The sequence below is a fragment of the Bidens hawaiensis genome, unplaced genomic scaffold (genome assembly GCF_021521415.1).
Source record: "Bidens hawaiensis isolate Kalapana, Puna unplaced genomic scaffold, B.hawaiensis_p1.1 tig00419429_1, whole genome shotgun sequence".
NCBI classification, from domain to species: domain Eukaryota; kingdom Viridiplantae; phylum Streptophyta; class Magnoliopsida; order Asterales; family Asteraceae; genus Bidens; species Bidens hawaiensis.
In genome coordinates, this window is record NW_027504857.1 from 382,805 (window position 1) to 522,349 (window position 139,545).

A 139,545-nucleotide genomic window follows, 5' to 3' on the forward strand; every position below is an offset into this window, starting at 1 on the left:
GGGGATTACTATTAACGGTGAACGCAACAGAATCCAGGTGAGTTTCTAGCCCCATTTCCTTGTTATGTTTTCGGGGCTGTCTGCATACTCGATGTGATAGTTAATACACTTACCTTAACTGATAAGTGTATGCATTATATTGTTTATATGTTATGTATGTATATCTTAAATGTGAATGAAAGCTTGTCGGTATGTGAACGATCTTCGGATATTGCACATGCTAACAAGGGAGGTATGTTTATGATAGATGAATGTGTACGATAGATATATGTACAATATATGAATATGTATGAATGATTAAAGAAAGTATGTATGTTATGGGTATGTAAAGATGGTATGTACGAAGATGAAGAAAGAAGGACCAGACCCTAATAATATCTGAGATAGAAGGGACCAGACCCTAATAATATCTTAGATAGAGAAGTAAAAAGGGACCAGACCCTACTAATATCTGAGATAGACAAGAAAATGATCAGACCCTAATAATATCTGAGATAGACAAAGGAAAGAGGGACAAAGGAAGAGGGACCAGACCCTAATAATATCTGAGATAGAAAAGGAAGGGATCTGACCCTAATAATATCTGAGATAGAATGGACAGTAATTATAAAGTATGAACGTAATAAAGTATGTACGTATGTGTTAGAGTACGAAATAAAAGTAAATTAGTAAAGTAATTATTATGTATCTTCGGATGCATGATTGAAGGTAAGTGAATGTATTGTTTGATGTATGATTAACTAGAACTCACTTAGCGTAGCTGACTTTTAGTATGCACGCATGTGAGTAGGATGCGACAGCTGGCATGAGCGGGACACATGACAGAAGAATAAGCGTCTAGCATCTGAAGACCTGTTATGTTTTATAAGTTATGTTTTGATTTGGAAAGACAAGAAGAATGTTTTAAGACATATTTATGTTTTGATATGTAATGTTTTATGAAAGTTTTATGTTCCGCGTAAGGTTTTAATTAACTCTGATATTTAGAACTGCGTTTATGAGTAAATCCAACACCAAAGTAGGGCTACCGGTAACGGGGCCTTACATATATACGGTGCTAATAGTTGGTAGCTCATGATCATATCTTGACAAAAACCCGGAAGATCATCAAGCTCTACTTTGAACTTGACAAACCACCCCGAATGATCCTTTAGCATCTCATACACATTTAGATAGAAACGAGATTCATGACAAGCGGTATCCACTAGATGCATATGGCCTCGAGATTCCCCAAAGTACAATGGCAAACACCCATCACCATAACCTCCCACGGATGCCACCCTCACCGGAAATGGTGATGGTAATGGCAACTTTTGCGGCTTTAACACATTGGGATCGAAGTACGATGGATTCGCACAAAATGGAGCCTAGTGAATTGCTCCATTCCAATTAATAAACTCCAGTTCCAAAAGAAATATAATTTGTCTCGGATAAATGAACGTTTAGTGTCTTCCATTTCCCTTTGTCCGAAGAGTAGATATGAACACGAAACAAACCTGGATTTGTATATCGAAAACGAATATAAACTACTTTGTAACGCGGACAGCTTGTTTGATGAAATGCTAGATCTTGTTAGTGTTGACACCTTTGGGAACCGAGGGGATAATCGCAAACTGCTTGGTGGTGGGATTCAACACGTAGTACTTACGATCGCGTATATCTTGTCCTTGGTTGCTACAACACAACAATAATCCGTTACACGATTGCAAGATTCTGATTATGTTAAGATCAGTGTACAAGTCTGGACAAGGGCTTCGGTCTTGAACATTAAACGGGACGTACATGTTGCGGATAAAAAGACCAGGAGAGATTGAAAGCTTGTCGTAACGGAGGATATTTTGTTTTCGTGTTTTTGAAAACAGTTCGCCTTCGGTTACTTTTGGTTCGTTTTTTCAGTTTTACATGTCTTATTGTTAATTAATAACTAGTTGATTTTTATACATTTAATTTTTAGGTTATGTTATTTATTAAATTCTTATAAATAACTTATAATTAAAAATACAAAATGAAAATTTATAAATTCAGTTCGGGTTTAATTTTTATGTATTTATTTGTTTTATTACATGCAAAACAAAACCGAAAGTTTGGTCTTAATGAAAAGATATAACAAAATTGTCAGTTTTTGTTTTATACATTACAACCTAACTGTTTAAATTGAATGAACATGTAAAAAATAATAGTAAGTTAGTAACAAAAACTATAAATAATAATTAAACAATAGAAGCAGAGTATAAACAAATACCTCCTGAGTAATTCGTGCGGTTCTATTGGCGAAAATAGCAACGAATTGAACGAAATTAAACTAGACGTATGGGTTCCATAAATATTATAACCTAACTGTTTAAACTGAATCAACACCTAACAGTAACAGTCTAATATGAGTACAGCCAAACATCTCAAAGCATATGGCAACTAAAACTATAAATAAATAAATAAAAATTAAATAATAATAATAATAATAAGAGTAGAGAATAAACAACTACCTCCGAGATAATCTGACACGTGGCGGTAGTGTAGTGACCGGCGATGAGAAACCGAAGAAGCTGTACGGCGGTTGGTGGTGAAGAGAATAGAGTAGTTAGTTAGGGTTTCAGAGAAGAATTGAACGGAGAGTATAGAGAATAATATTGTTGAGCATGTGAATAACGTGAGATTATTTAGCTTCGTTCAAAACCCTACCTATCTTATCTTCTTCTGTGTCTAAAGCTTCTCTTCAACGTCCATGGCGGAAGCGGGAAGAATGGCGCGGTTTAACGAGTTGTATTGTGTGCGGTTTGGTACGGTTATTAGGAATCCAAAACAGAAACATAAGTTATCAGTTAATCTATTCTATTAACTATGAGATTTGATTTTCAGTTAATCGGTTCGTTTTATTCATTAATTTATCGGATTTCTGTTTGGTTCGGTTGTGATAATATTTGCTTAAAATATATGAAGCTGAGATATAAATAAATGCAATGAAGATAAAAAAAAACATGAAATTTATGAAATGGAGATATAAAACATACAAATATATAAATACTAGTTTTTATCCCCCGTATTTGATCCATATTTATTTATCTTTTGAATTTTTGTTTTTTTATTGTATGAAAGTTAATAATATACTTATAATTTTATGATAAATTGTTTTACAAATAAATGAGATTTTATAACCCGATTTAAAAGCTATATGAGTTTGATGAGACCCAAGAACCGTTTATTCTTTTAACTACAAAATTGGTCTATTAATTATAAATCATATATATTTTGTTAAATAAATCATATATTAAATTTTAGTATATCCCTACCCTATATGATTTTTATATCAAATATTTGGTGGGATTAGTTTTTAATTTAGTGAGATGTTATAACCCGTTTAAGAAATATGAGTTTGATAATACCCATACCCGTGTATTCGGGTCAAATACATGAGAAACCTCCATTTAAAAATCAAGCAAATCTGGTGACTCCAAAAAAAGAAAGAGCGACCACATCACGACGTGTAGGATTTTTATGTTTTCGTTTATATATGTTATAGATTTGAATGATTTGGTTCAGCGAATCTAGACAACCACTGTCCCACGTCCATGCATTTAAAACTAGGGTTGTAAATGAACCGAACGGTTCACGAACATTTACCGGACAAGATTTATGCATGTGCTTGTTCATTAAGGAAATGAATGTGTTCATGAACGGTTCACAATCACAAACGAAATCGGCGTAGCCTAGTGATTGAGATCGATGTATTCATCAATGTGAATAATAAAAAATGAAATTGAAACAATGCAAAAAAAATGTGAGAATGTGAGTTTCTATTTTATGTTAAGGGTAATAAGTTAAAAAAATATAAAATGTTTTGATAAAGTAAATAAATGTACGAAAAACTTGCATGAACAATATATACAAACAAATGTTCATGAATACATTACTGAATGTTCACGAGCACAATTGAACAAACGAGTACTCATTTCATGTTCGTTTGTGTATAATCTAACGGACTTTCTTGTTCATGTTCGCTCATTTGTTAAACGAACAAACATAATAAACTTCCTACCAAACAGTTCGCTAAACGTTTTACAGCCCAATCCAAACCCCCATCACTAAGCCAATACATCCGTTGACTAAAAATGTCCTGTTGATTACCAGGTATGAAGAACAATTATTGAATTTTAATATCGTTATAATCTTAATTCTGAATGAACTTTTTTTTAAAGTTAATATGTGATGTCTACCAACTTTTTGATATCAATACACGTGGTCAACCCACCCAACCTAAGGTATGCTATCATTAATACTAAGCTATGGTGGTGCCGTCCAAACTGCTCGTTATTCGAAATCACTCGTCGCTCGCTCGTTTTCACGCTCGATTGAACACGAGCCGCTCTGCTCGATTCAGTTAGACTCGAATATTTTTAATTTATTTTATATATAATTATATATGAACAAATATATAAATATATAGACAAATATAAGCTTACAATTATTTTTACCCCTTTAAATTTTTCATATTTCGTCAATTTTATAGATTTATTTGTTCGATTTAAGTTTTTAGAATACTAAAAGTTTGTTTACATGATCATTATATCTCACTTCAAACTTATTTTTCCATAAAAATTTATAATATATTACACGTTTGTCTAAAAACTACTAATTTATTTATAAAATATATTATGTACAACCTTCAAATTTGTTTTTTATTGAAAATTTTAATGTGAAAAAGAAATAAATAATACTCGAAATCGCTCGATGTTCGATCGAAAAATGCTCGTTTCGATTTTGGCTCGTTTCGGTTTTCACTCGGTTCGAATTTCAGCCGTTCGGTTCGATTGTAAACGAGCCAAGCAACGAGCAAGCTTTGCTCGGTTCGGCTCATCTCGTGAACAACCCTAAGTTATGGTGTCGTAACACTTTAGGTAAATTTTCTGCTTATCATGATAGAAGGTGATCGAACGCCCGTGACGAATTACGAACACACATCAACAAGTTTAACTCTCTTATTTTTATAGGTATCTAAATTTGATATGACAAGTGTTTACATTTAAATTGAGAATTTTAACCACTCCAAGGTTGGTCCACCAACAACATAGGACAAGCTCAAACTCAAACTCGATGACCATTTCTGACACACGTGTGACAGGGATCCTAGATGTAAAACAGCTTCAAGAATATACCGCTTTATGATTAACTCTAGTTCTGTGTACCATCCCTAAGATCACAAATGTCATTTCCATCAAACTGACACAACAAAAAGTGTGGAGTCTGTTTCACATATTTAAACATCACCTGCAGTCTTCCTAAGCTAAAAATTCACCTCCAAAACAATCACATATGAAAGACGAAAAAAGAAAAAAAAAAGATAGATCAACCGGCAACAGGATGCAATTTCACTTGCATATAGAGAAGAATGACGAGCGATACAGAATGAAAACCAGTCATATTTCCAACAATATGGTGGAGAAACTGAAACAAAGCCGCGGCCCATATACTATTATTCTAGCAACAATTGAAAATGTACCCACCCAGGTAATAATCTCAACAAAAGCATATAGAATTCCCAAAGACATGAAACACTAAAAAGCAAGTTTAAACGTTTAATCAAACACAAATCCTAAGTCATTGCGGCATCATATACTTCACCTGCAATCTTCTTACAGCTAGAAACTCAACTCCATATCAAATAGGGAACAAGATGCAATTTTACCGCTGGATTGTCGTTTAGAACGAAGTTAAAGATTGGATATAGCGATGAGCATCTTCATATATCATACCAAGGCTCCTGTCAGTCATATCGATTAAGGTCTTGAAACTGTTATCCAGAAGATTGTACCTTATGATTCTATCCCAAATTTTCAACACAATGAATGCATCTTCTTCTTTTTCACCTCTAACAACAACAAGTACTTCCAATGTGCAATTAGTGTTCCACCAATAGCTCTTAATCATACCAGGATGAAAGAAAGGAAGATCATATTTACGAAGCTCCACTGTGTACTTGACAAACCACCCCGAATGGTCTGCCAACATCTCATACACAGTCAATATGGTATCGAATCCATTAACGGCGGTATCCACCAGATGCAGATGTCCTCGCGATTCCCCAATGTGAATTGGGGAATGACTCGTGCGCATAGACAGTGGTAAAGTCAGATCTTTCAAGCGTTCTACGTTAAGATCAAAGTACCATGAATTATATGTAAAAGGAGCCCAGTAAATTGCTCCATTCCAATAGACTCCATTACTGAAAACCGGGTAATGAGAAGTACAGAAATGATTGTTTGTCTTCCATTCCCTTGTTTCTGAATAATAGATTTGAATAAGCAACAAATACTCAAGGGGATGGGATTTTGTTTTCTTTGAAATAAGGATACAAACAACTTTGTAATGCGGACAAGTTGTTTGATGAAATGCGAGCCCAAAGAAACAGATATACTTACGAGCGTCGTCACCTCCGGGGACAGGTGGGATGATCGCAAACTGTTTGGTGGTGGGATTGAACACGTAGGACTTGCGATCGCGTATACGACCACGATTGCCACAACAAAGAAGTAAACCATTACAGGAGTGCATGATTTTGATACCGTTAAGATCAGGGCAGAAATCGAGTCTACGGAACGGAGGAGGGCTACGGTCTTCAACATTAAACGGGATGTAAACATTGCGGACAAAAAGACCAGGAGAGATCTGAAGTTTGTCATGACGGAGTGTGAAATGCCGTTGACTTAAAAGCCACTCCCAGTATTTGGATACAGATTTGCACTGAAGGATGAAGATAACAGGGAGCCGGAGAAGGATCTCGGTTAAAATGTCATCGTTGGAACCGATCCGTTCCGCAGACAAAGTCAATTGATGATCGGAATCTGTTGTGGAGGCCTGCGGTAAGCAAGGCTTTTAAGCGTTTCGGGTTTTCCTAATTTTGGATCTGGTAATTGCCATTTTAGAGCGGCGGAGACTGGAGACAGAAGAGGTGTGGGTTTTAAAGGCGAAAGACTGCCTTTAAAGCTGACGAAAATATCATTAGATGTGAAACCTCATTTGTAAGTCAAAGGCGAAATCGGTCATTGAGGAAAGAAATCTCGTGATCGTGGTCTGTTACAAGATTATGTAATATTGAATAATCAGATTCAGATATTGTGAATGAACCAAAACAGACATTAATAATTATTGGTAGCAGTCCCGGGGTTGGTGTCCCATTGGCAGAGACAAAAGTCTCTTAAACGCCCAAAGGTCCTGGATTCATGTCCCGGGAAGTAAAAGAAATTTGTCAATAAAAAAAATATTATTTGGTAGCATACAAATTCATAATATGGCAAATTTATTTTCCATTAACTACAATACAATTTTTATTAAACCGTTCACTATTTAATTTTTACAAATTCACCTATAGTACAGTATATTAGTTTTTTTTATATAATATTAACTTTTGACAAAAAAAAAATGTATATCAATTGAGTTAAAGAAATACCAAATAGACTGTTTGAGGAATTCACCAATAAGTCCTTTGACTACATGTTTGACTGATTAAGGCCTTAATGCAATCAATCATCTCATCCCACAACTCATTGCTGACTTGTGCATCGTCTTGCATCATGATCTAACAGTAATATGGAAAATGGTTAGTTCAGGACGAAAATTAGAACAAAAGCATTTGAAAATGTACCAATAGAGGAATAAATTGTCTTTTAGGTATGAGAATAGTTTCTATATTAAGCACAACATTCCAGGTAAGAATTTATTATGGTATAAGATAATTTAGTACAAATAACTCTAAGCTGTTTATGTTGACAAACACTTTAGTTGCAGGTTCGATATTTTTAAATGAAACTATATTAGACATATAGGCTCCCTGTCAAACAATGATATTACAACCAGGCAGTAATCACTAACTTAAGCTATAACTTAAAGTTTCCCTAAATTTATCCTGAGTACCTAACTGTTTAAATTAAATGAATATGGGATGGTAACAATCTCAAAGCATATGACAACAAAAACTTTTAATAATTATAAAAAATATAAGCAGAACATAAACAAATACCTCCGAAATACCCTGACAAGCGGTTCGGTTGGCCATCACAGTCCTCGGAATTGTTTGAATTGCGCATGCAGGCGAAAATAGCAACAAACTGAATGGGGATAAATTTGAATATGGGTCACTTATAAGCCTCCGCCAGTGTTTGGATACAGATTTGAACCCAAGGATGGAGGGAAATGGGATCCGGACAAGGATTTCTGCTAGAAGGTCGTCATTTGAACAAATCATATCTGCAGACAGAGTCTTGTAGCGTTTTCTCACTGGATTCTGTTCTAAAGGTAATGTTTCCACAATGTCACTGTTCTCTGCATCATTTGCAGAACGAGACAAAGCCCTGACAGGAACCCGCGCCTTAATGCAATCAACCACCTTATCCCACAACTCACTGCTGCCTTGTGCACCGTCTGGCAATCGCATCATGATCTAACAGTAAAATGGAAAATGGTTAATCATTGGAACAGAAGCATTTGAAAAGGTACTAACTACTAATAGAGAAGCAAACTGCCTTTTGTGAACAGAATTACAATAAGCTTTCAGAGTAGTTTCTTTATCATCAAGCACAAGAAGATAATTTAGTACAAAAAAACTCTAAGCTGTTTAGACACACCATGGAAGACAGTGAACAATACATTTCAGTTGCATGTTTGATGTTGTTGTATGATATTACAACCAGCAGTGTTGGAAAAATAAGATTTAATCGCGACTAGTTGCTAATCGGTGATGCACTGATTAATTTTTTAGTACTCGAACTCTAATTAATCGCTAATCGATGATGCACTGATATTGCTAAATGATATTACAACCAGCAGTGTCTAGATACAACTCTGAAGAATCGAACAAAAGCATTTGAAAAGATACTAATAGAGAGACATATTAATATATTATTATAAGCTTTAAGAGTAGTTTCTATAATATCAAGCACAATATGCCAGGTAAGAACTTAGTTTCTAATATTATGTTTCACACTAACTTAACGACACCAAATAACTATAAGCTGTTTGGAAACACCACTGAAGAATGCTGACAATACAGTTTAGTTGCAGGTATGATATTGTTAAAAGAAACTAAATTAGACATATAGGTTCCCTATCAAACAATGACATTAAAACCAGCCAGTAATCACTAACTTAAGCTGAAATTAAAAGTTTCCCCAAATATTACAACCTAACCTTTCAAATTGAATCTATGCAGTTAATGCCCAAAAATAGTGGATATCGGTCAATGACCGATATCTGAGATATTGGTTATTGCGGTGGGATAGCGGTGTGTGTGTGTGTGTAACACCAAAAGTTATCAAATATTAATACTTAAGTCTTAATACCAAAATCATAAAAGTCAACAATTCAAAACACAAAATAACAATTTGATGGTGAGATGAGTGTCAGCGGCTGGAGTGGCTGGAGATTGGAGAAGAAACAGGAAGTTGATTGTCGATGTTTAAAGTCGTTCAATAATAATCAGATATAGGGCTTAGGGTTAAATCAAATGGAATTGGGCTATGGGCAAAAAAAGGTAAGGGTTTGGGCCAAAAAGTTTTAACAAATTTGGGTCAAAAATATTTTACCGATAAACTCGCCGATTTAACCAATACATCTGTAGTCAAATAGCAGTAAATATCGCCGCAAATAGCGGAACCGGTATTTTGACCGCTATTTTACTGAGGGGCCGCTAACCGCTATAGCACCGATATTGATAGCATAGAATTGAATCAACATGTAACACTAACAATCTAGCATATATTCCCAAACTTAAGCACATCCTAGCAAGGTACTTTTATTCAATCTCAAAGCATCAGCAACAAAAAGTATAAATCATTCAAAAATGTGCGCATCACATAAACAAACACCTCCGAAATAATCTGTGCGGTTGGTTCTATTGGCATATGCGGGTGAAAATTGTACCGAACGAAATTAGATTAGGCGTATCGGTTCCCTATCACTAACTTATTCATACATTACAACCTAACTGTTTAAATTGAATGAACATGTAAATCTTGAAACCGTGCTGCCGTCGCAAATCTTGAAACCGTTGCTGCCGTCGCAAATTTGCAACCAGGTGCTTACGTCGCAAATTTTGCAACCGTTGCCGTCGCAATTCTTCATTTGCCACCACTTTTTGCGACTAATCTGCGCCGTCGCAAACATTAGTTTCAGACAATTTAGCGATCATATTTGCGATCATATTTTTGTCACAATGCAGTGGAACTATTTTTTTGCAAATAGATTAAAATATCAAATTTTTATATATGGATGCAAGCACAAATAAAACTAAAATTTCTATCAAAGATGTTCAATACAAAGTGTTATTCCAGTTTTATAAACAAAAAAATTTATTCTAGCTTTACACACTTTCTGGAAAAAAAATCACTACATAGGCTTTCTGGTACACGTATTCATGAACATGAAATCATGGCCAGCTCGTTTTTTGAGTGTGTTAAAAGTTGGTCCTGAATATCTGAAAATGTCGCCTTTGCTTCTGTTCCTCATGGCCAGCTCGTCACGTCAGATCCTCCTAATGGAGCAAACTGACCAAGATGCTTGTATCTTCATATAAACTATGAGGTTCTTTAATCAATTATCCCAAAGTCAGAACTCATGTTGACTTTTAAAATTCAAAGATGTAAAACCGACCCTGAAGGGATAGAATCTGTCAGCAGTCAGATTCTCTAAAAAGCAAAGATCCTTCTTGTGTTTTCATGCATTCTTCCATGCTGATGAAAGCAAGATAAGAACTTTGTTCAGCTGCAACTTGTGAAACCATCACTAAACTGCATTAGCAAAAAGAAACCGATAGCTTAATCAACAAATGAATAATGATTTATCTAATAATATTATACCTGAGAAGTGAAATACGTGAGCAGTGAGTGACTGAGTGCAGTCGGTTAAGGTTGTTGGAATCGGAGCTAAAAAAAGTCTCGATTTTCCAAGGTGAAACACGTTCGGCTCTTGTAATATTAGCCGGCTCGCTCAACAGACCTGGTGAAGTCAACAAAAGATTTGACCTTTGTTAGTTTATCGAAAAATTCTAAAGGGAGTCACACCTTTTAAATTTGATTCTACAGGGCTGTAAACAAGCAGAGCTGAGTCAACCCAGGTTAGTCTCATGCTCAACTCAACTCAACTCGTTTACAAACCGAGTCGAGCCGGCTAGGCTCATTTACAAATTAAGTTGAATCGGTTCAGCTCGTTGTACTCGAGATCGAGCTTGACTTGTAAAAGACTTGAGCCAACTCAATAATTTAAAAAAAATACTTTTATATTTAACAATAAAAATTGGGTTGTATGATGTATATCTTGAAATGTGGGCTTTGATTATAACGAGTCAAGTAGCCAGTTAAGCAAGCCGAGCTTAACTCATATAAACAAAATTATGATCATTGATCACACCACATTTTCTTGAGTATTAACGGGGTTACCTTGTGGAGCATTCTGCATATTACTTTTTCGACCCAAAAATGCAGTGAAAAACAGTAAACAGGTCATCACCATTCTGTATATCGGTTAACGGGTCAATGAAAAATAGTAGCCACTTCTTGTTTGCAAATGATCCTAGGGACACCAATTTTATAACAGTAGCCACTTGTGCATCTCATTTAGAGTAACATTTTTACGGGGCACCAACTTCCCGTACAATGATCGAGCAACGAGAGTTTTTACGTCTTGTCGGTCTCATCACTTCCGTCCGAGCTGCATTCAATGTACACAACTACACCGATTTTTTCTTAAATTGCTCACCCTAACAAACATAAAATACATATAATTATTAATAAATAAATAAATAAAATGTTATGTTATATAAATTATAATTGAAAAATATATATCTACATATATAATTATCAATATATATAAATTAATAATAATAAACAGAAAACGAGTCGAGCTCGAGCTTGAAAAACAACTCACGAGTCGATGGTTATATAAGCATACCCTCCATATACATGGCAGTTCCCTAAATTTATTAGTCCAGTGGTGATCAGAAACAGAAGCCGTGATACTGCCATATATCCATAAGTAGCACTCCTATTTACTTCATATAAAAACAAAAAAGTAAATAATTCATATTTTCAAATAAAAAAAGTAAACGTCTTTCATGTATCAAGAGAAGTAACTTGATATTCAAATAAATAAAAAAAAAAGTAAACGTCTTTCATGTATCAAGAGAAGTAACTTGATATTATTCAACGAGGATGAATTTTAATGGAAATGGTTGTTGAGACCTATTATATGATCCTGTAAGTCCAAATAACAAAGAAATTATAAAACTATATTATTACAAGAAGAATTGTACCATTTTTTAATAAGGTGATGTAGGGGGTTTATATATATCTTAACGAATCGATATGACTTTCAATCCGTTCATGTGAACGTAAATGAAGATAAACTAATAAACACACTCACTTTCTTAATGAACGAACAAGAAAACCTCGCTCATTTAATTGTTCGTGTTCGATCGTTTGTTCGGTTAAAGTTAAATAAACGAACACGATATGCTATGTTGGTGTTTGGTCACTTGATTAAGACATCATTGCAGGTGTATATATACCAAAGATCAACAGAATTACCAGGTTTTTGAACCAAGCCAGTCCCGTCGTACAACAAACTCTCTTGACGAAAAGTGTCTTGGATCAACGTGAACCGCCTTGTTTTGACTCATTTGAAACTAGTAGGTAGAACCCCCCATGTTGCGTGGGGGGGGGGGGGGGTTGCATGAAAAAAGATTGTGTTCTACATACAAAAGTCAATTGTCCATTACATGTAGTACTTATTCGATTCCTTGCCTGGAGCTGATGTGAAATTGTAACAAACAAAACAATCCAGTTACAACAATTTCCTTCTATGCGGGTCGCAATTACTTTTAAAAAGTAGATGGAACCATAAAATGTAGAAAAAAAACAATATAATGGCTTACACAATAACTCCTGATCGATAAAGTAGGCTCTTCAATCTCCCCATCCTGAATAAAGATTTAACAAAATCAGATCTCAGGTTCGTGATTAAACGAGAAAAATTAATATTATTTTACCTTGAAAAAGTCTACAGTGGTTTTTCCATCATACTCGCATTCTCTCTTCTCTAAATACTGAAATAAAAAAAGAAACAGCACAATCAATTAATGTACAAAAACATGTAACTTTTCATGAAACTGAAATGATGCATGCTTTAGTTCTTCAATTAATAATTTTAAAATGCAGTATCCAATCCAAGTCTTTAATTTCAATAAATCTGTAGTCGCATTTGAAAAAAGATTTTTAGTTGCTATACCTATAAAAGATGTAGGCATAAAAGGCATCCTACCCATCCACTTGTCAAATAGAATAGGATCCTGCCCGACCGCTAGTCAAACGGAATAGAGCAAAGGAAGACAAATATGTTACTTAATTTCATGTCATAAAATATAAGAAACCGTATCCAAAACACAAAAGAACCGCCCACATGTAGAACACCTAATTTGTATGACACACTAAATGTCAAAAAAAAAAAACACACCACTCATGAAAACAACACATTTGTCTGGTTGTCGAAAATAATAAGGCGCCCATCAGTTTTGCCTATCATTAACATGATAGGATAAGCAAGAAAACAGATCTCTCCCAAGCATTTCAACAAACATCTGGCATGCATGTTAGACAACCAAATCATTTCATCAAGATAGCACATCACATAACACTGATAACAAGGGATCCTATAAAAGAAGATATCTATATTTAACCTAATTTTAACAAAAAAAAAGAAGCTAATTAATCTAATATTTAACACATTGAATCTCAATACGTAACACATCACATAACACAGATAACAAAGAATCATACAAACTAATATATGTGAGACCTAATTTCAGAAAAAAAAGGTCAAATCAGAAAATAATGCTTACGTAGCTATTCAATCTGGAATAATCTGGATTATTCGAACTCTTTCACTGATAGCAATTGCAGGTCTAACATTAGGTTGGATGACGATCCTGTAAACCACTGCCTCAAGAGCATCGATTAATCAATTCGAACAACGAACATTTTCAACACGAATTACTCACACGAAACTTCAGTTTCATCCAAATTAAAGCACCAAATCAAATAATTATCGAGATCCAGAACTTAATTACTAAAATTGAATCAAAACCTACTCAACACTTCGTAATTTCAATCGACAAAGGTTCTAGACACGAATTACTCACACAAAGCTTCAATTTCATCAAGTTAAACAACTGTATCGAACGATGAACAAAATTAGGGTTTAGAGTATCAAAATCTTAACGAAATGTGGTTCTAGACACAAATTACTCACACGAATCTTCATATTCATAAAATTAAAGCACTGAATTGAATGATTAACGAAATTAGGGGTTACATAATCAGCAAACACTTCATCAATTGAATCGACCAATGTTCTAGACACGAATTACTCACATGAAGATTCAATTTCACCAAAATAAAGTACGGAATCGAATAACTAATGAAATTAGGGTTTATAGATGAAAAGTAGGAAGAAATAAGAGTAAAAATGAAAATTAGGGTTCGGATAATTACAGATGAAGATGAAGAGGCTCTGATGCTGAATCGAGAGCATGGATAGATGGCGAGGGATCCGGCGATTATGAAATTAGTTTGTTCAAAGTGCTCCGTGCATATGTTGTTATTGATAGTTTAATATCAGTACATAGAAGTCAAGTCACGTCACGTAATTAATAAGCTATTGCTACCTCTAACGCGGTCACAAATCAAAACTCCAACCGTTTTAAAAACTCCGACCGTCTAGCCTTCGGTTGCAATAACTCCGACTGCTTACGGTTGCAAAAACTCCACTTAAAATAAATGGTTGCTTTAATTCCGACCGCCTAGTCACCGTCACAAAAATTCCACCGCCTAGCTTTCGGTTGCAAAAAATCCGACCGCCTAGCCATCGGTTGCAAAAACTTTGACCGTTTAGCTACCGTGTCAAGTAATTATACTTTTCGGTAGCAAATTTGCTAAATCGGTTGCTAAAATTGCTACCGTTTTTTTTCGGTAGCAAATTTTAGTAGCAATTGCTTAATTTTCTAGTAGTGAATAATTAAACAATAGAAGCAGAACATAAACAAATACCTCCTAAGTTATTCGTGCGGTTCTACGGGCGAAAATAGCAACGAATTGAACGAAATTAATTAGACGTATCAGTTCCATAAATATTATAACCCAACTGTTTAAACTGAATCAACACGTAACAGTAACGGTCTAATACGAGCACATCCTAATAATCTCAAACCATTAGAGCACATCCTAATAATCTCAAACCAAATGGCAACTAAAACTATAAATAATTAAATAATAATAATAATAAGAGCAGAGAATAAACAACTACCTCCGAGATAATCTGACACGTGGCGGATGTGTAGTCACCGGCGATGAGAAACCGAAGAAGCTGTACGGCGGTTGATGGTGAGGAGAGTAGAGTAGTTAGTTAGGGTTTTAGAGAAGAATTGAACGGAGAGTAAGTAGAGAGAATATTGTTGAGCATGTGAATAACGTGAGATTATTTAGCGATTTAACAAATAGCTTCTCTTCAACGTCGATGGCGGAATCAGGAAGAATGGCGCGGTTTAACGAGTTGTATTTTAGAAGCGTCGCATATTATCGGCAGCTCGGTTCTGTTCAGTTTGATTCGGTTATTAGCTAAAACTGAATCCGGAACTGAAACCCAAGTTATCAGTTAATCTATTATGTTAATCAATGCATTTGAATTCCGGTTGATCGGTTCCTTTCATTAAATTAGTTTGTGAGTTTTTTGTTTGAGAGGGAAAAAAAACCCTTTAAAAATAAATTCAAAATTTTAATAAAAAAATCATAACTCAAAATATAAATAAAAAACGAAAAACATTGAAATGCTGAAATGTTTCCGCCATCATTCCCGTTCAAAAAAATACCAAAAAATTAAAAAATAATTGACGAATAGACACAATGATGAAAATGAACAAAAGCCAAAATAGATCACAAAATATAACACAATGTCGAACAGAATATAAGACGATGTTGAGTAATATAACACAATATAAAGAAAAAAAGACACGATGTTAAGGAAAAAAGACACAATCAATGACGAAAATAAACACAAAACACTATGATAAACAAAATGATACGACAACTTTCACTTACCATTGTTTTTTGGGAAAATTTCTAAAATGGCCCATTTATAGAATGTGGTTCCAAGGTTGTTCTCCCCTAATTCAAGTTTCCAACTTTGTCTCTTTGGTATCTTGTCGCCTGTGACATGTTAGCGAACGCCGACGACTTGTTAACATAACATAGGGTTGATGATGTGTTATGTTGCTAACATAGGGTAGCAGTGATGCGTTAATGTTTAAATCAGGGGTTCTACGATGCGTTAGTGGACAACGCGTCGTTGCTACCCTATGTTAGCAACATAAACGCATCGTCAACCCTATGTTATGTCAACAAGTCATCGACCACGAGATCCGGCAAGTCATCGTCGGCGATATGAACATGAGTGTCAGGTATGGCAGCCCGTCGTTGACGTCGTTAACAAGAACTTATCGTTTGCGATTAAATGGGTCAGAGAACACGTCGTTAACGACCTATTCCGGCCAAATTCCCGCCACGTATCGTTATCCGATTTGTTCAGTAACACATCGTCGGTGTTCGCTAATATGTCGTCGGCGACGAGATACCAAATGGACAAAGTTGGAAACTTGAATTATGTGAAAAAACTTGGAACCACATTCTATAAATGAGCCATTTTGGGAATTTTCCCTTGTTTTTTTATGAGAACGAGAAAGAAAGACGGTGGAAACATTTTGTTTTTTTTTTTTTACTTTTTTCGTTTTTTTATTAAATTTTAAGTTATGATTTTTTTTATTTTCTTTAAAAAAATTTGATGGGTTTTCTTGTATAGCTACAAATCCTTCTCATTGTTGTTCTCTTTTGTAGAATAACTTGACCATTTTGTTCGGTTCAGTTATAACAAATAAAAAACTTTGGCTAAATTATTTGCTTACAAATATATGAATTTCACTTATAAATAAATGCAATGAAGATAAAAAGAAACATGAATAAAGATATAACGCATACAAATATATAAAAATATGTGGTTTGATTCAGTTAACCAACGGTATCAAAAACTGAAAACTGATTTAAGCTAATTTGGTTTTTAGTTCGGTTTTGTTGGTTTTTGGTTTGGTTTCAGTTAACGGTTCGGTTAATGCTCACCTCTAACATATTTGAATAAAAAATTGAATCGAAGATGTGAAGTTCTATGTGTTCTCACATGACTTACGAGTTATGATGGGTCTCATGACCGAATTGGATAGGGGGCATGTTGGTCGACATCAGCTGAACACCCTTCTAGAAAAGAAATTTTTAAAATTTGTTTTTAAATATATTTTTATGAAAGAAATATGTAGTTTTAATGTTTAAATGCAATTAATAAACTCATTTAAGACTATTTTTATAAACAATTTTTTTTTGCATAACTCAAAGCATAACCAAGTAAGCCTAATTTAGTTGTTTAAATAAAAAAAAAACCTTTTACCTAATGTCCAATATGTTTTCGCGTTCAGCTCAAAAAAATTTAACGATTCTCGGAAACAACCCTGACGGATCATTATATTATTGTGCATTAAAACTTAAAACTACAACACTAAAACAAACCTAGGAAATCGGACACATCATTATAATGGCTTGAACAAATCAATATATACGATTGTGTGTCCATGCGTTTTCCACACTGGCATGCACACATGAAATTATTCAATAAACGTAGTACGTGTTTTATATGTTGATCATTTCTCTCTCCAGTGAATTCAAATCTACAAAACTTGCAAAAGTATCATGTGTTGGCCGCTTGAGCGACCTACTTACGATTGTAAATCAACATTAAAGTAATCAAATACAGTTGAAAAGATCAATAACAATTCAGAAATCAAATAAACAAATTAACAAACGACTATGATTCAGGTGAGCTAATGACGAAAACAATAAAATAACTAATAGTGATCAAATGGTGAAAACACTGAGAAGAATACGGTTCATGACTTCATGTTGAAAATTACCAACTCAGTTGTAATATTATCAATATAAGTTGTGATTACCAACTTAACATGTGTACCCTTCATATCATGAAGCCAAGTCCACTTTATGGAAGTATAGAACCCTTCTATTTACCAACCCAAATCTAGACTCCCATTGTCCCACGTCCATGCATTTAAAACTATGGCTGTAAATGAACCAAACTAGATAGATGGCCATGTGCACGGTTATAACAAGCTTGTCAGTTGTCCTTCTCTGATCGGTTGTTATATCACGTGCTTTTCAAAGAAAGATCTTCGCGTAAATCTTCTTGAAGGAAGTTAGTTACAATTGATTTGCTGATGTCACCCTATAGTCATCTTTGCGCATGGAGGGAAAACTTTGCGGATGACTTCTGAGGACGTCCTAATCAACCCGCGGATATTCTATGGAGTTTGTTCTTTGTTCTTCATCCGACTTGATTTGTGCGGGTGATGGAAATGTTCCGCGAGTGACTTCTGAGGACGTCTTGAATGTCCCACGGATGATTCTTCATGGGTATTTTGGTCTTTTCACTACCCTACCTCTATAGTACCTCATAATTAATTTTATTTCTTTTGTAAATCTATAACATCACAAAATTATAAACAACATGATTCAATCGAATATACGTTCTATGGTTCGCATACACATGATTTGTCATTCAACCATAGAGGATGTATATGGTAAATCCATTACGACATTAGTCATTGTTATAACCTAAAGAGGCGGTGAATATGCTCTTTTTGATTTTTGAACGAATAGAAGGATTTATTATGGACACAATTATATAACAAGTAAATCATATAAGCAACGTAAAAAGAAAGATATCACCACACAAACACCACAACATATGTTGGTTCCGATGAAGATTAACTACATCACCGCATTGATCCTCGATCAAGAGCTATCTTTACCATCTAATGTGTCTCTAAACTGCATAGAGATCACATATTTTATTGCTCCATCTTTAATGTGTCAAATAAAAAAATAGCTAGAGTTGGTATGAAATGGTTCATTTTGAAAATGACCCCGGTAAACACATACACACACCCATTGCTAATCACTATAGGTCGCAAAATGGAGAAGTAGGATAAGATGTCAAAATGGGTTCCGTAAATAGAGGTTGTCTTGGGCTGACTTGAAACTATTGTCACAAATAATTGTGTTAATTTTGATTAAAAACAATATTTTTCAGTAATTAGTTTGTTTTGAATAAAGCTATATTTAGCTTAATACATGCCTTGACATTACACTTCAAATAATTCTCAACATGTTCAAGAACCCAGTTGACACGTTTCCTTTTAGCCTTTTTATATTTTGTTTTACACGTTTGACCATTTCAGATCAAAGTTAATCCAAAATGGCACATTCATGAATAAACATGCATGAATTACCATATCTAGCTATGATATTTTTCCTTATGTGATTAGCGATCCCTTGCAATAACGATTTAGATACATTAATATCATTTTTATCTTACGCTTGATGACACTTCTAATTCTTTTTAACTGTTTTACCAAATTGGGTTTTTATCATATTACAAAGTTTAATTAAACAATCTCCTGCCTCATGTTTAAATTTTAGTAGAAAAACCCATACGGCCTGACTAAAGTTATCCACCACCGTTAAAAAATATCTTGTACCGGTAAAGGAAGGGGTACGATACTTTCCCCAAACGTCACAATGTAATAATTCAAAACAACTTTTGGTTTTTATTTCACTATTTTGATAAGGAAGTCTAGTATGTTTAGCCTTAGAACATGAATCACAAAGTTTATTGAGGGATGAATTTTCATGGAAATCTAAGCAAATGAGTTTTTCACCGGAAGCGTGGCCCAACCTTCTATGCCAAATTTCAACGGATGTCATCAATGCTTTCCTCTTGACTTCAAATGTCACATTCGGTATAGACCATCTTTGCACTCACCCGCACCAATCAAGTTCCTCACCTGTTGCTTCTACATGACACAAAAGTCAGGAAAAAAAGTTATGGCAGATTGTAGGTCTTGACTCAGTCGACTAAGTCATAAAAGATTACAAGTAAAATCAGGTATATGAAGGACCCCTTTTATCTTGGTCCCTCCAGGTAGTATATATTCTCCTCTTCCTTCAACGGATATGTATTGTCCGTTTGGAATAACTACCGGCACCTCGTTAAAGGTTTTAACCCTATTTTCCAACATTTCAATATTATGGGTGATATGTTCAGTTGAGCCCCTGAATCAATAACTCAAATCATTATATAAACACAATAAATAATCATTATTGTGTTTTGTTTTACCTGTCATGCAAGCCATGTGTTTCATGTTCCCATTTGTAGCTTTACCATTTTCTGCAAAAGAAATTCAAGAAAGTATTGTTTTGGTCTTTAGTCAAACCTGGGATAGGGCATTCGACACTATCAACGCAGGCCGCCTTTGGTTTTGCCTCTTCACGTTTCTTAATTCTTATCCTCTTCACGTTTCTTATTTCCCAGCCACCACTCGGGATACCCAATTCGTTTAAAACAACCATCACGGTTGAGAACATCTCTTCCGCAAAAGGTACAATGACCAAAGACATCACTACGCTTGTCTTCTTTGGGAGCGGGCGGTTTGTCACGTTTAGGAGCAGTGTTATTGTCACGTTTTCCATGCACAAAGGCTTTGAAGGCAGCAAGTTCAGCGGACACTCTTTTTCAGCGGTGATGGCCTTTTGCTTTTCATCATCATTGATAAGGTGATACGCGTTTCTTAGTGTCGTTATAGGGTTCATGGCCAGGATTTGTGTCCTGATAACAGAGAATTCGTTATCAAGACCCATGAGAAACTCATATAGTTGCTCTTTGTCTCTGACTTGGGTCATCTTCTTTGCGACATCACACTTGCACCCAAGACAGGTGCACTGAGGAATGGAAAGAGCCGACTGCATCTCATCCCATAGACTACGCATCTTCGTGTAATATGCCGAGACCGAAGTCCCGTTTTGTTGTGTGTTGTTTAGGATCTGTTTCAACTCGTAGGCCCTAGGGGCGCTTTCTTTCCCAAATCGTTCGGCTAGATCAACCCATATATCGTTCGTCGTAGCAGCGTATTTCACACCGTTTCTGATTTCTTTTTCCATGGCTATCGTGAGCCAGCCCTTCACCATGGCGTCACAACGCATCCACTCAATTGCAAAAACTTCGACCGCTTAGCCACTCGGTTGCTAAAACTCCAACCGCCTAGATACGGTTGCAAAAAATCCAACTGAGCCACTCAATTGCTAAACCACCGACCGCCTAGATACGGTTGCAAAAACTTTGACCGCCGAGCCACTCGGTTGCTAAAACTCTGACCGCCTAGCCACCGAAAATAAATTGTTGCAAAATTTTCTACAACTTAGCTACCGTGTCAAGTAACTAGGCTTTTTTGGTAGCAAATTTGCTAAATCGGTCGCTAAAATTGCTACCGTTTTTTTTAGCAATTTTTGGTTGCAATTGCCCAATTTTCTAGTAGTATCTGCAGTCGTCTCTTCAATCGATAAAACCAACCTTGTTCTTGGCAAACAAGAAATTTAACTTCTCTTGGGACCAGTCTGAATAATTATTGTCGGTGAGTGCATCGTTGACATGCAGTTTTTTTGATAATTGGAGGGATGTATGTATAGTGGAGAGCTCGTAACATCATTATTTTGGCCGGAGCTAGGATCTTTGTCGCCGGCCATGGAAGAATGTGGCGGCGTATTAAGTTGGTTGGTGTTTTAGGTTGAAAGTAGCTCTGATACCATCATAAAATCGATGGATCAAAAGTAGAATTGATATTTCTTAATTGAAAATAAAAAAACCAATAGTTTATATAAGATGAGATATCACTGTAAACAAGGAAAGGGAATATCATAAAAAAAAATCAAAGATAATATGGAATAGTCTAGAACAAATTTACTTCCAATAATAGGCACCTCTCGGGCCAACGGATCCTAGCCGTTAATGGCAATCGAAACAAAATATGGGTCGGTGCTATCGGGAAATGTTTGGGCCCGTTAGACCCCGGTGGATCCGTTTACAAAGATCTTGTTGCTGGATGCGGACAGTAGAAAAGGTATTTGCAAAAGAGGGAACACCAGAAAGTCACAAGGTCAAGATCGTGGCCGTCTAACTGAGAAAACATGCAGCCTCATGGTGGGCTAACATCTGTTACAACAGAAAGCAAATAGGCAAGGACAAGGTTAGAACATGGTCAAAGATGGCTTGTATCTCCGGTTGGTTATCGTAGCCCTCACTACTAGAAAATTAAACATTATTCTACGACTGATTTCGTAGGAAATCTGTTGAAAAACCCACTTTCCAACAAAAAGGTGGTGTTAGAAAAACACATGCTTGAAAATTGTTTTCAACCGTTTTCCAACAACTTTTCTTACAAAATTGCTACAAATATATACCGTTGCAAACTTCCTACAACTTTCCTACAAAAGCTATTTTTTGATTTATTTTTCATTTGGGGTTAGTTTATACAAGCATAAAAAACAAAAGAAATAGTTGATAAATATTTTTTTTGTTGGAAAGTTAGCAACAATTTTCCAACGAAAATCATGTTGTTACTATTCTGTTTCTATATTGTAGCAAATTTAGAGTTTATTTTTTCTGTTTGAAATTTGTTGGAATTACTTTTCGTAAGAATTATGTAGAAAATGTTTGTAGGAAAATGACATGTTTTCTTGTAGTGCCTTCGGTTTGGTTCGGTGATGTGTCTGTATCCAACACGAGCCGTTGTTCTATCCATTGTATTTATCATTTCAATTTTCTATTCGTTATTGGTGATTTTTCTTTCACATACAAGTTTAGTTTACCAAAATACAAACATGTCAAAGTTACCCGTTCAAATTAATCGTGTCTATGTCATAAGGTTATTCATCTACTATATTTTATCATAAATCACATACTTGTTTGACTACTTGGAACTTTCCATATACCCAAACATAACTTGTTAGAGATTATTACAATACTACAAACAAGTTGATACTACAACTTGTTGGTCGAATACCCCCGGAGGGAACGAGCACCGCCCGGAAGAGGGGGAGAGGGTGCGACCGAGGCTACAACCGAGGGGAATCTATATATCAGCAAGAGAGGGGTGTCCCGGAAAGGGTATCCCGATCGATAATAATTTTGTTCTTTTTGTCAGCTAGCTAGTGTCTTGTTCCTGCAGCTAGTGTGTTAGAGTTTCTGCGGTTAGTGTTTTATAGGTTGAAACAAGATGTTGTACTGAGAAACTGATGTATTTAAGAGATATGTATAAACACTCATTCAGGTGCCTTAACATGTGTTTTAAGAGCCTACAGTGGTCTTAGAATCGGTCTAGCTTTGTGCGCATGCACGTCATGAGCACATGTGCGTGTGCGTACACGCGTGTGCGTACACGCGTGTGCGTATGGAGATTATTACAGTATACTGTATTAATACATTGTTTTTTAAGACAAAGAATTGGTAGACATTTTTATAAAAAAAACACATATCTTAGTTTTTAATACATTATATGTATGTTTTGTAGATGGTACTAAAACTATAAGAAAAAAAATTCAGATTTAGGTTATTTTGATTGTATTATAGTTATATAGTAATATAATACTGTAAACATGGAAATAAATTAATTACGAACCAAAAATATATCTGATGATGTAAATGCATTATTATAAAGGAAACAAGTATTTAAATAGTAAATTAATTAAACTGGTACATAGTCATGTTAAGCAATTTCACAACATTCACACCTACATTTTCTAAATAGGTGCTTAATTTCCATGAACGATTTTGAAGATGTCATCAGCAATGTTTTTCGCATCATTTGAGTTACCAAATAATCCGGCACTAGCGAATCCTACACAATAAAGACCATTTTCTCCCTTCCAATGATTAGGGCTTTTATGTTTTGGCATTCCATTCTCGTTAAAGAGCCCTCCATCATCCTAGATTAAACCGAAAATGTACGTTAAGATATAAAAAAGAACAATAGGTTAAGTAAACAAGTGATATTACTTTATTTACCTTAAGCCATTTTCGCACAGTGCTTTTAAAACTGGTAGCAAAGATAATGGCATCAAATCGTCTCTGTTGACCATTTGTAAATTTGATTTGATCGACATTTATTTCTTCAATAGCCATCGTCACCTATAGACACAAACAAAATAACAATAGTAAAGCAATTGTTAATTAATGATTTAAATGTTATTAGATATGAAAACAAGATAGAGGTTTACCTTAATGTCTCCTGTTTTCATCTTTGAAATTGTCCCGACATCAATGATAGGTGATCGTCCGGTTTCTTTTTTGATCATGAATGGTCCTTTGAATGGCCTTTGTATTCCATACACACCAAGATCTCCATACAACAACTTACTCAACATTAAGATCATCTTGTCTACGAACGAGCAGGGAATATATTTTAGTAAATACATTCCGAGTTGCACTAACTCCTTGGTAAGCACATGTATCTATAAAAAAAATAGTAGGTTAAATATATCAATAATATGTTTTCATTATTTAAAATGCCGACAACTTTATATTTAAAAATCACGCGGGAGTGTTTTAGCGCGCTTACCGGGCTACAGATAACAATTGATGTTTAAGCGCCCTAATTGCACAAGTCATATGCAATTTCCATGCCGGAATTTCCAGCACCAACAACAAGCACATCTTTGTGTCCAAATCTTTTTCTATTATCATACTCACTAGAATGGATGAGCAAACCTTTGAAGCTATCTAAACCATTAACATTTGGAATAAAACCTTCGCTATTTTCACCGGTCGTTGCCACAAGAAATTCACATACATACTCTTCGACCAAACCTGAAACCATATTTTTGGTGGTAACCACCCATTTTTGTGCAATCCTATTAAACCATGCATTCTCAACGCTGCGTTGGTACAACGGATCTACATTAAACTGATACACATAGTTTTGCAAGTATTGTACAAACATGTCTTTTGGTATAAATGTGGGTGCGGACAAAGGGAATGTCATATGAGGGAGTTCACATAAGCTTTTAGCTAAGTGAAGCTTTAAACGATCATAAGCCTTTTTTTTGCCATAAAGATGCATTGCAATCTTCCCTTTCAAGAACAATGTTTGGGATAGAAAGAAGATTGAGACATGCTGATGTTGCAATGCCGGCAGGTCCTGCTCCGATTATCACAACAACAGTGCTTGTTTCATTTTCTTTCAAGCTCTTTCTAATGAATATTGTATATTTATTGATGCAATATGTAATGCACATTGCATAAACCCTTTATATAGGATTTCAAAAAGGAGGCAAAAGATACAATTTCCCACCTTTATTGGAACCGTTACTAAAACAATTATTTTTTAAAAGTTTTAAATGTCATCGGCGCTAAAATTTCAGATACTAGCATGTAGTATTCATTGAAGCATTCATACTTTTTTTTGTAAACAAACTTTGAGAATATACGTTACAAACTTACTTTACTTGACTAGAATTTACGTGTTCATATTTGCTTAATGTATGTATGTGTCATAACAGGAATATGGTAATATCTATACTAATTTGTAATGAAGTAGATTACATTGTGATATTATTTACAAATGTATTTTAGGTAATTTTTATTCTTTTAAGTGTTCAGAGTGTATACTGACTTTATATATGAATCACCCGTTTGGGTCACTACTACAAAGTGAACCGCTTTTAAAGCGATAATTGATGTAATACAACGGTTGGCCTACCAGTTTATAATGTTGTGATGTTTTTTATAGGGAAAAGATCCAATACAATAATGTCTTAACGTACAATACGTACGCGAATCCATTTTTCACGAATCGATCCATGAAATCACATCCGAACATCTCGGAATCGTCAATGCATATCCAATCAATCATTGGTTCAACGAAAAAAAAAACAGTTTTGGATGGCTAATCGATTAATTTTTCTTTTTTTTTTCACAAAGAGTGTTATTGAGCGTTTAAATTTTTGTGATCGTTTTCTGAGCGTTGTAGGTTTTTGCCTTTGTTTTTTGCCTTTGAGCGTCTCGCGTACCTACATACGTTAAGGCATTAGCGTAAAATAACTGCACCCGTTTTTTATAAAACTTACATTTAAAACGGTTATTAAATCCTTTAAACGATCCTCCCGTGCCAAAAAATAATTAATCACAACAGTTTGCAAACTGGTGTAAACACGGAAGCTGCCAAATTTGTTATAACAATAGACTGGACGGTGGTTAGCACACCAATGTTTATAAACGGGATTTATAATAACCTATTTAATTGGGTTATAACGGCGGCTTCAAATTTATAATTTATAGCGATCGATTAAATGTATAATTTTGCCAATTGCTAAATTGCCAAAATCATAGATATGAATAACAATAGACGAGCCGTATATTTTTTGTTGTTTCAAAAATATAGGATGGGAATTGTAACAAGTACCTATCTATCAAACCAAATATTATATCTTAGTATCGATGCATATGCCTCATATCAAATAACTGTGTATTTGAACATGCATATGCAAAAGATTGAGACTTCATGTATCTTGAGCATCGGGGTCGGGCTCAAACATGAGACAAAGTCGAAACATATATATTTGAACACTCTAACTTACGATAATTGTTCAAATTATACTCAAATATCATGAAAAAAATAATAATGTAATGTGAGCTACATACAATGTATTCAAATGAACTAAAACCTTCCAATGTGTGATCATTAGATGACATTTTATCTTAGGTTTATTAGATAGCAAGGCTAGTGTTTATTGGATGATAAATTAAACTTATTATTATTTAATGTTATTTTTGTTACCATTTAGATGTTCTATGTAGATATCCAACGAGCAGCGATCATACACTATGATGGAGTTATTAATTATGGTACTTGGGTATTGTTACTGAGAAATACATAACATACTTAATTGAGGGAGACATCTTTCCACATTGTTACAGCAAAGTACCCAACCACCGGGCTTACATATTCTAAACGTGGAATCTGGGTTTGTTATGGAGATACGAGACTGATCAGTTGCTACGCAGCTAAACTGTTTTGCACTGCATATATTTCATTAATGACTTTGTATGCACCTTTATGCTCTTGAAATGACCAAACTATATCGACATCTCTCATAATGTAGTTCGCCAGTTTTCTTACTAGTAAGTTAAACGAGTTGTATATATATTGATTTTAAACTAATTTTGTTTGTTTAGAATACAAAGAAATACATTTATGACATTATGACATTAAACTACAAGTTCACCGCACGGGTATAAATTTAGTTGGATAGGTTTAAGGGAAAAAACATATTTTAGTGTTTGATACATTTGTATGCATATATATGTTTCGTAGATTGTCCTAAAGTTATTAAAAAAATTCAGATTATAGTTACCGAGTATTATAATTATAGTGTAAACATGGAGATAAATTAATTACCAATCAAAATATATCCGATGATGAAAATACATAATTATGGGTGACTTGATTTAACGAATCTTTGAATCATCTTCCTCCCAAATCCACTTGTCTTCATTACCATAGACCGGTATAGAATTAACAAGAAGTAAACAATTTTGCCATTCACTCAACTCACGGTACCACCGCCACTTCCAAGAAAAACATTTGAAACCCAAGGATCGAGCTAACCTTACTAATCTTACCTCTTGTGCCGAGATTCCCTCTTATATTATTTGAGAGGAGTTTACATCCAACTTTAAGTTGATGACTAACGGCCTTGCTATGTTGTTTTAACTTTTAAGACCCCGTTAAGGACTTCGCACCATGCATCACCACTTTTCGCCTAGATTATTAATTGCCAAAGACTATTTACCTCAGTTTATATCTCCACGCGCATTTAGCTAGAAGAGCCTTTTTATTGCCTTCAAGTGGACGAGACCCTAACCCACCATATTTTTTAGTAGTAACCCTATCCCAAGCAAACCAAATGAATTAATCTTGGTTTTATCTTCATTGCCACCCATAAAAACTTCTTACGAATGGATTCAAGGTCATTAAGTACCTTAGTCGGCCTTGTAAAGTGAGAAGTAGTATGAAGGTAGACTTTACAACCCCGATTTGAGGAAAGTTAACCTCCCACCTATGGATGACGTTTTAGCCTTCCAAACTGATGGTCTTTTTTCGAAGATGTTCGTTATCGGGCTCCAATAATGATCGTATTTACCCCAACCATGATACCCAAGTAAGAGTCAAATGCTCGTATTATAGTTACAAAGTAATATAATGTAAACATGGGGAAGATAAATATATTACCAATCAAAGATACTGATGATATAAATGCTTAATTATAAAGGAAACAAGCATTCAGTAAATTCATTAAATTGGACCATAGCCATAGTGAGAGTCACATGATCGTATTATATTACAGGCGGTTTTGAGGGCGGAATCTAGGAAGGTTGCTAAACATGAGGCAGCGTGTTTGGAGAATCAGCACGTGTTCATTCCATTTGCCTTCGACACATTTGGATCCCTAGCTCCTGAGGCGGTTCGCTTTCTGGAGCGGGTGCAGAAGGTGGTCCACAGCGACTCGCTGAGCCCGAGAAACCAAGGATTTATATTTAGTAGAATAGGCTTTGCGATCCAAAAGGGGATAGCGGCGCAGCTTGTTGCTCGCTTACCCATTATCCAGATGTAATTTGGTTTTTGTTAAATGAAACGTTAATTTTTTATTTAAAAAAAAAATTAGTAATATGATGTAAACATGGAGATAAATATATTACCAAATGATCGTATTATAGTAATATAATGTAAACATAGAGATAAATATATTACCAATCAAAGATTAATCTAATGATATTAATGCCTAATTATTAAGGAAACAACCATTTAGATAGTAAATTCATTAAACTGGAACATAGTCATATAAAGCGATACACGTCGACATTCACACCTACATTTTCTAAATAGGAGCTTAGTTTCCATGAACGATTTTAAAGATATCATCAGCAATGTTTTTCGGATCATTTGAGATACCAAATAATCCGGCACTCGCGAATCCAACACAATAAAGACCATGTTCTCCTTTCCAATGATTAGGGCTTTTATGTTTTGGCATTCCATTCTCGTTAAAGAGCCCTCCATCATCCTAGATTAAACTGAAAATTGTAAGAAAAAAAAACAAGAGGTTAAGTAAACAAATTAAGTGTTTTAGTTACCTTAAGCCATTTTCGAACGGTGCTTTTAAAACCGGTAGTAAAGATAATGGCATCAAATCGTCTCTGTTGACCATTTGTAAATTTGATTTGATCGTCATTTGTAAAATAATGCTAATTAATTATTTAAATGTTATTAGATATGAAAACATGATAGGGGTTTACCTTAATGACTCCTGTTTTCATCTTTGAAATTGTCCCGACATCAATGATAGGTGATCGTCCGGTTTCTTTTTTGATCATGAATGGTCCTTTGAATGGCCTTTGTATTCCATACACACCAAGATCTCCATACAAAAACTTACTCAACATTAAGACCATCTTGTCTACGAACGAGCAGGGAATATAGTTTAGTAAATACATTCCGAGTTGCACTAACTCCTAAGAACATGTATCTATAAAAAAATAGTATGTTAAAATATATCAAAAATATTTTTTCATTATTTAAAACCCAGACAACTTTATATTTAAAAATCACGCGGGAGCGTGTTTAGCATGCTTACCGGGCTACGGATAACAATTGATGTTTGAGCACCCCAATTGCACAAGTCATATGCAATTTCCATGCCGGAATTTCCAGCACCAACAACAAGCACATCTTTGTGTCCAAATCTTTTTCCATTATCATACTCACTAGAATGAACGAACAACCCTTTGAAGCTATCTAAACCATGAACATTCGGAATAAAACCTTCGCTATTTTCATCGGTCGATGCCACAAGAAATTCACATACATACTCTTCGACCAAACCTGAAACCACATTTTTGGCGGTAACCACCCATTTTTGTGCAATCCTATTAAACCATGCATTCTCAACGCTGCGTTGGTACCACGGATCTACATTAAACTGATACACATAGTTTTGCAAGTATTGTACAAACATGTCTTTTAGTACAAATGTGGGTGCGGACAAAGGGAATGGCATATGAGGGAGTTCACAGAAGCTTTTAGCTAAGTGAAGCTTTAAACGATCATAAGCCTTTTTTTGCCATAAAGATGCATAGCAATCTTCCCTTTCAAGAACAATGTTTGGGATAGAAAGAAGATTGAGACATGCTGATGTTGCAATGCCGGTAGGTCCTGCTCCGATTATCACAACAACAGTTTCTTGTTTCATTTTCTTTCTAGCTCTTTCTAATGAATATTGTATGTTTATTGATGCAATACGTAATGCACATTGTATAGACCCTTTATATAGGATTTAAAAAAGGAGGTAAAAGAGACTATTTCCCACATTTATTGGAACCGTTACTAAAACAATTATTTTTTAAAAGTTTTAAATGTCATCGGCACTAAAATTTCAGATACTAGCATTTAGTATTCATTAAAGAATTCCTACTTTTTTTTCGTAAACAAACTTTGAGAATATACGTTACAAACTTAATTTAAATTTACGTGTTCATATTTGTTTAATGTATGTATGTGTCATAACAGGAATATGGTAATATCTATACTAATCTGTAATGAAGTAGATTACATTGTGATATTATTTCCAAATGTATTTTAGGTAATTTTTATTCTCTTAAGTGTTCAGAGTGTGAAGAGGTAGGTCCCAGCAGAACCTAGTTGGACCCGCAAGACTCACCTTAAAGAGGGACGTCTGCGCAGTTGGACCCGCAAGACTCACCTTAAAAAGGGAATTCTGCGCAAAGACCAACTGGATCCGCAGGACCCACCATGCTCAGAGATGACGTCCTTACGCGCAGTACGCCAGCTGTTCCCGCAGGAAAAGCCTCCCAATGGTGACGTACCCCGCCTGTTCCCGCAGCTGCGGATACTAGCCATCAGGGAAGGCTACCCGCACTAACAGCAAGGCTACACGCACAAGGCACTAACTCAAATAATTCAGTAATGTCACCTGAAGGAGCAAACCGGGAATACTCCCGCCCAAAGCCGGGAATACTCCCGCCCAAATGAGCCAGTCCGTACGCTACTGGAGGATCTTTTGTACTATACCTGCCAAGGTATGGACAAAAGATCTGACCAAAGCAGCGACAGCTCACTGGCAACAGTACGACGAGGAGCACGCTCCAGTACTTAATGTCACTATCAGCCGCTGCCTACTCACCAACCCCTGTCGTGGCACGTACATAGCCTGCAGTTGGTGGAAAAGGAATAGTACACAGTCGGCCATGTCACTATCAGCCGCTGCCTACCCACCAACCACCAGCATGGCACGTGCGTAGCCCACAGTTGGAAGAAAAAATATATTATACAGCTGGCTGTACCTGCTTGAAAACCTACATTCGGCTATAAATACTCCAACACCTTGGAACGGTATCATTATCTTATATCTCCATATATTATCTGATATCTGCTCTAGCAATTTCTCTTAATATACACTTATATTCAAGAGCAATCTAGTCTGATTCTCACGCCGGAGGGTGGTCACAAGGAGGTACCCCCCCTTCTCAGTGACGAGCTCACGGTGTCTGTTTTGCAGGTCATCAGAGGAATAACCATCTTTGCCGGACCTAACGCTCGTGGAAACATCTATTTAACCCCCAGATTATCCGTAATCTGCCCGGGGTAACTTAGTGTTTCTTCATTGGCGCCATCCGTGCATAAAAGCTAGAACTAATTCTTTTTTAGTTTTTTCAAAACTTCTGGAAAGATGGTTAAGGTTACTCCGTTGCCAAGGCCAACGAGTGACCAAGAAACTCCGGTAACCACAACCCCAGCTACTGGGGGAACACCGGCGAGTACACAAATTTTACGAACACTACCCCGGTTACCCAAGCCGGGGCAAGTGCAGTAAATTTTACGAACACTACCCCGGTTACCCAAGCCGGGGAAAGTGCAGTAAACAATCCTCCCCTGGGATAATCCCAGGTGGAAAGACGACAGACGAAGCTCCCCCGCCAAACACTTGATCAAGTTAAAGCGTGGGCGGAAGCACGTCAGAAGGAATTCCAAGCTGAGTTGGATGAACGCTTACGTTCACTCCAACAGGCTGACGAATTCGGAAGCACTCAACAGCTCAACATGAGCAATGAGTGCGAGTACTGGGACGATGATTCGGAGGAGTCCGACAGTGACGCAAACCCTCGCCATAGGGCGAAAGTGAAGCGTAAGGAAACGGACTTCCAACGAAGGAATTTTGGAGAAACCTTTAAACAAAGGAACGCGGGGGGAAACCCACGTGACTTCTCCAAAACCTTTAGACCGACTGTTGCAAATGCGGGAACGTCCAAGTTTGCAAGGGACATTGCGGAAGCAATCGCCCCGAAGAGTGCTAAACAGATGTCCAACATCGGCACTTATGATGGTATATCTGACCCAGACGATCATTTGAACAGATTCATAGCGGGGCAACCGTCAGCAATTAGACGGAACCCACGTGGTGTTATATGTTCCAAATGACGCTTGTTGGGGCAGCCAGAGCGTGGTTCGACCGTCTACCGGTCCACCACATCTACGATTGGGCTGACTTCCAGCAAAAGTTCAGCCAACACTTCAGTCAACAAAGAAAGTATACCGAAGAGCAATGGACGATCCTCAACTGCATCCGAGAAGAAGATGAGTCTTTACTAGACTTCATCACGCGCTTCAATTCAAAGAAACTGAGTCTGGGCACCATAAGCGAAGATCTTGTTCGTGCAGCTTTCATCCAAGGCGCCGAATACCCAGAGCTTATCCGCACATTGACGGGTAAAGACGGCATGCCATCCACATGGGATGCCATCATGACAGCAGCTAAACGCTTCGCGGAAACGGAAAAGCAACTGGGTAGAGATCTTCCCCAGAGCACAAACCTCTACACTCAGAAAACAAGAGAAAACAACGTCCTTACCGCCCGACTAAACAAAAAGAGGAAGCTAGGCATTTGGCAGTCAAGGGTAAACTTTGACACCTCATCCGGCTCACACCCTCGGTTAGGCGGAAGGGATAACATGCAGTTGTCGAACCGGAACTCCAGATGGACGCCACTCACCAAAAGCGTCACCGAGATATTCGCCACCGAGAGGCTCCCATGGCCAGAGGCTCCAATTATCCGACAGCGTCCAAACGCTAATCAAAGCAAATCCTGTGACTTCCACAGGACAAAAGGCCACACCACCGAGGAATGCTTAGACTTGAAGGACGTCATCGAAGCATTTGTCAGAGATGGGAAACTCACGCACCTCGTGGCGCAATGAACGCTGAGCAGGCTAATGCGTGTAGAACCCCAGTTGGGGAAAACACGAATGAAACTGCAGCTTCAATGTTGGAGACTACATACTGCGTAAACAACGAGATTCCGAACCAGGTGCATATCGGCTCGAAAGGCTCGATGACACCCCCATCCCAAGAACATGGAAGGGAGCTCAATTACACAGGTTGCATGTAAATCAATTCCAAACTTGTAAAGAAAAGGCCCAGAGCCACTTCTAATGGAAATGATTCTCCTTATTACATTGACGTTGATGGTCTTACATTTATACTTATCAACTTTCCACACTGATATGCCGGTATTCACAGCATAAATAAGTGAGGAAGTAAGTCGTTGCGTGTGGACGGCGGCAAAACCCGCATAAACACAAAACGGCAAAAATTTCTAAGAGATGAGGACAACCTTCACGCAGGTCAGTTATAGGTAAAGTTTGGTCATCCCACTAAATGAAAGTGACGGTCCTACCCGCACAATCATGATAGAGGAAACTGAACATTAACCTATTGACAACCGCGCGTCGAAAGGTTTAACTTAATTCAAAACACTGATGCCGGTATTCACCGCATAAATAAGTGGGGAAGTCGTTGCGTGTGGACGGCGGCAAAACCCGCATAAACACAAAACGGCAAAAATTTCTAAGAGATGAGGACAACCTTCACGCAGGTCAGTTATAGGTAAAGTTTGGTCATCCCACTAAATGAAAGTGACGGTCCTACCTGCACAATCATGATAGAGGAAACTGAACATTAACCTATTGACAACCACGCGTCGAAAGGTTTAACTTATTCAAAACACTGATGCTGGTATTCACCGCATAAATAAGTGGGGAAGTCGTTGCGTGTGGACGGCGGCAAAACCCGCATAAACACAAAAAACGGTAAAAAATTTCTAACGAAAACCTTCACGCAGGTCAGTTATAGGTAAAGGTTGGTCATCCCACTAAATGAAAGTGACGGTCCTACCCGCACAATCATGATAGAGGAAACTGAACACTAACCTGTTGACAACCACGCGTCGAACGGTTAACTTATTCAAAACACTTGGAAAATTGCTAAGTTCAACTAAAGTATGCACGAGCGAATCATATATTGTTTATGAGGCAAAACAAGTGCCAAATTAAATTATAATATGCATGAGCAAGTCATATAACGTTTATAAAGCAAGTCATCCAATAAAAGTGGCGGTCCTACCCGCACAAACATTTATATTTCATAAAAAAATTCAAACATTATAATGGCGGGTATCTACCCGCCTACAGAAATATAAATCTATCCTAACGGTGGGAAGGGATCTCAAGGTTCAAACTTCAGGACCACTCCCTCCAAACCCACTTGTACCCGCACCATCAGTTGGCTGTGGCGGTTCAAGGAAAGTCTTGAGAATGGTTAGCCCATCATCAGCAGCAGCAATTTCGTTCACCTTCTCCACCACCGGATGCGGGAAGGCAGCATACTGGTTCACTGCTTGGTCATAGGCAGCTTCAGTGTCCACGTCATAAAGAGGGAAGTTGGAAGGCGGGATGCCCTTCTCAACACACCCCAGACCAAGCAAGAAACCAGCCTTTTCCCCATCCTCATGAGAAGCGTTGAGGGCTGCGCTCATGGCATCGTCATAAGATGTGTTCGTGAAGATCCGATGCACAACCTACAAAAAAAAAATATATGTATCAAAAACTTTTCTAAGTATAAAGAAAAGCGTAAAGACATTATGAAGCTACGCATACCTGCGACAACGCTTCTCGTAAAAGCCATTCCTTGGTGATCAGAGCTTCCTGGAGGGCAGCTTGAGCTTGGTTGCGGGCGCGTTCGGCTTCATTTTTGTTAAGGTTGGCAAGCAACACTTCCTTAGCAGCAGCCTCTTCAACGCCCTTCAGCTTACGCTCAGTATGATCAAGCATACCCCTCTGGTCCAAGATCTCTTGAAGCTTCTTGGCGTCTTCCATGGCCAAGGCATCATGAGCCTGCTGGAGCCTCTCTAGTTTGGCTTTAAGCTCCTCATTCTCGGCGCAGAGGCTCAGCAACAGCTTTAGCTTTGATGGCCCTCTCGGTCGCATTCCGCGCAGTTTTCTTAGCCAACCTAAGCTGTTCGTTAACAGCTTGGGTAGCCTTGGAATGAGCCTCGAGCCGGGCCTGAACTTCAACCTCGAGGGCCTTGAAGGCCTTTTCCTTCTCCGCAGCAATGGCGGAAAGTCTCCTGTTCTCCTCCCGGATAGCCCGCGCCTGGGCCACTTCCTGGCTACGCGCCGCCTTTAACTTGTCGTTTTCACGACAAAGCAACTCGACGCGCGGCTGCATCCGGGCAAGGAGAATCCGAAGCTCGTTTGTCAGCCTACCCTCCTGGTAGCTAGAGATAGCTTCCCCCAACGCACCACTTGGGGCTGCGTGACGCGCCCACTCGACGCAGTCCACAGCCGTCCGAAGGGTTGTTCCCCGGCGGATGTTCCACCGCGGAACATACACCTCATTGGAATCCGAAACTGCAAAAACAAAAAGCAGTTAGGAAAAGATGATAAAAAAAAAATAAAAAGGTCAAAATAACCCTACGCACCTGTAGGGTCGACAACAGGCCGATAGCCGCCAAACCCATCACCCGAACCTAAGGGATATCCATCCAAGAGGTCAGGCAGATGGAAAGGAGGCAGAGATTGGCTAGAAGCCCCAACCCTGAACATACCTGCTGAACCGGCCGGGGACGAGGTAGTCGCTGGTGCCGGAGGCACGGTTGAAGCCGCCGCGGTAGAGACCATCGGAGGTGAACTCACTGGAGGTGAACTCACAACCGTGGCCGCCGCTGCGGAGGAGCCCGCAGAAACAATCACCACCGGCTCAGTGAAGGATGCAGTGAATATGGCACTGACAGCCGGCGGAGAGGATGTTACAGTTGGAACAGTTGCCTCAACGGGATGAGCAACTGAACCAATGCTGCAAACAGGCGCAGCTGCCTGGGTCATCGCCTCGGGTAGGTTGACCAAACCTACCGTCGTGGGTCCAGAACTGCTCCTTCCTGCATCACTTTGGAATGCGGTTACATCCACGCCTGCATGAAGATAAGATATTAAAAACATGGCGAAAAGAATTGCGGGTAAGATAAATAAAAAGTACTTACGAGTTTTCTTAATCTTGAAGGTTCTGACTAGCGGGGACGAACCCGATGGAACTGGCCTCTTCACGCCAGTCACCGTCGTAGAACTTGGTCGCGCGGAGGTGGCAGCTGTCTCAACCTCCGAGACAATTGTCTCACCACCACCAGGGTTCCCCGCCGCCTCCTCACTTTCGGTCTTCGAGTCAGACCGGTTCCCCTGATCGGCAGTGGAGGCAACCTTCGCCTTGCCTTTCACGCCGGCAGCTTTCTTCTTCCTCACGAAGAAAGGACCGTATGCGGATTCCTCATCAGAAGATGACAAAATTAGAGAAACTCCAGCAGAGGTTTGAGCATGAAGAGGGCGAGGGTTAATGAAACCCTTACCTGGCCGCGTGGCGCTCAGAATTCCGTGGCCTGGCGGGTAGACCTCCACAAACCGATCCGCCGTTTGCTCCAAGATGGGCAACTCCTTCTCGTCGAGAGCACGAGTACCCAACCGAGCGGGACCACCGCTCTCACGCGGTTGCAGAAGCAACTGCAAATTGTTCCCCTCTGAAAATAAACAGAAAAGCAGTTAGAAGAAAAACCCTAAATCAGCAAAAAGAGATGGAGCATACCATAGGGAATAGAATTCGAACCGTATTCAAGAACGATGGGAATCTGTGGCGCCTCTGCCCCAGCATCCTTCCATACCCGGCTCATCCCAAGCATCACCATCCCAGACTCCGCAAAGAGATAAACCGGAGTCTGGATCCAGGAGATCTTGGTAAACCATTCCGCCTCCTGGTAGTTGGAGGCGTGAAGGTTCGGGAGTGCTCTCCCGTTCTTGAATGTCATCGCTATGGGGACGACACGGGCAGAGATATAGAAGAACTCCCGCTTCCAAGACCGAAGATTGCGCTCGGTAGCACAGATCTTCAAACCCTTGATCCAAGTAATCAAGGTATACCAGCACTGGATGCACCTCCAGGAGTACAAGGTCATCAGGCGGTCGACGCGAGGCTCAACGCCCAGAATGTGTCACACCCATTCAAAGTGGCGAACCTTTGCGATCGCCATCGGGTGCACCCCCGTCAAATGTACACCGTGTTTCTCCAGAACACGGTACACAAACTTCGTCAATGGGAACCTGAGATTCCCATAGATGAAGAATGCAGCATACACCCCTATCTTGCCCTTGGGGGCATCGTACACCGTCTGGTGAGGCTCAGGAAACTCAGGCTCGAAAGGCTCGAGCATGAACTTCTTGACGATGTACTGATAAAGGTACGTCTGCGCAAAGACCAACTGGATCCGCAGGAGCCACCATGCTCAGAGATGACGTCCTTACGCGCAGTACGCAAGCTGCTCCCGCAGGAAAAGCCTCCCAATGGTGACGTACCCCGCCTGTTCCCGCAGCTGCGGATACTAGCCATCAGGGAAGGCTACCCGCACTAACAGGAAGGCTACAAGCACAAGGCACTAACTCAAATAATTCAGTAATGTCACCTGAAGGAGCAAGCCGGGAATACTCCCGCCCAAAGCCGGGAATACTCCCGCCCAAATGAGCCAGTCCGTACGCTACTGGAGGATCTTTTGTACTATACCTGCCAAGGTATGGACAAAAGATCTGACCAAAGCAGCGACAGCTCGCTGGCAACAGTACGACGAGGAGCACGCTCCAGTACTTAATGTCACTATCAGCCGCTGCCTACTCACCAACCCCTGTCGTGGCACGTACATAGCCTGCAGTTGGTGGAAAAGGAATAGTACACAGCCGGCCATGTCACTATCAGCCGCTGCCTACCCACCAACCACCAGCATGGCACGTGCGTAGCCCACAGTTGGTAGAAAAGGAATATTATACAGCTGGCTGTACCTGCTTGAAAACCTACCGTCGGCTATAAATACTCCAACACCTTGGAACGGTATCATTATCTTATATCTCCATATATTATCTGATATCTGCTCTAGCAATTTCTCTTAATATACACTTATATTCAAGAGCAATCTAGTCTGATTCTCACGCCGGAGGGTGGTCACAAGGAGGTACCCCCCCCCTCTCAGTGACGAGCTCACGGTGTCTGTTTTGCAGGTCATCAGAGGAATAACCATCTTTGCCGGACCTAACCCTCATGGAAACATCTATTTAACCCCCAGATTATCCGTAATCTGCCCGGGGTAACTTAGTGTTTCTTCAGAGTGTATACTGACTTCATATATGAATCACCCATTTGGGTCACTACTACAAAGTGAACCGCTTTTAAAGCGATAATTGATGTAATACAACGGTTGGCCTACGGGTTTATAATGTTGTGTTGTTTTTTATAAAACTTACAGTTAAAACGGTTATTAAACCATTTAAACGATCATCACATGCCAAAAAATAATTAATCACAACAGTTTGCAAACCAGTGTAAACACCGAATCTGCCAAGTTAGTTATAACAATAGAGTGGACAGTGGTTAGCACACCAATGTTTTTAAGGGATTTATAAAATCTATTTAATTGGGTTGTAATGGCGGCTTCAAATTTATAATTTATAGCGGTCGATTAAAAGTATAATTTTGCCAATTGCTAAATGGCCAAAATTATAGATATGAATAGCAATAGAAAAGCCGTATATTGTTTATTGTTGTTTCAAAAATATAGGATGTGAATTGTAACAAATAACTATCTATCAAATCAAATAATATATCTTAGTATCGATGCATATGCCTCATATCAAATAAATGTGTATGTGAACAAGCAAATGCAAAAGATTGAGACTTCGTGTATATGATACCATCATATGTGGTTGTATCTTGAGTATTGGAGTCAGGCGCAAACATAAGACAGACGAAACAGATATATTTGAACACTCTAATTTACGATAATCGTTCAAATTATACTCAAATATCATAAAAAAATCATGTAATTTGAGCTACATACAATGTATACAAATGAACTAAAACCTTCCATTTGTGTGATGATTAGATGACATATTATCTTAGGTTTATTAGATAGCAAGGCTAGTGTTTATTAGATGATAAATTAAACTTATTATTATGTAATGTTATTTTTGGTTATACATACAATGTATACAAATGAACTAAAACCTTCCATTTGTGTGATGATTAGATGACATATTATCTTAGGTTTATTAGATAGCAAGGCTAGTGTTTATTAGATGATAAATTAAACTTATTATTATGTAATGTTATTTTTGGTTACCATTTAGATGTTTTAGTTAGATAAACTCTGGTTGTTTAAGCTTGAACATAAACACCTTTATAAGAAGAGCATTTTCATTTCTTTTTTTTATCTTTAAATTCAAAATTATACTAAAATTTACTGCATTTTCTCTTTTGTTTTCAATTAATTAATACATTTTTTTATATCTTTATCATTATATTTTCTCTTTTCTATACGTATAACCATTTTCAAAAAGTATTAAAAAAATTATAAAGTGTGAACAGTAACTTTTAAAGTATAAAATCATTTTATATTTTCTTTCTCCTTTACTCACAACACCCTAAGCCACTTCATATATCATAAAAACCCACTCACATAAAAGAAGGGATAAGATGTGAATTCTCTAAACAGTTACCTTATCTTCAATCGTCACAACAATTCAACCAACACAACCGGTAGTTTCTATGTATATATATCAAACTAATTGTAACTTTGTATTTTATCAAGATACTCAATAAAACTAATGCATTTAATATTCTTTTAAAGAATCCTTCACATTTTCATCATTTATATACAAATATACATCAAGACGATAAAGACGAATATGATGATGATGATCTGGGATTCAACTAAAATAGTGGTATTAGAGCCATGGTTAGAAATCAGATGGAAAAGAATTATATGATCATGGGACGAAACCTAGAATCGTAACCATGCTCTGATAATCAAGAACATTTGATAAGATAACATCTTTTGGAGATCAAATGCGCAAAGAATAGTTAGGTATATTGAATCAACTAATCAACAATTTGTTTACACACATATGTCGGTTATATACTTTCCTAACCGGTGGTTTAAGCATCACAATGGTTGCAGTTGACTGAAATATTAAGTTATTAACCGCCACTAACTATTGTTTACAATATAAAACTAGTCAGATGCCCGCACGATGTAGCGGGAAACAGTACTTAAAGGTTGTTAGCACGCCAAGCCAAGGCTAGCTCTAGCTCGACTCGAACTTCATACCGAGCATGACTCATGTGCGATTAATTATTTTAGAATGTTTAGATAACTTGAATACTTTTAATCACATTTTTATAAGACATATCTGGGTTTGGTAAGACCAATACCCATGAATTCGGGTTAAATGCATGAGAATCATCCATTTACAAATAATGCAATCTTGTGACTTGAGAGAATGTGGAAGCAACCAGGAGCTTTTAAAGGTTTCGTTCCCTGCAAATATATGGAAAATCAAGAACATCGTTAAATCGATCTGATGATATGATTCTTTGAATCTAAAAGCAAGATGAAGAATCGATATGACAAACAAGATCGATAATGAAATCGATACCTAGAATCATCATTGATATCAGAACTGAAATGGGTCCCTTACATTTGCTAACCGACATCACATTCAAGTCAGAAGTTCAAAATCAACAGCCTTGCAATCAACATTTAATGGTTTTGGAACCAGAGGTCTATCCGGAAGCAACGTCTCTATTCAGTATTCACTAGGATAGAAGTACGGTTTGCCTACATCTCATCCTCCCTAGACCCTGCTGTTATCCTTGCTATTAGTGAGATTTTATAGGATATGGTTATTGTTGTTGTATCCTCGCAATCAATATCATAAACAATCAAATTAATACTTGATATCTTAATTCAAAACCAAAAACATCATTTTTGGTCATCAATTTGATCAAAATCATCAAAGTCGGAAATTTGTATCTAGACATCTAAGATCATCGAAAATTGGTTTGCAATCCATTCACATATACCTCGAATTGAAAACCTAGATTAGAGGAAATTCGCAACCATCACACTATTGGGATTGCGTTTTGATTAGGTACGGGTGTACATCCGGAGACGATTCATAATAAGAGAAATCATGCACATATGCAGAGAACAACGTTCATGATCAAGAACAATCGAACAACGAAATTTATCTTTTAACCTGCAACATAGTGGAGACAGATTTCTCACCAAAGAGACGAATTTAAACCAGGCGACTATCAAAAATGATATCTATCTTCAACAAAGGGGCCAACACCGGATCAAGAATCATATGAGGAATTTATGACCTTCTGGCGGGTCACACCAGATTGATTCAAGCGTACTTTCTTTTGGCTGGTCACACTAGATTTTGAACCAGAGGTTATCCCTGTACCATCCGCACTACGTGAAAATTGACCTTCGGCCACACGAAAAAAGTGTGGTCGTAGGCTTTTAGCCACACACATTTTGTTCAGGTCATATGTGGCCAAAGATCGCGATACCGTGGGTATGATATGGCCACACACAGTTTTTAGTGGCCTTATGTGGTAATAAGTGTGGCTAAAGGATATAGGCATTAGTTGCTGGCCATCAAGAAGCCTCTCCAATAAGTGTGGCTAAACGGTAGAAAATGGCCACATGACTATTTCCTATGAGTGACCATTGCACGTATATAGCCACATTAATTATTATTTCAGCCACATGAATTTTACAATAATGTGGCCAACAGGGTTTTGTTAAGCTTGCATTGTGACCTATACCGTGTGGATATAGCAAAGAAATGGCCACTTAAATTTAATAATAGAGTGGCTAATTATATGATATAGACACTGGATATTACATTAAAAGTGGCTAAATATGTTTACTTGCCACTCAAGCACTCCTTTGTAGATTATAGTGTGGTTATTGTCTTACCGTTTGTCACACATGACGCTTTTCGTAATTTAAAGTGTGGCTATTGTCAAACTTTTCGTCACACATAGTGAGGTACTGTGTGGCTAATCATATCATATAGACACAGGAGGTTATTGTCAATGTGGCTAAAAATGTGAACTTGCCAGTCAAACATTCTTTTGTAGTTTGTGGTGTGGCCATTGTCTTACCGTTTGTCACACATAATGTTTTCCTAATTTAAAGTGTGGCTATTGTCAAACTTTTCGTCACACATAGTGATGTATTGTGTGGCCAATCATATCATATAGACACTGGAGGTTATTGTCAATGTGGCTAAAAATGTGAACTTGCCACTCAAACACTCTTTTGTAGTTTGTGGTGTGGCCATTGTCTTACCATTTGTCACACATAATGCTTTTGTAATATAAAGTGTGGCTATTATCATACTTTTGGTCACACATAGATAAATGTGGCTATTTCATAAGTTTAACAAACCCAATAACATAAATTCAAAACAAGTTTACATTAACAAACCTTCACTATTAAGTTATGAGTTCAAAATATTTGAAACTAATACTAATTACTATCGACCTCAAACTTTCTCATAAACTCATCAAATTGTTTTTGTCTCCTTTTTTCATTTTCCTTAAGTTCTTTTTCCATTTATTCCATTCGTTTCACTCGTTCTTCCAACTCGTTTCTTGACTCCCTTTCATCTTTTTCCATTTCGGCTCTAACATTTTGAACCTAAAATTGTTAAAATATTAGCATCATAACTAGTAAAGGGTTAATGTGAGGCGAAACCTCAAAGCACGACGACTATCACACACAGTCACATTAGACATAATATATACACAAACAAAAACTTTAATAGGCGAATCGTTGGTGATAATAATCAATGTCAACTGTACTAAAAATTCCTAACATGTTTTTTACACATCGTATCATGGCAAATCAACCAAACATTCGTCATACAACTTAACTTATGATCACTTAGTTCACGAGACAGATTATAGCATGTACAAACTGATTTTATTCACTAAGAAAAGATTAAGTATAAATTCTACAAAATTTACCACAGTTGAATATATGAATTAGGTTTCTCAAAAATATTATATTATATTTTTCTCATACATACAAAACTCACAATAATTCAACCATTACAGATATGTACCAACAGTTCAGCAGATTGCACAACAAACACTTGTTTAATGGTTCTATCAACTCATTAATTTAAATTGTGCAAGACCAATTGGGTTGTCTTCAAAACTCATAATACTAACTTTCAGAACTGAAAACAGCCCGTTTGGTTTTGTCATTAGGGAGTTATGGTGTCGGAAAGACAGGCCAAAATATAACTCCCCGAATCAGCTTTGACCAGTGTTTTTGTAAAATCATAAAAACTATTCAAAACGTGTCCAAAAATTATAAACTTTACCTTTCTAGAAACTAGACTCATAGTGCTATATCCCAGAATCAAAAATCGTTTAGTAATCATCGTTTAACATCATGTTACATACCAATAAATAAACGAAAATGAATCTGTCAACAAACTGTTGTCATCAAACAAGTGAAATACATACCTTTTTAGCGATGAAAGAAGATGTACTAAGCTTCAATTACAAGAAATAACACTTAAAATTGAAAATCCCCAAACTTGGTTCTTAGGGTTCTTCACACTCAACACGAATCTGGCAAAAATCGAGATAAAATTGTTGGAAACCGACACCACACGTGAATTCCTCTTGCAAAAATAGTTAGATTATAGCCCGGAATCAAAGGATTTGGTTAAGAATTGAGTGAGTTAGAGAATTAATGATTGAGGATTATGGTGGGTGTAAAGAGATGAAAAAGAAGTATAATAAGAAGGAATGAAGATAAAGAAAAAAAAGGTAGGTTAAATATGTGGTCAAATTAAATTTAAGAATGAGAGGTTAATTCAAAATTTTTTGAAGAAAAGAGGTGGTTGAATTTAATTTGAAATTTCGAGAGAAGTGAAATTAATATGAACTAAATATGAATTTAATTTATTTTTAATAATTAAAATAAAGAGTTGTTAGTGTAAATATATATATATAACAACTAATTAAACCTTAAATAATATAAGAAATTGTATAATAAATATAAAAGCATATATAATAAGAGTGTAGTAATTATTGTTAACGCCCAATAAACCATACTTTAATTAGTTGGTCATACTAGTTCTTGATCGGTGTTAGTGTCCCATTATAGCATCTATCATGTCACAGTTGCTCTAAAAGAGTTGTATAGGAATGTCATTAGTCATGGTTAGGTGTTAACGCCTTAAACACACCATACTTTCGTCAATAGGCCTTATTTGGCCTTGATTTGGGTCAATGGCCCAACATGTTATACATTCATTAATGGACCTTGATTGGTATTAGTGGTCATTATAGCATCTATCATATCCCCGTTGCTACAAGAGGGTTGTATATGAGTGTAGTGAGCCATAGGCATGTGTCAACGCCCGATAACATGTCATACTTTTATTAATGGGCCATATTGGGCCTTGATTGTTGTTAATGGCCAATGTCATCTCTTTCATGTCATAGTTACGTTAACAGGTTGTTTAGGAGTGTAGTGAGTCATAGTTGGCTGTCATACTTTGCATTAATGGGCCGTCTTGGGCTTTGATTGTTGTTAGTGACCCATTGTAGTCTCTATCATATCATAGTTGCTCTAAAATGGTTGAATATGAGTTTAGTGAGTCATAATTTGGTTACGCCCAGTAATATGTCATACTTTCATCAATGGGCCTTATTGGACCTTGATTGTTGTTAATGGCTAGTATGGTCTCTATCATGTCATAGTTACGTTAACAGGTTGTATAAGAGTGTAGTGAGTCATAGTTGGTCTCATCAAATGATGTTGATTGGTATTAGTGACCCATTATATCACCTATCATGTCATAGTCACTACAAGGAGGTTGTATATGAGTGTAGTGAGCCATAGTCATGTGTCAACGCCCTATAACATGTTATACTTTTGTTAATGGAACATATTGACCTTGATTGTTGTTAATGGCCCAATATATCTATATCATGTCATAGTTAATTTAACAGGTTGTATAGGAGTGTAGTGACTCATAGTTGGTGTTAACGCCCAGTAGCATGTCATACTTTGCATTAATGGCCGTCTTGGGCCTTGATTGTTGTTAGTGACCCATTGTAGTCTCTATCATATCATAGTTGCTCTAAAAGGGTTGAATATGAGTTTAGTGAGTCATAGTTTGGTTAACGCCCAATAATATGTCATACATTCATCAATGGGCCTTATTGGACCTTAACTGGTGTTTGTGACCCATTATAGCCTTTATCACATCATAGTTGCTCTAAGAAGGTTGTATAGGAATGTCATTAGTCATAGTTAGATGTTAATGGCCGATAACATGTGATACTTTCATCAATAGGTCTTATTGGGTCTTGTTGGTGTTAGTGGCCCATTATAGCCTTTTTCATGTCATAGTCAATCTAATGGGCCATATTAGGGCTTGAAATCTCTTAGTGGCCTATTATGGCATGTGATATGTAACATTAGATATTTAAAGGTTATATCTTGTTATAGGGAGTCATATTAGACCATAATAGATAAAAACAAGTCATGCATGTCCTAATGTGCCATATTAGGCCTTGAAATATCTAATGGCCCATTATGCATATAATTTTAAATCGTGTCTTAAGAGGTACAACTCGCCTAACCCGTCAATATACATTATACATAGGGGTAGCAAATGGGTTGGGTTGGGTCGAAACGGGTTATGGGTCGGAACGGGTTAGGGTCGAAACGTGTCAGGGTTGGAACAGGTCAACTAATAAAAGGTTATTATGGTTCGGGTCGGAACGGGTCAGGGTCAAAAGGTTCGGGTCATAACGGGTCCGGGTCAAAATGGGTCAAGGTTGGAACGGGTCAAAACGGGTTTTGAGTCTTTTTTTTAACAAGGACAACAGAGGAAATGTTTTAGTTTTATCATTAAAGTTCATGTTCCAGTCAAGTTCGTTTCACCACTTAACAGCTCATTTTTACAGCAAACAACATGCTAAACAGCTCGTTTCAGCGATATTTCAGTTCGTTTCAGCAACTAACAGCTGCGTTTTTTGTCACACAAATTGAATAAGAGTGGCTAAAAGTTCCAGCATGTGTGTTTTTTGTCACACGAATCTAATATATGTGGCTAAAGGTTCTAACATGTGTGCTTTTAGTTCTAACATGTGCGTTTTTAGTCACACGAATAACAAATGTGTGACGAAAGAGACCTTTAGCCACACATTTAGACCGAGGTGTGGCAAACCGCCCAGAGCATGTGTGTGGCCAAAAGCCAATATTCACGTAGTGCCGTGAGGGCATCTCGACAAAGAATTTATGCATGCTTGCCACATTTCAACAAGTACATGGATTAATAGATATGAACATTACGGTGAATCTTGATGAAGTAATTGCGTGCATTTGTACTATTATTCTAGCTCTTTAGTAAATTTGTTTTATATATAAACGACTACTTCAAGTATTAAATATCTTTTTATATTGTTCATCATGCTGGTCTTAGTTGCACTGAGAAAAGCACAATTGTGAATCTTCTATTAACCAACAAGTGGTAAGTTACCCTTAAAAAACATCCTATATATATAATGATTTATGAGATTGTTTATTTGCTTGGTTGGTAATTTTGCAGAATCCAGAGGGAGTAGATAGGTAGCCTTGTGTTAATGTCAAGACCTGAAGAAACACTAAGTGACCCCGACAGATTAAGGATAATCTTAGGGTTAAGTAGATGTTTCCCACGAGGGTTAGGTCCGGCAAAGATGGCTATTCTTCTCAACCTGCAAAACAGACACCGTAAGCTCGTCACTGAGAAGGGGGGGGGGGTTCCTCCTTGTGACCACCCTCCGGCGTGAGAATCAGACTAGGTTGCTCTGAGTATAAGTGTGTATAGAGAGAAATAGCTATAGAGAAGATGATGATACCGTTCCAGGGTGTTGGAGTATTTATAGCCGAAGGTAGGTTTCCAAGCAGGTACGGCCAGCCGTATATAATATTCCTTTTCCACCAACTATGGGCTACTTTCGTGCCATGATGGGAGTTGGTGGGTAGGCAGCGGCTGATAGTGACATTTTGTACTGCAAAACAGTGCTCCTCCTCGTACTATTGTCAGTGAGCTGTCACCCTGTGATTGGTTCATGGGTTGCTTTTGTCAGATCTTGTCTATTTGTCCATACCTTGATAGGTATAGTACAAAATATATTCTAGAAGCGTACGGACTGGCTCTTTTGGGCGGGAATATTCCCGCCCTGCTCATTCCTTCTTCAGGTGACATTACTGAAGTATTAAGAGTTAGTGCCTTATACGTGTAGCCTTACTGTTAGTGCGGGTAGCCTTCCTTCTTGGCTTGTACCCACAGCTTCGGGGACAGGCAGGGTACTGTACCAAGGGAGGCTTTCCTGCGGGGACAGCTGGCTTACTGAGTGTAAGGTCTTCATCTCTCTGAGCATGGTGGGTCCTGCGGATCCAGTTGGTCTTTGCGTAGACGTACCTCTTCAAGGTGAGTCTTGTGGGTCCAACTGGGCTTTGCGGGAACCTACCTCTTCAAGTCCCCCCAATCCATTGTTCTTCTCATGAATTGTTAATAAGTGAGGGGAACTGTTGGACTTTAAGCAAGGGGATTTAAAAAGGGGTTTTCGTTTTTTAAGGTTCTCCGTGGGGATTCTTCCCGCAGTTTTCCTAATGTCACTTGCAGAAAATTCCCAACTTTTCTGCCTGATCTTTGGGTATAATGCGGGTAGGTGTGTAACCTCTTCGCAAGTCGGGAGCGTTGAGTTTCACTTGTGTAGATTCTCCACGAGGTTTTGGTAGTTTTAGACATAGTGATCAGTTATGTTAAACAACCAATTCCACCTTGAAGCTTCAAACAATCTAGTTCTCAACGTTTCCGCCATGCGGGGGTGTTATTTTACTTTCCGCAAGCATGGCCCATAAGATCGATCTTCTTGGCTTCAATTCCCTGCAAGTGCTAAGTATGTGAAGGGTTTCGCCTTGACACTGTACCCGCACTTGTCTTATGGTTTCTTGCTTTCCAAGGTAAGGGGGTATATTCCCTCTTATTTTTGAATCTTTTTGAAATTCGGAGGGTTGGTGAAAGGATAAGGACAGTCCAAACGGTTGAAAGGACGTTGGCGTCTTCTGACGGTTTCAGGATGTGTCGGAAGTTGTGACGATGTGACAGCATGTGGTCAATCTAAATGCTTTTTCAGGCGCGTGGGCGCGAGTTTCATGGCACGCGCCATTCTGACATCTTTTGCCAGCTTGCTTTATCCACACGTGTCGCCGTGTCATTGCTCCTACGCTTTCTCTCTCATTCGCATTAAATTCATCGCATTCATTGCGATGAGTATATAAGGCGGAGAGGGTGTATTTCGTCCATTATCTTCACTTCACTCTTCTTTTTCTTTTAAGCGATTTCCGGCGAATTCTCATCTTTTCCGGCGAGCATTCTCCTGAAACCGCTTTCTTTCATCCTTAACATTAAAAAATGTCTTCTTCTTCTCCTCATGACCCGGAGGTTAACGTCGAAGAGTCCGACGTTTTCCCCGAGAACCAGACGTCAACGTCCGATAAGGACGATAAGAGTACTGCTGGCGAGTATCAGTGTACTCTTTCTCTCGATGTATACAATTACATCGTCAAGAAATTCATGCTAGAGCCCTATGAGCCGGAGTTGCCGGAGACCAACCAGACGGTATACGACGCCCCTAAGGGCAAGATAGGGGTTTACGCTTCGTTCTTCATATATGGGAATCTAAGATTCCCATTAACGAAGTTCGTATACCGTGTTTTGGAGAAACACGGTGTTCATTTGACAGAGGTGCACCCAATGGCAATTGCTAAAGTTCGCCATTTCGAATGGGTGTGCCGTATTTTGGATATCGAGCCTCGAGTCGACCGCCTGATGACCTTCTATACTTGGAGGTGCATCCAGGGTTGGTATACCCTTGTCACTCGGATCAAGGGTTTGAAGATCTGTACTACTGAGCGTAGTCTTCGTTCTTGGAAGCGCGAAATTTTCTATATTTCCGCTCGTGTCGTTCCTATTTGATGACGTTCAAGAATGGGAAGGCACTTCCTAATCTTCTGGCTTCCAATTACCAGGAGACGGAGTGGTTCACCAAGATTTCCCAGATTCAGACTCCTGTTTATCGCTTCTCGAAATCTGGGATGGTCATGATTGGGATGAGTCACGTGTGGAAGGACGCCGGGTCTGGGACGCCGCAAATACCCATCGTTCTTGAATACGGTTTAAACTATATTCCTTATGGTACACCCCGTCTTTTGTGTTGGTTTAGGGTTTTCCTTCTAACATTGTTATCATTTTTATTTCAGAAGGGAACGACTTACAGTCGCTTTTGCACCCGCGGGAGACTGGTGGTCCAACGCGGTTGGGTACTCGTGATCTTGATGAGAACGAGTTGCCCGTTTTGGAGAAAACTGCGGATAGGTTCGTAGAGGTCTACCCGCCAGGCCATGAGATTTTAAGCGCCACTCGGCCAGGTAATGAGTTCTTTAATCCTCGTCCTCTTCATGCTCACACTTCTGCTGGAATTCTTCTGATTTGTCATCTTCTGATGAGCGATCTGCAGATGGACCTTTTATTGTAAGGAAAAAGAAGGCGGCTAGCATGAAGGGCAAAACGAAGGTTGCTACCTTCGTTGACTTGGGGGATCAGTCTAATTCCGAGACTGAGAGTGGGGAGGCGGCGAGGAACCTTGGTGGTGGTGACGAGACCATTGTCTCAGAGGTTGAGACAACGACTGTCACTCCCGAGCCGCTAAGCATTGCGAAGGTAACTAGCGTGAAGAGGCCATTTTCATCGGGTCCATCTCCGCCTAACAGGGCTTTCAAGAACATGAAAACCAGTAAGTGTACTTTTTGTGTACCTTTTCCGCATCTCCTTCCGCCTTTGTTTTTGATATCTTTAAGGTTTTTCTTTATGCAGAAGTAGACTTATATGTTTTTGAGGAGAGTGGTGCAGAAGGAGTTGGTTCAGGACCCACGACAACAGGTTTGGTCAACCTATCCGAGGCGATGACCCAGGCGGCTGCGTCTGTTTCTGGTACTGGTTCTGTTGCTTTTACTGTTGAAGCAACTGTTCCGGTTATGGCGTCGTCTGTCATGGCTGCTGTGCCGACGATGGCGTCCACTTTCGTTGCTGCGTTGAGCAGTTCAACTTCTTCGCCAGCCGTCAGTGCCATATTTACCACGTCATTCACCGGACCGGCGGTGACTTTTTCCATGAGCTCATCTGCGATGAGCTCATCTGCAGCAACTGCAACGGTTATGAGTTCATCTCAAATGAGTTCATCTCCAATGGTCTCTACCTCTGTGACTTCTACGGTGTCACATTCGGCGTTAACGACTATTTCGTCCTTGGCCAGTTCTTCAGGTATGTTTAGAGTTGGGACCTCTAGACTTACCTCTGTTGATGAGGGGGTCCGATCTTTGCCTCCTTCCCATCTCCTTGACCTCTTGGATGGATATCCTTTAGGTTCGGGTGATGGGTTTAGCGGCTATCGGCCTGTTATCGACCCTGCAGGTGCGTGGGGTTACTTTGGCCTGTTATCCATCCTTAGTCATTTTTTCTTGACTGTTTTTTGTTGTTGCAGTTTCGGATTCCAATGAGGTTTATGCCCCAAGGTGGAATATCCGCCGAGGAACAACTCTCAGGACGGCTGCAGACTGCGTCGATTGGACGCGCCATGCCGCTCCAAGTGGTGCATTGGGGGAGGCAATGGTTAGTTACCAGGAAGGCAGGTTGTCCACCGAGCTCCGAATTCTACTCGCCCGGATGCAGCCGCGTGTCGAATTACTTTGTCGTGAAAACGATAAGTTAAGGACTGCGCGTAGCTTGGAGGGGTCTCAGGTGCGATCGCTGAGGGAAGAAAACAAGAAGCTTGCCGCCACCGCTACTGAGAGAGAAATGGCCTTCAAGGATCTTGAGGCCAAAATGCAAGCTAGGCATGAGGCCCGTTCCAAGGCTTCTCAAGTTGTTAATGAACAGCTTAGGTTGGCTAAGGAAACTGCGCGTAATGCGACTGAAAGGGCCACAAAAGCTGAAGCTGTTGCTGAGCCTCTACGCACTGAGAATGAAGAACTGAAAGCTAAACTGGAGAAGCTCTAGCAGGCTCATGAGGCTTTGGCTTTGGAGGACGCCAAGAAGCTACAGGAGCTCTTGGATCAGAGGGGTGTGCTTGATCGCACTGAGCGCAAGCTTAAAGGCGTTGAGGAGGCTACTGCCAAGAAAGTGTTGCTTGCCAACCTAAATAAGAATGAGGCCGAACGCGCACGCGATCAAGCTCAAGCTACCCTTCAAGAGGCTCTGTCCAATAAGGATTGGCTTCTACGAGAAGCGTTGCCGCATGTACGCATAGCTCAATTATTCTTTGCTTTTTGCTTTTTATACTTAGAAAAGTTTTTTTTTTTTTGTAGGTTGTGCATCGGATTTTCGCGAACACATCCTATGATGATGCCATGAGCACAGCCCTCAACGCTTCTCATGAGGATGTAAAGAAAGTTGGTTTCTTACTTGGCCTAGGATTTGCAGAGAAAGGTATCTCGCCATCCAGATTTCCTCTACACGATGTTGATACTGAGGCTGCCTATGACCAAGCTGTGAACCAGTATGCTGCTTTCTCTCATCCGGTCGTGGAAAAGGTGAATGAAGTTGTTGCTGCTGATGACGGGCTAGCTGTTCTCAAAGCTTTCCTTGAACAGCCGCAGCCAACTGATGGTGCAGGTTCAAGTGGGTTTGGAGGGAGTGGTCCCGAAGCCTGAATCTTGAGATTTCTCCAAACCGTTAGGATAGATTTGCACTTTTTGTAGGCGGGTAGATACCTAGCCATTTTGTAATGTTTGAACAGCTTTTATCGTGAATATAAATGTTTTGTTAATGCCTTGCCTTATAAACATTATATGATTTGCTCATGCATATTTTAGTTTATCTTAGCAATTTTCTAAGTGTTTTGAATAAGTTAACCTTTCGACGCGTGTCAGATAATAGGTTAATGTTCTGTTTCCTCTATCATGATTGTGCGGGTAGGACCGTCACTTTCACTTAGTAGGATGACCAAACTTCATCTATATCTGACCTGCGTGAAGGTTTTCCTCATCTTTTCCTTAGAAATTTTTACTGTTTATTTGTGTTTATGCGGGTTGTGTCGCTTTCCACACGCAACGACTTACTTCCTCCCTCACTTATTTATGCGGTGAATACCGGCATATCAGTGTGGTCAGATCATAAGTATAAAGGTAAGGCTATCAGCATCAATGTGATAAGGAGAATCATTTCTATTAGAAGTGGCTCTAGGCCTGTTCGTTACAAGTTTGGAATTGATCTACATGTAGCATCTGCGTAATTGAGCTCCATTCCATGTTCTTGGGATGGGGTGCCATCGAGCCTTTCGAGCCCTTTCCCAGAACTTCTTTAATAATGTGTGGCCCTTCCCAAACCGGGGCCAGCTTTCCTGGGCGCTCCTGGTTCGAAGCCTCGTTGTTAGTCAGTATGTAGTCTCCGACATTGAAGTTGCAGAGTTTCACCCGCGTGTTGTAGTGCTTTTGCATTTGTCGCTTGTAGTTCTCTTCACGTGCTGCGGCTAAGTCTCTGCGCTCTTCGGTTAGCATAAGGTCTAACCGTCTTTCCGCATCATTGTCTTCTGGTTGAGTTATGACTCTTGGTGAGGGTAGACCGATCTCGACTGGAACCATGGCTTAGTGCCATAGGTGAGGCTGAATGGGGTTTCGCCCGTGCTTGCTTTTTTCAGCGTTCTGTTTGCCCAAAGGACATGTGGAACTTCGTCCACCCAGCCGGATCTATGCTCCAAGAGTCTTTTCTTTATGCCATCGACGATGCTCTTGTTTGCTCTTTCCACCTCACCATTACCCTGCGGGTGTGCCACTGAGGTAAATGTGTGGGTGATTTGAAGCTCTTTCAGCCACTTTTGTAGCTTCTGGTCAGCAAAGTTGGTGCCGTTATCGCTCACCAAATTCTGTGGAAGTCCAAAACGACAAATAATAAATTCCCAAATAAATTTTTTGATATGTTTTGCGGTTGTTTGGTCTAGGGGTTTTGCTTCTATCCACTTGGTGAAGTAGTCGATGGCTACCACTAGGAACTGAACGTTCCCTGCTGCTATGGGAAATGGGCCTGTAACATCAAATGGGCCACTTCTGGAATGGCCATGAAGAGGTGACTGGAACAAGTTCGTTCTTCGGGCGATGCGTGTTGGGTGCGTAGAGCTGGCAGGACCTACATTTTCTGATGTAGGCCAGCGCATCCGTGTGCATCCCCGGCCAAAAGTATCCCGCGTTGTTTAGCTTAGCTACAACTGCGCGTGGACCTGCGTGTACTCCACAGATGCCTTCGTGTACTTCCCTTAGGAGGTAGTCGGCATCTTGGTCGTCAACGCATCTGAGGAGTGGGCCAAGAAAATTACGCCTGTAAAGTATGTCATCAACAAGTTGATAGTTCAGTGATTTACAGCGTATCTTTCTTGCCTGTGTCTTTGACTCTGGTAGTACACCTGTCGCAAGGTAATTTATGATTGGCGTCATCCATGATTCCGTGCCGGTTTGGATGACACAAATTTCCTTGTGCGGGACTGATGGTGCTCCAAGAAGTTCAACGCGGATGTCCTTTCCCAAGTGTGTGAAGGCTAACGATGCAAGCTTGCATAGCGCATCCGCAGATTTGTATTCGCTTTGCTTGATGTGCACAACTTTGCAATCGTTGAAATCGCGCATAAGGGTTTTTGCTTGTGCGAGGTATAGGGCCATTGTGTCGTTCACGACCGTGTACGTCCCGTTTATCTGGTTGGCTACTAGCATGGAATCCACGTGGGCTTCCAAGTTTTTTACCTCCATCTTACGCGCAATTCTTAATCCGGCCAAGAATGCTTCGTACTCCGCTTCGTTATTTGTACTTGGGAAATCCAGCCGAATAGCGTAAGTGTATTCTTGGCCTGCTGGGTTAGTTAGTTTCAACCCTGCGCCTGAACCTTCGTTGTTGGCTGCTCCATCAGTATAGAGTCGCCAGACATCGTTAATGTCTTGTGCTGGAGAGGGTTGAGCCTCTTCCTGGCACTCTTTTTCCCGCGAAGCGGGGACTTCTGCAATAAAGTCGGCCAAGACCTTGCCTTTTATGGCTGGTCTTGGCTTGTACTTTATCGCGTATTCTCCCAACTCAATTGCCCATTTGGCTAGGCGCCCTGACAACTCGGGTTTGCCTAGAATGTTTGCAAGTTTGAAGTTGGTGAGAATGGTGATTGGGTGGCCTTGGAAATATCGTCTTAGCCTGCGTGAAGCCTGTACAAGCGCTAAGACTAATTTTTCCAGGGTGGAGTACCGAGTTTCCATGTCTGTTAAGACACGGCTTACATAGTAGATGGGCATCTGGATGCCCTTTCGTTCTACTAGTAAGACTGCCCCGGTTGCTCTGTCTGTGGTGGAGAGGTAGAGAATTAATTCTTCCCCCACTTCTGGTGCTGTGAGTGTTGGGAGTTCGATCAAACGTGACCGAATCGCTTGAAAGGCTGCTTCCGCTTCTGGTGTCCAGTGGAAGTGCGTTTTCTTCAAACAATTTCTCAATGTTGACACGAATGGGAACGACCTTTCCGCATGGTTTGCCAAAAAGCGGTTAAGTGCGGCTAGTCGTCCATTCAGTGTCTGAGCCTGTTTGATGGTAGTAGGTGATTCCATTTTCATAATGGCTTCAACCTTTTCGGGGTTCGCTCTGAAGCCATCTTTGGTAACGATGACTCCTAAGAACTTCCCATCTTCCATCCCAAAGGAACACTTGCTCGGGTTGAGCTTCATGTTTATATTTCTGAGCGTGTTGAAAGTTTCTTCGATGTTTTTCAACATCGCCTCTGGCTCGAGGCTTTTGATGACCAAGTCATCCATGTAAACTTCCAAGTTCCTCCCGATTGGGCATGAAACTCTTTGTCCATCAGGCGTTGGTATGTGGATCCGGCATTCTTTAGTCCGAATGGCATCATTTGGAAACAAAATGTGCCATCGGGCGTCCGAAATGCGGTTTTATCCTGATCGTCAACAGCCATGTGGATTTGATGGTACCCTTTATACGCATCAAGGAAGCATTTAAGGCGAAACGGTGCTAATGAATCTACCTTAAGGTCAATTTCGGGTAACGGGTAACAATCTTTGGGGCATGCCTTGTTTAGGTCTTTAAAATCTATGCACATGCGCCATTGTTTGTTGGATTTTGGTACCATGACGGGATTTGCATCCCATGTTTGATATTTACTAACGCGTACGATGCCTGCGTCAAGGAGTTCCTTGACTTGGGTTCTACACGCGTTAGCCTGCTCAGCACCCATTACGCGACGCTTTTGTATGACCGGCGCAAACGCCGGGTCACACCTGGGCTTATGCTCAGCCTTACTTTGAGGTACACCAGTCATGTCAGCTGGTGTCCACGCGAAGATGTCGGCATTTTTTTGCAACAAGCGTTTGAGTAAGGTGCGTGTGGGATTAGTGATCGTTAGGCCAATGGTAACGGCTTGGTCAGGGTATTTGCCATTGAAGGCCCATTCTTCTGGCTCAGGGGTGGTTGGTTTTGCCATTTTTGGTTTGGGTTTAGATGAGACAGATGCGATGCATACCTGGGGAATGCCCGTGATCATAGCGACGCCCTCAGCTGTTGGCCATCCCATCATACCATGGACCGAAAACACCACGGCATTAAATCTTGCCATCCCATCTCTCCCGAAGAGAATGTCGTATGTGTGGTGTGGCTTCCTCATTACAACGAAATCCACGTCTTCTGTGCGGGAGTACTTCACGTCCGTGAGAGTGACGAGGAAAGATAGGATTCCCAAGGGGGTGTTTGTGCTACCGTCAAACCCTTCCATCGAGACGTAAACTATTTCTAGGCGTTCTTTGTCTTCGTCGTCTAGCTTGTCGAAGAACTGCCTATACATGACTGTTGATGAAGCGCCATTATCAGCAAGGGTGCGGGAGGTGATGTAGTGCCCCAGCTGGCTTTTGATGACTATGGGGACTTCTTTGTTGGGCCCCCTGGCACACGCGGGAAGCGCACTTCTGCTTCCTTCCACGCACTTGGCTCTGTTGTTCGTCGTTTTCTTACTCTGATGTTGCCGTGAACCATGTGAATGCTGATATCGACGGGCTTCCGTCCATTGCCCTTGTACCGATTGTCTTTCCTCCCTCCGTTCTTGATTGACGCCACGAGGTGTGTGAGTTTCCCATCTTTGACGAATGTTTCGACGACATCCTTCAAGGATGTGCATTCCTCCGTGGTGTGGCCTTTTGTCCCGTGGAAGTCACAGGATTTGCTCTGATCAGCGTTTTGACGCTGTCGGATTATTGGAGCCTTTGGCCATGGGAGCCTTCTCGGTGGCAAATATCTCGATGACGCTTTTGGTGAGTGGCGTCCATCTGGGATTCCGGTTCGACGACTGCATGTTGTCCCTTCCGCCTAAGAGAGGGCGAGAGCTGGATGAGGTGTCAAAGTTTACCCTTGACTGCCAAATATCAAGCTTCCTCTTTTTGTTTTGTCGGGCAGTACGGACGTTATTTTCTCTTGTTCTCTGGGTGTAGAGGTTTGTGCTCTGGGGAAGATTTCTACCTAGTTGCTTCTTCGTTTCGGCAAAGCGTTTAGCTGCCGTCATGATGGCATCCCACGTGGGTGGCATGCCGTTTTTACCTGTCAACGTGCAGATGAGCTCTGGGTACTCAGCGCCCTGGATGAAAGCGGCGCGAACAAGATCTTCGCTAATAGTTCCCCTACTTAGCTTCTTTGAGTTGAAGCGAGTGATGAAGTCTAGCAAAGATTCGTCTTCTTCTCGGATGAAGTCTAGCAAAGATTCATCTTCTTCTCGGATGCAGTTGAGGATTCATCTTTGGAACAAGTAACACCATGTGGGTTCCGTCCAATTACTGACGGTTGCCCCCCGCTATAAATCTGTTCATGTGATCGCCCGGGTCAGATATGCCATCGTAAGTGGCTATGTTGGACATCTGTTTGGCACTCTTTGGAGCGATTGCTTCCGCAATGTCCCTTGCAAATTTGGACGTTCCCGCATTCGCAACAGTTGGTCTGAAAGTTTTGGAGAAGTCACGTGGGTTTCCCCCCGTGTTCTTTGGTTTGAAAGTTTCTTCGAAATTTCTTCTCGAGTGGAAGTCTGCTTCTTTACGCTTCCCTTTCGCCTTATGACGTGGGTTTGCGTCACTGTCAGATTCTTCCCAATCTTCATCATCCACATACTCACAATCATTGCTCATGTTGAGCTGTTGTCGAGTGCTTCCGAATTTGTCATTGGCCTGTTGGAGTGAACGTAAACGTTCGTCCAACTCGGCTTGGAATTATTTCTGACGTGCTTCTGCCCAAGCTTTAACTTGTTCCGGTGTTTGTCGGGGAAGTCTCGTCTGTTGTTTCCCAACTGGGTATCAATGAATCCCAGGAGAGGATTGTTTACTACACTTGCCCCGGCTTGGGTAACCGGGGTAGTGTTCGTAACAATCGTGTATTCACCGGTGTTCCCCCAGTAGCTGGGGTTGTGGTTACCGGAGTTTCTTGGTTAGTCGGTGGCTTTGGCATCGGAGTAACCTTAACCATCTTTCCAGAAGTTTGAAAAAACTGAGAAAAAGAAGAGTAAGTTCTAGCTTAATGCACGGATGGCGCCAATGAAGAAACACTAAGTGACCCTGACAGATTAAGGATAATCTTAGGGTTTTTGTAGATGTTTCCCACGAGGGTTAGGTCCGGCAAAGATGGCTATTCTTCTCAACCTGCAAAACAGACACCGTAAGCTCGTCACTGAGAAGGGGGGGGGGGTTCCTCCTTGTGACCACCCTCCGGCGTGAGAATCAGACTAGGTTGCTCTGAGTATAAGTGTGTATAGAGAGAAATAGCTAGAGAGAAGATGATGATACCGTTCCAGGGTGTTGGAGTATTTATAGCCGAAGGTAGGTTTCCAAGCAGGTACGGCCAGCCGTATATAATATTCCTTTTCCACCAACTATGGGCTACGTTCGTGCCATGATGGGAGTTGGTGGGTAGGCAGCGGCTGATAGTGACATTTTTTACTGGAGCGTGCTCCTCCTCGTACTATTGTCAGTGAGCTGTCACCCTGTGATTGGTTCATGGGTTGCTTTTGTCAGATCTTGTCTATTTGTCCATACCTTGATAGGTATAGTACAAAAGATCTTCTAGAAGCGTACGGACTGGCTCTTTTGGGCGGGAATATTCCCGCCCTGCTCATTCCTTCTTCAGGTGACATTACTGAAGTATTTAGAGTTAGTGCCTTATACGTGTAGCCTTACTGTTAGTGCGGGTAGCCTTCCTTCTTGGCTTGTACCCACAGCTTCGGGGACAGGCAGGGTACTGTACCAAGGGAGGCTTTCCTGCGGGGACAGTTGGCTTACTGCGTGTAAGGTCTTCATCTCTCTGAGCATGGTGGGTCCTGCGGATCCAGTTGGTCTTTGCGTAGACGTACCTCTTCAAGGTGAGTCTTGTGGGTCCAACTGGGCTTTGCGGGAACCTACCTCTTCAAGACCATAAAGACTCAACAAGTCCTGTGGTGTTAGTATTTGATGTTAAATCTCTTACCATTACAACAATTCAGTAGCCATGATGACTATGAATTTTTGTACTTGATTCTTTTTTTGCCATCATGTGTATTTTTAAGGGTAAAATCGTTATTTTACAAGCACTGAGATAATGGGTATCGCTAGCATGTATGGTTTCTTAGATCCAATGTTTTCATAACCGGACCGGACTCCGAACCGGACGGCCTATCGGTTTACCGGTTCAACCGGTCGAACCGGTCGGACCGGCCGAACACATTTGCTCAAAGAATGGCAGGTCAAGCCTAAAAAATGATTTTTCAAAAAAATAAAATATTTTTTTATATAGAAAACCGGTTCAACCGGTCCGGTTTTCCGGTCCGACCGACCGAACCGGTTCGGACCGGCCGGTTCCCAAAACAGCCGAGCGAACTATGTGAACCGGACCGGTCGGTGGACCGAATCCCGGTCGGACCGGTCCGATCTCAACAATATTGCTTAGATCATAACTACTTAAGTTATATACTAATAAAATTTTGTTTATGATCTATTTACATTATGTACCACATTTGATTTTGATTCTATGCGATCATTTAAAGGTGGAAATTATGACCTGTTTACTTATGAAAAAGTATGTTTGGATTATATTCCATCCCAATGTTAAAATGGGTTCAGTAAATAAAGCATGTGATGGGTTGACTCGAAACTCTTTTTTATCAAATATAATTTGTTTTAAATTTGATTACAAAAAGTATTTTCAATAATGATTTTGTTTTGTATAAAACTATTTTTAGATTAATACATGCCAAGCATTACACTTTAAATAACTCACAACATGTTAAACACAGTTGACACGTTTCTTTTAAGCCATTTTATATTTTGATCATTAAAGATAAAAGCTAATCCAAATTGACCCATTCATTAAAAAACGGGCAGGAATTACCATATATAACGAATTAACGATCACTTGCAATAACCATTTAGACACACCACAATCATTCTTATTCTTGTACTAAACAAGATATCTGACGCACAACAGTCATACAGTATGATGGAGTTATGAACCATGGTTGGGTATTGTTATTGCTAATTATACATAACATTAAGACATATTTTCACATTATTATGGCAAAGTATCCAACCACCAGACTAACTTATTCCATATGAGGAATCTGGATTTGTAAAGCAAAAACGAGACTGATCAGTTGCTACGGAGCTAAACTGTTTAGCACTCATGTAATATTTCATTAATGACTTTGTATGCAATTTTATGTTCTCGAAATGACTAAACTATATTGACATCTTTTTGTGATTCTTATAATGTCGCAGGTTAGTGTTTTTACGTGTAAGATAAACGACTGGTGCTAATTTTGTGTTTGTTTAGAATACAATGTTACATGTTCATGACATTATGACATTAACTACACGTCCACCGAATGGGTATAAACTAGTTGGATCGGTTTTAGAAAAACAAAATGTTTTTAGTTTTTTGATACATTGTACGTATTTATACTTTTTGTAAATGGTACTAAAATTGTAGAAATTTCAAATTTTGGCTATTTTGATCGTATTATAGTTACCATAGTAATACAATGTAAACATGGAGATAAATTTATTACCAATCAAAATATATCCGGAGATATAAATGCATAATTATAAAGGAAACAAGCATTTAAATAGTAAAATCATTAAACTGGTACGTAGTAATCGTAAACGACTACACGACAACATTGATCAAACCTACATTTTCTAGATAGGAGCTTAGTTCCCATGAACAATTTTGAAGATATCATCAGCAATGTTTTTCGCATCATTTGAGATACCATATAATCCGGCACTCGCAAATCTAACACAATAAAGACCATGTTCCCCTTTCTAATGATTAGGGCTTTTATGTTTTGGAATTCCATTCTCGTTGAAGAGCCCTCCATCATCCTATATCAAACCAAAAATGCTAAGATTAAAAAACAAAAGGTTAAGTAAACAAATTAAGTGTTATTACTTTAGTTACCTTAAGCCATTTTCGCACAGTGCTTTTAAAACCGGTAGCAACGACAATGACATCAAATTGTCTCTCTTGACCATTTGTAAATTTGATTTGATCACCTTTTATTTCTTCAATAGCCGTCATTACCTAGAGACGACAAAAAAATAACAGCATGATCGCTAGTTAATGTTTTAATGTTATAATTAGATATGAAAACATGATAGAGGGGTTTACCTCAATGTCTCCTGTTTTGATCTTTGAAATTTTCCCAACATCGATAGTAGGTGATCGTCCGGTCTCTTTTTGATCATGAATGGTCCTTTGAATGGCCTTTGTATTCCATATACACCAAGATCTCCATACAACAACTTACTCAACATTAGGACCATCTTGTCTTCGAAATAGCAAGGAATATATTTTAGTATATACATTCCGAGTTGCACTAGCTCCTTGGTAAACACATGTATCTGTCACAACAACAAAAAGAATAGAATACAATGTTAGATTTATCAAAAATATGCTTTTATTATATAAAACGCAGACAACTTTATATTTAAAAATCACGCGGGAGAGCGATTAGCTCGCATACCGGGCTACGAACAACTATTGATGTTTGAGCACCCCAATTGCACAAGTCATATGCAATTTCCATACCCGAATTTCCAGCACCAACTACAAGCACATCTTTGTGTCCAAATCTTTTTCCATTATCATACTCGCTCGAATGGATGAACAATACTTTGAAGCTATCTAAACCATTAACATTTGGAATAATACCTTCGCTATTTTCACCGGTTGCAGCCACAAGAAACTCACACACGTACTCCTCGACCACACCCGAAATCCAATTTTTGGCGGTAACCACCCATTTTTGTGCAATCCTATTATACCATGCATTCTTAACGCTGCGTTGGTACAACGGAGCTACATTAAACTGATACACATAGTTTTGCAAGTATTGAACAAACATGTCTTTTGGTACAAATGTGGGTGCGGACAAAGGGAATGACATATGAGGGAGTTCACAGAAGCTTTTAGCCAAGTGAAGCTTTAAGCGATCATAAGCCTTTTTTTGCCATAAAGATGCATAGCAATCTTCCCTTTCAAAAACAATGTTTGGGATAGAAAGAAGATTGAGACATGCTGATGTTGCAATGCCGGCAGGTCCTGCTCCGACTATCACAACAACTCTTTCTTGTTTCATTTTCTTTCAAGCTCTTTCTAATGAATAATGTGTGTTTATTGATGCAATATGTAATGCACAATGCACATACCCTTTTATAGGAATTACAAAAAGGAGGCAAAAGAGACTATTTCCCACCTTTATTGGAACCGTTACTGAAAAACTTATTTTTTAAAAGTTTGAATTGTTATCCGCGCTAAAATTTCAGATACTATACCAACAATACCTAAGAACCCTAAATATCATGTAAGCTCAGCGGTTTAATGGTTCAGATCACCTCCTGGTCTCACCTTACCTAACTATGCTAAGATACCCAAAGATTAAATCACCTCTCAGTCTCTCTAATCACAAAACACCCTAAGGCGTAAAGGGGTATTCTTATTGAATTCGGTTATAATTCGGATTTGTAAGAATCTAAGGGAATCTAGGATAACTCACTCCCGTGCAATCATTACCCAAACCCGCAAAAGATCAAAACAAACGACACTTAATTACCTCCCGGTCTCTCAAGTGGCTGAATATAAGGTACTAAACTTTCAATTACCGTTTCTATGGATTACGTTAACGATAAACCATAAACTAGTTGTAAACACACAGTAAACAACCTAATATGCACCCATACATGATAGACATTCACAAAGACGCATATAGAACAATAAATTGATCATAAATTAATACCAAATACGCATATGTATCACAACCAAATAAAACAAAAACTTTACCAAAGCATGAACCAATCAATAAATAATCCAAGACCGAAAATAAAACGAGTCTAAAAAGTATTCATCCAAACCCAGACAATATAACAGTTTAGCCAATCATAATTACGAATGAAACAAAGATAATATATTTATTGCGATTCATCGTAAAAAGATATAAATATGATTGAGCTACTAGCATACTTGCTTTAATTAATGAGTTGTGTGCCAGCTTGTTTCTTTTCTTTTTGAATTGTCGTGAGATTTTCTTGAGCAATGTGGCTGCTTGTTGATTTTTTCTTTTCTTTTGAACTTGACAATGGCCAAAACAAGGGGCGCCCCCCTGTGACTTCCTTCCTCTTACGCCAACTCCCTTCCATTTATAATAATATAGCTTTTCTTTTTCTTCAAGCTAGAATAATGTGACATGGATTATGCATTGCTAGCCCATCATCCCATATGTTAAACTTCATCTACAGGCCCACGTGAGGTTTCATAGAATCCATAATCATCTATATTCCTAATCACAACACATCATAAACATTTAGTATATGTGGATATTTCAAATAATTTCGTCATCTAACTTAACCAAACATACATCTTTAAACTGAAAGAGAATAATTATCATAATAACAATAATACGTAATATCCAATTATTAGACTTAAACGATCTAGAATAAATACTCCATATTAGCTCGTTGTCTTATAAACATTTTACAATTCAAATATGAGCCAATAGGATTAATATTAAATAAAACTAGTTCAAAACTAACTCAAAAGTGTAGGCTATACTTATATTATTTATATATAATTTAGCACATATCACTTAACCCAACACCACCAAACCTTGCAACCACTAGCTCAAGTTTACCAGACATATTTCTACCAAAGAACTCTCTTGCATACCGTTCAAGCTCCAGCTTTCCAAGCAATCCCGAATCAATCTACCTTGACTGCTCCAACTCCTATGAATGCAACTCCTCACGATGCTCCAATTCACGTCAAATAAGCTACTCAAGGAATCCGAAGACTGTTGCCGTTTTCTTTATCTATTTTAAGTTATCTCATCATTTCTTAATTACGTTTTGTAACGCCTCGTTATGGCCTTGGATTATTTCCAATTTGAACTATTTACCTTCTATTTAATAAATAAAGTTTCTTTTGATTAAATAGATTGTTTATTGAAGTCTACTTATATCCTATTTCTTTACCCTCATTAACCTTTTTAGCCAGTGGTGGCTCGTGGGACAGCTAAAACAAGTTAGGGCTTTAGACCTACGCTTAATTAACCCCCCCCCCCCAAGTTTTAAAAAAACATTATATATAGATATATTATAATGGGTAAATTAAACTCAAAGTAACGTATTGGTGTGGTGGTAGGCTTAGTTGTTATTAAAGTATAAGTTATTAGTTCAAAACTTGTAATAAGAAAATTTTATTTTATTAAAAATTGTCATGAAAAGGCCCCTGATGACGATGACCGTCGTTTGAGTCAATCAAAAACCTAATTAAACTATCTAGATAGGATAAGTAAGGTATCGTATCCACCAGGAGTATATGGTCAATGTGATTCGTGTAAGCAACTTTAATATTATGAAGTAACAGATTTAGTGCTGATCACACAAGCAATGATTTAAATTTAGAGTTAAATAAGCAAACGAGTAAACAAGTTTCAATCAATTAACAAAGCAAATCACACCTGGGAATTCAAGTAAGCAACCTATAGTAATCTCATGCAACCTAACAGATTAATTATTACTGGTTAACTACAGACTGATCAATCAAACAAAACCTTAGACATCAATAATCGCTTTACACACGGCACTGGTTATCAAACGGTCCTTGCCAGTGTGACTCAGTTAAGGGCTATTATATGTTTTATCGTATTCAATCTAATCAAACAATCATATGATCAATTATCTAGCAACTGGTAACAAATCGTTCAGACCAACGTAAACCTAAACCGACTGAACACACAGAAATACTAAACATCAGTAATCATATATCAACCATAAACAATTATACATAGTGTTCTTAATCACATGAGAAAAAACTGTAAAAGTTACAAACTATACATCCCGGGTATGATTCGGAGAAGACTAGCCGAGCATCGTAATCGATAGATCTTCAATTATGATGAGGAAGGCCATTAGGATTGATCAAGAGATGATTGGTACCCCTGGAATTCACCCATAATCGCCTAATAGCTGCTGGAAGTTGTCAATCTTGATTAGGGTTCGGAAAATAGAAGATATAGGTCAAAATCCGTTTTTTCACGTTTTTTAAGACCATCGCGTATCGCGATGGCCATAGACCCTACCCATCGCGTTCCGCGACCTAAGAAAACCTCATATTTGGATTCCTCTCAACGAGAAACCCAAAATTCATATTTTATGGCTCCCGTAACTCATTTTCTAGATCAGGATATGCTTGTTTTACTTCAAGGTCGCATTTTGTCAACCCATCTTGTTCAGTTTTAGCATTGGCTTATGATTTCTCATCCATACTCTTCCCGAATCCTTGTAACACTTCCCAAGACATCAAATCATGCTTTGGTCTTCCCGAGATAAAATTCCATGCTTGTACAGGTCTCGCATTTAGCATCTTTAACGATCAATTACCTGAAATACAAAAGCACGTATGAAGTACCAAAGTTCTAACAATATACTCAATAAAACTACATAATTAATACACTAATATATATACAAAATACCCGACCATCACATCCCCACACTTATCTTTTGCTTGCCCTCAAGCAAAACTCTAAAGTAAATATTAACCTCCATCATCGGTATGTGAATTATCGCCATTAATACTAGTAAGGTTTAAGGTCATACCCAGTTTCCCAGACTGACACTTTCTAGATTGACATACCACAAATACGGTTAAGTGCTATAATAAAAACAATAGAGCCGTCCAGACGAGTGTACTTTGTTTCCGGTTAAAGCATACATGTTCATACCCCTCACACTATCAACACTCCTCTTAGTTTAATATCTGGACTAGCAAAAGATGTGCCAGTATATGTCTTTGCCCTCAAATACCAAATATGAGTCACAACTTAATAAGCTTGCAGGCCAGTCTTATCTCCACCCATTACCCACCGGTTGCATAAAGACTCGGACTAAGGTTTTGCCGGGGCTTAGGTTGGGTGCGGAATAGGCATGTTTAGTGACTAAGGTGGATGTAACCCAAATACACAAACAACTAATAAAAAATAAACAGACTGCTAATTACATAACTGAATAAGAACTGACTTTCTTTTTGGCTTTTTTCTTTTTGTTTTTTTTACCAACTGATAGACAATACACTAAAGCAAATAATTATACAACTCTGACAAACACATATTTACAACTCAACCAAGACATACATACATTGTGTACTATACTCAACAACTGACTATATACAACTCGATAACGAACTGGATTTCATCACACAGGGTTAAAATAAAGTGAAGGCCAAGGCTGAAATGGTGTGTAATGTCTGGTTTAACAAATAAACAAGAATTAGGTCCAAACAGGCTCCTAGGGGGATATTGTCGGGTAAGGAAATTTATTTAGTGGAGGAAAAGTATATGTAAAGGTTTTCTAAAATCCTAATCTCCATACAGGTGGTGGTATTAAGATCTCTATAAGCATGTGACAAGCAAGTTCTAACTCTGTAAAACATACCGGTTTCCCTCAATCAATGGTGTAAGACATGTTTTATATCTATTATATAATATGTGTATTAAGTATAGGGGGCCATCTCACAATATGTCTGGAATAATGGGCTGTCGATATGAAACATGTATACCCGTCCCCTTGACTCGTTATCCCCGCCTAAACGACCCCATTTTCAACTTCTCTTTTTAAAACATTCGTGAGTAAAACTATCGAGAAGCTGAAAAACCAACCATGACCAGAAACCTATAACTTGGCATTAATGACAATAATTAACAGTTAATAACTTTGGTTTCTGAACACTCTTCGAGGTACTATCGGGCTAAAATTTTCAAATTTCCCCCATCCCCACACTTGAGGTTTACATTGTCCTCAATGTTAAAATATTTAAACAATTAATGAACATTTGAGGGACGGGGTTGAAATTGACTTTTTAACTGTTCAACAATTTTAAAAATTCGCGGCTCAAATGTGACGGTTCTCCTAGCAAATATACAATTACACTTTTAACATTTAAACTAATAAGACAAAATAAATTATGAAACTGAAATCACCTGATATCAGTGAGATTGGAAAAGGACCAGTCGCCTCGCGAACTCTCATAAAACCTCGTATACTCTCGTCTCGACCAAGTACCAAACTGACAACCGAACCTGCAAAATCTCGAGACGTGTAGAAGCAAGCTTCTCACAAGTGTAAGACATAGGTCTTTTATGAGTTATGAAAATGATTTTTTGTTAATTTTATAAAAAAAATTACCGAGGCTAATTAAGTCATCTCATAGTAAATTTTGTTAAACAAGTTAAAAACGATAAAAGACCTAAGTCACTTTCGTAGGAATCACGATTGCATTTAGCATATACAACAAGCCCTGTAAACCTCCCGGTAGCCCGGGAGGACGAGTGGGGTCTTGTGAGGGTTTATAGTGAACTACACCCACAAAGTTCGGTTACAACATAATATACACGCACCTGGATTAACCACAACAAAATGAACATGAAAGCACTCTGGGTCGCTTAACTGAAACCTCATTTTCTCGTGGAGCGGTATCCGCACACTTAGTTTTTGCTATGATGGTACGCTTGAAATGCAATTAGTAATAAATAAATAAAAAATGCAAACTAAAAATATACAAAATGTACAAATACCACCCTTTTGAAAATTTTCTGACATTCAAGGTGGGTGTCTAGCCTGCCCCCGTGCAGCCTTCTCGTTACATGCACGCTCCTCAAGAGATTCCTCCCAACCTTTTGGAACGACATGATCCTGCCATTTTTCATTTACGTCTGGCGGTTTCTTTACATCTTTCTTTTTCGTCTTCTTTCCCTTTCTTGTAGTTGCTTCCTCACCATCTCTAACTCCATGCAACATCTCATTCCATCCTTTCTCCTTCATGCTACTCCTTAGCTCATTCCTGTCAGTCACAAAACATTTCTCTTTTGTGTGATCCTTTCTCAAGGATTCACACTTTTCAACAACATGGTTAGTAGCATTTTCAAACAATGGTAACCGTTTATCAAGATCCCCACACTTAATCTCCAATATCCCCTTAGCACAATCAATTACCGCATGTGTTGTGGCAAGGAATGGCCTACCCAATATGACTTGCGGTTGTGTATTATTCACACGTTTGGCATAGTCAAGTACAAGAAAGTCAACTGGGTAGAAAAATTCCTCCACCTGAACCATTACATTAGTCACCATGCCCCGGGGAAGTGTATGAGTTTGGTCCGCCAACACCACAGTGGTGTTTACCCTTTCTAATGTGCCAAATTCATACTGATCATATAAACTACCAGGCATGATACTAACACATGCTCCAAGATCTAGAAGTGCCCGATCAGTTTTAAATTTCCCATATTGAATTGATAAAAGTGGCACTCCCGGGTCTTGGAGTTTACTTGAGGTGGTATTATTCTCCACATCCTCATCTCTCATGTTGGTCAATTTACCATTTAAACATTTTTCACATGTGCAATTTTCACAAAAAGACATTTCATATGTTTTTGGTTCTGATTCATTTTGGAAAATTGATTCATTTTGACCGACACAATCACTCTCACCACTAACATCTTCCACCACCCTCTCAACAAACTGTGGTGGTGAATCAACTTCAACAACAGAAATTTCAAAATGAGGTAAAAGAATTACAGCGTTGATGTGCACATTGTTTCCTTTCTTGGAGCTTGAGCAGTAATGGTTCGGGTTGACTGTGGTGTCACTCGGGAGTTGGCCCGCATTCTTCTGTAGCTTTGCCACATCTGCAGCGAGCTAACCGATCTGCTTCATCATTGCCTCTGACGACTTATCCCGTAACTCGAACTGTTGCTTCGTCTCGGCCTTGTGATCAGTCATAACTTTCAATAATGCATCCAACTTTGAGTGCACCACTCATCCGAATTTCCCGAGGACCCTTTCTGTTGATCCTGATTATCCAAAGAATTTCCGCCCCGGTTACCATCTCTGTTATACCCCGATTCTGATTACTCGAACCCTGCTGATAACCGCTCTGGCGGTAATTACCCTGCGATCTGTTCTGGCTCGATCCCTGAAAGTTCGGGTTCAACTGAGAAGACGCGTTCCCGTAACAAAAGTTCGGGTGATTCCTCAGGCCCGAGTGATATGTGTTCGAATTGAACCCTTGGCCTTTGGAATCCCCGTAAGCATAATTAACTTCCTCGGTGTCATCCTCCACATCATCATAATATTCGGGGCAATTTTCTGCCTTATGCCCGATTTCACCACAATCTTCACAAACAGGGAATTTAACACCAACTTTCCCGACCTCTTTTTTCTTACCCTTTTTCAACTCAGCCAGTTCACGTTCCAACTCAGTAATTCTTTCAGACTCACTCGCAACTGACTTAACTGACCTTGATGAATTACCCCGTCTTCGTCTTTCAGCTGTTGCTTCAGATTTCGAATCTTCACACATAAACTCTAGAAAATCCCAATCATCTTCCTCAGGCTGATTCAACAACAGACCATTACACGAGGCCTTAAGATGCTTTCGGTCCTCGTATGTCAACCCATCAACAAAGCACTTTACCAGTTCCCACAGTTCGATTTGGTGATATGGGCATTTCCTGATCATGTCTTTATACATGGTAACAGCTTCATGAAATAACTCACCAGAGAACTGTGAAAAGTTGCGAATGTCTGAACGGTCCTCGGTAGTCTTCGACTGTGAATAAAACTCATTTAGAAACACCTGCTGCATCTCGGCCCAATTTCTGATACTGTGCATCGGTAGTGAATAAAACCAGTTTTTTGCTTTGTCTTTCAGGGAAAACTGGAATAATCGCAACCGGACTTCATCCTTATCGAACATACCATCACCAATAGACCCGCAAATAGTCGAAAAATCGGTCAAGTGCAAATACGGGTCTTCCGAAGCCAACCCGTGGAAATGAGGAACGATGTTAATGTAAGATGGCCGGGACTTGAAAGTTTGTTGTCCCTGCACTCGTTCCTGTGGGATCAACGGGGATGCTCCGTCCGAGATAGCCGGTCTGAACCGACTGTTAACACCGTGAACCGGAGCCATATAATTCCTCCTAAGCCCCCCGGGGTTTCCCAAACCGCCCTGGTTAACCTGAATACCACGAACTCTTTCGGGCCGTTCCGCCCGATTCACTTTGTCTCGACCCCTTCCGTTCTGTTAACTGGTTCAGCCTGTCTTCGATTAACCGGCTCTTCTACCTCTTCACCCGGATTACTATAACCCATATCTTCATGCTCAAAACCTTCGTTCTCGGGCTCAACTGCCCGGTTATTTCTAACTCATCTGTCTACCTCATTATAAATCTCCAAACTTCCATTTCCATTATTATTTTCCCCTTCGTCTTCCTCTTCTGTCAGAACACTCGGTTGAAAATCATCGATATTTATCCGAACTCGCTGGTTGGGGTTATTATTTGGAGCGGATGGTCCGGATCGGTCAAAGTTGAGGTTTAGGTTTCGTCTTGGGTTTTGGTTTCGGGTTCTAGAAGCACGAGCTGAGTGATTTTGGTCATTTTGGTTATTGAAGTCAGGTAGGTCAGGTAAGTTGTCTGGGTGAAACGCGTTAGTTTGTGGAAGTGGGTCTTGGTTTTGGTTATTGTTCTGGTTCTGGTTTTCGTGTTGGTTCCGGTTCTGGTTCTGGCTCTGGTCTGCCATTTCTGTTTTGTACTCGGTTTTGCCGAGCTAACCTCTCTATTTCAGGCTCGTAAATTAACGGTGACTGTCGGCCCGAATGGTGGGTGTGCATAAACCTGTAATCTGCACGACTAACACAACCCGTGTAAAATACAGAAAAATAAAATTTAAACTAAAAATTGAAAACAAAAATAAACTAAAATTAAAATTAAACACAAAAATCAAATAACACGAAAAACACTAAGCGCACTAACTCCCCGGCAACGGCGCCATTTTGATGACCGTCGTTTGAGTCAATCAAAAACCTAATTAAACTATCTAGATAGGATAAGTAAGGTATCGTATCCACCAGGAGTATGTGGTCAATGTGATACGTGTAAGCAACTTTAATATTATGAAGTAACAGATTTAGTGTTGATCACACAAGCAATGATTTAACAAGTTTCAATCAATTAACAAAGCAAATCACACCCGGGAATTCAAGTAAGCAACCTATAGTAATCTCATGCAACCTAACAGATTAATTATTACTGGTTAACTACAGACTGATCAATCAGACAAAACCTTAGACATCAATAATCGCTTTACACACGGCACTGGTTATCAAACGGTCCTTGCCAGTGTGACTCAGTTAAGGGTAATTATATGTTTTATCGTATTCAATCTAATCAAACAATCATATGATCAATTATATAGCAACTGGTAACAAATCGTTCAGACCAACGTAAACCTAAACCGACTGAACACACAGAAATACTAAACATCAGTAACCATATATCAACCATAAACAATTATACATAGTGTTCTTAATCACATGAGAAAAAACTGTAAAAGTTACAAACTATACATCCCGGGTATGATTTGGAGAAGACTAGCCGAGCATCGTAATCAATAGATCTTCAATTATGATGAGGAAGGCCATTAGGATTGATCAAGAGATGATTGGTAGCCCTGGAATTCACCCAAAATCTCCTAATAGCTGCTGGAAGTCGTCAATCCTGATTAGGGTTCAGAAAATAGAAGATATAGGTCAAAATCCGTTTTTTCACGTTTTTTAAGACCATCGCGTATCGCGATGGCCATAGACCCTACCCGTCGCGTACTGCGACCTAAGAAAACCACATATTTGGATTCCTATCGTTGAGAAACCCAAAATTCATATATTATGGCTCCCGTAACTCATTTTCTAGATCAGGATATGCTCGTTTTACTTCAAGGTCGCATTTTGTCAACCCATCTTGTTCAGTTTTAGCATTGGCTTATGATTTCTCATCCATACTCTTCCCGAATCCTTGTAACACTTCCCAAGACATCAAATCATGCTTCGGTCTTTCCGAGATATCATTCCATGCTCGTACAGGTCTCGCATTTAGCATATTTAACGATCAATTACCTGAAATACAAAAGCACGTATGAATTACCAAAGTTCTAACAATATACTCAATAAAATTACATAATTAATACACTAATATATATACAAAATACCCGACCATCAGCCCCAAAATCGTGTTTCGATTTAAACCTCCAGATTCGTTGAGCCGGTACTGTTTTTAGTTCATACATCTTAATTAGAGTTGAGTAATTACAGGCTTACTGCTCCTTTGAAGTAGTGTTGTACTGCCAATCTCATATTGATCAACTAACAAATTAATAACTAGAGTGTAGAAAACTAAAGTTTATATAAGCATACCACTTATCCACAACAGTTTCTAAAAGCCTAAAGTTTCAGCAAATTAATAAACAATACGTACGAGACAACAATAACTTAGAGGCTGCAATGTTCCGTTTGTGGGTCTTGGGATCACATTACTAATCCTGAAAATTGGGAGGGTATAAAGGCATGTCTAGCTTCGTCTTCGTTTTGTAAGCAAATGGTTTGGGATTCGTACACTATATATAACATTAAAATAATATATATATATATATATATATATATATATATATATATATATATATATGTGTGTGTGTGTGTGTGTATGTGGTTGAGAGAGTAGTCACCCACTTTTTGCCACCTATGATGTTTAGATGAAGTTTGTAGTCACAAACTTTGTGAAGCAAACTTGTAGCCCACAACAAGAAAAGTTGGTATATATCTCGATCTCTTGTTTGAAGCCATCCATATCATCCAAACTTTGGGTTCCACACGCCATTTTGGATGCTTTTAGTCACAATACGTACCACATTCGTGATAACATCAAAAGAATTATAATGTTGTATATGTTATGTTAAAAAACTTACTATTTGTGGTCTCAATAATACTTCCTCCGTTCCGGTCAAAGTGTCTTAGTTTGAAAAACATAAAGTTTAAGGTAGATTAAATTATTATTTTATTTGCTTACCAAATGATAATAATGTCCTTAGAAATAATTTGGTCCATCAATATTGTTTATTAATGTTAGTTGTGTGTGTTTAAGTATAAACTTGGAAAATTACTAATAACTTTTGAAAGTTAATATTTGTAGTGAGATAAATAAAAAAGAAGATGTGGATACTTTTAATCGAATGGAGAGAATAATAATAATAATAATAATAACAGTTGTTTTGTAACTATGAAGCTATATTTATACTCCCTCCGTCCCATTATAAGTGTCCTAGTTTGACTTCTCAAGTCTTTCTTTTGCAATCTTGACCGTAAATATTTTTGTTCGTGTCATATAATACTTGATGAAAATTATATCAATGTAAAATACATTTAAAACCCAATCAATTCATATATTTTACATCAAGTATTATATAACACAAACAAAAATATTATCGGTCAAAGTTAAACAAGAAAGACTTGAAAAATCAAACTATGACACTTATAATGGAAAGGAGGGAGTAATATTTTTTCGAGTTTGAAAAGTTGGGTTTGATTTTTCAAACCTTATGATGCCCTTCTTACCTCCACATCAAGTTTAAAAATTCAAATATCAATCTTTTCAGATAATACATTCTAAATATATTTAAATCAAACAATTTATAACATAAAAAGATTGCCGACTCACGAGTGAAGAAAACCCAAAATAAATAACTAACAATATATTAAGCATATTATTAACTTTCATACAATAAATAAAATTAAAATAAAAAACATATATAAATATTATAAACGAATAATGTAAGACACCTACCGTTATACGGTGATTAAAACTAATATCTTTGTATATGTTGAACATATTTTTATATTCACACTGTGTTATTATTTAAATATTGTTATTTATTCTAACACGTGTTCTACACAAATACCTAACCTAGTAGACAACAAAAAGCTAGCATTAAAATTAAACACTTATTACTATATAACAAATGACAAGTTTGGTGCTGTAAGTGCCCTATTGGGCCACTTGGCGGCATCGAACTGGTCCGTAAGCTTTGTTTTTATTTTTTAGTTCAGTCGTCATAACGAATATAACGGAAACCTACCAAACGTCAATTTTCTTTAGTTCCAGTATCATAAAAACTTGACGGAAACCGACCCAATACTCGTAGACTCACCGCCTCAATGCCCATGATCGACATCGGTCGGGTTTGACCAAGGATCGAGTTTTACCGACAGACAACACCACATTGGTCCACCTCAAATTTATAATATTTTTGTTTTATATTTGGTTTTAATTCCGGTACATTAACGCACGTCATCGAAAACGACCGAATTCGTGTCAACTTACTTGGTCAACGCTTGAGTTTTACCACTGTCTAAGTTTTACCGACCAGCGTTGCGCCGGATAAAAACTAGTTTTATAACATAAAAAGATTGCCTCATCAAGCTAAAAAGATTACCGACTCAAATAAATAAATAAATAAATAAAGATTACTCAATTAGTAATATTCATCCACAAGTAATCAATCCTTACATTGCTTAACAATCAAGTCAAATTCAAAAGTTGAGTTTTGAGTTGCATAAAAATCGGCCATCAACATCTATATATATGTATGTGGTATGTGTATTCATTCTCTCACAAATTCATTCTGCAATTACAAACAAAGGTTTGGAAATTAATCAAGGCATGGAGTACTCGGCTATCCCGAATCATGAAGAAGAAGAAGAAGAAGAAGAGGTTGCCATTACTGTGAGAGATGATATCCAGAATGAAGAAGAAGAAGAAGAAGAAGAAGAAGAAGAAGAGGTTGCCATTACCGTGAGAGATAATATCCAGAATGAAGAAGAGTTTGTAGATCCATTCTATTCCAGCATGGCACAGCAATCTTAAGTTTGTTTTCGTCTAGGTACTTACTTACTTACTACTGTAGTTTGTTGTTGATTAATTGACATGCATCCTTCTTTTTTGTTTCAGGGTTATGGAAAACTTTATGTTTTCTGTTCGCACCGTCATCATGTGTGGATGTGCCATGCTCCAAATTCCTTTAGAAAACAACACGGTGTTTAAAAACATTGCCGTTGTTGCAATATTCGCCGTTTTCTTCCTTAATGGTTGTCTTGGGGTGCTTATGGAGCCGTGCTTCAATATACCATCGTGGGATATCTGCTTCATCGTTTCAAAATTCATCGGCTGCTTCTCCACATTCCTCGCTCCTTTCTCGCTTCTGATGGTGTTAGCTCTTCCCCCCGAGCTCAACTGGATCGGCTATTTGGTGGCCTGCCTAATGTTTGGGATCATACTTACATGTTTCTATTTGGATGATCAACAATATTACAAGAGATGGTATCCTAATTCCGAACGCGACCGCCTACCTATTGCTGTGTGTATCCCGAGTGTCTATGTGTGCATGATCCCTTACAACTACGATTGGGTTCTGTATCCAATGTTATATCTATCCTTTGGGTTGGAAAATGCATATTACTTGATCACCTACTTGACGTTCATCAACAAGAAATTAGCAAGAAAACCGCGGATCATCGAGCAACTCAACATCACAACTCAATATGTTGTGTTAATGTCGAGACCAGAAAGACTCAAAAAGTCATGTGGTGTCAGTATTCGAGTAGGATAAAGATGTTAAAATGGGTTGTGTAAATAAAGCATGTGATGGGTTGACTCGAAACTCTTTTTTATCAAAAATAATTTGTTTTAAATTTGATTGTAAAAAGTATTTTACAATAATGATTTTGTTTTGTATAAAACTATTTTTAGATTAATACATGCCAAGCATTACACTTTAAATAACTCACAACATGTTAAACACAGTTGACACGTTTCTTTTAAGCCATTTTATATTTTGATCATTAAAGATAAAAGCTAATCCAAATTGACCCATTCATTAAAAAACGGGCAGGAATTACCATATATAACGAATTAACGATCACTTGCAATAACCATTTAGACACACCACAATCATTTTTATTCTTGTACTAAACAAGATATCTGACGCACAACAGTCATACAGTATGATGGAGTTATGAACCTTGGTTGGGTATTGTTATTGCTAATACATAGCATTAAGACATATTTTCACATTATTATGGCAAAGTATCCAACCACCAGACTAACTTATTCCATATGAGGAATCTTGATTTGTAAAGCAAAAACGAGACTGATCAGTTGCTACGGAGCTAAACTGTTTAGCACTCATGTAATATTTCATTAATGACTTTGTATGCAATTTTATGTTCTCGAAATGACTAAACTATATTGACATCTTTTTGTGATTCTTATAATGTCGCAGGTTAGTGTTTTTACTTGTAAGATAAACGACGGGTGCTAATTTTGTGTTTGTTTAGAATACAATGTAATATGTTCATGACATTATGACATTAAACTACACGTCCACCGAACGGGTATAAACTAGTTGGATAGATTTTAGAAAAACAAAACGTTTTTAGTTTTTGATACGTTGTACGTATTTATACTTTTTGTAAATGGTACTAAAATTGCAGAAATTTCAGATTTTGGCTATTTATAGTTACCATAAGTAATACAATGTAAACATGGAGATAAATTTATTACCAATCAAAATATATCCGAAGATATAAATGCATAATTATAAAGGAAACATGCATTTAAATAGTAAAATCATTAAACGGGTACGTAGTAATCGTAAACGACTACACGACAACATTCAAACCTACATTTTCTAGATAGGAGCTTAGTTCCCATGAACAATGTTGAAGATATCATCAGCAATGTTTTTCGCATCATTTGAGATACCAAATAATCCGGCACTCGCAAATCCAACACAATAAAGACCATGTTCCCCTTTCCAATGATTAGGGCTTTTATGTTTTGGCATTCCATTCTCGTTGAAGAGCCCTCCATCATCCTAGATCAAACCGAAAATGCTAAGATTAAAAAACAAAAGGTTAAGTAAACAAATTAAGTGTTATAACTTTAGTTACCTTAAGCCATTTTCGCACAGTGCTTTTAAAACCCGTAGCAAAGACAATGGCATCAAATTGTCTCTCTTGACCATTTGTGAATTTGATTTGATCACCTTTTATTTCTTCAATAGCCGTCATTACCTAGAGACGAAAAAAAATAACAGCATGATCGCTAGTTAATGTTTTAATGTTATTAGATATATATGAAAACATGATAGAGGGGTTTACCTCAATGTCTCCTGTTTTGATTTTTGAAATTGTCCCAACATCGATAATAGGTGATCGTCCGGTTTCATTTTTGATCATGAATGGTCCTTTGAATGGCCTTTGTATTCCATATACACCAAGATCTCCATACAACAACTTGCTCAACATTAGGACCATCTTGTCCACGAAAGAGCAAGGAATATTTTAGTATATACATTCCGAGTTGCACTAGCTCCTTGGTAAGCACATGTATCTGTCACAACAACAAAAAGAATAGCATACAATATTATATTTATCAAAAATATGCTTTTATTATATAAAACGGCGACAACTTTATATTTAAAAATCACGCGGGAGAGCGTTTAGCGAGCATACCGGGCTACGAACAACTATTGATGTTTGAGCACCCCAATTGCACAAGTCATATGCAATTTCCATACCCGAATTTCCAGCACCAACTACAAGCACATCTTTGTGTCCAAATCTTTTTCCATTATCATACTCGCTCGAATGGATGAACAATCCTTTGAAGCTATCTAAACCATTAACATTAGGAATAATACCTTCGCTATTTTCACCGGTTGCCGCCACAAGAAACTCACACACGTACTCCTCGACCAAACCCGAAATCCAATTTTTGGCGGTAACCACCCATTTTTGTGCAATCCTACTATACCATGCATTCTCAACGCTGCGTTGGTACAACGGAGCTACATTAAACTGATACACATAGTTTTGCAAGTATTGAACAAACATGTCTTTTGGTACAAATGTGGGTGCGGACAAAGGGAATGGCATATGAGGGAGTTCACAGAAGCTTTTAGCCAAGTGAAGCTTTAAGCGATCATAAGCCTTTTTTTGCCATAAAGATGCATAGCAATCTTCCCTTTCAAGTACAATGTTTGGGATAGAAAGAAGATTGAGACATGCTGATGTTGCAATGCCGGCAGGTCCTGCTCCGACTATCACAACAACTGATTCTTGTGTCATTTTCTTTCAAGCTCTTTCTAATGAATAATGTATGTTTATTGATGCAATATGTAATGCACAATGCACATACCCTTTTTATAGGAATTACAAAAAGGAGGCAAAAGAGACTATTTCCCACCTTTATTGGAACCGTTACTGAAAAACTTATTTTTTAAAAGTTTGAAATGTCATCCGCGCTAAAATTTCTGAGTTATTATTCATTGAAGTATTCCTGCTTTTTTGTAAAAAAAAAAACTTTTAGAACTTACGTTACAAACTTAATTTACGTGACTAGAATCTACACGTTCATATTGGCTTAATGTGTGAACACATGAATATGGTAATTAATATCTTTACAAATAAGTAAAAGATGAGATTTCGTGTATTATCATATGCGGTTGTAGAGCACCGGAGTCGTCGTGTCAAGTTCAAACATGAGACAGAGTCGAAACAAATACATTTAAACACTCTAATTTACGATAGTCGTTAGTATCACATTCAAATATCATGCAAAAATCATGTATGCGATATGTAAAATGTATTCAATTGAATTAAACCTTCCGCACACGTGGTTAAACTAAGTTTAAAATTGAAAGCAAATAACAACCATAAAGTGAAGCGATTCAAACATGTTGGAATACATGTGAACGGTTTCGATAGTTAATTTGATAGAACACATGTGAACGAAGATATGATTGTTAAACGAAGATTTTGATTAACGTGGTGAATAAAACGGATACAAACAAATCTTTTAAAATACACAAAGGTAGTTATGTAAAGCGTTTAACGGTAACATAGCTTTAACTATGGTTATAAACTGGTTAACAGTTATTAATACCTAGGATAATTGCGTATTAATACAACTAATGTCTTAGGGTTACATAATGCAAATAGCATAATTAAATTTAATTAAATAGGATAATTGTATCATTCCCTAAACTTTAGTTGCCTTGTTAAAAACAAATGGCCTCCCTTTTCCAAATCTTTGAGCACCCACCCTGTCATTGCCAATGTAAAGATCAAAGCTAGTGCTGGCTTTATCTTGTTTATAAGTTTCGTTCTAGCTTTTAGTTTCTTTTGGTCTAAGCGTGCTTTTGTCTTCATCATCCCCATCATCACTTAAGTGCCTAGCTCTAACCGCGTTCTCTGAGCGTTGAGGTTCCAAACTAAAACATCCAAATACTGAATGTATATATATCCTAAGCATAATCACATCTTCAACCAGTATTCCCAAGTTGGTTGCTATTACACCCCACATGTTAAATTCACTTATATGATATGTCTATAGCCACCTTCTTTTTTTTTCTTAACAAACTCATATAAATCAAATAAATCAATAACCTTGTCATTCTCAAAACATGATGGGAACAAATTTGATCAGCTCAAGTAACAGTGTGCAAACCGTTATGTCATAACAGAAAATTTAGGTTTGAGAATGGACCGATGTTAATGAATAGAGGTTGGATCCTACAATATGCTAAGAAAGTAACATATTCCATCAAATGATTCAATGTAAGTGAATCCTCCCTGCGTAAATCTCTTTGCATCTTCATCAATTTGCAAAGTACCCATCCAAATACTCCTCCTTTCTCTGTTCATATCATTCATCTTCAATTCTCTCCATACTTTGTGTACATCATCATCCGTCCGTATTGAACTCCTGCTTTCAAACATATTCGACAAGTAACACACCAATCCCTCAAGATGATATTAAATACGTGGAGTCGTAATTGATCCAGACCTAATATATTCTTGTCAAGATCAGGCGTGTAAAACACACTAGGAATCAGAAAAGATTTGTCAAATATGCTCATTTCTATTGGTAATCAATCATAGAAGCCACAAACAGACAAACTAATTGATGATTGTAAACAGAAATTATGAACAAGAGATTGTATATGGAATGGAAATTATTATTGTTTACACTGATGATTCGATTACAATTGTATATCCAGCCATACATATACATATGAGGCGTCGCTTTGTAAATCGACACACCGATTCACATCGCTTTTATCTAAACGATGTTTACAAACGACAGCTATTGTACCCCTAACTGCCTAACGGGCCTAATTACAAAATTATATATATTCCCCTGTTAATAATTAATATTTATATAATAAGGGAAAAGATCCAATACAATAATGCCTTAACGTACAATACGTACGGGAATCCATTTTTTCACGAATCGATCCATGAAATCACATCCAAACATCTCGGAATCGTCAATACATATCCAATCAATCATTGGTTTACCCAAAAAAAAAAACAGTTTTGAATGGTTAATCGATCAATTTTTCACTTTTTTTTCACAAAGACCGTTTTTGTGCGTTTAAATTTTTATGAGCGTTTTCTGAGCGTTTTAGGTTTTTTCCTTTGTTTTTTGCCTTTGAGCATCTCGCATACCGTACGTTAAGGCATTAGCGTACTGCACCCTACATAATAATACACATATCATTATATCTTTAGTATCTGTATGTGATTAATACTTCATTGTCCCCCTTAATCACAAACAATCTTAGGTCTTCATCTTCTTTTCATGGCCATCTTTTTTTTCTTGAAACCGGGTGGTGCAGACGAGGTTCCCGATTTGGTCTTCATTTATCATGTTCACTACAAGCCTTCAAGATATGTAGGTCCAGGCATTGTTCGCTGTTGCTTCTACATATCTTCCATGTAACATTGCCATCATTAATAGATCATATAAATATATTTCTGTACCATCGCTCAGGTACGATGGAATGGGCTTCTCGAAATAGTATTTAAGGTACACTTTGTGGTACCATTCCACGAGTTCCTAGAACATATTTATGAACTCATTAACTTGTAAATGAGATTTATAAGCCTGCAAAGTGTTTAACAGATTCATACAGTCACTTATTAACGATATTGCTGGAAGAGTTGAGTAATCTTCTTCCATTCTTGAGTCTTGTTGGGCCTGCAAATCAATCGCGTCAAAGTAATTTGCCAAATACTCGCCCCTCTTCACTTTCAAACGCCTCTGACCCATTTGAATCTTCCCCATCAATATTCAGATTAATTGTGACATAAATCTCCTTTAAATATGACTTTAAATCCTTGTTTAGTTAATTGTTTTAGGATTAATATATTATTATTATTATTATCAACGCTAGGCACGTAATACACACTCTTCTAAGGTGTATTTATTCCATCAGAACAGATTTTCATGTCTTCTGTTACTTTTATAACATTATGACATATTTTTTCACATTATTATGGCAAAGTACCCAACCACCAGACTAACTAATGGTTGGGTATTGTTATTGAGAAATACATAACTTATTCTATATCTGGAATCTGGATTTGTAAAGAAAAAATGAGACTGATCAGTTGCTACGGAGCTAAACTGTTTAGCACTCATGTAATATTTCATTAATGACTTTGTATGCAATTTTATGTTATCGAAATGACTAAACTATATTGACATCTTTTTGTGATTCTTATAATGTCGCAGGTCAGTATTTTTACTTGTAAGATAAACGGCTTGTATTTTGGTCTTACACTAATTTTGTAATGTACGTGTTCATGACATTATGACATTAAACCACACGTCCACCAAACATCTATAAAACTAGTTGGATAAGTTTAAAAAAAAAACAAAACATTTTTAGTTTTTTGATAAATTGTACGTATTTATATACTTTTTTGTAAATGGTACTAAATATGTAGAAATTTCATATTTAGGCTATTTTGATCGTATTATAGTTACCATAGTAATACAATGTAAACATGGAGATAAATTTAATACCAATCAAAATATATCCGATGATATAAATGCATAATTATAAAGGAAACAAGCATTTAAATAGTAAAATCATTAAACTGGTACGTAGTAATCGTAAACGACTACACGACAACATTCAAACCTACATTTTCTAGATAGGAGCTTAGTTCCCATGAACAATGTTGAAGATATCATCAGCAATGTTTTTCGCATCATTTGAGATACCAAATAATCCGGCACTCGCAAATCCAACACAATAAAGACCATGTTCCCCTTTCCAATGATTAGGGCTTTTATGTTTTGGCATTCCATTCTCGTTGAAGAGCCCTCCATCATCCTAGATCAAACCGAAAATGCTAAGATTAAAAAACAAAAGGTTAAGTAAACAAATTAAGTGTTATAACTTTAGTTACCTTAAGCCATTTTCGCACAGTGCTTTTAAAACCCGTAGCAAAGACAATGGCATCAAATTGTCTCTCTTGACCATTTGTGAATTTGATTTGATCACCTTTTATTTCTTCAATAGCCGTCATTACCTAGAGACGAAAAAAAATAACAGCATGATCGCTAGTTAATGTTTTAATGTTATTAGATATATATGAAAACATGATAGAGGGGTTTACCTCAATGTCTCCTGTTTTGATTTTTGAAATTGTCCCAACATCGATAATAGGTGATCGTCCGGTTTCATTTTTGATCATGAATGGTCCTTTGAATGGCCTTTGTATTCCATATACACCAAGATCTCCATACAACAACTTACTCAACATTAGGACCATCTTGTCCACGAAAGAGCAAGGAATATATTTTAGTATATACATTCCGAGTTGCACTAGCTCCTTGGTAAGCACATGTATCTGTCATAACAACAAAAAGAATAGCATACAATATTATATTTATCAAAAATATGCTTTTATTATATAAAACGGCGACAACTTTATATTTAAAAATCACGCGGGAGAGCGTTTAGCGCGCATACCGGGCTACGAACAACTATTGATGTTTGAGCACCCCAATTGCACAAGTCATATGCAATTTCCATGCCCGAATTTCCAGCACCTACTACAAGCACATCTTTGTGTCCAAATCTTTTTCCATTATCATACTCGCTCGAATGGATGAACAATCCTTTGAAGCTATCTAAACCATTAACATTAGGAATAATACCTTCGCTATTTTCACCGGTTGCCGCCACAAGAAACTCACACACGTACTCCTCGACCAAACCCGAAATCCAATTTTTGGCGGTAACCACCCATTTTTGTGCAATCCTATTATACCATGCATTCTCAACGCTGCGTTGGTACAACGGAGCTACATTAAACTGATACACATAGTTTTGCAAGTATTGAACAAACATGTCTTTTGGTACAAATGTGGGTGCGGACAAAGGGAATGGCATATGAGGGAGTTCACAGAAGCTTTTAGCCAAGTGAAGCTTTAAGCGATCATAAGCCTTTTTTTGCCATAAAGATGCATAGCAATCTTCCCTTTCAAGAACAATGTTTGGGATAGAAAGAAGATTGAGACATGCTGATGTTGCAATGCCGGCAGGTCCTGCTCCGACTATCACAACAACTGTTTCTTGTTTCATTTTCTTTCAAGCTCTTTCTAATGAATAATGTATGTTTATTGATGCAATATGTAATGCACAATGCACATACCCTTTTTATAGGAATTACAAAAAGGAGGCAAAAGAGACTATTTCCCACCTTTATTGGGACCGTTACTGAAAAACTTATTTTTTAAAAGTTTGAAATGTCATCCGCGCTAAAATTTCTGAGTTATTATTCATTGAAGTGTTCCTGCTTTTTTGTAAAAAAAAAACTTTTAGAACTTACGTTACAAACTTAATTTACTTGACTAGAATCTACACGTTCATATTGGCTTAATGTGTGAACACATGAATATGGTAATTAATATCTTCACAAATAAGTAAAAGATGAGATTTCGTGTATTATCATATGCGATTGTAGAGCACCGGAGTCGTCGTGTCAAGTTCAAACATGAGACAGAGTCGAAACAAATACATTTAAACACTCTAATTTACGATAGTCGTTAGTATCATATTCAAATATCATGCAAAAATCATGTATGCGATATGTAAAATGTATTCAATTGAATTAAACCTTCCGCACATGTGGTTAAACTAAGTTTAAAATTGAAAGCAAATAACAACCATAAAGTGAAGCGATTCAAACATGTTGGAATACAGGTGAACGGTTTCGATAGTTAATTTGATAGAACACATGTGAACGACGATATGATGGTTAAACGAAGATTTTGATTAATGTGGTGAATAAATCGGATACAAACAAATCTTTTAAAATACACAAAGGTAGTTATGTAAAGCGTTTAACGGTAACATAGCTTTAACTATGGTTATAAACTGGTTAACAGTTATTAATCCCTTGGATAATTGCGTATTAATACAACTAATGTCTTAGGGTTACATAATGCAAATAGCATAATTAAATTTAATTAAATAGGATAATTGTATCATTCCCTAAACTTTAGTTGCCTTGTTAAAAACAAATGGCCTCCCTTTTCCAAATCTTTGAGCACCCACCCTGTCATTGCCAATGTAAAGATCAAAGCTAGTGCTGGCTTTACCTTGTTTATAAGTTTCGTTCTAGCTTTTAGTTTCTTTTGGTCTAAGCGTGCTTTTGTCTTCATCATCCCCATCATCACTTAAGTGCCTAGCTCTAACCGCGTTCTCTGAGCGTTGAGGTTCCAAACTAAAACATCCAAATACTGAATGTATATATATCCTAAGCATAATCACATCTTCAACCAGTATTCCCAAGTTGGTTGCTATTACACCCCACATGTTAAATTAAATTATATGATATGTCTATAGCCACCTTCTTTTTTTTTCTTAACAAACTCATATAAATCAAATAAATCAATAACCTTGTCATTCTCAAAACATGATGGGAACAAATTTGATCAGCTCAAGTAACAGTGTGCAAACCGTTATGTCATAACAGAAAATTTAGGTTTGAGAATGGACCGATGTTAATGAATAGAGGTTGGATCCTACAATATGCTAAGAAAGTAACATATTCCATCAAATGATTCAATGTAAGTGAATCCTCCCTGCGTAAATCTCTTTGCATCTTCATCAATTTGCAAAGTACCCATCCAAATACTCCTCCTTTCTCTGTTCATATCATTCATCTTCAATTCTCTCCATACTTTGTGTACATCATCATCGTCCGTATTGAACTCCTGCTTTCAAACATATTCGACAAGTAACACACCGATCCCTCAAGATGATATTAAATACGTGGAGTCGTAATTGATCCAGACCTAATATATTCTTGTCAAGATCAGGCGTGTAAAACACACTAGGAATCAGAAAAGATTTGTCAAATATGCTCATTTCTATTGGTAATCAATCATAGAAGCCACAAACAGACAAACTAATTGATGATTGTAAACAGAAATTATGAACAAGAGATTGTATATGGAATGGAAATTATTATTGTTTACACTGATGATTCGATTACAATTGTATAGCCAGCCATATATATACATATGAGGCGTCGCTTTGTAAATCGACACACCGATTCACATCGCTTTTATCTAAACGATGTTTACAAACGACAGCTATTGTACCCCTAACTGCCTAACGGGCCTAATTACAAAATTATATATATTCCCCTGTTAATAATTAATATTTATATAATAAGGGAAAAGATCCAATACAATAATGCCTTAACGTACAATACGTACGGGAATCCATTTTTTCACGAATCGATCCATGAAATCACATCCAAACATCTCGGAATCGTCAATACATATCCAATCAATCATTGGTTTACCCAAAAAAAAAAACAGTTTTGAATGGTTAATCGATCAATTTTTCACTTTTTTTTCACAAAGACCGTTTTTGTGCGTTTAAATTTTTATGAGCGTTTTCTGAGCGTTTTAGGTTTTTTCCTTTGTTTTTTGCCTTTGAGCATCTCGCATACCGTACGTTAAGGCATTAGCGTACTGCACCCTACATAATAATACACATATCATTATATCTTTAGTATCTGTATTTGATTAATACTTCATTGTCCCCCTTAATCACAAACAATCTTAGGTCTTCATCTTCTTTACATGGCCAATTTTTTTTTCTTGAAACCGGGTGGTGCAGACGAGGTTCCCGATTTGGTCTTCATTTATCATGTTCACTACAAGCCTTCAAGATATGTAGGTCCAGGCATTGTTCGCTGTTGCTTCTACATATCTTCCATGTAACATTGCCATCATTAATAGATCATATAAATATATTTCTGTACCATCGCTCAGGTACGATGGAATGGGCTTCTCGAAATAGTATTTAAGGTACACTTTGTGGTACCATTCCACGAGTTCCTAGAACATATTTATGAACTCATTAACTTGTAAATGAGATTTATAAGCCTGCAAAGTGTTTAACAGATTCATACAGTCACTTATTAACGATATTGCTGGAAGAGTTGAGTAATCTTCTTCCATTCTTGAGTCTTGTTGGGCCTGCAAATCAATCGCGTCAAAGTAATTTGCCAAATACTCGCCCCTCTTCACTTTCAAACGCCTCTGACCCATTTGAATCTTCCCCATCAATATTCAGATTAATTGTGACATAAATCTCCTTTAAATATGACTTTAAATCCTTGTTTAGTTAATTGTTTTAGGATTAATATATTATTATTATTATTATCAACGCTAGGCACGAAATACACACTCTTCTAAGGTGTATTTATTCCATCAGAACAGATTTTCATGTCTTCTGTTACTTTTATAACATTATGACATATTTTTTCACATTATTATGGCAAAGTACCCAACCACCAGACTAACTAATGGTTGGGTATTGTTATTGAGAAATACATAACTTATTCTATATCTGGAATCTGGATTTGTAAAGCAAAAATGAGACTGATCAGTTGCTACGGAGCTAAAATGTTTAGCACTCATGTAATATTTCATTAATGACTTTGTATGCAATTTTATGTTATCGAAATGACTAAACTATATTGACATCTTTTTGTGATTCTTATAATGTCGCAGGTCAGTATTTTTACTTGTAAGATAAACGGCTTGTATTTTGGTCTAACACTAATTTTGTAATGTACGTGTTCATGACATTATGACATTAAACCACACGTCCACCAAACATGTATAAAACTAGTTGGATAAGTTTAAAAAAAAAACAAAACATTTTTAGTTTTTTGATAAATTGTACGTATTTATATACTTTTTTGTAAATGGTACTAAATATGTAGAAATTTCATATTTAGGCTATTTTGATCGTATTATAGTTACCATAGTAATACAATGTAAACATGGAGATAAATTTAATACCAATCAAAATATATCCGATGATATAAATGCATAATTATAAAGGAAACAAGCATTTAAATAGTAAAATCATTAAACTGGTACGTAGTAATCGTAAACGACTACACGACAACATTCAAACCTACATTTTCTAGATAGGAGCTTAGTTCCCATGAACAATTTTGAAGATATCATCAGCAATGTTTTTCGCATCATTTGAGATACCAAATAATCCGGCACTCGCAAATCCAACACAATAAAGACCATGTTCCCCTTTCCAATGATTAGGGCTTTTATGTTTTGGCATTCCATTCTCGTTGAAGAGCCCTCCATCATCCTAGATCAAACCGAAAATGCTAAGATTAAAAAACAAAAGGTTAAGTAAACAAATTAAGTGTTATAACTTTAGTTACCTTAAGCCATTTTCGCACAGTGCTTTTAAAACCCGTAGCAAAGACAATGGCATAAAATTGTCTCTCTTGACCATTTGTGAATTTGATTTGATCACCTTTTATTTCTTCAATAGCCGTCATTACCTAGAGACGAAAAAAATAACAGCATGATCGCTAGTTAATGTTTTAATGTTATTAGATATATATGAAAACATGATAGAGGGGTTTACCTCAATGTCTCCTGTTTTTATTTTTGAAATTGTCCCAACATCGATAATAGGTGATCGTCCGGTTTCATTTTTGATCATGAATGGTCCTTTGAATGGCCTTTGTATTCCATATACACCAAGATCTCCATACAACAACTTACTCAACATTAGGACCATCTTGTCCACGAAAGAGCAAGGAATATATTTTAGTATATACATTCCGAGTTGCACTAGCTCCTTGGTAAGCACTTGTATCTGTCATAACAACAAAAAGAATAGCATACAATATTATATTTATCAAAAATATGCTTTTATTATATAAAACGGCGACAACTTTATATTTAAAAATCACGCGGGAGAGCGTTTAGCGCGCATACCGGGCTACGAACAACTATTGATGTTTCAGCACCCCAATTGCACAAGTCATATGCAATTTCCATGCCCGAATTTCCAGCACCAACTACAAGCACATCTTTGTGTCCAAATCTTTTTCCATTATCATACTCGCTCGAATGGATGAACAATCCTTTGAAGCTATCTAAACCATTAACATTAGGAATAATACCTTCGCTATTTTCACCGGTTGCCGCCACAAGAAACTCACACACGTACTCCTCGACCAAACCCGAAATCCAATTTTTGGCGGTAACCACCCATTTTTGTGCAATCCTATTATACCATGCATTCTCAACGCTGCGTTGGTACAACGGAGCTACATTAAACTGATACACATAGTTTTGCAAGTATTGAACAAACATGTCTTTTGGTACAAATGTGGGTGCGGACAAAGGGAATGGCATATGAGGGAGTTCACAGAAGCTTTTAGCCAAGTGAAGCTTTAAGCGATCATAAGCCTTTTTTTGCCATAAAGATGCATAGCAATCTTCCCTTTCAAGAACAATGTTTGGGATAGAAAGAAGATTGAGACATGCTGATGTTGCAATGCCGGCAGGTCCTGCTCCGACTATCACAACAACTGTTTCTTGTTTCATTTTCTTTCAAGCTCTTTCTAATGAATAATGTATGTTTATTGATGCAATATGTAATGCACAATGCACATACCCTTTTTATAGGAATTACAAAAAGGAGGCAAAAGAGACTATTTCCCACCTTTATTGGAACCGTTACTGAAAAACTTATTTTTTAAAAGTTTGAAATGTCATCCGCGCTAAAATTTCTGAGTTATTATTCATTGAAGTATTCCTGCTTTTTTGTAAAAAAAAAACTTTTAGAACTTACGTTACAAACTTAATTTACTTGACTAGAATCTACACGTTCATATTGGCTTAATGTGTGAACACATGAATATGGTAATTAATATCTTTACAAATAAGTAAAAGATGAGATTTCGTGTATTATCATATGCGGTTGTAGAGCACCGGAGTCGTCGTGTCAAGTTCAAACATGAGACAGAGTCGAAACAAATACATTTAAACACTCTAATTTACGATAGTCGTTAGTATCATATTCAAATATCATGCAAAAATCATGTATGCGATATGTAAAATGTATTCAATTGAATTAAACCTTCCGCACACGTGGTTAAACTTAGTTTAAAATTGAAAGCAAATAACAACCATAAAGTGAAGCGATTCAAACATGTTGGAATACATGTGAACGGTTTCGATAGTTAATTTGATAGAACACATGTGAACGACGATATGATGGTTAAACGAAGATTTTGATTAACGTGGTGAATAAATCGGATACAAACAAATCTTTTAAAATACACAAAGGTAGTTATGTAAAGCGTTTAACGGTAACATAGCTTTAACTATGGTTATAAACTGGTTAACAGTTATTAATCCCTAGGATAATTGCGTATTAATACAACTAATGTCTTAGGGTTACATAATGCAAATAGCATAATTAAATTTAATTAAATAGGATAATTGTATCATTCCCTAAACTTTAGTTGCCTTGTTAAAAACAAATGGCCTCCCTTTTCCAAATCTTTGAGCACCCACCCTGTCATTGCCAATGTAAAGATCAAAGCTAGTGCTGGCTTTATCTTGTTTATAAGTTTCGTTCTAGCTTTTAGTTTCTTTTGGTCTAAGCGTGCTTTTGTCTTCATCATCCCCATCATCACTTAAGTGCCTAGCTCTAACCGCGTTCTCTGAGCGTTGAGGTTCCAAACTAAAACATCCAAATACTGAATGTATATATATCCTAAGCATAATCACATCTTCAACCAGTATTCCCAAGTTGGTTGCTATTACACCCCACATGTTAAATTCACTTATATGATATGTCTATAGCCACCTTCTTTTTTTTTTCTTAACAAACTCATATAAATCAAATAAATCAATAACCTTGTCATTCTCAAAACATGATGGGAACAAATTTGATCAGCTCAAGTAACAGTGTGCAAACCGTTATGTCATAACAGAAAATTTAGGTTTGAGAATGGACCGATGTTAATGAATAGAGGTTGGATCCTACAATATGCTAAGAAAGTAACATATTCCATCAAATGATTCAATGTAAGTGAATCCTCCCTGCGTAAATCTCTTTGCATCTTCATCAATTTGCAAAGTACCCATCCAAATACTCCTCCTTTCTCTGTTCATATCATTCATCTTCAATTCTCTCCATACTTTGTGTACATCATCATCCGTCCGTATTGAACTCCTGCTTTCAAACATATTCGACAAGTAACACACCGATCCCTCAAGATGATATTAAATACGTGGAGTCGTAATTGATCCAGACCTAATATATTCTTGTCAAGATCAGGCGTGTAAAACACACTAGGAATCAGAAAAGATTTGTCAAATATGCTCATTTCTATTGGTAATCAATCATAGAAGCCACAAACAGACAAACTAATTGATGATTGTAAACAGAAATTATGAACAAGAGATTGTATATGGAATGGAAATTATTATTGTTTACACTGATGATTCGATTACAATTGTATAGCCAGCCATATATATACATATGAGGCGTCGCTTTGTAAATCGACACACCGATTCACATCGCTTTTATCTAAACGATGTTTACAAACGACAGCTATTGTACCCCTAACTGCCTAACGGGCCTAATTACAAAATTATATATATTCCCCTGTTAATAATTAATATTTATATAATAAGGGAAAAGATCCAATACAATAATGCCTTAACGTACAATACGTACGGGAATCCATTTTTTCACGAATCGATCCATGAAATCACATCCAAACATCTCGGAATCGTCAATACATATCCAATCAATCATTGGTTTACCCAAAAAAAAAAACAGTTTTGAATGGTTAATCGATCAATTTTTCACTTTTTTTTCACAAAGACCGTTTTTGTGCGTTTAAATTTTTATGAGCGTTTTCTGAGCGTTTTAGGTTTTTTCCTTTGTTTTTTGCCTTTGAGCATCTCGCATACCGTACGTTAAGGCATTAGCGTACTGCACCCTACATAATAATACACATATCATTATATCTTTAGTATCTGTATTTGATTAATACTTCATTGTCCCCCTTAATCACAAACAATCTTAGGTCTTCATCTTCTTTACATGGCCAATTTTTTTTTCTTGAAACCGGGTGGTGCAGACGAGGTTCCCGATTTGGTCTTCATTTATCATGTTCACTACAAGCCTTCAAGATATGTAGGTCCAGGCATTGTTCGCTGTTGCTTCTACATATCTTCCATGTAACATTGCCATCATTAATAGATCATATAAATATATTTCTGTACCATCGCTCAGGTACGATGGAATGGGCTTCTCGAAATAGTATTTAAGGTACACTTTGTGGTACCATTCCACGAGTTCCTAGAACATATTTATGAACTCATTAACTTGTAAATGAGATTTATAAGCCTGCAAAGTGTTTAACAGATTCATACAGTCACTTATTAACGATATTGCTGGAAGAGTTGAGTAATCTTCTTCCATTCTTGAGTCTTGTTGGGCCTGCAAATCAATCGCGTCAAAGTAATTTGCCAAATACTCGCCCCTCTTCACTTTCAAACGCCTCTGACCCATTTGAATCTTCCCCATCAATATTCAGATTAATTGTGACATAAATCTCCTTTAAATATGACTTTAAATCCTTGTTTAGTTAATTGTTTTAGGATTAATATATTATTATTATTATTATCAACGCTAGGCACGAAATACACACTCTTCTAAGGTGTATTTATTCCATCAGAACAGATTTTCATGTCTTCTGTTACTTTTATAACATTATGACATATTTTTTCACATTATTATGGCAAAGTACCCAACCACCAGACTAACTAATGGTTGGGTATTGTTATTGAGAAATACATAACTTATTCTATATCTGGAATCTGGATTTGTAAAGCAAAAATGAGACTGATCAGTTGCTACGGAGCTAAAATGTTTAGCACTCATGTAATATTTCATTAATGACTTTGTATGCAATTTTATGTTATCGAAATGACTAAACTATATTGACATCTTTTTGTGATTCTTATAATGTCGCAGGTCAGTATTTTTACTTGTAAGATAAACGGCTTGTATTTTGGTCTAACACTAATTTTGTAATGTACGTGTTCATGACATTATGACATTAAACCACACGTCCACCAAACATGTATAAAACTAGTTGGATAAGTTTAAAAAAAAAAACAAAACATTTTTAGTTTTTTGATAAATTGTACGTATTTATATACTTTTTTGTAAATGGTACTAAATATGTAGAAATTTCATATTTAGGCTATTTTGATCGTATTATAGTTACCATAGTAATACAATGTAAACATGGAGATAAATTTAATACCAATCAAAATATATCCGATGATATAAATGCATAATTATAAAGGAAACAAGCATTTAAATAGTAAAATCATTAAACTGGTACGTAGTAATCGTAAACGACTACACGACAACATTCAAACCTACATTTTCTAGATAGGAGCTTAGTTCCCATGAACAATTTTGAAGATATCATCTGCAATGTTTTTCGCATCATTTGAGATACCAAATAATCCGGCACTCGCAAATCCAACACAATAAAGACCATGTTCCCCTTTCCAATGATTAGGGCTTTTATGTTTTGGCATTCCATTCTCGTTGAAGAGCCCTCCATCATCCTAGATCAAACCGAAAATGCTAAGATTAAAAAACAAAAGGTTAAGTAAACAAATTAAGTGTTATAACTTTAGTTACCTTAAGCCATTTTCGCACAGTGCTTTTAAAACCCGTAGCAAAGACAATGGCATAAAATTGTCTCTCTTGACCATTTGTGAATTTGATTTGATCACCTTTTATTTCTTCAATAGCCGTCATTACCTAGAGACGAAAAAAATAACAGCATGATCGCTAGTTAATGTTTTAATGTTATTAGATATATATGAAAACATGATAGAGGGGTTTACCTCAATGTCTCCTGTTTTTATTTTTGAAATTGTCCCAACATCGATAATAGGTGATCGTCCGGTTTCATTTTTGATCATGAATGGTCCTTTGAATGGCCTTTGTATTCCATATACACCAAGATCTCCATACAACAACTTACTCAACATTAGGACCATCTTGTCCACGAAAGAGCAAGGAATATATTTTAGTATATACATTCCGAGTTGCACTAGCTCCTTGGTAAGCACTTGTATCTGTCATAACAACAAAAAGAATAGCATACAATATTATATTTATCAAAAATATGCTTTTATTATATAAAACGGCGACAACTTTATATTTAAAAATCACGCGGGAGAGCGTTTAGCGCGCATACCGGGCTACGAACAACTATTGATGTTTGAGCACCCCAATTGCACAAGTCATATGCAATTTCCATGCCCGAATTTCCAGCACCAACTACAAGCACATCTTTGTGTCCAAATCTTTTTCCATTATCATACTCGCTCGAATGGATGAACAATCCTTTGAAGCTATCTAAACCATTAACATTAGGAATAATACCTTCGCTATTTTCACCGGTTGCCGCCACAAGAAACTCACACACGTACTCCTCGACCAAACCCGAAATCCAATTTTTGGCGGTAACCACCCATTTTTGTGCAATCCTATTATACCATGCATTCTCAACGCTGCGTTGGTACAACGGAGCTACATTAAACTGATACACATAGTTTTGCAAGTATTGAACAAACATGTCTTTTGGTACAAATGTGGGTGCGGACAAAGGGAATGGCATATGAGGGAGTTCACAGAAGCTTTTAGCCAAGTGAAGCTTTAAGCGATCATAAGCCTTTTTTTGCCATAAAGATGCATAGCAATCTTCCCTTTCAAGAACAATGTTTGGGATAGAAAGAAGATTGAGACATGCTGATGTTGCAATGCCGGCAGGTCCTGCTCCGACTATCACAACAACTGTTTCTTGTTTCATTTTCTTTCAAGCTCTTTCTAATGAATAATGTATGTTTATTGATGCAATATGTAATGCACAATGCACATACCCTTTTTATAGGAATTATAAAAAGGAGGCAAAAGAGACTATTTCCCACCTTTATTGGAACCGTTACTGAAAAACTTATTTTTTAAAAGTTTGAAATGTCATCCGCGCTAAAATTTCTGAGTTATTATTCATTGAAGTATTCCTGCTTTTTTGTAAAAAAAAAAACTTTTAGAACTTACGTTACAAACTTAATTTACTTGACTAGAATCTACACGTTCATATTGGCTTAATGTGTGAACACATGAATATGGTAATTAATATCTTTACAAATAAGTAAAAGATGAGATTTCGTGTATTATCATATGCGGTTGTAGAGCACCGGAGTCGTCGTGTCAAGTTCAAACATGAGACAGAGTCGAAACAAATACATTTAAACACTCTAATTTACGATAGTCGTTAGTATCATATTCAAATATAATGCAAAAATCATGTATGCGATATGTAAAATGTATTCAATTGAATTAAACCTTCCGCACACGTGGTTAAACTAAGTTTAAAATTGAAAGCAAATAACAACCATAAAGTGAAGCGATTCAAACATGTTGGAATACATGTGAACGGTTTCGATAGTTAATTTGATAGAACACATGTGAACGACGATATGATGGTTAAACGGAGATTTTGATTAACGTGGTGAATAAATCGGATACAAACAAATCTTTTAAAATACACAAAGGTAGTTATGTAAAGCGTTTAACGGTAACATAGCTTTAACTATGGTTATAAACTGGTTAACAGTTATTAATCCCTAGGATAATTGCGTATTAATACAACTAATGTCTTAGGGTTACATAATGCAAATAGCATAATTAAATTTAATTAAATAGGATAATTGTATCATTCCCTAAACTTTAGTTGCCTTGTTAAAAACAAATGGCCTCCCTTTTCCAAATCTTTGAGCACCCACCCTGTCATTGCCAATGTAAAGATCAAAGCTAGTGCTGGCTTTATCTTGTTTATAAGTTTCGTTCTAGCTTTTAGTTTCTTTTGGTCTAAGCGTGCTTTTGTCTTCATCATCCCCATCATCACTTAAGTGCCTAGCTCTAACCGCGTTCTCTGAGCGTTGAGGTTCCAAACTAAAACATCCAAATACTGAATGTATATATATCCTAAGCATAATCACATCTTCAACCAGTATTCCCAAGTTGGTTGCTATTACACCCCACATGTTAAATTCACTTATATGATATGTCTATAGCCACCTTCTTTTTTTTTTTCTTAACAAACTCATATAAATCAAATAAATCAATAACCTTGTCATTCTCAAAACATGATGGGAACAAATTTGATCAGCTCAAGTAACAGTGTGCAAACCGTTATGTCATAACAGAAAATTTAGGTTTGAGAATGGACCGATGTTAATGAATAGAGGTTGGATCCTACAATATGCTAAGAAAGTAACATATTCCATCAAATGATTCAATGTAAGTGAATCCTCCCTGCGTAAATCTCTTTGCATCTTCATCAATTTGCAAAGTACCCATCCAAATACTCCTCCTTTCTCTGTTCATATCATTCATCTTCAATTCTCTCCATACTTTGTGTACATCATCATCCGTCCGTATTGAACTCCTGCTTTCAAACATATCCGACAAGTAACACACCGATCCCTCAAGATGATATTAAATACGTGGAGTCGTAATTGATCCAGACCTAATATATTCTTGTCAAGATCAGGCGTGTAAAACACACTAGGAATCAGAAAAGATTTGTCAAATATGCTCATTTCTATTGGTAATCAATCATAGAAGCCACAAACAGACAAACTAATTGATGATTGTAAACAGAAATTATGAACAAGAGATTGTATATGGAATGGAAATTATTATTGTTTACACTGATGATTCGATTACAATTGTATAGCCAGCCATATATATACATATGAGGCGTCGCTTTGTAAATCGACACACCGATTCACATCGCTTTTATCTAAACGATGTTTACAAACGACAGCTATTGTACCCCTAACTGCCTAACGGGCCTAATTACAAAATTATATATATTCCCCTGTTAATAATTAATATTTATATAATAAGGGAAAAGATCCAATACAATAATGCCTTAACGTACAATACGTACGGGAATCCATTTTTTCACGAATCGATCCGTGAAATCACATCCAAACATCTCGGAATCGTCAATACATATCCAATCAATCATTGGTTTACCCAAAAAAAAAACAGTTTTGAATGGTTAATCGATCAATTTTTCACTTTTTTTTCACAAAGACCGTTTTTGTGCGTTTAAATTTTTGTGAGCGTTTTCTGAGCGTTTTAGGTTTTTTCCTTTGTTTTTTGCCTTTGAGCATCTCGCATACCGTACGTTAAGGCATTAGCGTACTGCACCCTACATAATAATACACATATCATTATATCTTTAGTATCAGTATGTGATTAATACTTCATTGTCCCCCTTAATCACAAACAATCTTAGGTCTTCATCTTCTTTACATGGCCATCTTTTTTTTCTTGAAACCGGGTGGTGCAGACGAGGTTCCCGATTTGGTCTTCATTTATCATGTTCACTACAAGCCTTCAAGATATGTAGGTCCAGGCATTGTTCGCTGTTGCTTCTACATATCTTCCATGTAACATTGCCATCATTAATAGATCATATAAATATATTTCTGTACCATCGCTCAGGTACGATGGAATGGGCTTCTCGAAATAGTATTTAAGGTACACTTTGTGGTACCATTCCACGAGTTCCTAGAACATATTTATGAACTCATTAACTTGTAAATGAGATTTATAAGCCTGCAAAGTGTTTAACAGATTCATACAGTCACTTATTAACGATATTGCTGGAAGAGTTGAGTAATCTTCTTCCATTCTTGAGTCTTGTTGGGCCTGCAAATCAATCGCGTCAAAGTAATTTGCCAAATACTCGCCCCTCTTCACTTTCAAACGCCTCTGACCCATTTGAATCTTCCCCATCAATATTCAGATTAATTGTGACATAAATCTCCTTTAAATATGACTTTAAATCCTTGTTTAGTTAATTGTTTTAGGATTAATATATTATTATTATTATTATCAACGCTAGGCACGAAATACACACTCTTCTAAGGTGTATTTATTCCATCAGAACAGATTTTCATGTCTTCTGTTACTTTTATAACATTATGACATATTTTTTCACATTATTATGGCAAAGTACCCAACCACCAGACTAACTAATGGTTGGGTATTGTTATTGAGAAATACATAACTTATTCTATATCTGGAATCTGGATTTGTAAAGCAAAAATGAGACTGATCAGTTGCTACGGAGCTAAAATGTTTAGCACTCATGTAATATTTCATTAATGACTTTGTATGCAATTTTATGTTATCGAAATGACTAAACTATATTGACATCTTTTTGTGATTCTTATAATGTCGCAGGTCAGTATTTTTACTTGTAAGATAAACGGCTTGTATTTTGGTCTAACACTAATTTTGTAATGTACGTGTTCATGACATTATGACATTAAACCACACGTCCACCAAACATGTATAAAACTAGTTGGATAAGTTTAAAAAAAAAACAAAACATTTTTAGTTTTTTGATAAATTGTACGTATTTATATACTTTTTTGTAAATGGTACTAAATATGTAGAAATTTCATATTTAGGCTATTTTGATCGTATTATAGTTACCATAGTAATACAATGTAAACATGGAGATAAATTTAATACCAATCAAAATATATCCGATGATATAAATGCATAATTATAAAGGAAACAAGCATTTAAATAGTAAAATCATTAAACTGGTACGTAGTAATCGTAAACGACTACACGACAACATTCAAACCTACATTTTCTAGATAGGAGCTTAGTTCCCATGAACAATTTTGAAGATATCATCAGCAATGTTTTTCGCATCATTTGAGATACCAAATAATCCGGCACTCGCAAATCCAACACAATAAAGACCATGTTCCCCTTTCCAATGATTAGGGCTTTTATGTTTTGGCATTCCATTCTCGTTGAAGAGCCCTCCATCATCCTAGATCAAACCGAAAATGCTAAGATTAAAAAACAAAAGGTTAAGTAAACAAATTAAGTGTTATAACTTTAGTTACCTTAAGCCATTTTCGCACAGTGCTTTTAAAACCCGTAGCAAAGACAATGGCATAAAATTGTCTCTCTTGACCATTTGTGAATTTGATTTGATCACCTTTTATTTCTTCAATAGCCGTCATTACCTAGAGACGAAAAAAATAACAGCATGATCGCTAGTTAATGTTTTAATGTTATTAGATATATATGAAAACATGATAGAGGGGTTTACCTCAATGTCTCCTGTTTTTATTTTTGAAATTGTCCCAACATCGATAATAGGTGATCGTCCGGTTTCATTTTTGATCATGAATGGTCCTTTGAATGGCCTTTGTATTCCATATACACCAAGATCTCCATACAACAACTTACTCAACATTAGGACCATCTTGTCCACGAAAGAGCAAGGAATATATTTTAGTATATACATTCCGAGTTGCACTAGCTCCTTGGTAAGCACTTGTATCTGTCATAACAACAAAAAGAATAGCATACAATATTATATTTATCAAAAATATGCTTTTATTATATAAAACGGCGACAACTTTATATTTAAAAATCACGCGGGAGAGCGTTTAGCGCGCATACCGGGCTACGAACAACTATTGATGTTTGAGCACCCCAATTGCACAAGTCATATGCAATTTCCATGCCCGAATTTCCAGCACCAACTACAAGCACATCTTTGTGTCCAAATCTTTTTCCATTATCATACTCGCTCGAATGGATGAACAATCCTTTGAAGCTATCTAAACCATTAACATTAGGAATAATACCTTCGCTATTTTCACCGGTTGCCGCCACAAGAAACTCACACACGTACTCCTCGACCAAACCCGAAATCCAATTTTTGGCGGTAACCACCCATTTTTGTGCAATCCTATTATACCATGCATTCTCAACGCTGCGTTGGTACAACGGAGCTACATTAAACTGATACACATAGTTTTGCAAGTATTGAACAAACATGTCTTTTGGTACAAATGTGGGTGCGGACAAAGGGAATGGCATATGAGGGAGTTCACAGAAGCTTTTAGCCAAGTGAAGCTTTAAGCGATCATAAGCCTTTTTTTGCCATAAAGATGCATAGCAATCTTCCCTTTCAAGAACAATGTTTGGGATAGAAAGAAGATTGAGACATGCTGATGTTGCAATGCCGGCAGGTCCTGCTCCGACTATCACAACAACTGTTTCTTGTTTCATTTTCTTTCAAGCTCTTTCTAATGAATAATGTATGTTTATTGATGCAATATGTAATGCACAATGCACATACCCTTTTTATAGGAATTACAAAAAGGAGGCAAAAGAGACTATTTCCCACCTTTATTGGAACCGTTACTGAAAAACTTATTTTTTAAAAGTTTGAAATGTCATCCGCGCTAAAATTTCTGAGTTATTATTCATTGAAGTATTCCTGCTTTTTTGTAAAAAAAAAAACTTTTAGAACTTACGTTACAAACTTAATTTACTTGACTAGAATCTACACGTTCATATTGGCTTAATGTGTGAACACATGAATATGGTAATTAATATCTTTACAAATAAGTAAAAGATGAGATTTCGTGTATTATCATATGCGGTTGTAGAGCACCGGAGTCGTCGTGTCAAGTTCAAACATGAGACAGAGTCGAAACAAATACATTTAAACACTCTAATTTACGATAGTCGTTAGTATCATATTCAAATATCATGCAAAAATCATGTATGTGATATGTAAAATGTATTCAATTGAATTAAACCTTCCGCACACGTGGTTAAACTTAGTTTAAAATTGAAAGCAAATAACAACCATAAAGTGAAGCGATTCAAACATGTTGGAATACATGTGAACGGTTTCGATAGTTAATTTGATAGAACACATGTGAACGACGATATGATGGTTAAACGAAGATTTTGATTAACGTGGTGAATAAATCGGATACAAACAAATCTTTTAAAATACACAAAGGTAGTTATGTAAAGCGTTTAACGGTAACATAGCTTTAACTATGGTTATAAACTGGTTAACAGTTATTAATCCCTAGGATAATTGCGTATTAATACAACTAATGTCTTAGGGTTACATAATGCAAATAGCATAATTAAATTTAATTAAATAGGATAATTGTATCATTCCCTAAACTTTAGTTGCCTTGTTAAAAACAAATGGCCTCCCTTTTCCAAATCTTTGAGCACCCACCCTGTCATTGCCAATGTAAAGATCAAAGCTAGTGCTGGCTTTATCTTGTTTATAAGTTTCGTTCTAGCTTTTAGTTTCTTTTGGTCTAAGCGTGCTTTTGTCTTCATCATCCCCATCATCACTTAAGTGCCTAGCTCTAACCGCGTTCTCTGAGCGTTGAGGTTCCAAACTAAAACATCCAAATACTGAATGTATATATATCCTAAGCATAATCACATCTTCAACCAGTATTCCCAAGTTGGTTGCTATTACACCCCACATGTTAAATTCACTTATATGATATGTCTATAGCCACCTTCTTTTTTTTTTCTTAACAAACTCATATAAATCAAATAAATCAATAACCTTGTCATTCTCAAAACATGATGGGAACAAATTTGATCAGCTCAAGTAACAGTGTGCAAACCGTTATGTCATAACAGAAAATTTAGGTTTGAGAATGGACCGATGTTAATGAATAGAGGTTGGATCCTACAATATGCTAAGAAAGTAACATATTCCATCAAATGATTCAATGTAAGTGAATCCTCCCTGCGTAAATCTCTTTGCATCTTCATCAATTTGCAAAGTACCCATCCAAATACTCCTCCTTTCTCTGTTCATATCATTCATCTTCAATTCTCTCCATACTTTGTGTACATCATCATCCGTCCGTATTGAACTCCTGCTTTCAAACATATTCGACAAGTAACACACCGATCCCTCAAGATGATATTAAATACGTGGAGTCGTAATTGATCCAGACCTAATATATTCTTGTCAAGATCAGGCGTGTAAAACACACTAGGAATCAGAAAAGATTTGTCAAATATGCTCATTTCTATTGGTAATCAATCATAGAAGCCACAAACAGACAAACTAATTGATGATTGTAAACAGAAATTATGAACAAGAGATTGTATATGGAATGGAAATTATTATTGTTTACACTGATGATTCGATTACAATTGTATAGCCAGCCATATATATACATATGAGGCGTCGCTTTGTAAATCGACACACCGATTCACATCGCTTTTATCTAAACGATGTTTACAAACGACAGCTATTGTACCCCTAACTGCCTAACGGGCCTAATTACAAAATTATATATATTCCCCTGTTAATAATTAATATTTATATAATAAGGGAAAAGATCCAATACAATAATGCCTTAACGTACAATACGTACGGGAATCCATTTTTTCACGAATCGATCCATGAAATCACATCCAAACATCTCGGAATCGTCAATACATATCCAATCAATCATTGGTTTACCCAAAAAAAAAAACAGTTTTGAATGGTTAATCGATCAATTTTTCACTTTTTTTTCACAAAGACCGTTTTTGTGCGTTTAAATTTTTATGAGCGTTTTCTGAGCGTTTTAGGTTTTTTCCTTTGTTTTTTGCCTTTGAGCATCTCGCATACCGTACGTTAAGGCATTAGCGTACTGCACCCTACATAATAATACACATATCATTATATCTTTAGTATCTGTATTTGATTAATACTTCATTGTCCCCCTTAATCACAAACAATCTTAGGTCTTCATCTTCTTTACATGGCCAATTTTTTTTTCTTGAAACCGGGTGGTGCAGACGAGGTTCCCGATTTGGTCTTCATTTATCATGTTCACTACAAGCCTTCAAGATATGTAGGTCCAGGCATTGTTCGCTGTTGCTTCTACATATCTTCCATGTAACATTGCCATCATTAATAGATCATATAAATATATTTCTGTACCATCGCTCAGGTACGATGGAATGGGCTTCTCGAAATAGTATTTAAGGTACACTTTGTGGTACCATTCCACGAGTTCCTAGAACATATTTATGAACTCATTAACTTGTAAATGAGATTTATAAGCCTGCAAAGTGTTTAACAGATTCATACAGTCACTTATTAACGATATTGCTGGAAGAGTTGAGTAATCTTCTTCCATTCTTGAGTCTTGTTGGGCCTGCAAATCAATCGCGTCAAAGTAATTTGCCAAATACTCGCCCCTCTTCACTTTCAAACGCCTCTGACCCATTTGAATCTTCCCCATCAATATTCAGATTAATTGTGACATAAATCTCCTTTAAATATGACTTTAAATCCTTGTTTAGTTAATTGTTTTAGGATTAATATATTATTATTATTATTATTATCAACGCTAGGCACGTAATACACACTCTTCTAAGGTGTATTTATTCCATCAGAACAGATTTTCATGTCTTCTGTTACTTTTATAACATTATGACATATTTTTTCACATTATTATGGCAAAGTACCCAACCACCAGACTAACTAATGGTTGGGTATTGTTATTGAGAAATACATAACTTATTCTATATCTGGAATCTGGATTTGTAAAGCAAAAATGAGACTGATCAGTTGCTACGGAGCTAAACTGTTTAGCACTCATGTAATATTTCATTAATGACTTTGTATGCAATTTTATGTTATCGAAATGACTAAACTATATTGACATCTTTTTGTGATTCTTATAATGTCGCAGGTCAGTATTTTTACTTGTAAGATAAACGGCTTGTATTTTGGTCTAACACTAATTTTGTAATGTACGTGTTCATGACATTATGACATTAAACCACACGTCCACCAAACATGTATAAAACTAGTTGGATAAGTTTAAAAAAAAAAACAAAACATTTTTAGTTTTTTGATAAATTGTACGTATTTATATACTTTTTTGTAAATGGTACTAAATATGTAGAAATTTCATATTTAGGCTATTTTGATCGTATTATAGTTACCATAGTAATACAATGTAAACATGGAGATAAATTTAATACCAATCAAAATATATCCGATGATATAAATGCATAATTATAAAGGAAACAAGCATTTAAATAGTAAAATCATTAAACTGGTACGTAGTAATCGTAAACGACTACACGACAACATTCAAACCTACATTTTCTAGATAGGAGCTTAGTTCCCATGAACAATTTTGAAGATATCATCTGCAATGTTTTTCGCATCATTTGAGATACCAAATAATCCGGCACTCGCAAATCCAACACAATAAAGACCATGTTCCCCTTTCCAATGATTAGGGCTTTTATGTTTTGGCATTCCATTCTCGTTGAAGAGCCCTCCATCATCCTAGATCAAACCGAAAATGCTAAGATTAAAAAACAAAAGGTTAAGTAAACAAATTAAGTGTTATAACTTTAGTTACCTTAAGCCATTTTCGCACAGTGCTTTTAAAACCCGTAGCAAAGACAATGGCATAAAATTGTCTCTCTTGACCATTTGTGAATTTGATTTGATCACCTTTTATTTCTTCAATAGCCGTCATTACCTAGAGACGAAAAAAATAACAGCATGATCGCTAGTTAATGTTTTAATGTTATTAGATATATATGAAAACATGATAGAGGGGTTTACCTCAATGTCTCCTGTTTTTATTTTTGAAATTGTCCAAACATCGATAATAGGTGATCGTCCGGTTTCATTTTTGATCATGAATGGTCCTTTGAATGGCCTTTGTATTCCATATACACCAAGATCTCCATACAACAACTTACTCAACATTAGGACCATCTTGTCCACGAAAGAGCAAGGAATATATTTTAGTATATACATTCCGAGTTGCACTAGCTCCTTGGTAAGCACTTGTATCTGTCATAACAACAAAAAGAATAGCATACAATATTATATTTATCAAAAATATGCTTTTATTATATAAAACGGCGACAACTTTATATTTAAAAATCACGCGGGAGAGCGTTTAGCGCGCATACCGGGCTACGAACAACTATTGATGTTTGAGCACCCCAATTGCACAAGTCATATGCAATTTCCATGCCCGAATTTCCAGCACCAACTACAAGCACATCTTTGTGTCCAAATCTTTTTCCATTATCATACTCGCTCGAATGGATGAACAATCCTTTGAAGCTATCTAAACCATTAACATTAGGAATAATACCTTCGCTATTTTCACCGGTTGCCGCCACAAGAAACTCACACACGTACTCCTCGACCAAACCCGAAATCCAATTTTTGGCGGTAACCACCCATTTTTGTGCAATCCTATTATACCATGCATTCTCAACGCTGCGTTGGTACAACGGAGCTACATTAAACTGATACACATAGTTTTGCAAGTATTGAACAAACATGTCTTTTGGTACAAATGTGGGTGCGGACAAAGGGAATGGCATATGAGGGAGTTCACAGAAGCTTTTAGCCAAGTGAAGCTTTAAGCGATCATAAGCCTTTTTTTGCCATAAAGATGCATAGCAATCTTCCCTTTCAAGAACAATGTTTGGGATAGAAAGAAGATTGAGACATGCTGATGTTGCAATGCCGGCAGGTCCTGCTCCGACTATCACAACAACTGTTTCTTGTTTCATTTTCTTTCAAGCTCTTTCTAATGAATAATGTATGTTTATTGATGCAATATGTAATGCACAATGCACATACCCTTTTTATAGGAATTATAAAAAGGAGGCAAAAGAGACTATTTCCCACCTTTATTGGAACCGTTACTGAAAAACTTATTTTTTAAAAGTTTGAAATGTCATCCGCGCTAAAATTTCTGAGTTATTATTCATTGAAGTATTCCTGCTTTTTTGTAAAAAAAAAAACTTTTAGAACTTACGTTACAAACTTAATTTACTTGACTAGAATCTACACGTTCATATTGGCTTAATGTGTGAACACATGAATATGGTAATTAATATCTTTACAAATAAGTAAAAGATGAGATTTCGTGTATTATCATATGCGGTTGTAGAGCACCGGAGTCGTCGTGTCAAGTTCAAACATGAGACAGAGTCGAAACAAATACATTTAAACACTCTAATTTACGATAGTCGTTAGTATCATATTCAAATATAATGCAAAAATCATGTATGCGATATGTAAAATGTATTCAATTGAATTAAACCTTCCGCACACGTGGTTAAACTAAGTTTAAAATTGAAAGCAAATAACAACCATAAAGTGAAGCGATTCAAACATGTTGGAATACATGTGAACGGTTTCGATAGTTAATTTGATAGAACACATGTGAACGACGATATGATGGTTAAACGAAGATTTTGATTAACGTGGTGAATAAATCGGATACAAACAAATCTTTTAAAATACACAAAGGTAGTTATGTAAAGCGTTTAACGGTAACATAGCTTTAACTATGGTTATAAACTGGTTAACAGTTATTAATCCCTAGGATAATTGCGTATTAATACAACTAATGTCTTAGGGTTACATAATGCAAATAGCATAATTAAATTTAATTAAATAGGATAATTGTATCATTCCCTAAACTTTAGTTGCCTTGTTAAAAACAAATGGCCTCCCTTTTCCAAATCTTTGAGCACCCACCCTGTCATTGCCAATGTAAAGATCAAAGCTAGTGCTGGCTTTATCTTGTTTATAAGTTTCGTTCTAGCTTTTAGTTTCTTTTGGTCTAAGCGTGCTTTTGTCTTCATCATCCCCATCATCACTTAAGTGCCTAGCTCTAACCGCGTTCTCTGAGCGTTGAGGTTCCAAACTAAAACATCCAAATACTGAATGTATATATATCCTAAGCATAATCACATCTTCAACCAGTATTCCCAAGTTGGTTGCTATTACACCCCACATGTTAAATTCACTTATATGATATGTCTATAGCCACCTTCTTTTTTTTTTCTTAACAAACTCATATAAATCAAATAAATCAATAACCTTGTCATTCTCAAAACATGATGGGAACAAATTTGATCAGCTCAAGTAACAGTGTGCAAACCGTTATGTCATAACAGAAAATTTAGGTTTGAGAATGGACCGATGTTAATGAATAGAGGTTGGATCCTACAATATGCTAAGAAAGTAACATATTCCATCAAATGATTCAATGTAAGTGAATCCTCCCTGCGTAAATCTCTTTGCATCTTCATCAATTTGCAAAGTACCCATCCAAATACTCCTCCTTTCTCTATTCATATCATTCATCTTCAATTCTCTCCATACTTTGTGTACATCATCATCCGTCCGTATTGAACTCCTGCTTTCAAACATATTCGACAAGTAACACACCGATCCCTCAAGATGATATTAAATACGTGGAGTCGTAATTGATCCAGACCTAATATATTCTTGTCAAGATCAGGCGTGTAAAACACACTAGGAATCAGAAAAGATTTGTCAAATATGCTCATTTCTATTGGTAATCAATCATAGAAGCCACAAACAGACAAACTAATTGATTATTGTAAACAGAAATTATGAACAAGAGATTGTATATGGAATGGAAATAATTATTGTTTACACTGATGATTCGATTACAATTGTATAGCCAGCCATATATATACATATGAGGCGTCGCTTTGTAAATCGACACACCGATTCACATCGCTTTTATCTAAACGATGTTTACAAACGACAGCTATTGTACCCCTAACTGCCTAACGGGCCTAATTACAAAATTATATATATTCCCCTGTTAATAATTAATATTTATATAATAAGGGAAAAGATCCAATACAATAATGCCTTAACGTACAATACGTACGGGAATCCATTTTTTCACGAATCGATCCATGAAATCACATCCAAACATCTCGGAATCGTCAATACATATCCAATCAATCATTGGTTTACCCAAAAAAAAAAACAGTTTTGAATGGTTAATCGATCAATTTTTCACTTTTTTTTCACAAAGACCGTTTTTGTGCGTTTAAATTTTTATGAGCGTTTTCTGAGCGTTTTAGGTTTTTTCCTTTGTTTTTTGCCTTTGAGCATCTCGCATACCGTACGTTAAGGCATTAGCGTACTGCACCCTACATAATAATACACATATCATTATATCTTTAGTATCTGTATTTGATTAATACTTCATTGTCCCCCTTAATCACAAACAATCTTAGGTCTTCATCTTCTTTACATGGCCAATTTTTTTTTCTTGAAACCGGGTGGTGCAGACGAGGTTCCCGATTTGGTCTTCATTTATCATGTTCACTACAAGCCTTCAAGATATGTAGGTCCAGGCATTGTTCGCTGTTGCTTCTACATATCTTCCATGTAACATTGCCATCATTAATAGATCATATAAATATATTTCTGTACCATCGCTCAGGTACGATGGAATGGGCTTCTCGAAATAGTATTTAAGGTACACTTTGTGGTACCATTCCACGAGTTCCTAGAACATATTTATGAACTCATTAACTTGTAAATGAGATTTATAAGCCTGCAAAGTGTTTAACAGATTCATACAGTCACTTATTAACGATATTGCTGGAAGAGTTGAGTAATCTTCTTCCATTCTTGAGTCTTGTTGGGCCTGCAAATCAATCGCGTCAAAGTAATTTGCCAAATACTCGCCCCTCTTCACTTTCAAACGCCTCTGACCCATTTGAATCTTCCCCATCAATATTCAGATTAATTGTGACATAAATCTCCTTTAAATATGACTTTAAATCCTTGTTTAGTTAATTGTTTTAGGATTAATATATTATTATTATTATTATTATCAACGCTAGGCACGTAATACACACTCTTCTAAGGTGTATTTATTCCATCAGAACAGATTTTCATGTCTTCTGTTACTTTTATAACATTATGACATATTTTTTCACATTATTATGGCAAAGTACCCAACCACCAGACTAACTAATGGTTGGGTATTGTTATTGAGAAATACATAACTTATTCTATATCTGGAATCTGGATTTGTAAAGCAAAAATGAGACTGATCAGTTGCTACGGAGCTAAACTGTTTAGCACTCATGTAATATTTCATTAATGACTTTGTATGCAATTTTATGTTATCGAAATGACTAAACTATATTGACATCTTTTTGTGATTCTTATAATGTCGCAGGTCAGTATTTTTACTTGTAAGATAAACGGCTTGTATTTTGGTCTAACACTAATTTTGTAATGTACGTGTTCATGACATTATGACATTAAACCACACGTCCACCAAACATGTATAAAACTAGTTGGATAAGTTTAAAAAAAAAAACAAAACATTTTTAGTTTTTTGATAAATTGTACGTATTTATATACTTTTTTGTAAATGGTACTAAATATGTAGAAATTTCATATTTAGGCTATTTTGATCGTATTATAGTTACCATAGTAATACAATGTAAACATGGAGATAAATTTAATACCAATCAAAATATATCCGATGATATAAATGCATAATTATAAAGGAAACAAGCATTTAAATAGTAAAATCATTAAACTGGTACGTAGTAATCGTAAACGACTACACGACAACATTCAAACCTACATTTTCTAGATAGGAGCTTAGTTCCCATGAACAATTTTGAAGATATCATCTGCAATGTTTTTCGCATCATTTGAGATACCAAATAATCCGGCACTCGCAAATCCAACACAATAAAGACCATGTTCCCCTTTCCAATGATTAGGGCTTTTATGTTTTGGCATTCCATTCTCGTTGAAGAGCCCTCCATCATCCTAGATCAAACCGAAAATGCTAAGATTAAAAAACAAAAGGTTAAGTAAACAAATTAAGTGTTATAACTTTAGTTACCTTAAGCCATTTTCGCACAGTGCTTTTAAAACCCGTAGCAAAGACAATGGCATAAAATTGTCTCTCTTGACCATTTGTGAATTTGATTTGATCACCTTTTATTTCTTCAATAGCCGTCATTACCTAGAGACGAAAAAAATAACAGCATGATCGCTAGTTAATGTTTTAATGTTATTAGATATATATGAAAACATGATAGAGGGGTTTACCTCAATGTCTCCTGTTTTTATTTTTGAAATTGTCCAAACATCGATAATAGGTGATCGTCCGGTTTCATTTTTGATCATGAATGGTCCTTTGAATGGCCTTTGTATTCCATATACACCAAGATCTCCATACAACAACTTACTCAACATTAGGACCATCTTGTCCACGAAAGAGCAAGGAATATATTTTAGTATATACATTCCGAGTTGCACTAGCTCCTTGGTAAGCACTTGTATCTGTCATAACAACAAAAAGAATAGCATACAATATTATATTTATCAAAAATATGCTTTTATTATATAAAACGGCGACAACTTTATATTTAAAAATCACGCGGGAGAGCGTTTAGCGCGCATACCGGGCTACGAACAACTATTGATGTTTGAGCACCCCAATTGCACAAGTCATATGCAATTTCCATGCCCGAATTTCCAGCACCAACTACAAGCACATCTTTGTGTCCAAATCTTTTTCCATTATCATACTCGCTCGAATGGATGAACAATCCTTTGAAGCTATCTAAACCATTAACATTAGGAATAATACCTTCGCTATTTTCACCGGTTGCCGCCACAAGAAACTCACACACGTACTCCTCGACCAAACCCGAAATCCAATTTTTGGCGGTAACCACCCATTTTTGTGCAATCCTATTATACCATGCATTCTCAACGCTGCGTTGGTACAACGGAGCTACATTAAACTGATACACATAGTTTTGCAAGTATTGAACAAACATGTCTTTTGGTACAAATGTGGGTGCGGACAAAGGGAATGGCATATGAGGGAGTTCACAGAAGCTTTTAGCCAAGTGAAGCTTTAAGCGATCATAAGCCTTTTTTTGCCATAAAGATGCATAGCAATCTTCCCTTTCAAGAACAATGTTTGGGATAGAAAGAAGATTGAGACATGCTGATGTTGCAATGCCGGCAGGTCCTGCTCCGACTATCACAACAACTGTTTCTTGTTTCATTTTCTTTCAAGCTCTTTCTAATGAATAATGTATGTTTATTGATGCAATATGTAATGCACAATGCACATACCCTTTTTATAGGAATTATAAAAAGGAGGCAAAAGAGACTATTTCCCACCTTTATTGGAACCGTTACTGAAAAACTTATTTTTTAAAAGTTTGAAATGTCATCCGCGCTAAAATTTCTGAGTTATTATTCATTGAAGTATTCCTGCTTTTTTGTAAAAAAAAAAACTTTTAGAACTTACGTTACAAACTTAATTTACTTGACTAGAATCTACACGTTCATATTGGCTTAATGTGTGAACACATGAATATGGTAATTAATATCTTTACAAATAAGTAAAAGATGAGATTTCGTGTATTATCATATGCGGTTGTAGAGCACCGGAGTCGTCGTGTCAAGTTCAAACATGAGACAGAGTCGAAACAAATACATTTAAACACTCTAATTTACGATAGTCGTTAGTATCATATTCAAATATAATGCAAAAATCATGTATGCGATATGTAAAATGTATTCAATTGAATTAAACCTTCCGCACACGTGGTTAAACTAAGTTTAAAATTGAAAGCAAATAACAACCATAAAGTGAAGCGATTCAAACATGTTGGAATACATGTGAACGGTTTCGATAGTTAATTTGATAGAACACATGTGAACGACGATATGATGGTTAAACGAAGATTTTGATTAACGTGGTGAATAAATCGGATACAAACAAATCTTTTAAAATACACAAAGGTAGTTATGTAAAGCGTTTAACGGTAACATAGCTTTAACTATGGTTATAAACTGGTTAACAGTTATTAATCCCTAGGATAATTGCGTATTAATACAACTAATGTCTTAGGGTTACATAATGCAAATAGCATAATTAAATTTAATTAAATAGGATAATTGTATCATTCCCTAAACTTTAGTTGCCTTGTTAAAAACAAATGGCCTCCCTTTTCCAAATCTTTGAGCACCCACCCTGTCATTGCCAATGTAAAGATCAAAGCTAGTGCTGGCTTTATCTTGTTTATAAGTTTCGTTCTAGCTTTTAGTTTCTTTTGGTCTAAGCGTGCTTTTGTCTTCATCATCCCCATCATCACTTAAGTGCCTAGCTCTAACCGCGTTCTCTGAGCGTTGAGGTTCCAAACTAAAACATCCAAATACTGAATGTATATATATCCTAAGCATAATCACATCTTCAACCAGTATTCCCAAGTTGGTTGCTATTACACCCCACATGTTAAATTCACTTATATGATATGTCTATAGCCACCTTCTTTTTTTTTTCTTAACAAACTCATATAAATCAAATAAATCAATAACCTTGTCATTCTCAAAACATGATGGGAACAAATTTGATCAGCTCAAGTAACAGTGTGCAAACCGTTATGTCATAACAGAAAATTTAGGTTTGAGAATGGACCGATGTTAATGAATAGAGGTTGGATCCTACAATATGCTAAGAAAGTAACATATTCCATCAAATGATTCAATGTAAGTGAATCCTCCCTGCGTAAATCTCTTTGCATCTTCATCAATTTGCAAAGTACCCATCCAAATACTCCTCCTTTCTCTATTCATATCATTCATCTTCAATTCTCTCCATACTTTGTGTACATCATCATCCGTCCGTATTGAACTCCTGCTTTCAAACATATTCGACAAGTAACACACCGATCCCTCAAGATGATATTAAATACGTGGAGTCGTAATTGATCCAGACCTAATATATTCTTGTCAAGATCAGGCGTGTAAAACACACTAGGAATCAGAAAAGATTTGTCAAATATGCTCATTTCTATTGGTAATCAATCATAGAAGCCACAAACAGACAAACTAATTGATTATTGTAAACAGAAATTATGAACAAGAGATTGTATATGGAATGGAAATAATTATTGTTTACACTGATGATTCGATTACAATTGTATAGCCAGCCATATATATACATATGAGGCGTCGCTTTGTAAATCGACACACCGATTCACATCGCTTTTATCTAAACGATGTTTACAAACGACAGCTATTGTACCCCTAACTGCCTAACGGGCCTAATTACAAAATTATATATATTCCCCTGTTAATAATTAATATTTATATAATAAGGGAAAAGATCCAATACAATAATGCCTTAACGCACAATACGTACGGGAATCCATTTTTTCACGAATCGATCCATGAAATCACATCCAAACATCTCGGAATCGTCAATACATATCCAATCAATCATTGGTTTACCCAAAAAAAAAACAGTTTTGAATGGTTAATCGATCAATTTTTCACTTTTTTTTCACAAAGACCGTTTTTGTGCGTTTAAATTTTTGTGAGCGTTTTCTGAGCGTTTTAGGTTTTTTCCTTTGTTTTTTGCCTTTGAGCATCTCGCATACCGTACGTTAAGGCATTAGCGTACTGCACCCTACATAATAATACACATATCATTATATCTTTAGTATCTGTATGTGATTAATACTTCATTGTCCCCCTTAATCACAAACAATCTTAGGTCTTCATCTTCTTTACATGCCCATCTTTATTTTCTTGAAACTGGGTGGTGCAGACGAGGTTCCCGATTTGGTCTTCATTTATCATGTTCACTACAAGCCTTCAAGATATGTAGGTCCAGGCATTGTTCGCTGTTGCTTCTACATATCTTCCATGTAACATTGCCATCATTAATAGATCATATAAATATATTTCTGTACCATCGCTCAGGTACGATGGAATGGGCTTCTCGAAATAGTATTTAAGGTACACTTTGTGGTACCATTCCATGAGTTCCTAGAACATATTTATGAACTCATTAACTTGTAAATGATATTTATAAGCCTGCAAAGTGTTTAACAGATTCATACAGTCACTTATTAACGATATTTCTGGAAGAGTTGAGTAATCTTCTTCCATTCTTGAGTCTTGTTGGGCCTGCAAATCAATCGCGTCAAAGTAATTTGCCAAATACTCGCCCCTCTTCACTTTCAAACGCCTCTGACCCATTTGAATCTTCCCCATCAATATTCAGATTAATTGTGACATAAATCTCCTTTAAATATGACTTTAAATCCTTGTTTAGTTAATTGTTTTAGGATTAATATATTATTATTATTATTATTATCAACGCTAGGCACGTAATACACACTCTTCTAAGGTGTATTTATTCCATCAGAACAGATTTTCATGTCTTCTGTTACTTTTATAACATTATGACATATTTTTTCACATTATTATGGCAAAGTACCCAACCACCAGACTAACTAATGGTTGGGTATTGTTATTGAGAAATACATAACTTATTCTATATCTGGAATCTGGATTTGTAAAGCAAAAATGAGACTGATCAGTTGCTACGGAGCTAAACTGTTTAGCACTCATGTAATATTTCATTAATGACTTTGTATGCAATTTTATGTTATCGAAATGACTAAACTATATTGACATCTTTTTGTGATTCTTATAATGTCGCAGGTCAGTATTTTTACTTGTAAGATAAACGGCTTGTATTTTGGTCTTACACTAATTTTGTAATGTACGTGTTCATGACATTATGACATTAAACCACACGTCCACCAAACATGTATAAAACTAGTTGGATAAGTTTAAAAAAAAAAACAAAACATTTTTAGTTTTTTGATAAATTGTACGTATTTATATACTTTTTTGTAAATGGTACTAAATATGTAGAAATTTCATATTTAGGCTATTTTGATCGTATTATAGTTACCATAGTAATACAATGTAAACATGGAGATAAATTTAATACCAATCAAAATATATCCGATGATATAAATGCATAATTATAAAGGAAACAAGCATTTAAATAGTAAAATCATTAAACTGGTACGTAGTAATCGTAAACGACTCACAACATTCAAACCTACATTTTCTAGATAGGAGCTTAGTTCCCATGAACAATGTTGAAGATATCATCAGCAATGTTTTTCGCATCATTTGAGATACCAAATAATCCGGCACTCGCAAATCCAACACAATAAAGACCATGTTCCCCTTTCCAATGATTAGGGCTTTTATGTTTTGGCATTCCATTCTCGTTGAAGAGCCCTCCATCATCCTAGATCAAACCGAAAATGCTAAGATTAAAAAACAAAAGGTTAAGTAAACAAATTAAGTGTTATAACTTTAGTTACCTTAAGCCATTTTCGCACAGTGCTTTTAAAACCCGTAGCAAAGACAATGGCATCAAATTGTGTCTCTTGACCATTTGTGAATTTGATTTGATCACCTTTTATTTCTTCAATAGCCGTCATTACCTAGAGACGAAAAAAAATAACAGCATGATCGCTAGTTAATGTTTTAATGTTATTAGATATATATGAAAACATGATAGTGGGGTTTACCTCAATGTCTCCTGTTTTGATTTTTGAAATTGTCCCAACATCGATAATAGGTGATCGTCCGGTTTCATTTTTGATCATGAATGGTCCTTTGAATGGCCTTTGTATTCCATATACACCAAGATCTCCATACAACAACTTACTCAACATTAGGACCATCTTGTCCACGAAAGAGCAAGGAATATATTTTAGTATATACATTCCGAGTTGCACTAGCTCCTTGGTAAGCACATGTATCTGTCACAACAACAAAAAGAATAGCATACAATATTATATTTATCAAAAATATGCTTTTATTATATAAAACGGCGACAACTTTATATTTAAAAATCACGCGGGAGAGCGTTTAGCGCGCATACCGGGCTACGAACAACTATTGATGTTTGAGCACCCCAATTGCACAAGTCATATGCAATTTCCATACCCGAATTTCCAGCACCAACTACAAGCACATCTTTGTGTCCAAATCCTTTTCCATTATCATACTCGCTCGAATGGATGAACAATCCTTTGAAGCTATCTAAACCATTAACATTAGGAATAATACCTTCGCTATTTTCACCGGTTGCCGCCACAAGAAACTCACACACGTACTCCTCGACCAAACCCGAAATCCAATTTTTGGCGGTAACCACCCATTTTTGTGCAATCCTATTATACCATGCATTCTCAACGCTGCGTTGGTACAACGGAGCTACATTAAACTGATACACATAGTTTTGCAAGTATTGAACAAACATGTCTTTTGGTACAAATGTGGGTGCGGACAAAGGGAATGGCATATGAGGGAGTTCACAGAAGCTTTTAGCCAAGTGAAGCTTTAAGCGATCATAAGCCTTTTTTTGCCATAAAGATGCATAGCAATCTTCCCTTTCAAGAACAATGTTTGGGATAGAAAGAAGATTGAGACATGCTGATGTTGCAATGCCGGCAGGTCCTGCTCCGACTATCACAACAACTGTTTCTTGTTTCATTTTCTTTCAAGCTCTTTCTAATGAATAATGTATGTTTATTGATGCAATATGTAATGCACAATGCACATACCCTTTTTATAGGAATTACAAAAAGGAGGCAAAAGAGACTATTTCCCACCTTTATTGGAACCGTTACTGAAAAACTTATTTTTTAAAAGTTTGAAATGTCATCCGCGCTAAAATTTCCGAGTTATTATTCATTGAAGTATTCCTGCTTTTTTGTAAAAAAAAAAACTTTTAGAACTTACGTTACAAACTTAATTTACTTGACTAGAATCTACACGTTCATATTGGCTTAATGTGTGAACACATGAATATGGTAATTAATATCTTTACAAATAAGTAAAAGATGAGATTTCGTGTATTATCATATGCGGTTGTAGAGCACCGGAGTCGTCGTGTCAAGTTCAAACATGAGACAGAGTCGAAACAAATACATTTAAACACTCTAATTTACGATAGTCGTTAGTATCACATTCAAATATCATGCAAAAATCATGTATGCGATATGTAAAATGTATTCAATTGAATTAAACCTTCCGCACACGTGGTTAAACTAAGTTTAAAATTGAAAGCAAATAACAACCATAAAGTGAAGCAATTCAAACATGTTGGAATACATGTGAACGGTTTCGATAGTTAATTTGATAGAACACATGTGAACGAAGATATGATTGTTAAACGAAGATTTTGATTAACGTGGTGAATAAAACGGATACAAACAAATCTTTTAAAATACACAAAGGTAGTTATGTAAAGCGTTTAACGGTAACATAGCTTTAACTATGGTTATAAACTGGTTAACAGTTATTAATCCCTAGGATAATTGCGTATTAATACAACTAATGTCTTAGGGTTACATAATGCAAATAGCATAATTAAATTTAATTAAATAGGATAATTGTATCATTCCCTAAACTTTAGTTGCCTTGTTAAAAACAAATGGCCTCCCTTTTCCAAATCTTTGAGCACCCACCCTGTCATTGCCAATGTAAAGATCAAAGCTAGTGCTGGCTTTATCTTGTTTATAAGTTTCGTTCTAGCTTTTAGTTTCTTTTGGTCTAAGCGTGCTTTTGTCTTCATCATCCCCATCATCACTTAAGTGCGTAGCTCTAACCGCGTTCTCTGAGCGTTGAGGTTCCAAACTAAAACATCCAAATACTGAATGTATATATATCCTAAGCATAATCACATCTTCAACCAGTATTCCCAAGTTGGTTGCTATTACACCCCACATGTTAAATTCACTTATATGATATGTCTATAGCCACCTTCTTTTTTTTTCTTAACAAACTCATATAAATCAAATAAATCAATAACCTTGTCATTCTCAAAACATGATGGGAACAAATTTGATCAGCTCAACAGTGTGCAAACCGTTATGTCATAACAGAAAATTTAGGTTTGAGAATGGACCGATGTTAATGAATAGAGGTTGGATCCTACAATATGCTAAGAAAGTAACATATTCCATCAAATGATTCAATGTAAGTGAATCCTCCCTGCGTAAATCTCTTTGCATCTTCATCAATTTGCAAAGTACCCATCCAAATACTCCTCCTTTCTCTGTTCATATCATTCAGCTTCAATTCTCTCCATACTTTGTGTACATCATCATCCGTCCGTATTGAACTCCTGCTTTCAAACATATTCGACAAGTAACACACCGATCCCTCAAGATGATATTAAATACGTGGAGTCGTAATTGATCCAGACCTAATATATTCTTGTCAAGATCAGGCGTGTAAAACACACTAGGAATCAGAAAAGATTTGTCAAATATGCTCATTTCTATTGGTATCAATCATAGAAGCCACAAACAGACAAACTAATTGATGATTGTAAACAGAAATTATGAACAAGAGATTGTATATGGAATGGAAATAATTATTGTTTACACTGATGATTCGATTACAATTGTATAGCCAGCCATATATATACATATGAGGCGTCGCTTTGTAAATCGACACACCGATTCACATCGCTTTTATCTAAACGATGTTTACAAACGACAGCTATTGTACCCCTAACTGCCTAACGGGCCTAATTACAAAATTATATATATTCCCCTGTTAATAATTAATATTTATATAATAAGGGAAAAGATCCAATACAATAATGCCTTAACGTACAATACGTACGGGAATCCATTTTTTCACGAATCGATCCATGAAATCACATCCAAACATCTCGGAATCGTCAATACATATCCAATCAATCATTGGTTTACCCAAAAAAAAACAGTTTTGAATGGTTAATCGATCAATTTTTCACTTTTTTTTCACAAAGACCGTTTTTGTGCGTTTAAATTTTTGTGAGCGTTTTCTGAGCGTTTTAGGTTTTTTCCTTTGTTTTTTGCCTTTGAGCATCTCGCATACCGTACGTTAAGGCATTAGCGTACTGCACCCTACATAATAATACACATATCATTATATCTTTAGTATCTGTATGTGATTAATACTTCATTGTCCCCCTTAATCACAAACAATCTTAGGTCTTCATCTTATTTACATGCCCATCTTTTTTTTCTTGAAACCGGGTGGTGCAGACGAGGTTCCCGATTTGGTCTTCATTTATCATGTTCACTAAAAGCCTTCAAGATATGTAGGTCCAGGCATTGTTCGCTGTTGCTTCTACATATCTTCCATGTAACATTGCCATCATTAATAGATCATATAAATATATTTCTGTACCATCGCTCAGGTACGATGGAATGGGCTTCTCGAAATAGTATTTAAGGTACACTTTGTGGTACCATTCCACGAGTTCCTAGAACATATTTTTGAACTCATTAACTTGTAAATGAGATTTATAAGCCTGCAAAGTGTTTAACATATTCATACAGTCACTTATTAACGATATTTCTGGAAGAGTTGAGTAATCTTCTTCCATTCTTGAGTCTTGTTGGGCCTGCAAATCAATCGCGTCAAAGTAATTTGCCAAATACTCGCCCCTCTTCACTTTCAAACGCCTCTGACCCATTTGAATCTTCCCCATCAATATTCAGATTAATTGTGACATAAATCTCCTTTAAATATGACTTTAAATCCTTGTTTAGTTAATTGTTTTAGGATTAATATATTATTATTATTATTATCAACGCTAGGCACGTAATACACACTCTTCTAAGGTGTATTTATTCCATCAGAACAGATTTTCATGTCTTCTGTTACTTTTATAACATTATGACATATTTTTTCACATTATTATGGCAAAGTACCCAACCACCAGACTAACTAATGGTTGGGTATTGTTATTGAGAAATACATAACTTATTCTATATCTGGAATCTGGATTTGTAAAGCAAAAATGAGACTGATCAGTTGCTACGGAGCTAAACTGTTTAGCACTCATGTAATATTTCATTAATGACTTTGTATGCAATTTTATGTTATCGAAATGACTAAACTATATTGACATCTTTTTGTGATTCTTATAATGTCGCAGGTCAGTATTTTTACTTGTAAGATAAACGGCTTGTATTTTGGTCTTACACTAATTTTGTAATGTACGTGTTCATGACATTATGACATTAAACCACACGTCCACCAAACATGTATAAAACTAGTTGGATAAGTTTAAAAAAAACAAAACATTTTTAGTTTTTTGATAAATTGTACGTATTTATATACTTTTTTGTAAATGGTACTAAATATGTAGAAATTTCATATTTAGGCTATTTTGATCGTATTATAGTTACCATAGTAATACAATGTAAACATGGAGATAAATTTAATACCAATCAAAATATATCCGATGATATAAATGCATAATTATAAAGGAAACAAGCATTTAAATAGTAAAATCATTAAACTGGTACGTAGTAATCGTAAACGACTACACGACAACATTCAAACCTACATTTTCTAGATAGGAGCTTAGTTCCCATGAACAATGTTGAAGATATCATCAGCAATGTTTTTCGCATCATTTGAGATACCAAATAATCCGGCACTCGCAAATCCAACACAATAAAGACCATGTTCCCCTTTCCAATGATTAGGGCTTTTATGTTTTGGCATTCCATTCTCGTTGAAGAGCCCTCCATCATCCTAGATCAAACCGAAAATGCTAAGATTAAAAAACAAAAGGTTAAGTAAACAAATTAAGTGTTATAACTTTAGTTACCTTAAGCCATTTTCGCACAGTGCTTTTAAAACCCGTAGCAAAGAGAATGGCTTCAAATTGTCTCTCTTGACCATTTGTGAATTTGATTTGATCACCTTTTATTTCTTCAATAGCCGTCATTACCTAGAGACGAAAAAAAATAACAGCATGATCGCTAGTTAATGTTTTAATGTTATTAGATATATATGAAAACATGATAGAGGGGTTTACCTCAATGTCTCCTGTTTTGATTTTTGAAATTGTCCCAACATCGATAATAGGTGATCGTCCGGTTTCATTTTTGATCATGAATGGTCCTTTGAATGGCCTTTGTATTCCATATACACCAAGATCTCCATACAACAACTTACTCAACATTAGGACCATCTTGTCCACGAAAGAGCAAGGAATATATTTTAGTATATACATTCCGAGTTGCACTAGCTCCTTGGTAAGCACATGTATCTGTCACAACAACAAAAAGAATAGCATACAATATTATATTTATCAAAAATATGCTTTTATTATATAAAACGGCGACAACTTTATATTTAAAAATCACGCGGGAGAGCGTTTAGCGCGCATACCGGGCTACGAACAACTATTGATGTTTGAGCACCGCAATTGCACAAGTCATATGCAATTTCCATGCCCGAATTTCCAGCACCAACTACAAGCACATCTTTGTGTCCAAATCTTTTTCCATTATCATACTCGCTCGAATGGATGAACAATCCTTTGAAGCTATCTAAACCATTAACATTAGGAATAATACCTTCGCTATTTTCACCGGTTGCCGCCACAAGAAACTCACACACGTACTCCTCGACCAAACCCGAAATCCAATTTTTGGCGGTAACCACCCATTTTTGTGCAATCCTATTATACCATGCATTCTCAACGCTGCGTTGGTACAACGGAGCTACATTAAACTGATACACATAGTTTTGCAAGTATTGAACAAACATGTCTTTTGGTACAAATGTGGGTGCGGACAAAGGGAATGGCATATGAGGGAGTTCACAGAAGCTTTTAGCCAAGTGAAGCTTTAAGCGATCATAAGCCTTTTTTTGCCATAAAGATGCATAGCAATCTTCCCTTTCAAGAACAATGTTTGGGATAGAAAGAAGATTGAGACATGCTGATGTTGCAATGCCGGCAGGTCCTGCTCCGACTATCACAACAACTGTTTCTTGTTTCATTTTCTTTCAAGCTCTTTCTAATGAATAATGTATGTTTATTGATGCAATATGTAATGCACAATGCACATACCCTTTTTATAGGAATTACAAAAAGGAGGCAAAAGAGACTATTTCCCACCTTTATTGGAACCGTTACTGAAAAACTTATTTTTTAAAAGTTTGAAATGTCATCCGCGCTAAAATTTCTGAGTTATTATTCATTGAAGTATTCCTGCTTTTTTGTAAAAAAAAAAAACTTTTAGAACTTACGTTACAAACTTAATTTACTTGACTAGAATCTACACGTTCATATTGGCTTAATGTGTGAACACATGAATATGGTAATTAATATCTTTACAAATAAGTAAAAGATGAGATTTCGTGTATTATCATATGCGGTTGTAGAGCACCGGAGTCGTCGTGTCAAGTTCAAACATGAGACAGAGTCGAAACAAATACATTTAAACACTCTAATTTACGATAGTCGTTAGTATCATATTCAAATATCATGCAAAAATCATGTATGCGATATGTAAAATGTATTCAATTGAATTAAACCTTCCGCACACGTGGTTAAACTAAGTTTAAAATTGAAAGCAAATAACAACCATAAAGTGAAGCGATTCAAACATGTTGGAATACATGTGAACGGTTTCGATAGTTAATTTGATAGAACACATGTGAACGACGATATGATGGTTAAACGAAGATTTTGATTAACGTGGTGAATAAATCGGATACAAACAAATCTTTTAAAATACACAAAGGTAGTTATGTAAAGCGTTTAACGGTAACATAGCTTTAACTATGGTTATAAACTGGTTAACAGTTATTAATCCCTAGGATAATTGCGTATTAATACAACTAATGTCTTAGGGTTACATAATGCAAATAGCATAATTAAATTTAATTAAATAGGATAATTGTATCATTCCCTAAACTTTAGTTGCCTTGTTAAAAACAAATGGCCTCCCTTTTCCAAATCTTTGAGCACCCACCCTGTCATTGCCAATGTAAAGATCAAAGCTAGTGCTGGCTTTACCTTGTTTATAAGTTTCGTTCTAGCTTTTAGTTTCTTTTGGTCTAAGCGTGCTTTTGTCTTCATCATCCCCATCATCACTTAAGTGCCTAGCTCTAACCGCGTTCTCTGAGCGTTGAGGTTCCAAACTAAAACATCCAAATACTGAATGTATATATATCCTAAGCATAATCACATCTTCAACCAGTATTCCCAAGTTGGTTGCTATTACACCCCACATGTTAAATTCACTTATATGATATGTCTATAGCCACCTTCTTTTTTTTTCTTAACAAACTCATATAAATCAAATAAATCAATAACCTTGTCATTCTCAAAACATGATGGGAACAAATTTGATCAGCTCAAGTAACAGTGTGCAAACCGTTATGTCATAACAGAAAATTTAGGTTTGAGAATGGACCGATGTTAATGAATAGAGGTTGGATCCTACAATATGCTAAGAAAGTAACATATTCCATCAAATGATTCAATGTAAGTGAATCCTCCCTGCGTAAATCTCTTTGCATCTTCATCAATTTGCAAAGTACCCATCCAAATACTCCTCCTTTCTCTGTTCATATCATTCAGCTTCAATTCTCTCCATACTTTGTGTACATCATCATCCGTCCGTATTGAACTCCTGCTTTCAAACATATCCGACAAGTAACACACCGATCCCTCAAGATGATATTAAATACGTGGAGTCGTAATTGATCCAGACCTAATATATTCTTGTCAAGATCAGGCGTGTAAAACACACTAGGAATCAGAAAAGATTTGTCAAATATGCTCATTTCTATTGGTAATCAATCATAGAAGCCACAAACAGACAAACTAATTGATGATTGTAAACAGAAATTATGAACAAGAGATTGTATATGGAATGGAAATTATTATTGTTTACACTGATGATTCGATTACAATTGTATAGCCAGCCATATATATACATATGAGGCGTCGCTTTGTAAATCGACACACCGATTCACATCGCTTTTATCTAAACGATGTTTACAAACGACAGCTATTGTACCCCTAACTGCCTAACGGGCCTAATTACAAAATTATATATATTCCCCTGTTAATAATTAATATTTATATAATAAGGGAAAAGATCCAATACAATAATGCCTTAACGTACAATACGTACGGGAATCCATTTTTTCACGAATCGATCCATGAAATCACATCCAAACATCTCGGAATCGTCAATACATATCCAATCAATCATTGGTTTACCCAAAAAAAAAACAGTTTTGAATGGTTAATCGATCAATTTTTCACTTTTTTTTCACAAAGACCGTTTTTGTGCGTTTAAATTTTTGTGAGCGTTTTCTGAGCGTTTTAGGTTTTTTCCTTTGTTTTTTGCCTTTGAGCATCTCGCATACCGTACGTTAAGGCATTAGCGTACTGCACCCTACATAATAATACACATATCATTATATCTTTAGTATCTGTATGTGATTAATACTTCATTGTCCCCCTTAATCACAAACAATCTTAGGTCTTCATCTTCTTTACATGGCCATCTTTTTTTTCTTGAAACCGGGTGGTGCAGACGAGGTTCCCGATTTGGTCTTCATTTATCATGTTCACTACAAGCCTTCAAGATATGTAGGTCTAGGCATTGTTCGCTGTTGCTTCTACATATCTTCCATGTAACATTGCCATCATTAATAGATCATATAAATATATTTCTGTACCATCGCTCAGGTACGATGGAATGGGCTTCTCGAAATAGTATTTAAGGTACACTTTGTGGTACCATTCCACGAGTTCCTAGAACATATTTATGAACTCATTAACTTGTAAATGAGATTTATAAGCCTGCAAAGTGTTTAACAGATTCATACAGTCACTTATTAACGATATTGCTGGAAGAGTTGAGTAATCTTCTTCCATTCTTGAGTCTTGTTGGGCCTGCAAATCAATCGCGTCAAAGTAATTTGCCAAATACTCGCCCCTCTTCACTTTCAAACGCCTCTGACCCATTTGAATCTTCCCCATCAATATTCAGATTAATTGTGACATAAATCTCCTTTAAATATGACTTTAAATCCTTGTTTAGTTAATTGTTTTAGGATTAATATATTATTATTATTATTATCAACGCTAGGCACGTAATACACACTCTTCTAAGGTGTATTTATTCCATCAGAACAGATTTTCATGTCTTCTGTTACTTTTATAACATTATGACATATTTTTTCACATTATTATGGCAAAGTACCCAACCACCAGACTAACTAATGGTTGGGTATTGTTATTGAGAAATACATAACTTATTCTATATCTGGAATCTGGATTTGTAAAGCAAAAATGAGACTGATCAGTTGCTACGGAGCTAAACTGTTTAGCACTCATGTAATATTTCATTAATGACTTTGTATGCAATTTTATGTTATCGAAATGACTAAACTATATTGACATCTTTTTGTGATTCTTATAATGTCGCAGGTCAGTATTTTTACTTGTAAGATAAACGGCTTGTATTTTGGTCTTACACTAATTTTGTAATGTACGTGTTCATGACATTATGACATTAAACCACACGTCCACCAAACATGTATAAAACTAGTTGGATAAGTTTAAAAAAAAACAAAACATTTTTAGTTTTTTGATAAATTGTACGTATTTATATACTTTTTTGTAAATGGTACTAAATATGTAGAAATTTCATATTTAGGCTATTTTGATCGTATTATAGTTACCATAGTAATACAATGTAAACATGGAGATAAATTTAATACCAATCAAAATATATCCGATGATATAAATGCATAATTATAAAGGAAACAAGCATTTTAATAGTAAAATCATTAAACTGGTACGTAGTAATCGTAAACGACTACACGACAACATTCAAACCTACATTTTCTAGATAGGAGCTTAGTTCCCATGAACAATGTTGAAGATATCATCAGCAATGTTTTTCGCATCATTTGAGATACCAAATAATCCGGCACTCGCAAATCCAACACAATAAAGACCATGTTCCCCTTTCCAATGATTAGGGCTTTTATGTTTTGGCATTCCATTCTCGTTGAAGAGCCCTCCATCATCCTAGATCAAACCGAAAATGCTAAGATTAAAAAACAAAAGGTTAAGTAAACAAATTAAGTGTTATAACTTTAGTTACCTTAAGCCATTTTCGCACAGTGCTTTTAAAACCCGTAGCAAAGACAATGGCTTCAAATTGTCTCTCTTGACCATTTGTGAATTTGATTTGATCACCTTTTATTTCTTCAATAGCCGTCATTACCTAGAGACGAAAAAAAATAACAGCATGATCGCTAGTTAATGTTTTAATGTTATTAGATATATATGAAAACATGATAGAGGGGTTTACCTCAATGTCTCCTGTTTTGATTTTTGAAATTGTCCCAACATCGATAATAGGTGATCGTCCGGTTTCATTTTTGATCATGAATGGTCCTTTGAATGGCCTTTGTATTCCATATACACCAAGATCTCCATACAACAACTTACTCAACATTAGGACCATCTTGTCCACGAAAGAGCAAGGAATATATTTTAGTATATACATTCCGAGTTGCACTAGCTCCTTGGTAAGCACATGTATCTGTCACAACAACAAAAAGAATAGCATACAATATTATATTTATCAAAAATATGCTTTTATTATATAAAACGGCGACAACTTTATATTTAAAAATCACGCGGGAGAGCGTTTAGCGCGCATACCGGGCTACGAACAACTATTGATGTTTGAGCACCCCAATTGCACAAGTCATATGCAATTTCCATGCCCGAATTTCCAGCACCAACTACAAGCACATCTTTGTGTCCAAATCTTTTTCCATTATCATACTCGCTCGAATGGATGAACAATCCTTTGAAGCTATCTAAACCATTAACATTAGGAATAATACCTTCGCTATTTTCACCGGTTGCCGCCACAAGAAACTCACACACGTACTCCTCGACCAAACCCGAAATCCAATTTTTGGCGGTAACCACCCATTTTTGTGCAATCCTATTATACCATGCATTCTCAACGCTGCGTTGGTACAACGGAGCTACATTAAACTGATACACATAGTTTTGCAAGTATTGAACAAACATGTCTTTTGGTACAAATGTGGGTGCGGACAAAGGGAATGGCATATGAGGGAGTTCACAGAAGCTTTTAGCCAAGTGAAGCTTTAAGCGATCATAAGCCTTTTTTTGCCATAAAGATGCATAGCAATCTTCCCTTTCAAGAACAATGTTTGGGATAGAAAGAAGATTGAGACATGCTGATGTTGCAATGCCGGCAGGTCCTGCTCCGACTATCACAACAACTGTTTCTTGTTTCATTTTCTTTCAAGCTCTTTCTAATGAATAATGTATGTTTATTGATGCAATATGTAATGCACAATGCACATACCCTTTTTATAGGAATTACAAAAAGGAGGCAAAAGAGACTATTTCCCACCTTTATTGGAACCGTTACTGAAAAACTTATTTTTTAAAAGTTTGAAATGTCATCCGCGCTAAAATTTCTGAGTTATTATTCATTGAAGTATTCCTGCTTTTTTGTAAAAAAAAAAAACTTTTAGAACTTACGTTACAAACTTAATTTACTTGACTAGAATCTACACGTTCATATTGGCTTAATGTGTGAACACATGAATATGGTAATTAATATCTTTACAAATAAGTAAAAGATGAGATTTCGTGTATTATCATATGCGGTTGTAGAGCACCGGAGTCGTCGTGTCAAGTTCAAACATGAGACAGAGTCGAAACAAATACATTTAAACACTCTAATTTACGATAGTCGTTAGTATCATATTCAAATATCATGCAAAAATCATGTATGCGATATGTAAAATGTATTCAATTGAATTAAACCTTCCGCACACGTGGTTAAACTAAGTTTAAAATTGAAAGCAAATAACAACCATAAAGTGAAGCGATTCAAACATGTTGGAATACATGTGAACGGTTTCGATAGTTAATTTGATAGAACACATGTGAACGACGATATGATGGTTAAACGAAGATTTTGATTAACGTGGTGAATAAATCGGATACAAACAAATCTTTTAAAATACACAAAGGTAGTTATGTAAAGCGTTTAACGGTAACATAGCTTTAACTATGGTTATAAACTGGTTAACAGTTATTAATCCCTAGGATAATTGCGTATTAATACAACTAATGTCTTAGGGTTACATAATGCAAATAGCATAATTAAATTTAATTAAATAGGATAATTGTATCATTCCCTAAACTTTAGTTGCCTTGTTAAAAACAAATGGCCTCCCTTTTCCAAATCTTTGAGCACCCACCCTGTCATTGCCAATGTAAAGATCAAAGCTAGTGCTGGCTTTACCTTGTTTATAAGTTTCGTTCTAGCTTTTAGTTTCTTTTGGTCTAAGCGTGCTTTTGTCTTCATCATCCCCATCATCACTTAAGTGCCTAGCTCTAACCGCGTTCTCTGAGCGTTGAGGTTCCAAACTAAAACATCCAAATACTGAATGTATATATATCCTAAGCATAATCACATCTTCAACCAGTATTCCCAAGTTGGTTGCTATTACACCCCACATGTTAAATTCACTTATATGATATGTCTATAGCCACCTTCTTTTTTTTTCTTAACAAACTCATATAAATCAAATAAATCAATAACCTTGTCATTCTCAAAACATGATGGGAACAAATTTGATCAGCTCAAGTAACAGTGTGCAAACCGTTATGTCATAACAGAAAATTTAGGTTTGAGAATGGACCGATGTTAATGAATAGAGGTTGGATCCTACAATATGCTAAGAAAGTAACATATTCCATCAAATGATTCAATGTAAGTGAATCCTCCCTGCGTAAATCTCTTTGCATCTTCATCAATTTGCAAAGTACCCATCCAAATACTCCTCCTTTCTCTGTTCATATCATTCAGCTTCAATTCTCTCCATACTTTGTGTACATCATCATCCGTCCGTATTGAACTCCTGCTTTCAAACATATTCGACAAGTAACACACCGATCCCTCAAGATGATATTAAATACGTGGAGTCGTAATTGATCCAGACCTAATATATTCTTGTCAAGATCAGGCGTGTAAAACACACTAGGAATCAGAAAAGATTTGTCAAATATGCTCATTTCTATTGGTAATCAATCATAGAAGCCACAAACAGACAAACTAATTGATGATTGTAAACAGAAATTATGAACAAGAGATTGTATATGGAATGGAAATTATTATTGTTTACACTGATGATTCGATTACAATTGTATAGCCAGCCATATATATACATATGAGGCGTCGCTTTGTAAATCGACACACCGATTCACATCGCTTTTATCTAAACGATGTTTACAAACGACAGCTATTGTACCCCTAACTGCCTAACGGGCCTAATTACAAAATTATATATATTCCCCTGTTAATAATTAATATTTATATAATAAGGGAAAAGATCCAATACAATAATGCCTTAACGTACAATACGTACGGGAATCCATTTTTTCACGAATCGATCCATGAAATCACATCCAAACATCTCGGAATCGTCAATACATATCCAATCAATCATTGGTTTACCCAAAAAAAAAACAGTTTTGAATGGTTAATCGATCAATTTTTCACTTTTTTTTCACAAAGACCGTTTTTGTGCGTTTAAATTTTTGTGAGCGTTTTCTGAGCGTTTTAGGTTTTTTCCTTTGTTTTTTGCCTTTGAGCATCTCGCATACCGTACGTTAAGGCATTAGCGTACTGCACCCTACATAATAATACACATATCATTATATCTTTAGTATCTGTATGTGATTAATACTTCATTGTCCCCCTTAATCACAAACAATCTTAGGTCTTCATCTTCTTTACATGGCCATCTTTTTTTTCTTGAAACCGGGTGGTGCAGACGAGGTTCCCGATTTGGTCTTCATTTATCATGTTCACTACAAGCCTTCAAGATATGTAGGTCCAGGCATTGTTCGCTGTTGCTTCTACATATCTTCCATGTAACATTGCCATCATTAATAGATCATATAAATATATTTCTGTACCATCGCTCAGGTACGATGGAATGGGCTTCTCGAAATAGTATTTAAGGTACACTTTGTGGTACCATTCCACGAGTTCCTAGAACATATTTATGAACTCATTAACTTGTAAATGAGATTTATAAGCCTGCAAAGTGTTTAACAGATTCATACAGTCACTTATTAACGATATTGCTGGAAGAGTTGAGTAATCTTCTTCCATTCTTGAGTCTTGTTGGGCCTGCAAATCAATCGCGTCAAAGTAATTTGCCAAATACTCGCCCCTCTTCACTTTCAAACGCCTCTGACCCATTTGAATCTTCCCCATCAATATTCAGATTAATTGTGACATAAATCTCCTTTAAATATGACTTTAAATCCTTGTTTAGTTAATTGTTTTAGGATTAATATATTATTATTATTATTATCAACGCTAGGCACGTAATACACACTCTTCTAAGGTGTATTTATTCCATCAGAACAGATTTTCATGTCTTCTGTTACTTTTATAACATTATGACATATTTTTTCACATTATTATGGCAAAGTACCCAACCACCAGACTAACTAATGGTTGGGTATTGTTATTGAGAAATACATAACTTATTCTATATCTGGAATCTGGATTTGTAAAGCAAAAATGAGACTGATCAGTTGCTACGGAGCTAAACTGTTTAGCACTCATGTAATATTTCATTAATGACTTTGTATGCAATTTTATGTTATCGAAATGACTAAACTATATTGACATCTTTTTGTGATTCTTATAATGTCGCAGGTCAGTATTTTTACTTGCAAGATAAACGGCTTGTATTTTGGTCTTACACTAATTTTGTAATGTACGTGTTCATGACATTATGACATTAAACCACACGTCCACCAAACATGTATAAAACTAGTTGGATAAGTTTAAAAAAAAACAAAACATTTTTAGTTTTTTGATAAATTGTACGTATTTATATACTTTTTTGTAAATGGTACTAAATATGTAGAAATTTCATATTTAGGCTATTTTGATCGTATTATAGTTACCATAGTAATACAATGTAAACATGGAGATAAATTTAATACCAATCAAAATATATCCGATGATATAAATGCATAATTATAAAGGAAACAAGCATTTTAATAGTAAAATCATTAAACTGGTACGTAGTAATCGTAAACGACTACACGACAACATTCAAACCTACATTTTCTAGATAGGAGCTTAGTTCCCATGAACAATGTTGAAGATATCATCAGCAATGTTTTTCGCATCATTTGAGATACCAAATAATCCGGCACTCGCAAATCCAACACAATAAAGACCATGTTCCCCTTTCCAATGATTAGGGCTTTTATGTTTTGGCATTCCATTCTCGTTGAAGAGCCCTCCATCATCCTAGATCAAACCGAAAATGCTAAGATTAAAAAACAAAAGGTTAAGTAAACAAATTAAGTGTTATAACTTTAGTTACCTTAAGCCATTTTCGCACAGTGCTTTTAAAACCCGTAGCAAAGACAATGGCATCAAATTGTCTCTCTTGACCATTTGTGAATTTGATTTGATCACCTTTTATTTCTTCAATAGCCGTCATTACCTAGAGACGAAAAAAAATAACAGCATGATCGCTAGTTAATGTTTTAATGTTATTAGATATATATGAAAACATGATAGAGGGGTTTACCTCAATGTCTCCTGTTTTGATTTTTGAAATTGTCCCAACATCGATAATAGGTGATCGTCCGGTTTCATTTTTGATCATGAATGGTCCTTTGAATGGCCTTTGTATTCCATATACACCAAGATCTCCATACAACAACTTACTCAACATTAGGACCATCTTGTCCATGAAAGAGCAAGGAATATATTTTAGTATATACATTCCGAGTTGCACTAGCTCCTTGGTAAGCACATGTATCTGTCACAACAACAAAAAGAATAGCACACAATATTATATTTATCAAAAATATTCTTTTATTATATAAAACGGCGACAACTTTATATTTAAAAATCACGCGGGAGAGCGTTTAGCGCGCATACCGGGCTACGAACAACTATTGATGTTTGAGCACCCCAATTGCACAAGTCATATGCAATTTCCATGCCCGAATTTCCAGCACCAACTACAAGCACATCTTTGTGTCCAAATCTTTTTCCATTATCATACTCGCTCGAATGGATGAACAATCCTTTGAAGCTATCTAAACCATTAACATTAGGAATAATACCTTCGCTATTTTCACCGGTTGCCGCCACAAGAAACTCACACACGTACTCCTCGACCAAACCCGAAATCCAATTTTTGGCGGTAACCACCCATTTTTGTGCAATCCTATTATACCATGCATTCTCAACGCTGCGTTGGTACAACGGAGCTACATTAAACTGATACACATAGTTTTGCAAGTATTGAACAAACATGTCTTTTGGTACAAATGTGGGTGCGGACAAAGGGAATGGCATATGAGGGAGTTCACAGAAGCTTTTAGCCAAGTGAAGCTTTAAGCGATCATAAGCCTTTTTTTGCCATAAAGATGCATAGCAATCTTCCCTTTCAAGAACAATGTTTGGGATAGAAAGAAGATTGAGACATGCTGATGTTGCAATGCCGGCAGGTCCTGCTCCGACTATCACAACAACTGTTTCTTGTTTCATTTTCTTTCAAGCTCTTTCTAATGAATAATGTATGTTTATTGATGCAATATGTAATGCACAATGCACATACCCTTTTTATAGGAATTACAAAAAGGAGGCAAAAGAGACTATTTCCCACCTTTATTGGAACCGTTACTGAAAAACTTATTTTTTAAAAGTTTGAAATGTCATCCGCGCTAAAATTTCTGAGTTATTATTCATTGAAGTATTCCTGCTTTTTTGTAAAAAAAAAAACTTTTAGAACTTACGTTACAAACTTAATTTACTTGACTAGAATCTACACGTTCATATTGGCTTAATGTGTGAACACATGAATATGGTAATTAATATCTTTACAAATAAGTAAAAGATGAGATTTCGTGTATTATCATATGCGGTTGTAGAGCACCGGAGTCGTCGTGTCAAGTTCAAACATGAGACAGAGTCGAAACAAATACATTTAAACACTCTAATTTACGATAGTCGTTAGTATCATATTCAAATATCATGCAAAAATCATGTATGCGATATGTAAAATGTATTCAATTGAATTAAACCTTCCGCACACGTGGTTAAACTAAGTTTAAAATTGAAAGCAAATAACAACCATAAAGTGAAGCGATTCAAACATGTTGGAATACATGTGAACGGTTTCGATAGTTAATTTGATAGAACACATGTGAACGACGATATGATGGTTAAACGAAGATTTTGATTAACGTGGTGAATAAAACGGATACAAACAAATCTTTTAAAATACACAAAGGTAGTTATGTAAAGCGTTTAACGGTAACATAGCTTTAACTATGGTTATAAACTGGTTAACAGTTATTAATACCTAGGATAATTGCGTATTAATACAACTAATGTCTTAGGGTTACATAATGCAAATAGCATAATTAAATTTAATTAAATAGGATAATTGTATCATTCCCTAAACTTTAGTTGCCTTGTTAAAAACAAATGGCCTCCCTTTTCCAAATCTTTGAGCACCCACCCTGTCATTGCCAATGTAAAGATCAAAGCTAGTGCTGGCTTTATCTTGTTTATAAGTTTCGTTCTAGCTTTTAGTTTCTTTTGGTCTAAGCGTGCTTTTGTCTTCATCATCCCCATCATCACTTAAGTGCCTAGCTCTAACCGCGTTCTCTGAGCGTTGAGGTTCCAAACTAAAACATCCAAATACTGAATGTATATATATCCTAAGCATAATCACATCTTCAACCAGTATTCCCAAGTTGGTTGCTATTACACCCCACATGTTAAATTCACTTATATGATATGTCTATAGCCACCTTCTTTTTTTTTCTTAACAAACTCATATAAATCAAATAAATCAATAACCTTGTCATTCTCAAAACATGATGGGAACAAATTTGATCAGCTCAAGTAACAGTGTGCAAACCGTTATGTCATAACAGAAAATTTAGGTTTGAGAATGGACCGATGTTAATGAATAGAGGTTGGATCCTACAATATGCTAAGAAAGTAACATATTCCATCAAATGATTCAATGTAAGTGAATCCTCCCTGCGTAAATCTCTTTGCATCTTCATCAATTTGCAAAGTACCCATCCAAATACTCCTCCTTTCTCTGTTCATATCATTCATCTTCAATTCTCTCCATACTTTGTGTACATCATCATCCGTCCGTATTGAACTCCTGCTTTCAAACATATTCGACAAGTAACACACCGATCCCTCAAGATGATATTAAATACGTGGAGTCGTAATTGATCCAGACCTAATATATTCTTGTCAAGATCAGGCGTGTAAAACACACTAGGAATCAGAAAAGATTTGTCAAATATGCTCATTTCTATTGGTAATCAATCATAGAAGCCACAAACAGACAAACTAATTGATGATTGTAAACAGAAATTATGAACAAGAGATTGTATATGGAATGGAAATTATTATTGTTTACACTGATGATTCGATTACAATTGTATAGCCAGCCATATATATACATATGAGGCGTCGCTTTGTAAATCGACACACCGATTCACATCGCTTTTATCTAAACGATGTTTACAAACGACAGCTATTGTACCCCTAACTGCCTAACGGGCCTAATTACAAAATTATATATATTCCCCTGTTAATAATTAATTTTTATATAATAAGGGAAAAGATCCAATACAATAATGCCTTAACGTACAATACGTACGGAATCCATTTTTTCACGAATCGATCCATGAAATCACATCCAAACATCTCGGAATCGTCAATACATATCCAATCAATCATTGGTTTACCCAAAAAAAAAACAGTTTTGAATGGTTAATCGATCAATTTTTCACTTTTTTTTCACAAAGACCGTTTTTGTGCGTTTAAATTTTTGTGAGCGTTTTCTGAGCGTTTTAGGTTTTTTCCTTTGTTTTTTGCCTTTGAGCATCTCGCATACCGTACGTTAAGGCATTAGCGTACTGCACCCTACATAATAATACACATATCATTATATCTTTAGTATCTGTATGTGATTAATACTTCATTGTCCCCCTTAATCACAAACAATCTTAGGTCTTCATCTTCTTTACATGGCCATCTTTTTTTTCTTGAAACCGGGTGGTGCAGACGAGGTTCCCGATTTGGTCTTCATTTATCATGTTCACTACAAGCCTTCAAGATATGTAGGTCCAGGCATTGTATAGCCAGCCATATATATACATATGAGGCGTCGCTTTGTAAATCGACACACCGATTCACATCGCTTTTATCTAAACGATGTTTACAAACGACAGCTATTGTACCCCTAACTGCCTAACGGGCCTAATTACAAAATTATATATATTCCCCTGTTAATAATTAATTTTTATATAATAAGGGAAAAGATCCAATACAATAATGCCTTAACGTACAATACGTACGGAATCCATTTTTTCACGAATCGATCCATGAAATCACATCCAAACATCTCGGAATCGTCAATACATATCCAATCAATCATTGGTTTACCCAAAAAAAAAACAGTTTTGAATGGTTAATCGATCAATTTTTCACTTTTTTTTCACAAAGACCGTTTTTGTGCGTTTAATTTTTGTGAGCGTTTTAGATTTTTTCCTTTGTTTTTTGCCTTCGAGCATCTCGCATACCGTACGTTAAGGCATTAGCGTACTGCATCCTACATAATAATACACATATCATTATATCTTTAGTATCTGTATGTGATTAATACTTCATTGTCCCCCTTAATCACAAACAATCTTAGGTCTTCATCTTCTTTACATGGCCATCTTTTTTTTCTTGAAACCGGGTGGTGCAGACGAGGTTCCCGATTTGGTCTTCATTTATCATGTTCACTACAAGCCTTCAAGATATGTAGGTCCAGGCATTGTTCGCTGTTGCTTCTACATATCTTCCATGTAACATTGCCATCATTAATAGATCATATAAATATATTTCTGTACCATCGCTCAGGTACGATGGAATGGGCTTCTCGAAATAGTATTTAAGGTACACTTTGTGGTACCATTCCACGAGTTCCTAGAACATATTTATGAACTCATTAACTTGTAAATGAGATTTATAAGCCTGCAAAGTGTTTAACATATTCATACAGTCACTTATTAACGATATTGCTGGAAGAGTTGAGTAATCTTCTTCCATTCTTGAGTCTTGTTGGGCCTGCAAATCAATCGCGTCAAAGTAATTTGCCAAATACTCGCCCCTCTTCACTTTCAAACGCCTCTGACCCATTTGAATCTTCCCCATCAATATTCAGATTAATTGTGACATAAATCTCCTTTAAATATGACTTTAAATCCTTGTTTAGTTAATTGTTTTAGGATTAATATATTATTATTATTATTATTATCAACGCTAGGCACGTAATACACACTCTTCTAAGGTGTATTTATTCCATCAGAACAGATTTTCATGTCTTCTGTTACTTTTATAACATTATGACATATTTTTTCACATTATTATGGCAAAGTACCCAACCACCAGACTAACTAATGGTTGGGTATTGTTATTGAGAAATACATAACTTATTCTATATCTGGAATCTGGATTTGTAAAGCAAAAATGAGACTGATCAGTTGCTACGGAGCTAAACTGTTTAGCACTCATGTAATATTTCATTAATGACTTTGTATGCAATTTTATGTTATCGAAATGACTAAACTATATTGACATCTTTTTGTGATTCTTATAATGTCGCAGGTCAGTATTTTTACTTGTAAGATAAACGGCTTGTATTTTGGTCTTACACTAATTTTGTAATGTACGTGTTCATGACATTATGACATTAAACCACACGTCCACCAAACATGTATAAAACTAGTTGGATAAGTTTAAAAAAAAACAAAACATTTTTAGTTTTTTGATAAATTGTACGTATTTATATACTTTTTTGTAAATGGTACTAAATATGTAGAAATTTCATATTTAGGCTATTTTGATCGTATTATAGTTACCATAGTAATACAATGTAAACATGGAGATAAATTTAATACCAATCAAAATATATCCGATGATATAAATGCATAATTATAAAGGAAACAAGCATTTAAATAGTAAAATCATTAAACTGGTACGTAGTAATCGTAAACGACTACACGACAACATTCAAACCTACATTTTCTAGATAGGAGCTTAGTTCCCATGAACAATGTTGAAGATATCATCAGCAATGTTTTTCGCATCATTTGAGATACCAAATAATCCGGCACTCGCAAATCCAACACAATAAAGACCATGTTCCCCTTTCCAATGATTAGGGCTTTTATGTTTTGGCATTCCATTCTCGTTGAAGAGCCCTCCATCATCCTAGATCAAACCGAAAATGCTAAGATTAAAAAACAAAAGGTTAAGTAAACAAATTAAGTGTTATAACTTTAGTTACCTTAAGCCATTTTCGCACAGTGCTTTTAAAACCCGTAGCAAAGACAATGGCATAAAATTGTCTCTCTTGACCATTTGTGAATTTGATTTGATCACCTTTTATTTCTTCAATAGCCATCATTACCTAGAGACGAAAAAAAATAACAGCATGATCGCTAGTTAATGTTTTAATGTTATTAGATATATATGAAAACATGATAGAGGGGTTTACCTCAATGTCTCCTGTTTTGATTTTTGAAATTGTCCCAACATCGATAATAGGTGATCGTCCGGTTTCATTTTTGATCATGAATGGTCCTTTGAATGGCCTTTGTATTCCATATACACCAAGATCTCCATACAACAACTTACTCAACATTAGGACCATCTTGTCCACGAAAGAGCAAGGAATATATTTTAGTATATACATTCCGAGTTGCACTAGCTCCTTGGTAAGCACATGTATCTGTCACAACAACAAAAAGAATAGCATACAATATTATATTTATCAAAAATATGCTTTTATTATATAAAACGGCGACAACTTTATATTTAAAAATCACGCGGGAGAGCGTTTAGCGCGCATACCGGGCTACGAACAACTACTGATGTTTGAGCACCCCAATTGCACAAGTCATATGCAATTTCCATGCCCGAATTTCCAGCACCAACTACAAGAACATCTTTGTGTCCAAATCTTTTTCCATTATCATACTCGCTCGAATGGATGAACAATCCTTTGAAGCTATCTAAACCATTAACATTAGGAATAATACCTTCGCTATTTTCACCGGTTGCCGCCACAAGAAACTCACACACGTACTCCTCGACCAAACCCGAAATCCAATTTTTGGCGGTAACCACCCATTTTTGTGCAATCCTATTATACCATGCATTCTCAACGCTGCGTTGGTACAACGGAGCTACATTAAACTGATACACATAGTTTTGCAAGTATTGAACAAACATGTCTTTTGGTACAAATGTGGGTGCGGACAAAGGGAATGGCATATGAGGGAGTTCACAGAAGCTTTTAGCCAAGTGAAGCTTTAAGCGATCATAAGCCTTTTTTTGCCATAAAGATGCATAGCAATCTTCCCTTTCAAGAACAATGTTTGGGATAGAAAGAAGATTGAGACATGCTGATGTTGCAATGCCGGCAGGTCCTGCTCTGACTATCACAACAACTGTTTCTTGTTTCATTTTCTTTCAAGCTCTTTCTAATGAATAATGTATGTTTATTGATGCAATATGTAATGCACAATGCACATACCCTTTTTATAGGAATTACAAAAAGGAGGCAAAAGAGACTATTTCCCACCTTTATTGGAACCGTTACTGAAAAACTTATTTTTTGAAAGTTTGAAATGTCATCCGCGCTAAAATTTCTGAGTTATTATTCATTGAAGTATTCCTGTTTTTTGTAAAAAAAAAAACTTTTAGAACTTACGTTACAAACTTAATTTACTTGACTAGAATCTACACGTTCATATTGGCTTAATGTGTGAACACATGAATATGGTAATTAATATCTTTACAAATAAGTAAAAGATGAGATTTCGTGTATTATCATATGCGGTTGTAGAGCACCAGAGTCGTCGTGTCAAGTTCAAACATGAGACAGAGTCGAAACAAATACATTTAAAACACTCTAATTTACGATAGTCGTTAGTATCATATTCAAATATCATGCAAAAATCATGTATGCGATATGTAAAATGTATTCAATTGAATTAAACCTTCCGCACACGTGGTTAAACTAAGTTTAAAATTGAAAGCAAATAACAACCATAAAGTGAAGCGATTCAAACATGTTGGAATACATGTGAACGGTTTCGATAGTTAATTTGATAGAACACATGTGAACGACGATATGATGGTTAAACGAAGATTTTGATTAACGTGGTGAATAAAACGGATACAAACAAATCTTTTAAAATACACAAAGGTAGTTATGTAAAGCGTTTAACGGTAACATAGCTTTAACTATGGTTATAAACTGGTTAACAGTTATTAATACCTAGGATAATTGCGTATTAATACAACTAATGTCTTAGGGTTACATAATGCAAATAGCATAATTAAATTTAATTAAATAGGATAATTGTATCATTCCCTAAACTTTAGTTGCCTTGTTAAAAACAAATGGCCACCCTTTTCCAAATCTTTGAGCACCCACCCTGTCATTGCCAATGTAAAGATCAAAGCTAGTGCTGGCTTTATCTTGTTTATAAGTTTCGTTCTAGCTTTTAGTTTCTTTTGGTCTAAGCGTGCTTTTGTCTTCATCATCCCCATCATCACTTAAGTGCCTAGCTCTAAACCGCGTTCTCTGAGCGTTGAGGTTCCAAACTAAAACATCCAAATACTGAATGTATATATATCCTAAGCATAATCACATCTTCAACCAGTATTCCCAAGTTGGTTGCTATTACACCCCACATGTTAAATTCACTTATATGATATGTCTATAGCCACCTTCTTTTTTTTTCTTAACAAACTCATATAAATCAAATAAATCAATAACCTTGTCATTCTCAAAACATGATGGGAACAAATTTGATCAGCTCAAGTAACAGTGTGCAAACCGTTATGTCATAACAGAAAATTTAGGTTTGAGAATGGACCGATGTTAATGAATAGAGGTTGGATCCTACAATATGCTTAGAAAGTAACATATTCCATCAAATGATTCAATGTAAGTGAATCCTCCCTGCGTAAATCTCTTTGCATCTTCATCAATTTGCAAAGTACCCATCCAAATACTCCTCCTTTCTCTGTTCATATCATTCATCTTCAATTCTATCCATACTTTGTGTACATCATCATCCGTCCGTATTGAACTCCTGCTTTCAAACATATTCGACAAGTAACACACCGATCCCTCAAGATGATATTAAATACGTGGAGTCGTAATTGATCCAGACCTAATATATTCTTGTCAAGATCAGGCGTGTAAAACACGCTAGGAATCAGAAAAGATTTGTCAAATATGCTCATTTCTATTGGTAATCAATCATAGAAGCCACAAACAGACAAACTAATTGATGATTGTAAACAGAAATTATGAACAAGAGATTGTATATGGAATGGAAATTATTATTGTTTACACTGATGATTCGATTACAATTGTATAGCCAGCCATATATATACATATGAGGCGTCGCTTTGTAAATCGACACACCGATTCACATCGCTTTTATCTAAACGATGTTTACAAACGACAGCTATTGTACCCCTAACTGCCTAACGGGCCTAATTACAAAATTATATATATTCCCCTGTTAATAATTAATATTTATATAATAAGGGAAAAGATCCAATACAATAATGCCTTAAGGTACAATACGTACGGGAATCCATTTTTTCACGAATCGATCCATGAAATCACATCCAAACATCTCGGAATCGTCAATACATATCCAATCAATCATTGGTTTACCCAAAAAAAAAAACAGTTTTGAATGGTTAATCGATCAATTTTTCACTTTTTTTTCACAAAGACCGTTTTTGTGCGTTTAAATTTTTGTGAGCGTTTTCTGAGCGTTTTAGGTTTTTTCCTTTGTTTTTTGCCTTTGAGCATCTCGCATACCGTACGTTAAGGCATTAG

General features: G+C 36.5%; 13 protein-coding genes and 2 long non-coding RNA genes across 15 annotated transcripts; all 15 read right to left on the reverse strand.

Moving 5' to 3' along the window:
* Window positions 1-6,577: 6,577 nt before the first annotated feature.
* LOC143608779 (uncharacterized) lies at window positions 6,578-8,090 on the reverse strand. The gene is made up of 3 exons (XR_013149323.1): window positions 8,012-8,090; window positions 7,442-7,570; window positions 6,578-7,206 (listed from the first exon to the last, which is right to left on the reverse strand). It is a non-coding gene; the product is annotated as an uncharacterized LOC143608779 (long non-coding RNA).
* Window positions 8,091-10,211: 2,121 nt separating this feature from the next.
* On the reverse strand, window positions 10,212-11,513 carry LOC143608776 (uncharacterized). The gene is made up of 3 exons (XR_013149321.1): window positions 11,424-11,513; window positions 10,861-10,983; window positions 10,212-10,775 (listed from the first exon to the last, which is right to left on the reverse strand). It is a non-coding gene; the product is annotated as an uncharacterized LOC143608776 (long non-coding RNA).
* Window positions 11,514-60,713: 49,200 nt separating this feature from the next.
* On the reverse strand, window positions 60,714-62,029 carry LOC143608762 (putative indole-3-pyruvate monooxygenase YUCCA11). Its single transcript, XM_077083711.1, has 5 exons — window positions 61,390-62,029; window positions 61,255-61,292; window positions 61,060-61,155; window positions 60,850-60,972; window positions 60,714-60,773 (listed from the first exon to the last, which is right to left on the reverse strand). The coding sequence occupies exons 1-5, from the start codon at window positions 62,027-62,029 to the stop codon at window positions 60,714-60,716; spliced, it is 957 nt and encodes a 318-aa protein (XP_076939826.1).
* Window positions 62,030-76,532: 14,503 nt separating this feature from the next.
* Window positions 76,533-77,961, reverse strand: LOC143608763 (putative indole-3-pyruvate monooxygenase YUCCA11). Its single transcript, XM_077083712.1, has 5 exons — window positions 77,347-77,961; window positions 77,187-77,224; window positions 76,993-77,089; window positions 76,783-76,905; window positions 76,533-76,706 (listed from the first exon to the last, which is right to left on the reverse strand). Exons 1-5 carry the CDS (start codon window positions 77,959-77,961, stop codon window positions 76,533-76,535), a joined length of 1,047 nt encoding a protein of 348 aa, XP_076939827.1.
* A 3,887-nt stretch (window positions 77,962-81,848) lies between these two features.
* Window positions 81,849-83,279, reverse strand: LOC143608764 (putative indole-3-pyruvate monooxygenase YUCCA10). The gene is made up of 4 exons (XM_077083713.1): window positions 82,665-83,279; window positions 82,309-82,542; window positions 82,099-82,221; window positions 81,849-82,022 (listed from the first exon to the last, which is right to left on the reverse strand). Exons 1-4 carry the CDS (start codon window positions 83,277-83,279, stop codon window positions 81,849-81,851), a joined length of 1,146 nt encoding a protein of 381 aa, XP_076939828.1.
* A 3,885-nt stretch (window positions 83,280-87,164) lies between these two features.
* LOC143608765 (putative indole-3-pyruvate monooxygenase YUCCA11) lies at window positions 87,165-88,594 on the reverse strand. The gene is made up of 4 exons (XM_077083714.1): window positions 87,980-88,594; window positions 87,624-87,857; window positions 87,415-87,537; window positions 87,165-87,338 (listed from the first exon to the last, which is right to left on the reverse strand). The coding sequence occupies exons 1-4, from the start codon at window positions 88,592-88,594 to the stop codon at window positions 87,165-87,167; spliced, it is 1,146 nt and encodes a 381-aa protein (XP_076939829.1).
* A 3,888-nt stretch (window positions 88,595-92,482) lies between these two features.
* Window positions 92,483-93,912, reverse strand: LOC143608766 (putative indole-3-pyruvate monooxygenase YUCCA11). The gene is made up of 4 exons (XM_077083715.1): window positions 93,298-93,912; window positions 92,942-93,175; window positions 92,733-92,855; window positions 92,483-92,656 (listed from the first exon to the last, which is right to left on the reverse strand). The coding sequence occupies exons 1-4, from the start codon at window positions 93,910-93,912 to the stop codon at window positions 92,483-92,485; spliced, it is 1,146 nt and encodes a 381-aa protein (XP_076939830.1).
* A 3,888-nt stretch (window positions 93,913-97,800) lies between these two features.
* On the reverse strand, window positions 97,801-99,230 carry LOC143608767 (putative indole-3-pyruvate monooxygenase YUCCA11). Its single transcript, XM_077083716.1, has 4 exons — window positions 98,616-99,230; window positions 98,260-98,493; window positions 98,051-98,173; window positions 97,801-97,974 (listed from the first exon to the last, which is right to left on the reverse strand). The coding sequence occupies exons 1-4, from the start codon at window positions 99,228-99,230 to the stop codon at window positions 97,801-97,803; spliced, it is 1,146 nt and encodes a 381-aa protein (XP_076939831.1).
* A 3,892-nt stretch (window positions 99,231-103,122) lies between these two features.
* Window positions 103,123-104,552, reverse strand: LOC143608768 (putative indole-3-pyruvate monooxygenase YUCCA10). Its single transcript, XM_077083717.1, has 4 exons — window positions 103,938-104,552; window positions 103,582-103,815; window positions 103,373-103,495; window positions 103,123-103,296 (listed from the first exon to the last, which is right to left on the reverse strand). The coding sequence occupies exons 1-4, from the start codon at window positions 104,550-104,552 to the stop codon at window positions 103,123-103,125; spliced, it is 1,146 nt and encodes a 381-aa protein (XP_076939832.1).
* A 3,892-nt stretch (window positions 104,553-108,444) lies between these two features.
* Window positions 108,445-109,874, reverse strand: LOC143608769 (putative indole-3-pyruvate monooxygenase YUCCA10). Its single transcript, XM_077083718.1, has 4 exons — window positions 109,260-109,874; window positions 108,904-109,137; window positions 108,695-108,817; window positions 108,445-108,618 (listed from the first exon to the last, which is right to left on the reverse strand). The coding sequence occupies exons 1-4, from the start codon at window positions 109,872-109,874 to the stop codon at window positions 108,445-108,447; spliced, it is 1,146 nt and encodes a 381-aa protein (XP_076939833.1).
* A 3,887-nt stretch (window positions 109,875-113,761) lies between these two features.
* LOC143608770 (putative indole-3-pyruvate monooxygenase YUCCA10) lies at window positions 113,762-115,192 on the reverse strand. Its single transcript, XM_077083719.1, has 4 exons — window positions 114,578-115,192; window positions 114,222-114,455; window positions 114,012-114,134; window positions 113,762-113,935 (listed from the first exon to the last, which is right to left on the reverse strand). Exons 1-4 carry the CDS (start codon window positions 115,190-115,192, stop codon window positions 113,762-113,764), a joined length of 1,146 nt encoding a protein of 381 aa, XP_076939834.1.
* A 3,878-nt stretch (window positions 115,193-119,070) lies between these two features.
* LOC143608771 (putative indole-3-pyruvate monooxygenase YUCCA11) lies at window positions 119,071-120,501 on the reverse strand. The gene is made up of 4 exons (XM_077083720.1): window positions 119,887-120,501; window positions 119,531-119,764; window positions 119,321-119,443; window positions 119,071-119,244 (listed from the first exon to the last, which is right to left on the reverse strand). The coding sequence occupies exons 1-4, from the start codon at window positions 120,499-120,501 to the stop codon at window positions 119,071-119,073; spliced, it is 1,146 nt and encodes a 381-aa protein (XP_076939835.1).
* Window positions 120,502-124,387: 3,886 nt separating this feature from the next.
* Window positions 124,388-125,818, reverse strand: LOC143608773 (putative indole-3-pyruvate monooxygenase YUCCA10). Its single transcript, XM_077083721.1, has 4 exons — window positions 125,204-125,818; window positions 124,848-125,081; window positions 124,638-124,760; window positions 124,388-124,561 (listed from the first exon to the last, which is right to left on the reverse strand). The coding sequence occupies exons 1-4, from the start codon at window positions 125,816-125,818 to the stop codon at window positions 124,388-124,390; spliced, it is 1,146 nt and encodes a 381-aa protein (XP_076939836.1).
* Window positions 125,819-129,704: 3,886 nt separating this feature from the next.
* LOC143608774 (putative indole-3-pyruvate monooxygenase YUCCA10) lies at window positions 129,705-131,135 on the reverse strand. The gene is made up of 4 exons (XM_077083722.1): window positions 130,521-131,135; window positions 130,165-130,398; window positions 129,955-130,077; window positions 129,705-129,878 (listed from the first exon to the last, which is right to left on the reverse strand). Exons 1-4 carry the CDS (start codon window positions 131,133-131,135, stop codon window positions 129,705-129,707), a joined length of 1,146 nt encoding a protein of 381 aa, XP_076939837.1.
* Window positions 131,136-135,710: 4,575 nt separating this feature from the next.
* Window positions 135,711-137,141, reverse strand: LOC143608775 (putative indole-3-pyruvate monooxygenase YUCCA10). The gene is made up of 4 exons (XM_077083723.1): window positions 136,527-137,141; window positions 136,171-136,404; window positions 135,961-136,083; window positions 135,711-135,884 (listed from the first exon to the last, which is right to left on the reverse strand). Exons 1-4 carry the CDS (start codon window positions 137,139-137,141, stop codon window positions 135,711-135,713), a joined length of 1,146 nt encoding a protein of 381 aa, XP_076939838.1.
* Window positions 137,142-139,545: the final 2,404 nt, after the last annotated feature.

Excerpts from the sequence above, each read along its gene's own strand:
- LOC143608762 (XM_077083711.1), bottom strand. The coding sequence starts at position 62,029 with ATGAAACAAGAAAGAGTTGTTGTGATAGTCGGAGCAGGACCTGCCGGC. Across the intron at positions 61,293-61,389 it reads CGAGCTAATCGCTCTCCCGC|ATACATGTGTTTACCAAGGA; the intron begins GTGATTTTTAAA and ends TTGTTGTGACAG. Across the intron at positions 60,774-60,849 it reads CTGTGCGAAAATGGCTTAAG|GATGATGGAGGGCTCTTCAA; the intron begins GTAACTAAAGTA and ends GGTTTGATATAG.
- LOC143608763 (XM_077083712.1), bottom strand. The coding sequence starts at position 77,961 with ATGACACAAGAATCAGTTGTTGTGATAGTCGGAGCAGGACCTGCCGGC. Across the intron at positions 77,225-77,346 it reads CAATAGTTGTTCGTAGCCCG|ATACATGTGCTTACCAAGGA; the intron begins GTATGCTCGCTA and ends TTGTTGTGACAG. Across the intron at positions 76,707-76,782 it reads CTGTGCGAAAATGGCTTAAG|GATGATGGAGGGCTCTTCAA; the intron begins GTAACTAAAGTT and ends GGTTTGATCTAG.
- LOC143608764 (XM_077083713.1), bottom strand. The coding sequence starts at position 83,279 with ATGAAACAAGAAACAGTTGTTGTGATAGTCGGAGCAGGACCTGCCGGC. Across the intron at positions 82,222-82,308 it reads TCAAAACAGGAGACATTGAG|GTAATGACGGCTATTGAAGA; the intron begins GTAAACCCCTCT and ends TTTCGTCTCTAG. Across the intron at positions 82,023-82,098 it reads CTGTGCGAAAATGGCTTAAG|GATGATGGAGGGCTCTTCAA; the intron begins GTAACTAAAGTT and ends GGTTTGATCTAG.
- LOC143608765 (XM_077083714.1), bottom strand. The coding sequence starts at position 88,594 with ATGAAACAAGAAACAGTTGTTGTGATAGTCGGAGCAGGACCTGCCGGC. Across the intron at positions 87,538-87,623 it reads TAAAAACAGGAGACATTGAG|GTAATGACGGCTATTGAAGA; the intron begins GTAAACCCCTCT and ends TTTCGTCTCTAG. Across the intron at positions 87,339-87,414 it reads CTGTGCGAAAATGGCTTAAG|GATGATGGAGGGCTCTTCAA; the intron begins GTAACTAAAGTT and ends GGTTTGATCTAG.
- LOC143608766 (XM_077083715.1), bottom strand. The coding sequence starts at position 93,912 with ATGAAACAAGAAACAGTTGTTGTGATAGTCGGAGCAGGACCTGCCGGC. Across the intron at positions 92,856-92,941 it reads TAAAAACAGGAGACATTGAG|GTAATGACGGCTATTGAAGA; the intron begins GTAAACCCCTCT and ends TTTCGTCTCTAG. Across the intron at positions 92,657-92,732 it reads CTGTGCGAAAATGGCTTAAG|GATGATGGAGGGCTCTTCAA; the intron begins GTAACTAAAGTT and ends GGTTTGATCTAG.
- LOC143608767 (XM_077083716.1), bottom strand. The coding sequence starts at position 99,230 with ATGAAACAAGAAACAGTTGTTGTGATAGTCGGAGCAGGACCTGCCGGC. Across the intron at positions 98,494-98,615 it reads CAATAGTTGTTCGTAGCCCG|ATACAAGTGCTTACCAAGGA; the intron begins GTATGCGCGCTA and ends TTGTTATGACAG. Across the intron at positions 98,174-98,259 it reads TAAAAACAGGAGACATTGAG|GTAATGACGGCTATTGAAGA; the intron begins GTAAACCCCTCT and ends TTTCGTCTCTAG.
- LOC143608768 (XM_077083717.1), bottom strand. The coding sequence starts at position 104,552 with ATGAAACAAGAAACAGTTGTTGTGATAGTCGGAGCAGGACCTGCCGGC. Across the intron at positions 103,496-103,581 it reads TAAAAACAGGAGACATTGAG|GTAATGACGGCTATTGAAGA; the intron begins GTAAACCCCTCT and ends TTTCGTCTCTAG. Across the intron at positions 103,297-103,372 it reads CTGTGCGAAAATGGCTTAAG|GATGATGGAGGGCTCTTCAA; the intron begins GTAACTAAAGTT and ends GGTTTGATCTAG.
- LOC143608769 (XM_077083718.1), bottom strand. The coding sequence starts at position 109,874 with ATGAAACAAGAAACAGTTGTTGTGATAGTCGGAGCAGGACCTGCCGGC. Across the intron at positions 108,818-108,903 it reads TAAAAACAGGAGACATTGAG|GTAATGACGGCTATTGAAGA; the intron begins GTAAACCCCTCT and ends TTTCGTCTCTAG. Across the intron at positions 108,619-108,694 it reads CTGTGCGAAAATGGCTTAAG|GATGATGGAGGGCTCTTCAA; the intron begins GTAACTAAAGTT and ends GGTTTGATCTAG.
- LOC143608770 (XM_077083719.1), bottom strand. The coding sequence starts at position 115,192 with ATGAAACAAGAAACAGTTGTTGTGATAGTCGGAGCAGGACCTGCCGGC. Across the intron at positions 114,135-114,221 it reads TCAAAACAGGAGACATTGAG|GTAATGACGGCTATTGAAGA; the intron begins GTAAACCCCACT and ends TTTCGTCTCTAG. Across the intron at positions 113,936-114,011 it reads CTGTGCGAAAATGGCTTAAG|GATGATGGAGGGCTCTTCAA; the intron begins GTAACTAAAGTT and ends GGTTTGATCTAG.
- LOC143608771 (XM_077083720.1), bottom strand. The coding sequence starts at position 120,501 with ATGAAACAAGAAACAGTTGTTGTGATAGTCGGAGCAGGACCTGCCGGC. Across the intron at positions 119,765-119,886 it reads CAATAGTTGTTCGTAGCCCG|ATACATGTGCTTACCAAGGA; the intron begins GTATGCGCGCTA and ends TTGTTGTGACAG. Across the intron at positions 119,444-119,530 it reads TCAAAACAGGAGACATTGAG|GTAATGACGGCTATTGAAGA; the intron begins GTAAACCCCTCT and ends TTTCGTCTCTAG.
- LOC143608773 (XM_077083721.1), bottom strand. The coding sequence starts at position 125,818 with ATGAAACAAGAAACAGTTGTTGTGATAGTCGGAGCAGGACCTGCCGGC. Across the intron at positions 125,082-125,203 it reads CAATAGTTGTTCGTAGCCCG|ATACATGTGCTTACCAAGGA; the intron begins GTATGCGCGCTA and ends TTGTTGTGACAG. Across the intron at positions 124,761-124,847 it reads TCAAAACAGGAGACATTGAG|GTAATGACGGCTATTGAAGA; the intron begins GTAAACCCCTCT and ends TTTCGTCTCTAG.
- LOC143608774 (XM_077083722.1), bottom strand. The coding sequence starts at position 131,135 with ATGAAACAAGAAACAGTTGTTGTGATAGTCGGAGCAGGACCTGCCGGC. Across the intron at positions 130,078-130,164 it reads TCAAAACAGGAGACATTGAG|GTAATGACGGCTATTGAAGA; the intron begins GTAAACCCCTCT and ends TTTCGTCTCTAG. Across the intron at positions 129,879-129,954 it reads CTGTGCGAAAATGGCTTAAG|GATGATGGAGGGCTCTTCAA; the intron begins GTAACTAAAGTT and ends GGTTTGATCTAG.
- LOC143608775 (XM_077083723.1), bottom strand. The coding sequence starts at position 137,141 with ATGAAACAAGAAACAGTTGTTGTGATAGTCAGAGCAGGACCTGCCGGC. Across the intron at positions 136,084-136,170 it reads TCAAAACAGGAGACATTGAG|GTAATGATGGCTATTGAAGA; the intron begins GTAAACCCCTCT and ends TTTCGTCTCTAG. Across the intron at positions 135,885-135,960 it reads CTGTGCGAAAATGGCTTAAG|GATGATGGAGGGCTCTTCAA; the intron begins GTAACTAAAGTT and ends GGTTTGATCTAG.